Source organism: Protopterus annectens, chromosome 1.part1 (genome assembly GCF_019279795.1).
Source record: "Protopterus annectens isolate FY-2018-M chromosome 1.part1, PAN1.0, whole genome shotgun sequence".
In the NCBI taxonomy this organism is placed as follows: Eukaryota; Metazoa; Chordata; order Ceratodontiformes; family Protopteridae; genus Protopterus; species Protopterus annectens.
The window spans coordinates 126,058,701-126,202,879 of NC_056726.1; positions in this window are offsets into that span (position 1 = coordinate 126,058,701).

Sequence of the window (144,179 nt, forward strand, 5' to 3'; positions counted from 1 at the left end):
GTGGCTTCCCCTGCTACTGGTGGATTCTGTTGGGGCAGTCTGTGCTGCCCATCATGGGTTCATTTAGACCTATGAGTAGTACTGGGGTTCCCCTTCCTGTGCAGGTCTACCCTGATGTCCAGGTACAGGTCTCCCTTCTTCCCCAACTTATCTGAAGTAGCACACTGTCTATCAGCTAACCAGATCCTCATGTCCTCAGGCAAAGTTTTAAGGGCTTGTTCCCTCACCAAAAGGTCTGCAGCTCTTCAAGAGTGGTGACCTGATATCCACTCACCCAGCTATGAAAATAAGTGCTCAGTTCAGCAACATATTCACATACATTTTCATCTGCCTTGCGTCTATGCTCACGAAACTTTTTCCAATACATTTCAGGTGTTAGCTTAAAACATTGTAACAGACATTTCTTTACAGCAGTATAATCAAAACAGACAGAGTCAGGCATTTGTAATATGCCAGTTATAGCTTTCCCATGGAGTAAGGGGGTCAGGAACCATTCCCAGAGCCTTTGGTCAGCACTATACTGTTTGCATACCCTTTCAAACATGTGAATGAAACTTTCAAAATGATCCCCCTCTTTAAATTGCAGAAGAAATTTACTGACCTGTTGTGCTTCTGGGGTCCAGTTACTCCATTCCCCATTACCTCCATGTCTCTAGTGAAGAGTCAGCATTTCCCTCTCATGCTTCCTCTGAAGCTCCTTTTCTTTGGCTTCTATCTCCAAATGCCTGGCCTCCAACTCAAGTCTCTTTAGCTCCAGCTGGATTTTTAAGTCCACTGCAGAAAGGTTGAGCTGTCCATTCTCAAGGATATTGTATCTCCACTGCCAGTGTGATTGTCCTTCACAGAAAGGTTGAGCTGTCCATTCTCCGAGGATATTGCATCTCCACTGCCAGTCTGATTGTCCTCTTGGATGCTGTTTTCTGATGCAGCTGTAACCAAGGCTGCAATCAGGTCTGCCTCAGTCAGGTTTCCATGCACCAGTCCCCTAGCCTGACACATCTCCACCAACTGGCTCCTTGTCAGCTTTCCATACTCCTGTGCTGACATGCTGTCTGCTCCCCCTGACTAACTTATCTAACAAAAGAAATAAAACAATTGTGATCTGAACTCTGAGTATACACTGTGTGGCTGAGTTAGAGTACAAAACACTTTCAGAGATCACTATACATAAGCTACAGGATTCAATCTACCCACACCACTGCCAAACAGATGTGAGGATATCTTATCCCAACCACTGCCACCAATTGTGATGACTGTGCCCTGGCCCAGCAATCAAGGAGCCTCAATCCTTAGCACTAACAACAGGGAGGTCACCTCCTAGAAGAGGAAAGGATAACTAATACACACAGTAAAGTACAATTTCCCATAAGTGCACACCGAGATCACAGTCAGTCGGGGGCTCATTGCTCCCTTGCTCTCCTGGTCCCCAATAAGGCTCCCCACTGGCACAGCTATAGGGTCCAGATCTCAGCCTAGCTGGTAAGTTAACCTCCAGTACCCTCTCTGTCCAACCAGTGCTTCGTGTCTCTGCCCAGGTAGCTGACACACACCCACACTTTGAGATAAGTATTTATACAACTTCACAGACACTCCTGGGAAAGGCTGACACAGATTCTCTAGCTGTGCCCCTTTACCCAGACTATATGGTAGTAATTCCTGCCACCACCAGCTAAATAATTATTAGCTACCCAAAGGCCCTTAAAAGGGTGTCCAATTATTGCTGTGCAATATTATTATCCAATTGGTAATGTGACTATTCAGTCTAAGGCTTATTAGAGTGGCCTATTACAATGAACTCTATAAATATGCAATGTATTCTAGAGCCTACTTCTCTACACAAACCAGCCACAGGTAAAGGTTTTTAAAATATTTAATAATAAATCATTAAAACACAAGACAATACTACTACACCACAGAGATATCTTAGAGTTCAGAGATAACAGAAACTTAAAATAATACAGTAGGACAGGTGTGATGTCAAAGAAAAACACAATCTAACTTTCTAATCTTTAGCTATTCTTAAGAGAAAACACAGTGCTATAACCCTGCTTACATACATAAAGAACATAAGCAGTACTGGGATTGATGGTCCAAGACAAATACTTTCGGTCTCTCACTGAACAATAGTTTTTAAAACACTAACAAACAGCTCTGCTAAGGCCCTCTCAAATTACATCATTTTGACACTTAGGTTTTCCCAGTATTCACATTACATCATTTTGACACTTAGTCTGGAGTTCCCAGGCAAACAAACTGCATTATTTAGCAAGCTAACACCTGCTCAGGAAACTACAACAATAAAATACATTTCACATGTATACTCTAACAATTATTCCTTAAGTTAGGACAATACAAATAATGGGCAGGATTCACGAAGCCTCCGTGTAAGAGATACAAGGCTTACACGGAGGCTGCAGTTAAACGGTGTGACGTCAGCATGTCATACATATGCATGAGGGCATGCTGAATCACACCTAAGGCTAACACGGTCCGTGGAAGACAGTAGGGGGCGTGTCCATAGGCCGAGCCCTGCAAGCAGACACGCCCCCAGAAGAGTAAAAGTGCCCAGAGTAAACACCCATGACAGAGGCCATGGAAATGTGAATAAACACAACATAACACATGCCCCCATAGACTATGAACATAAAATATATAAATGAACATGTTTTATATATTTTTTAAATCGTAAAGATGTTTGCCCATGAGTGCACTTGTTTGAGCGGGCATGCCCGTAGCTTAGCCACAGTTAGCAGTCAGTGGAAAAGGATATAAGAACTAAATATGCAAAGTAAGCCAAGAAGCAATAGCGTAGCGGTAGAGATGTCAGCTGAAGAGCAGGCATTCATGGTTCGAGCCCCCACAACATCAATATTTATTTTTAGTAAAATAAGCATGAAACAAGTCCCTGACAAACATGTACACATATAAAATCATAGTTTATGTAAAATGTAATGAAATAGTCCATTTATTTTGAAGAAATGTGAGATAACAAAACAATAAAAAATGCGAGATGTGCCTATAGCTGAGCTACAGTTTAACAAGGTGAGTGCATCTGCCCATAGGTGAGCAGTGGTTTAACAGGTGTAAAATGAGTGCTCCTATCTGAGCTGAGCGTAATATGCGTGCTAACAGCCAAATGAAGCGTAAACCAGCGTAACCCGTTTGCGTGGAGCTGCGCATCGTGCCAACAAGCTAACCGACGGGCAACGTTGAGCAAGCTGTATCAAAACTGCCTTTACACAGACACACCCCTTAGCCTGTCTAGACAGTCATAAAAAATAAAAAGCAGTGGCCAGGTTCGAACCCAGGATACTATGCACCATAGTCAAGGTACTGAACCACTAAGCCATGACAGCAGTACCTAGAAATGCAGTAATAGCAAATATATAGGAATGAATACAAAGTGGAGCATGACAAAGCAGGTTTTGTGAAGTTGATACAATTCCAAAATGGCCAATCACAGATATGTGCGGGAAAAACGGCATATATAAGCCCCATAGGCGGGAATACACAGCATAAACAATTGTAGAACTAACTTGCAGCCAGAATGTCAGGAGTAGGTGAGGGTAGTTGCTTTCGAGCACAGAGGTGGGGCATTGAGGAGTCCAGATACATGGTCTGGCTCCTAGTCCACAATCATGAGGCCCAACTCATGCAGGGCCAGGTCCTGTGGGGAGCATATAGGGCTGAGGCGTGGGACCGGTTGGCTCATGATCTCACCAGTGCCACAGGGATTCCAAGGACTGGTGAGCAGGTCCGTCATCACCATGCGGACCTGAAGAGATGCAAGCAGGACCAATTGTACCTTTGGATCCAGGAGGCCCGGCAAATGCCCAACGCCCCACTACTGAGTAAGTTACATTTAATTATGTATGTAAGAAATTAAACTAGCTGATATTATGGAGATGTGTATTCCAATATTACTTCATTTATATTACAGCTGCAGGTGTCCGTTCTGTGAACTGCAGAGCCTATGGCGATAGGCTGGTGCGGTTGCGCCACCAGGCAGGTCAGTAATCCTCTCCCAGTAACTGTAAAGAAATATAAAAGTATGACAGTTAGCAAAAGAGTGCAGTGTAGTCACTAAGTAATAAAATGTGCAAGTAACAGTGTAAGAGTGTTTGCAAGTATTGCTTGATTACAAAAGTGTGTTGCAGTCTGTAATCCAAACAGAAAATGAAAATGTCTGAAATAAAGTCTGAAATAAAGATGCCCCACCTGTAATATAATAGTACACAACCTGCAGCAGGCTGAAAAGTACAGCTGCAGAAGATGAGCAAATCACATGTGTGAAATATACCCCTGTTGAAATACTGAAACATGACAGAAGTGAGACTGCTGGAAAGGATTGTAATAACTACAGGTAAAACATGTCAATAAAGCCTAGAAGTAAGTACCATCCTGAATAGTAAAATGAAAACAAGTGAGAGAGTGTGAGAAAGAGTTATGAATCCACCAATAAAGTAGTAATAATCCCTGAATAAAGTATACTGCAGTCAGTACAGAATGAAATGAATGTGAGAAGCAGAACCAAACAGCAAAATCCATTCAAAGTGTTGCTGCAGCTGGAATGTGTATCCCAAAATCTGGATATGTTGCTCTCAGTCTGCAATATGCAGATAGTATGATTGTCTGACATACCAAACATCCACAGTTGTCTATAGCTATATAAAGCAAATGTAGCAGGATGATGTAGCTGAACAAAGCCAGATATGAATGTGTATGAAGAACAATAAAATGTATATTGATGTAGCAGTAACAGTCCTATCACCAAATTGAAGTAGTTATCATATAGGAAACTGTAGTTAGAACAGTAGTGTGTATATATGTGCAGCTATTAGAAATGTACAGCATATGTATTGGTATTTGAAGGTGTTAATATTATTTTCTTCACCCCACCCTATAACCACATATAACCCATTCCACGTGAAAATGGTATGTGCAATCACAATTAACACCCCTGGACATTTGTCCTGTTGGGTCATAAATATCTGCATGTCTGTTGATGCATCTGCCCTGTTCATACATCCAAACCTGATGGCCTTTTGCCATTAATCAACCCTGCATGTTGTTGGACTGTGTATTGCTGTTCAAATTATGCATGTGTTATGCTCGCTGTTCAATGGTGTGAATATCTGGGTGTTTGGTTAATGGGAATACTAATGCATGCTGTTACAACTAATTGCGAATGGTATTGTATGTTACTAACCCAAACTGTCATGACATAATGCAAAACATAGGACAACAGGGAAGGCGGGTTCCAGCGGACCCACCTCTCCCACCTCAGCTGGAGAGTGCACCTGGCACTAGTGCCCAGTCTGGACCCTCCTCCGGTGGCCCTGTGCCACCTGCGGGTGGAAGAGCTGCAAGGGATGGGGCTCGTCCCCCCTCTGCAAGCGTGGCCGGAGGAGAACCACCACTCACCCTCCGTAGCATCCGGACTGTGGTGCGTAGAGAGATCTGGGACTCTGTTCTTGGGCCCCTACGCCAGCTTGAGGCACAGGTGGCACAACATACGGGCATGCCTGTTGCCTGGCCTACACAGCCCCCAGCACAGCCCTGTCCTGGGCAGTGAAGGAACAGTGGCAACTGCCCATGGGTGGGGATATCAGTTCCACTGTTGCCATCTGTGGGCTCATGGGCTCTGGATATCCAAACATCCATCCCCGTCAATTGTGTAACCCCCCCACACGTGTCATACACCGCCCCTGTATGCGTCTTGTTTGTCTTGTCTGTTGACCTACCCAACCTACCTCCCCAGCTATACCGACTTCCTTCACCTGACATACCACTCTCACCTGAAAAAAATAAATAAATAAATAAAGGGCACTCTGTACCCACAAAAAAATTATGCCCCATACATAGCTGCCCATTCCGCACACATGTCTGCTGGACATGGAAACTATCAATTACAATTGGCTGTACAACAAGTATTATTGTTGTCCTGACACCTCTCTCAGGGATGGAAGGTTTCAAATGTCACACCAAATTACATACATATGCACAGCTGTTGCTGATGAAGAAATGGGCAGCAATGGGCCTTACCTACATCCCTCCTGCAAATCCCAAGCTTGTTTCCCTACTGTCTTACCCTCTTTGTGACCCCTTTTTCACCACTTTCCTGTCTCCCCATTTTCATTTCTTTCAAAGAAAATAGCGCGGGTGTGCGCCAGAGTAAGCACTGTTAAGCGGTTGTAAGCAGGTGTGCGCGTGTGTGTGCAGAGTTAAACGCCAGTGCGCATGCGGGAGCTCCATGCAAACCAGCGCTAACCTGGTTACAACTGCTTAAAAGTGCCTTAGTCACTCTGATTGACAGGTCCTGTAGTCAGTTCAAAAGCAAAATAAAATCCCACTGTCAGTCCTGAACCCAGGACCTTGGAAACAGTAGTCTGCATGACCTACCACTAAGCCATGACTCTTATACAAGAACATTGTGCTAAAATAAATATATCATGTAATAGTAGGAATGAATGTAAAGGGAATATAGGATGTGTAGTACACAAAGCATGTCATTTATACTTACTGTCAAAACTAGTGGATTTCCATAATAGTATTGTGTGAACAGAAACAGCCATGCTAGTTGGTAGCTAGTAGGTAATAATGTCAGTTAATGTACATATATAAATGTATGTATATTTACATATATATATATATATATATATATATATATATATATATATATATATAGTTGTAGGTGTCAGTGTGCATACACACTTACTACAGGAAACAGGAGAGAGGAATGGAGAAATGTGAATGTACAACACAGCCTGAATCATGAGAGAGATACTAACCTTTACACTCACAGAACAGTGTCCACAGCATACCAGCATGGTCCCCGCCCTTACAATCTGAAAGGGCAATGCCTATCTCACATACCCTTTTATAGCACTGTCCTGAAATCACAGTGAGAACTGCAATCAGTACACAACTGGCTGCATGCAATTAGCAAATGCTGGCTTACAATTGGTGCAGAGGCCATCACATGGACTTATGCAGATACCTACTAAAGCATCCTGTACTCACACTCCACACATGCAATACATTCATTGCACTGTCTGGAGGTAGACAGAGAGAGAGAGAGACAGACAGACAGACAGAGACAGAGAGAGAGAGAAAAAAAAAAAACACAAACAACAACACACGGCACACACACTGAGTCTAAGCTGTCAGCAGTGACAGTAGCAAGCCGTGCCAGCAGCAGCAGGAAGCAGTAGTAGCGGTAACGCAACCAGCTGCGACAAACACAGGTAATGTAAAGTAACAGGTTAATAGTCTGAATACTGTGAACCCTCCATATGTGTCTTAGGTCTGTATCTATAGGTATGTCCATGTGATATGTTGTGTGCATGTAGTTCCACCAAAAGGGGATGACTATACACTACATGTCATTCAGTGTTAGCCCATTATCCTGGCAGCAGTTTTCTGTTGCAGTGAGGCCTGTCTGTAGGATGTGTGTGTCAGCTGGTGTAATGACTATGGCGCTTAGTTAGCAGTCATCTGGGAACATTGTCATCCACAACCCGCACATGTTCGCTTTTACATCTGAGAAATAAATGCCAAACAAGAGGGGTCCTAGGACAGAGGCCTGTGGGATACCACATGTGACTGGCATTGAGTCTGACATGGCACCTACAATATCGATATTATGGATTCTGTATGTCAACCAGTGTACAACCCATCATGTGACATATGTAGTAACATGTAAGCTGATGAGCTTGTCTATGATGCCTGAGTGGAGTACTGTGTTGAAGGCCTTAGGCAAGTCCAGGTAGGCTGTATGGATTGCATTGTCCTCATCAATGGCTGTAGTGACTGTTTTGAAAGGTCAACCAGGTTCAAAAGGCAGGATCAGCCCATCACAAAGGGAAACTGGCCGGGAACAAGTGTCTGCAGGTACCCAATATCGCTGTATATGCGTCCCATACTGAATCATTCCATAGCTTTGCAGACCAGGCTGGTTAAGCTTATGGTGCGGTAGTTCCCAGGGTCAGTAGAGGTGCCTCCTTAGTGGAGTGGGACCACTGTTGCTGTATGCCAGTGTTCAGTTACATATCCTGTAGTACGGACAAGGTTAAATATCACTCTTATATGCGGTTGTATGTCCTCTTGGAGTTCACGTAGCACACATCCAGGGATACCATCAGGTCACATTGATGCTGTGTGTTCTGCTTTGCTGAGGGCGGCCCTCACCTGGACATGTGAGATGATAGGGAGGTTACATTCAGCTGTGATAAGTATTTCTACTTGTGGGGGAGAAGGAGAGGGATACGTGCACCGAACCTGTCTGCAAGAATGTTGCCAATATCTGTGTGTTCGGTGAATGTTAAGTAGGTGTGTATTAACTCAGAGCATATCTGAGGCATCTGGTCCATATGTGTAACATAACTGAAGAAGGCCTTGTGGTTATCTATAGTGTTCGTGGCCATTTCCCTCCCAGAGTAGGCCGTGGATGTTGTTATGAGAGACCGTAGCTTATTACCAGTGCTGACCACAGATGCCTTCCCTTAATGTGAATCTGCTCTGTCCTGCAGTAGCCTCCTTCTATTGTTATACAATCTTCCTTTGGCTGGGGTCCACTGGACAGGATGCCTAACCTCTGTGCATAGGGTCTGGGTTAGAAATGTGTGTGCATGTTCCATGCAATCTTTGGGATGTCCGTGGGAAGCATTCGCAAAGGGGTCAGCAGTGTTGGTTGTGGCTTCCACTGGCCCAGTGGGTGCATGGATACCATCTCAGTCCTAACAAGTGAATAACTGTCTAATCACATACATATCAAAGTAGTCTACTGTGCTGGTGGTGGTGGTGGTGGGATATGTATATCCAGGCCGAGTAACGTGTCCAAATCACACTAGTGGATGGCGTTCCACATACAGTACCTTGGTATGAACCCCCAGAGTGAGGTTGTGCATTGGACCTGTAGCAGTGTGCTGATCGATGGGGCATGCTAATATGTTGTATGGAATGTGGCAGGTATTGTTGCACAGGTGTTGGCTGAGCACTGACATCTGGCCATGTACTTGTGTATCCACCAAGAGACACACACATGCTACATATGGGAGTAGTAGTATATCACTACAGTTGAGTATCATGTATAGTATGTGTGCCATATATTGCTGACATAGTCTGCTGATATCCTGTTTGTGTTCTCTTCCAGGGACATGGCACGTCAGCGTAATCCCGCCTACTCTGCAGCAGAAGATGAGGAGATACACCAGAGCCTGGTGCGGGATTATGACATACTGTCTTTCCGCACCAGCCACAATCAGCAGCAGAGGGCTGCACTGTGGCAAGACCTTGTCCGTAGGGTAAATGACATTGGCACGCATAATAGGACATATGAGCAGGTACAACATCACTGCAGTGATTTAATCAGAAATGTCCGTCAGCGTGCATCGGATATCCACAGGCAACAGGTTGCCACAGGAGGTGGGGTGGCCACACATCCCCCCCTCACCAGACTGGAGGGGCTACTCCTAAGTGTTGTGGCTCCAGCCCCGGAACAGCAACAGCAATACACCTGCATCATGATGGAGGCTGGATCCACAGCAGCACGACATGGAGTGTGCAGGTAATATGCCATATGTACACTTGACTGTTCTGTACACTGTTAGTTTATGCATGTGTAAGGTGTGTCCGTGGTATGTAGCTGTCAACATAGTATGTAATTGTGCAGGTGTGCTATTGGCAATATCAGCAGCCGACGTGTGAAAGGCAACTGGTGTACTACTGCACTGTATCATATGCAGTATCAATGGCACAGTTGTGCCCACTGACATTAATCTCCTCATTTCTACAGGTCCCTCCAGTGTTACAGCAAGGCAGGCCATCCATGCTGGTGAGTGTGTTTTAACAATACCTATAATAGTCCTGATAGTGCTAGTAATACTAGTGTAACTCAGTAGTGCTCTGTGTGTATACTGCGGGGTGTGCATGTGTGCCTGTGTCCACGTGTGCATGTGTGCCTGTATCCACGTGTGCATGTGTGCATGTGTGCCTGTGTGTATGTGGGCCTGTGTCCACGTGTGCATGTGTGCATGTGTGCAAGTGTGCATGTGTGCATGTGTGCACGTGTGCATGTGTGCATGTGTGCCTGTGTCCATGTGTGCATGTGTGCATGTGTGCATGTGTCCACATGTGCATGTGTGCATAAGTGCATCACTGGTAACATTGTGTGGACACTGTAAACTGTGTTTCCTCTCTTCCTCCCACAGGTTCTGGTGCTGCTCTGGTGTCCTGCAGCAGGGAACCTGAATTTGGTGCCATAGGTACTGATAATGATGATATCTGTGTAATGGCACAGGAAGATGTGTCAGGGTCCACCATTGGTCAGCCAATTGACAGTACACAGCTGTCAACCCCATCATTGCGGACAGTCATCCTGCCAGTACATCCTATGTCACCATTGTCCCTAGGTGATGGACACGATACAGTGGGCATTGACCAGGGTAATGTGGTATCTGTGGCACATGCTTCTCCACACAGCAGCCATGGGCAGGGTCCTGCGATGGTACCACACAGACAGTTGCCCATGGGTTCTCATGGGAGCATCCGTGGGCGTACTGCCTCTGGCAGACGTGCCCAAAGAGGTCTGTCAACCTCAGCTATGTTTCGGGCTATCATGCAGGTACAGTCGCATATGGAAAGGTACACCAGACAGGGTCTGAGGGAGCTGAGAGCATGTCGCACAGCCATGACTGACAGTATGCGTGACATCGCGGATGCTATCTGTAATTTCACCGATGTCATAGACAGACGTTGTGGGGACAGCAGTTGCCAAAAGGGACATCTCCCTCACACAGACTTGCACACACATCAACCCCGCTCACCCACACACACACACACACACACACACACACACACACACACACACACACACACACACTGAGCATTTGCATGGTTCGAACTCCTACCTACCTATATTATGACACTTGAGGGACGCATTAGCAGAGCGCGCTAACCGAATTACTGGGCATCTGGTCTGCACCTGCAGTATTTATAGGGTGCTGACATCTTTATTTCTACAGAGGTATGTGCAGCTAGTACTACCTGTCATGTGGGCGATAGCATATATATGCATTTGCAGCCACCTACGTCAGGGTCAGATATGCACATCGCACTGGCAGGTTATGTTCTATACCATGCTTCATGACCACAGGACCTGTAACACACAACACAACCAGTCCAGAACACCACTCCCACATCCAGGACACACACTTTGCTTCCCTGGGAACAGTGCCGGGATATGCAGGTGTTCACATACACCATTCCAGTTGTTAACATCAGGTACAGGCATATTGTGTGTGAGAACTACTCAGGCCTCTACCACTTTAACCTACAGACACTACAATTTGTGGGTCCATGTGCTATGGCAGAACCACACACCACAGCCACATGGGGAATACATATTGCACCTGTCCATCTGCAACATGGGTACTCACTGTTCCACACCAGAGGTAGACCACCATTGTTGATATCTGACCATACCCACCTTTCCCTGGACATCTGTATCCCATCCCCACCCCCAGGCAAGGTTGTCACTGCAAACAAACTGTATTTAGCACAAGCAGACTCTACACTTGTGAAGACTGGGGTGGACGACTTCAAAGGACCCATGCTGGGGGACTATACTGGCCACTCTGCATAATCCTTGACAATTGCATTCTATGAGCATGTGTAAGGTTTGCATTGATCATGCTATCCCACATATACCCATGACTGCTCCACAACAAGACACCTGTCAGGTGTACACCAGCCATATATGAGCCATCCAACAGACAGAGTGAGCTAATACATTGCAGAGCTGTAGCCCACAGAGGGAGGACATCTGTGAACAGTACCGGCATGGCACTTCATTCCCACATAATCATCACAACACAGTGTTGACAGTGGAATTGTCCAGACAATGCAGATAGGGCTCCCCTCAGTCTGTTATTGATGGCCACTTACTGTTAGAGGTCCTCAGCAACCCTCTTCCAGCACACACCAACAACATGGCTGTGGCTTAGCACATTCAAACCCTGGGATCTCCACTGTGCCCCTGCTTGACAGAGGCACAGCTCACTAACCTCACACGTTGCCTTATGTGACCTACTTTACAGTGGCACAGTAGCCTACTGTACTGGGGATGCAGATGCCAAGCACACTCTGGCTAAGCTGTCATTCCCTAGGGCAACAAGCCTAGTATTGACCTCTACACCCATATGTTCAATTGTCAGATGCACAATATTTGTTGTGCTGTTATACTGTTTGCAGGTCTTTATTGCCATAGCATTCTCTGTTCCTATGAACAACTTGTGTATCTGTGGAAGATGTTTGAATATGAGGGCGATCCACTATATCACTTATGTCTCTGTAGTCATTTACTGTGTGCACTGGGCAGATTGCTGTGTTGCGGTTGGTTCCTGGAATGACACGTACAAATACCAGATATGTGTGGCCAACTGCTAAATGGAGATATGGCCTAAGTGTGTGAGCATGCCCAGTTCAGCCTTTCCATGGCATGTTGTCTGACATATGCTTCATTTATCAAAGTGTGCGAGCATGCCCAGTGTTAGCTTTCCATATGTTGAACTCTGAAGTCCACAACATATTTGGGTGTGTGTGAACTTCAACAATATCTCACGTTTATGGTTGTGTGTTGGGTGTCATGTTGTGTACTAACTGGCCAACTGCTTTGTGTCTGTCACAACAGGGATTATACTGTGCCTGCAGGGATTGCATGGGATACTTTGCATACAGTTGTCAACATCCTTTCATAATGACCTAACACTGTAGTACCGTATAGTGTACTGGTTCAGTACTTTCACTGTGGTGGACGGTATCCTGGGCTTTAGTCCTATCACTGCTTGACATCTTCATAGTGAGCACAACAGACGGTGTAGGGGCCAGTTGTGCACATATGACCATGTTGCATTATGTTCAGATATGGACTACCTACACCAGGCTTGTCCAACATTGGTAGTGTATTCCACAACATAGGTGGACATTGGCAAACACTAGCGATGTTCCCTAGGCCATTTCTGATGCTAGTCACAGGGTGTGTTTGTCCTTCAACACACATTGTAACTGGAGTTTGCCATGACATATGTCATGGTTAGTATACTGTGCCTCCGTCTACCTCTGACATAACAGTGATACCCAGGGTTAACCTACCATCTCCCATCCACTCATCGGGATTCCTCTTGAGGGGTGTCAATAGGTGACTCTCTGGCTAACCTGTACTGGGAGTTTACTCAAGAGTGGGGGTGCCTTCTGTGTTATGGATCATTCTGTACAGCTTGTCCTATGTATGTCAGTGCTGGGGTTCAGGTCTCTCATGTGCATAGCTCACTACCATTCAGATTGTACAAGGTGCAACATGTTCATTGATTCCAGCTTGGACATGGCTTCATACATCAGGCACAGCTTGCCTCTGGCTGGGCAATATGGCAGTGTGTGGAGCTGCAGTTTGTTTACTCAGGCAACACATGGCATCTGTTCATGCTCTTTGCTACTCCTGGTGGGGTACTGTTGTGGACTTTACAGTTGATGGAGGTGTCTGCTGAGGTATATCCCACAGGGGCTATTGTAGTCAATTGTGACGCTGATGAAGGATGACTGCAGAGCCACAGTGACCTCCCCTTATCTACATCTGACAACCTTCATGATTGGGTGGGTATATGGTATGTTTCTGAACACTACAGCCACATGTTTGTCCAGTGCAGGATATCTATCACCTTGTGTCCCCAGGTCTCTCATTACATGTTAGGTACGTAATGGGTTAACACCTGTGTGGTAATTTGTGGGCACTTACTGTATATCCACGGTGGTTGTCTATACACAGTTCTGCAATTAGCTTGCTGACATGGCTATGGCTCCAGTTGTCTGTTTCTAGGTGGCCCTTTTGTGGGTTGCTTGTGTCAGCTGGAGGTCGGATATGGTGGGCTGTTTGTACTCCTCTGCATACATGTTCAGTCACAGTCCTTCCATGTTGGCCTGTACCTATGGGACATATATACGGAACGGGTGGGTCTCAGGACCAAGCCTTGTGGGATGCCACTCATATCTGCTTTGTAGTCTGACATGGATGCAGCATGTCTGACCATGTCAGTTCTGTCCTTGGTCTGGTTTGCAACCCCTCTACTGACATAGGGGTATATATTTAAGCTGGTGAACATATCCATACTGAACTCGTAGGGTATTGTCTGGAAGCATATGCACGGTCCAGCTACGCTGTGTGGACCACATTGCCCTCATCAATGACCTTAATGACTGTTTCAAATGGGTCAAACATGTTTAGGGGCAGGATCTGCAGTTATGACAGCCACACTGTGTAGGGTCCAGTATCAGTAGGTCCACAATAGCTTTATGTCTGCGATACATACTGATCCTTTCCATGGCTGTGCAGACCAAGCTTGTCAGGATCCTGGGGTGGTAGTTTGCAGTATCCATTCAGGCAACACCTTTGTTGTGAAGGACCACTGTTGTTGTACACTGCTCTTTGGGTACATATCCTGTGGTAAGGTTGACATTGGGCAGTAGTGTGATTTGGCATTCCATTATTCTTGGAGTCCATGTTGGCCTCAGCCCAGGACACCATCACATACCTTTGCTGCTGTGTGTTTTGCTTTGCAGATGATGGCTGTTACCTCAGCATCAGCAATGTCAGGGGACCAGCAGTCTGCTGGGATAGATATTTTGCATTCGGGGGGGGGGGGTTGCACTGCACCTGTCAGGTTGTATGTTGGCAATATGTGTGTGTGTTTGGTATGTTGTTTGTAATATCTGTGTGATACGGAGCATATCTGTGGATTCCCAACATGGTTCCTCCCATCAGTTAAGTAAGCCTTGTGATTATCCTTAGTGTCCTGTACAATTTGTATCTTCATAGGTTCATGGGTTCATACTAGGCTATCCACCCTAGGGCATTAGTAAGCCAAGCCAGAGTGTGTGTGTGTCTTTTGCCGCCCCTTGCTATGTGACTATTATGGCCATTTATGATTTTCTTTACTGTGCCTCTGTCTGGACGTGACACAGTGAAGACCCCCAGTGTACATGTATGATCATCCATCCACTTGGCAATATTCCTGTTGAGGGGTGTCAGTGAGGGGCTCTGCCTAACATTGATTGGGATCCTGTTTATGGGTGTGGGGAGCCTCTGGGTTATGTACCTGTCCCTCCAGCACATCCTATTTCATTATATGTTGAGGCTAACATCTGTCACTCTCACAGCTCCAGTGGCTTTGATTTCCTGTGGTGGAGAACATCCTTTGATGTTTTGGTCCAGGTGTTGGGGCCATAACGCATGATATGTGGTATAACCTGGTAGTGCTGGTGTGCTATCAGTAGGCTTGCAGCAGGCTTCTGTCACTGCACAGACATCGATGTTCTCCATACTGGGAAGTGCCTCAGGGGCATGCATATTGCAGTTTACACATCTGGCATTGGTCAGCATTACCCTTATGTTTCTTACCACTTATGTTTTCTAGGGTGGTGGGTTAGTCTTTTTGGCCTTGCCTACGTACGGCTCTATGGAGGTGGCAAAGGCCTTATCCAGTATCCAGATGTCCAGGGGTAACAGGTGCAAGCCATCCCTGGAACAGCAGCATGGCTTGTCATGCATGACATCTCAAGCAGACAGACATTAGACCCTCTTGGACTGACAGCTGTAACTGTGCCACCTGTTAAAGCTGCTCATTCTGTGTTTGTACTGTGGCATCATTCTTGGTAAGGGTTGGATGCTGCAAATGGCCAGTGTCATACCGGCCTGGGGTACATACTCAGAGAGCTCATCCATGTCTCTTTTCATGTAGTCCAGGGAGGTACATCTCAGGTCATTCACACCAGCATGGACAATGAGTGCATCATATTTCTGCTTGCTTTGGGGTGACCTGCGTGCTTGTGTTATGTGGCATATTGTGGCAGCCTACAGGCAGCTTACTGTACCCTTTCCCTTGTTCAGTCTGGTGAGTGGGACAGCAGTGTGTCTGCCTATACAGACACCTATTACAACTGTATCAGGCATGTTGTTTCTCCTTCTGGCCTGTGACTGTTTGGCACACCAGCTTTGTGTACTATGTGTTGCATGTGCTATGTTTGGAGGTTGTGGTTGCTTGGGATCTGCTTTGGAGGCTTCTGTTGGTGTGGTGTGTTTGTAATTAGGGCCTCCGGGAATGTTTTTCTGTGTTTATGTGTTTGGTTTACAGTTGTGATAGGTCTATGTGGGACTGGGTTTGTGGTGTATGTGGTTACCTTCTCCTCCTGACTAGTTTTGACAGTACTGAGTTGAGGGAGCTCAGCCTCCGTTTGGATACATGGTTGCATCTCTCACATATATTTATATTTATTGGGGGGAGTTGTGGGTTGTCTGTGTACTTGGGCCAGGTGTCACATTGCCTCTGGATTCACAGATTCTACTTGTTGTGGCTGGCCTTAGTGGATTGTATGTGTGGACATATTTTATTGCCATACTACCGATCAGTGATTACTTCCCTTTTTATGTTTGCTCTATCATGTAGTAGCTTCCATATTCTCTTGCATGGTTTGGTAATGGCTGGAGTCCAGCATGCCAGATGCCTGCATGTATGGCATTGTGTCTTGTTGTTATTTGTGATTGCATACTCCAAGCATTCCTGGCTGTGTTCATGGAATGCCTGTATAACATGTTCTGCGGTGTGTCCCATATGCTGCACTTGCACAGGGCCTTTCGTGGATTCCACATCGGTTTGGAGGGGTGCAACCTATGCTTTACACATGTTTTTCACTGTGGTTTTCTGGCCAGGGACTGTGGTCAGGATGTGTATATCCAGTGTGATTACTCTATGGTCTGGTCTTACCAGTGAGGGATACACTTCTCATCTTGCCATCCAGTACACATGTTGCTGATTATCACATCCAGTATGCTTACCCCTCTTGTGGGAGTGGTACATTGTTCCTGGGCATTTTGGTTTATGGATTCTGGGAACTTTTCTCCTACTGTGTTGGTGCTAGTATAATGCTCCCAGTGTATGTCTGGGTATTTTCAGTCAAGAAATATAATGTGGTTTGGGGGGCTTGATATATTCATGTATTCCAACATAGGCCAGGTGCATTTCCTGGTATTAGGACAGTAGTCTGCAGCAGGCTATATACTGGGAGGTGGTTTTAGCCATTGGTATTTGACCATGGCTAATCCATGCTGCTTCTTCTTGTGGTACCAACATGGGGGTGTGGTTATCCTTGACATTTATTGCTAGTCACCCTCCTTTTGTAGCTTGTTCCATGTTTTGCGGCTGTACAGCACAGGGTATAACCTGGTAGTGTTAGGGTGCTGATGTGAGCCTTGACCCAGTTTTCTATTACAGGACTGATATAAACATTCTCCATACTGTGTGCGTTTACACTGCACACATCTTGCTGTTTAGACTTCTGGCACTGGGTAGCATTACATCTAGGTTCCTATCCCTTGTGGTACCTATGAAGGTGGGTTTGTGTTTTGAGACTTACCTATTCAGGGCATGCTGTGGGTACTGACAGCCTTTGCCAGTATCCATGGGGCCTGGACTGATAGGTGCACGCCACTCCTAGCAGGTGGTGCATCATGTCATGCTCCACATGTCTTCCCAGGCTGAAACACATTGGCTCCCCTTTGACTAACTGCATTACTTCAGCCAGTTATTGCAATTGATCATCCATCGTCATTTTGTGGCTTCATGCTTGGTGAGGGTGGATGTTAGTCAGGGTCCTCAGGTGTGCATATAGTACATGGTGTTACATTACTTAACACATGGCATTCATGCCTCAGGTGGTGCTGTAGGGCTGCCTCTGTCAGATGGGCATATTACACTCCCTGTACATGTTTGTGAGCAGGTCATGTCATTTTAGGCATCCCTGTTATTATTTGAGTGAGTTAGAAGGGGTATCATTCCCAGGGTTCCTACTGAGACAGTGTATGTGCTATGCGTTGCCTCTTTGCCAAGGCCAGGGCATAATGGGCACGCCTCCTTCTGCTTACTGGGGCAGGCTCATGTTGTTCCTCCTCTGAGTCACGCTCTGCCTGTGATGGCCTTGGCAATGGTGGGGGGCTGTTTGGCCCAGCCCTATGCTGGTCCTGCTGCAGCTGTTTTCGCAAGATCATATTATGTAGCATAGCACATACCATGACAATTTGGGTACATGTAGTTGGTGTGTACTGCAAGGCTCCACCAGATGTGTCCAGACACCGGAACCGTGACTTGAGCAGCCCAAACACACGCTCCATTACATTACGTGTTTGTGCATGTGCCTCATTATGGCGTTCCTGTTCAGGTGTGTGTGCGTTTCTGATGGGTGTCATCAGCCACGGCTCCAGTGCATAACCTGCATCCCCCACTAGGTGTCCATGTGGGATGTCCCCATTGGCAAATGTCTGGTACAGCTGCGTCAAATGTCAGATGTGGGAATCATGGTAGCTCCCAAGGCAGCCAGCACACACATTCATTATTATGACAACTGCAACCTGGAGCACGATGTCAAAAAAGCAACAACCACAAATTCCACTCGATATTTTAATAAAAACTGAAAATAACTTCTCCCTCTGACGTCTCGGCCACAAGCCTTCAAGGAGTATAATACATATGAAAGATACACAGCATATATACACAAATACAACTGTTAATTAGCCATTCAGCATTTAACAATTAATTAATTATTGCTTTCCAATTAAATTCTTCATTTAAACCACATGGAGACATTGTCTTGAACTTTAAAATATACAATGCTTCTTTTTGTACTAAAACAGATTTAACATCCACAAAGCAATTTGCAGGTATATAAATTTGCTCTAAAATAGTAAGAAAATTACTTCTTCCCCCATGAAACTGTGAAAAATGTAGTGCTACAGGACTATCTTCCTTACAATTATCAATATTTCTAATATGTTCTAAAAGTCTTAATTTGAATGCCCTCTTGGTCTCTCCAATATAAAACTTCTTGCATGGGCATTGCAAACAATAAATCACACCTATTGTGTTACAGCTGTAAACATTTTTAACATTGAATTTAATATTATTAATAACATCAAATGAAGGTACAATAAATTTACAAGCCTTACATTTGCCACAACCAAATGTGCCTAACTTACTAGGATTTTTATATAATGTAAGGGGGGGTAAGCAAAACCTACTCTTAATCAAAAAATCTTTAATGCTCTTCCCCCTACGGTATGAGAATTGTAAATTTAACTTCATCCAATGTTGTACACTATTTAAAGAACATAAAAAGTTCCAAAATTGTCTAACAATCTTTGTAAATATATCTGTAAAGGAGCCATAAGTAGTTACAAAATAAATAGACTCCTTTGTATCCCAAATTTTGCTAGAATCATGCCCCTGTATACCGAAAGATTTTTTATTCGGGCTCTTGTTATATTTTGTTTTTCCATTAAAAAGTCTATCCATACTATTATGCAAAATCTTATAACTATAGCCTCTAGATACAAAAGATTGTACCATAGAAGTCAGTTCTTTGTCAAAAATTTCAGACTTATTACAAAGTCTGTATATCCTTAACATCTCACTATAAGGAAGGGCATTTAAAGTATGTGGGGGATGGCTACTAGTGCCATATAAATACTGAAACCCACCTTGAAATTTACGATTCAAACATGTGATCAAGTTCTTACCATCCGATATGTCTAAAATTACGTCCAAAAAAGGAACAACGGATCCAATTTTTAAATCCTCTAACTGTAAATTCCATCTGTTCATATTCAGATCAGCTACAAAATTTCTTACATCAGATTCACTCCCATCTACCAGAAATACCAAATCATCTACATATCTGTAGTACTGTATAACATGTGTATTAAAAAAATTGTGTTTATAAATAATTTCTCGCTCAAATAACCCTATGATACATGGGGCGCTGCCCCATTGCTGTACCTGAAATCTGATGATAAATGTTTTCATTAAATTCAAAAACAATGAAAATGAACCAATTCTATTATATACTCAGTAACTGGTGAGTCACCCATGAAGAGTCTAATGGCTTCAATCCCAAAGCTATGTTGGATGTTTGTATATAAACTCTTCATATCAATGGTGACCCAACACATATTTTCCTTGAAATTTACTCTCTTAATCTTGTCCAAAAAATCAAACACATCTGCAATATATGACGGTAACTTAGTCACATATGGTAGGAGAAAATGATGTAAGAAAGTGCCTAGATTATGCAAAAAATACTGTCTGCCTGAAACTATGGGCCTGCCTGGAGGTTTTAACAAGTTTTTGTGTATTTTCGGCAGGCAATAAAATAGCGCCATCTTGCAGCCATCTACTTTAAATTTTTGCTTAACTTCATGCTCTGAAAAATACCCTAATCTAACACCTTTATTCATAAGGGTGAGATATTCATCAATGGAGGATACATAGTGCTGAAAATCCACAATTCTGTATGTATTAACATCTGTGAGATGCTCCATACACATATCAAGATACATAGTTGCCTCCATCACTACTAATTTATTCCCTTTATTGGATGGTTTAAATACAACATTTTTTAAATTGGCAAGAGTTGTTAAGGCCTTCCATTCATTGTATTGCATATTGTACTTAATATTTGCCTTTTCACTCATAAATTCCTTGTATGCAATTTCAGTAAAATGATTAATCAAATTCACACAATTGCATACATCCCCATTAAGTACATTAGGAACAAAATTACTGGAAGCAGGTATTTTAGATGTATCCAATTTGTAATAAGCATTTATAGCATCATCAGACATACAAGAGTAAAAACTGTCCGACAAATTACTACTAGTATCACTATTACAAACAGACAATGTAAATGGGTTATTACTAAAAAAATACTTCAGATGTAATTTTCTACCAAAAATAAATACATCTTTTTGGATGTCATGTAATCTAGAAACCACAGTCGGAACAAATTTCAATCCCTTGTTTAATACAGCTAATTCTACATTTTTAAACTGATATTTAGATAAGTTAATCACATATTCATTAGTATCGATATTATATGCATCAGAATGTTGTTTATCGTTTACCACGTTTAAATCCTTGATATTCAAAACGTTGTCCCCCTGTATTAGCAAATTGTTCACGCGTACGTTTCTGTCCTCTAGTCTGTCGAAAATTGGTACTCGACTCACCTCGAAAAGTTTGGCGAAAATTTTCAGTTTGTCCAGCTTGTGGAAGCCCCGGATATTCTGCATCAAAATTCTCATCCTCAAATGAGGTATAGCCACCTTCCGATGCCGAAGAATATTGGAACTGGTTCTCTGACAAATTAGCAGAAAACCTAACTTGTTTACTTCTCTTATTACGTTGTGTTCTAGACAGGAACGCTCTGTTGTTCTCATAATCGCGTACGTCAAGCGTCAACTTGCTTTTCTTCCTCTCAATTAAAGTGACCTCGTACTCTTTAAGTTTCTGATTAGTTTGTTTTAAAAATTCTTCAAGGGTAGGTACGGGCACATTATTAGTAAGGTCAACACAAAGTCTTTTGATTTCTAAGCAAAGTTCTTTTTGTTTAAGTTGGTCACGTTCGATTAAAATGTGTAACCATTCGGTCACACATTTATGTGCAGCATTCACCCACCTCTTATGAAACGCACAGTCAACCTCAGATGTTAGGTCAAACGGGGTTGTAGGATCTTTAAACACCCTCAGACCTCTCGGAGTTATTTCTGTTTCCACATACTTTTTCAAACCACAAATGTTATAGTATGTGGCTGTTTCTTTCCACATTTTTTTCTCAAGATCTTCGAACAGTACTTTTGCACATGGAATTAGTAGGATGCAAGATGCCATGAATCCCAGAGCCTGCAGGACTTTCCTTGCAGTTAGCCTGGTGAAAGTTGCCATTTTTTTTCTGAAGTACTGAGACAGTTGCCCTTGTTTGTCTGGCGTGAGGTAGGCCATCTGGGTGGTTGTATTCAAGCTGGCACCCAGGAAAATTATTTGAGAGGGTATTAGTTTTGATTTCTTTTTGTTGACTGTATCCCAGGAAGTTCAGTTTTATTACAAATGCCAGGTGCTGCAGTAGTACGTCCGTGCTGTCCGCTTGGATCAGGCAGTCATCCAGATATGGGTAGATTTGTATCCCTTGTAGTCTGCAGAAGGCGATTACTGATGCCAGGCATTTCGTAAACACTCTGGGCGCAGTAGATAAGCCAAAGGGCAATGCAGAGAATTGGTAAAAGGGTTGAACCTGCAAGAAATCTGAGGCATCTTCTGCAATCCTGTGATAGGGACATGCAGGTATGCCTCCTTGAGGTCCACTGTTACCAGCCAAGACTCCTTGCCCAGCATGGGAAGAAGCTGCTGTAATGTGAGCATCTTGAATTTTTGCACCTGTAGATATGTGTTTAGGATGGATAGGTCTAAGATAGGTCTCCAATCTTTGTCTTTCCTTGGTACCAGGAATAGTCTGGAATAAAACACTTGTCCTTGTTCTTTTGCAGGTACCTCGTGAATTGCTTTCGTGTCCATGAGAGCTGAAATTTGTTTTGTGCCTCTGCCCTTTGATTTTGTGACAGGTTTGGCATGCCTCTCATTTTTGGAAGGGTGTGAAAGTGGAACCTGTAGCCTCTGTCTATAATGTCCAGAATCCATTCGTCTTTTGTAACAATATGCCAATTTTTTGAGAATGTCAGTTTTCCGCCCAAAGGTGCTGCCATTAAAGCTTTGCTTGGCAGGTGTAGGGGGAAGTCATTGCGTCTGTTTTCTAAAAGACAGATCTATCTTCTCCACCTCTTGGGTTTGGTGCTTGCCACGGTCTGGCTCTGAAAGATCCTTGAGGTTGCCCTCTACCCCTTGGGCGCCTGTATCTGCCCCTTTGAGGTCTGTCCGTGGCTGGAAAGGACCAATTTTTTTGAGGGCCAGTTTCTGCTGAAACGTGGAGGTTGTACCTGCAGGAAATCTTTCACTGTTTGCATTGATTTCGCTTTTTCCTCCATTTTCTTTAATACCTCCTCAGCTTTAACACCAAACAATAAATCTTTTTGAAGAGGAGCATCCAATAATTTAGCTTTGACACATTCATTATTGTGCCCTGGGCATCACACATGACCTGGCAGTTGATGGAGTGGAAGCCCTTGCGGTTAATGTAGGCCCTGCCCCGCTCACCGGCTGGTGCTTTGATGCGTATGTGCGTGCAGTCTATTGCACCCACTACCTCAGGGTATTCCGCTATTTGCTGGAAGAGACGCATATTGCTGGCCAATACCTCACGGGCATTGTGGAAATATACATGATCACCGACATGTGCTGACATGGCACCCAGGAACTGGTGCAGTACCTTGGAGGCTGATGCCTGTGAAATCCCCATCATATCACCAGTTGGTCTTTGGAAGGTACCTGTTGCTAGTATTCTTAGGCCAACACATACCTTGGTTTCCACTGGGATGGGTTCCCCTCTGTTGGTTATGTGTGTGAGGCGTGGCCTGCACAGCTCAACTATTTGCTGCAGGAGCTCTCTGTCCACTCTATAGCACTCTACTATCTCCAGCTCATGTAACCCGTGGTAGGTGACCATGGGCCTGTACACTCTTCTCCGTCTCCTCACTGTGGGTTGTCTGGCACCATCTGCATTGTCACCACCCTCAGCAAGTCGCCTATGTCTCATTATGACAGCTATGGCAGCCCCTAACATTTCTGCTCTGAGTTCAGCTTTTTCTGTTTGCACTTCTAATAGCTTACTCCTGTCTTGCAGTGTCTCTTGAGAGAAACATCCTGCACTGCTGTTTGCAGAGTTTTAAGTGCTGGGCTGGGCTACTATTCTGCCTGTGTAATTGCCTGCTTCTAATTGTTTTCACCTGCTAGCTCCAGCAGTATTCCCTGCTAGCTTCCTATTGATTCTGTTGCTTCCTTTTTCCTTTCTGTTTCCTCAGGGGGGGTGCAACGTGCATACCAGCAGAAACACGCTCACAGTGGCTTACACGTGCGCACACATGCTTACACGGTTTAGGATCTGCCTATTCGGGTTAAAACGCATGCACACCAGCGCAAACAGTGTTAAACATCTACCAACATGCTCCAACATGCTCAGTCTGCCTTACACACGCGCACACTGCCCTACTCGCGCTTCACGGCGCGCACACGTGCGCATGCACACCCAGCAAGAAACTTTGGTGTAAGTAACAGTGTACACCTTCCATTTCTTGACTTTCCCATGCTTATCTTGTGGCACTCCTCTTTCCCTGATCTGTGTCTGTCATCTGTCATGTTACACTGACCTCCAATGAACTGCATTTCTTTCTACCATTCCCCCCTGTGATGTCACCTATCTCCTACTCTATTCCTCCCCTTATGTATCTCTTACACTACTCAGACTGTGCTCATTTGCTATGTGACTGTGGGATTCAGTATCCTAACCCTCATTTACATGAGATTGCCTACTAATGCTTAGTTACATGTCTTAGACTCAGCTTCCCCCCTTAGCAAACACTACATGGTGGCCATGTTGTTTTTGGTCTGCTGGACCCTGCATTGTCATTCCAGGTATTGCATAAAACCCACATTTGTGGGTTTATAACCTTAATTTTTATGTTTTATACAGAGCAACTCATTTGCGTGGGGCTGCGCTGCGTTTAAACATCGGCGAAAAAAAAATTATATTTTTATAATTTTTGCATCGGGTTACCTTGCCAATGGCCACATATTTGGCCATTGGCATGCTGCCTGACACATATGCACCCTTTATTTGGAGCTGACATGGCTCCGTTGCGATTTTTGCAGAAACGTACTCAGTTGTCAACTGAGTACATTTCTGCAGCTAAAACGTCTCTTACACGGGCTGTTTTCTGCTTTGTGGATTGCTAATATACCTCATTTGCATACCTTTCAGCTGCAAGTGAGGTATTTAGCATATCCACGCCCAGTCCGTGTAAGAGACGTTTTAGCTGGTCTCTTACACGGAGTTTCGGGCTGTTCCTGGATCGCGAGGCTTGCATGGAGTGTTACACGTCTCTTACACTCCGTGCAAGCCTTTGTGAATCCTGCCCAATGTGTTCAGCGAGATGCTTCGGCACTACTTTTTTAGATAATTGTAACCAAAGAACATTTGAAATGCTGTCTTGATTTTCCTTACAGCAGATGGCAATGTTGCAACAATCTTGAAGTTCACATTTTGCAGTGTTTTCTTTCATTTAAAATCAAAAGCCTGTACTTTACATTTTTTTATACAAATGATAGAATTATGTATCAAATTCTATTTGACTAGGCTGGCAGCCCTCGCCCATCTTTCCCCAATCTTCACACGTTCCATCCAGCATCGCCTTGTGTTAACCTTTACTTTCCAGATTGTAGTAATCCAAAGGATTAATGCACAGTACAATAACTATCTGTCATGCATGCATCACAGGATTACAAGTTCAGACTGTCTAATGAAGAGACTATTAGGCAGACCCAGACACGGTTCAAATCCAGGGAGTGGTACTAAGATGTGCATATCTACACACAAGGAATCAGGAATAAATGTAAAAACAGTCAGGTAGTATTAACAGATATTTTCTCCACATTTTACAGGTATGGAAATGTTAGTAATAGTTGTATGAAGGGTATACTAATAAACTGTGTAGAACTGTTCAACTGTCCCACCACATGCCAGCAAATGACAGCAGGATAGGTACATACAACATGCACTCTTCCCGATAAATGTCTCTCAAGTGTCATGCTGTCAGGGCTAGGAGTCACTGCTGCCAATAACCCTGGACACAGATAGGAAACCAGTTGAAGTATGCCAGTAGCACACTCACATAACAGCAGTTCAGGGTACCTGTCCTGTGCCAGATATGTAACCCTGACATGTACGAGTCCCCTCTAGTCATATACCCAGAGTTTTCACAGCTTGCCCCATACCATTCCAGGCTGACAGTTTAATAGGTATACTTGTGCTACAGAAGCTATGGGCCATAAGAAGATAAAAAGTGAGGGCAGACCCATATAGTATTGAGCAGTACTGTTGTAGAAAATAGAAGCATAAACAGTTGTTAATGGACTTTTTGACTCTCCTCCCATCCCTTATCTAGATCAATACTATAATTCATATACTACGGGTATGTTTTTCTCCAAATCTAATGTTGGAACTTGTGTTCTATTATTGTTCATATATTTGATTGGTTGCATGTTAACATACCTTGTTCAAATACCATTGTTGGTGGTCTGTTGCCATCAATGTTACTAGCATGCTGTTGCGATGCATACTGTTGTTTCATTTATGCATGTGTTTGTTTTGCTATGCAACTGTTTCATATCTGTTTTATGGGGTTAATTGAAACACCCATTCATGCTGTTATAATTAATCTTGAAATGCGTTGCTCATGACTGGCCAACATATTTTTTAAAACCCCGACACCATAGCCCATTTGGGAAGGCAGATCCCAGTGGATCCGCCTGTCCTGCCTCATGTGGCTGTGGTACCGGGCCCCAATACATCTGAGACCCAACCTGGGACTTCCTCGTCCACTGGTCCTGTACCAGCTTTGGGTGGAACCACCTCAGGGGATGGGACCCCCCCGGGAATGGTGCGGACTGGAGCCTGTCACCCGCAGTCAGTTCCAGGGTTTGGTGCACAGTGCCATCTGAGCAGAGTTGGGTGGGCAGCTGCACCAGATTGAGGGCCACCTGGTGCACCAAAAGGGGCAAGCTGCTCCTCCTCTCCAAAATCCAGCACAGCAACCTTCGGGGCCATGAAGGAGCAGTGGTGACTGCTCATGGATGGGGACCTCAGTCCCACTGTATCCATTTGGGGGCCCATGGGCTTTGGATTCCCAACCACCCTCCCTGTCAAACGTGTTTACCCCCCATGTGTCATATACCGCCCCTGTCTGCTGTCTTGTCTGTCTTGCCTGTCTGCAAATGCAACCAATCCCACCCAACCTACCTTCGCAAACATACCTATAGCCCTTTCCCAACATGCCACTCTCACCTTAAAAAAAGGGCATCTGTCCCACAAAAAAAACATTGCCCCATACATAGATCTACATTTCGCCCCCATGTACAGTGAAACTATTCAATCAAGCCAGAGATTACTCTGCAAATGTCTGTCACCAACACTGCTCCCTGTAGGGTATAAGGATGTAAATTCCAAATTTGACACATTTAATTCACAGCTGTTGCTGCCAAAGAAATGTAGAGCTATGGTCCTTTCCTACACCCGTCCTGCACATCACTAGCTGCATTTCATAATGTTTTACCCATTGCTTGCCCACATTTCATCACTTTCTTATCACACTTTTTTCTTTTCTTTAAAAAAAAATTAGAGTGGGTGTAAGTGGGAGTACATGCTGCTAAGCAAAGCTAGCAGGGCTTAACTGTATGTTGGCATTGCTTAGCTCCACACAAAACAGCACAAACCCACTTCCAACTGCTTAAAAGGGCCTTAATCACTCTGTCTCCATCAGCCATTGTTATGCCCACCAACAAAATAATCAGACCTGCCAAGTCATGAACCCAGGATGCTGTGCACTACAATCACAGCAATGCATCTCTACAGCATCTAAGCTGTGGAAATCTATAATGCTTTTAAAAAAACTATCAGTCATTCTGGTCATTTAACATTAATGAAAAAAAGCACTCACTTGCAAGTCTGGAGCCCGGGAATCTGTGCACAATAATGACAGCAACATACCCCTACACCATCTAAGCTGTAGGAGTTTGCAATGATTTTACAAACATAACATGCATGCTGGTGCAGTGGTAGCATTGTTGCCTCACAGCAAGAGGTTCTCCTGTTCGATTCTCAGCTAGTGTGTGGAGAATGCCTTCTGTGTGGAGTCTGCATGTCCTCCCCGCGGGTTGAGTGGCATTCCGAAAGACATGTGTGAATGAGTGTGCCTTCATTGAAGGTTGGACATCAAGCTGGTAACTCGGCACTGTGCAAATCTACTGCCATTCATTAGTGGACTGGAGTTCCGCTATGATGACCCCTAACTGGGAAAAGCTGAAAGACAACAACAACATGCACAATAGTCATTCAACATAAGGGGGAATTATATATCCATAGTACTGTTATACACACACACACACCCACACACAAACATATATATATATATATATATATATATATATATATATATATATATACATATATTTATACATACATAGATATATAGACAGATGACCAACCTCTTACTGAAAAATATGCCTGACATATGGGGGGGATAAAGGGCAAACAATAGTGACGTCTTTGAAATATGGTTGTCATACGCATAGTAGTCTGCTAGAGTGTCATGGTGTGCTTTAACATACAATGCCAGATAGATTCCAGGTCTGAAACACAAATGAATGTTATTATTTACTGATGTCAATGCTCACATCATCCCAGTGATTTTTCAGAAACCTACAACTGTTGTAGCCAACAGACAAAACATATGAGCCACACATCAGGACACTGTCTAGACATCTGGACAGTGGAGAGGTATGATTGCAGTCATGTAACAGATTGGAAAAACCCATGACAGCTGCCAACAATGTCACCCAGCACCGTCTGAACCACAGTAAGACCAGCACGACACTAACCCAAATTAGCTCTGGACAATTACCCATATATATCCAAATATATCTTGCACTACATGGATGGAACTGTAGTGAAAAGCAGATAGTGGGGCATAAATGCCCACCACAACCATTTGCACCACAGTCACAGCAACAGACCAGTAACCCAAATGAACTCTAGAGTAGAACGACTGTTTGAACGGACATATCCTGATTTCCAGTCACACACTACACTGACATATACTGGCCCAACTCACAGTGTACTGGCAATCCTGAAGTGTTACAGAACATTTCTCAGTCTGCCCCTACAAACATAATCACCTGATAGACCACCAGCATCCGTAGCAGCATGTACAGTCAGATAGAAAAAGGATCTGTGACACTCACATCTGCTACTCTCCCTTCTCAGCCAAACAAGCATCTACACACAACACTGCTACACAGTCTTGGCAGTCACTTCACAATGGCCAGACATACATAACTCTCATATGTACAGATTTCCACAGAATGTCCAGGGTGTGAGACCATATTCATGGCTACTGCCCCATAACACTTCCAGTAGTCTGCTAAGTCAATGGGATGATACCTTGAGTGTAGTCACTAAATAATATCACATACCTCTGACCCTCTTACTGCAAGACATTTGGAAAAAGCATGACATACTTAGGGGACAGGGTGCTGGAAAGTGGGACATATCTCACATAATGATGTTACAAATGGAAACAGTTGCCAGTGTCACAGGATTTGTTGTAACATAAAATCCCTGAAGGATATGATGTCTGAAACACCAATGAATGTCAATAGTTACTGACTACAATCCTCACATTATCCTACTGCTTTCACAAAAACAGACATTGTCTGAGGAACAGACCAAACATAACAGGCAAACATCTGGGCAGTCTGGACATCAGAACAGTGGAGAGGTATATCAGAGACATATCACCATCATACGTCAAGTCATGCAGAAAATGCATGTCCGGATGAACCTTGTTAAACTAGCAACCCTCTATTTGTATAACAGCACTACTTACTTACTTATAATCTGTACCCAGTTCTGGAGTTCTGTTCCCCATGTTGTTGGGCTGTCTACACATGTCATCTCCTGAGAGGTATTCCCACCTACTATCTCTGAAGCTGTAGCCCTCACACCTCCAAAATGTCCTGCATACAGGCAAGGAAAAGGAGCAAGGCACACATGAAGGCTGTAATTATAGCAATGTGTTGCTATGGCATTGGCAAATGGAAAGACAACACAGCTGCTTTGGATGCAAGTAGCAAGTGGGAGACACCGACTGGTGCACAGGCCATCACCTGCTCATGAGCAGTACCTACAAAAGGCAAGCTGCTACCTATACAACACAGGTCACAACCCATCTCCATAAAGACAGACTGTGACTACACAAACCTAAACATTTGCATTGTTGTAAGGAAACTCCTGAGCACTAGAACAGATATGTCAATCATGTAAGCTACTAATGGAATGCAGAATGGGGGATGCAATAATGTCAAATGGGACATTAAACACTAGACCGCAACAAGAACTGCTGGACTCACATGCTGCTATCCAGCACCTATGGCCATTTCCGCTTGCCCTGCCTGCATTGACACAGAGCACATCTCTGGCCCCTGAGTCACCCCAGCAAAGGTCAGCTCATGTATGATTACTAATGGAGTCTCTGTTGTCCAATACTGAGTCTGTCACTGGTAGGCCAGCTACCTGGTATGTTGTAACTATTCATATGTCACCTGTAAATGCTAATCTGATAGATAGGTTCATAGGTTCATAGGTTCATACTAGGCTATCTGCCCTAGGGCATTTATAAGCCTAGCCAGAGTGTGTATGGCTTTCGCCACCCATTTTAAATTAATTTTGCTATGCCCTTTTTCAAGGTTAGTATACTGTGCCTCTGTCTAACAGTGACACAGAAGTGATACCCAGGGTAAACATACGATCTCCCATCCACTCATCAAGATTCCTCTTGAAGAGAGTCAATGAGGGACTCTGCCTAACCTGGACTGGGATTTTATTCCAGAGTGAAAGGAGCCTCTGGGTTATGAATCTGTCCTTCCAGCATGTCCTATTTATTTCAGTGCTGAGGTTCAAGTCCCTCAAGCGCGTAGCTCGATGGGATTTGGATTTTCTGAGGTGCAGCATGTCCATTAATTTCGGGTTGGACATGGCTTTATACATCAGGCACAGATCGCCTCTGAGCAGGCGGTATGCCACTGAGTAGAGCTGGAATTTCTTTAACCGGGCAGCATATGGCATCTGTTTGAGCCCCTTGATCCTCTTGGTGAGGTACTTTTGGGGTTTTTCCAGTTGCTGTAGGTGTCTGGTAAGGTACATCCCAAAAGGGGCATTGTACTCAATTATGGGCCTGATGAGGGATGAGTAAAGAGGCACGATGACCTCCCCTGATCTAGATGTGAATCCCTTCATGATTAGCTGGGCTATATAAAATGTTTTTCTAACCACTTTGGCCATGTGGTTGTCAGATGAGAGATTGCTATCAACTTGGGTCCCCAGGTCCCTAATTACTTCTTCTGTACTTAATGGATTACCACCTATGTGGTAATTTGTGGGCACTTTGTTTTTGCCAAAGGGGATGACTATACACTTTTTGGCGTTTAGCTTGAGGCCATGGCTCTGGCACCAGTTGTCTGTTTCTATGAGGCCCTTTTGAAGGATGCTTGTGTCGGCTGGAGAGTCAATTATGGCGCCCAGTTTGCAGTCATCTGCGAACCTGGTCAGCCACAGTCCTTCCATGTTGGCCTGTACCTCCGAGAAATATATACCGAACAAGAGAGGTCCCAGGACTGAGCCTTGTGGGATGCCACTTGTAACTGGTTTGGAGTCTGACATGGTTCCAGCTATTCTAACCATGTGGGTTCTGTCCTTGAGCCAGTTTGCAACCCATATAGTGGCATAGGGGTTTATATTTAAGCTGGTGAGCTTATCTATAATGCCCGAGTGGGGTATTGTATCGAAGGCTTTTGTGAGGTCCAGATAGGCTGTGTGGACCACCTTCCCCTTGTCAATGGCCTTGGTGACTGTTTCAAAGAAATCAACCAGGTTTAAGAGGCAGGATCTGCCCTTAACAATGCCGAACTGGGTAGGATCCAGTGTCTGTAGGTCCCCAATATCTTTATTTATAAGGTCCATGATGATCCTTTCCATAGCTTTGCAGACCAAGCTAGTGAGACTTATGGGGCGATAGTTTCCAGGATCCGTTGAGGCACCACCTTTGTGGAGAGGGACCACTGTTGCCATACGCCACTCTTTGGGTACATATCCTGTAGTAAGGCTGAGATTGAACAGTAGTTTTAGGTTTGGGTTTAGCTCTTCTTGGAGTTCATGTAGGACAGCCGGGACACTGTCTGGTCCCATTGATGCTGTGTTTCTTGCTTTGGAGAGGCAGCTCTTACCTGAGCATCTGAGATGTCAGGGGACAGCACTCTGCTGGGATAGATATTAGCCCTTTGGTGGGGAGGAGAAGTTTGCTGAACCTGTCAGCTAGGATGTTGGCAATGTCTGTGGGTTTGGTGTATTTTTTGTCATTTTGGACTAATTCTGAGCATATCTGGGAATTCCCACCCAGGTTCCTAACATAACTAAAGAAAGCCTTGTGATTATCCTTAGTGTCCTGTGCAATTTTTCTCTCGAAGCTGGCCTTAGATGATTTTATGAGTGCCCGTAGTTTTTTGCTAATACTGATCAGAGGTGCCTTCCCTTTTGGGATTTTGCTGTATCATGTAGTAGCTTCCTCCTTCTATTGTATAGTTTGTTTATGGCTGGGGTCCACCAGACAGGACGTCTGCCTTTGGAGGATTGGGTCTTGGTTTTATTTGGGATTGCATGATCCATGCATTCCTGAAGGTGTTCATAGAATGTTTATAAAGGATTTTGTGGTCTGGGCCATATTATCCACAGGCCCGGGGGCTTTGAAGGATTCCACCTCAGTTTTGAGGAGTGTGAAATTTGCTTTAGAGAAGTTTTTCACTGTGGTTTTCTGGGCATGGGGTGGGGTCGGGATGTGAATATCCAGTGAGATTAGTTTATGGTCTGATCTTACCAGTGAGGGATACACTTCTGGTCTGGAGCATAGAGTCCCATGTTGGTGATGATCAGGTCCAGTATGTTTTCCCCTCTTGTGGGAGTGGTAACAAGTTGTTCCATAGCATTTGAGTTTTTAAATTCTAGGAACCTTTGGGCTAGGGTGTTGGAGCTAGAGTAATGCTCCCAGTCTATGGTTGGGTAGTTGAAGTCACCCAATATAATGGTGTTTGAAGAGACCTTCATATTTTCCAGTGTTCTCAGGAAGGCCGAGTGGGGTTCCTGGGTTTGGGAGGGTGGTCTGTAGCAGGCTGTAAACTGGAAGGCAGTTTTACCCACTGTTAGTTGCACATGGATAGTCTCTGATGCTTCGTGCTGTGCCACAACCTGGAGGTATGGGTATCTTTGACGAATATTGATACTCCCCCTCCTTTTGGGGTTCGGTCCAAGTTTTGGGGCCGAAAATCATGGTATGAGGTATAACCTGGTAGTGCTGGGGTGCTCTTGAGAACCTTGAGCCAGGTTTCTGTTACTGCACAGATATCGATGTTCTCCATGCTAAGGAGAGTTTCGAGTGCGTGCATCTTGAGGTTTAGACTTCTGGCATTGAGTAGCATTACTCTTAGTTTCTTATCCCTTGTGATACCTATGGAGGTGGGTTTGTCTTTTGAGCCTTGCCTAAAAAAGGCACTATGGGGGTAGCAAGAGCCTTTGCCAATATCCGAAAGCCCAGGGGTGACAGGTGCAAGCCATCCCTAGTGAAGCATCTTGGCTTGTCGAGCATGTCATCCCAGGCTGACAGGCATTGGATCCCCTTTGAATGACACCAATACTTAAGCCAATTGCTGAAATGTCCTCCATACAGGCAAGGAAAAGGAGCAAGGCACACATGAAGGCTGTAATTATAGCAATGTGTTGCTATGGATGCTGACATTTGTGCAGTCACTGACACTGGCATATGCTTGTCTTAAAAATGTAAGCGATATACATAGGGTATGTGCATACTACACGACAGGTGCAGATGTGTGTGTTGAACTGTATGTGATATACTGAGCCCATACCTGGCAACTGTCCAGTGTTTTGCAGACTGACCACATGTCTGCCTCATATATGTAATCAATGCCTCAGACAGTTGTGTATTGTCTGGCATATCACTGGCAACCAATTAAAGAATGAAGTCATAACAAATTAGCATACATGTGATTGTCAGATGTCATATTCTGCAGAGTACACCTGTGAATGTGACACTGTCTTTGCTGGCAACTGACTGTGTTTCAGCTAAATTCATAAAGTGACACCATTTACTGGCATTTTCCCACCACTGATGTGTGCCTTTGTGCAGATGTCTTGCTCTAACAGGAGCTAGGTATCTCACCATGAAACCCATGTCAGTGCAAGTGTACCTTGTCCTGTAGGATGCTGACATTTGTGCAGTCACTGACACCTGCTTTCTAGCTGTGGAGAGCACACCAACCTTGCCAGGTCACTCATCCCATCATACATTTAGACCCCAAATGGAGCCCTGCAAAGCCACAGGAGGTGGAGGGTTAAACATTAATATACACATACACACCTCCAGGCTGGCCAAACAGTATTGTGCATGGTTAACATCCCGAGTGCAGTTAACAGTTGACAAAACACCTACTCAAATCATAGCTAGCTACAGGCCTCCAGCCATGACTATGGACACCCACCACAGCTATTGGGAACTTCTGGAATCTGTCAGGATTCAATCATCTACCCTGCTCCTGGGTGACCTCAAATACCCAAACATAGTATGCATGACCTATGATACCTTAACATGAATGCACATAGATTCCTCAGCTTTGTCAATGGCAATGCAGTGGATCAGCCAGTCAGCACTCCTATGGCAGGTGGAAATGTCATGTACCTGGTCCTAACCAACATGAGTAGCCACTGTAGCACTCTTGCAGTGCCATCCCCCTTGGTAATGTCTGACCACATAGCCATCACTGTTCAGGTCACCATCTTTCCTGCCCCCTTTACAGTGTCAAACAGAATGAACTGTACACAAATGATTATAAATCCCCTCAGAACAGGTAGAAGTAGCTGTACAGCCAATGTCCCATTTGTTGGAACTAGTAGCAGTGTTTAGGCCCACACCACAATACTATGCATGCACCTACATAGCTGTATGGACTCAGCAGTACCTGACAGGACAACATCATCTCCCACAAGGTAGGGTAAATGCCTGTGGTGGACAGCAGCAATACACAAATATCATAATAGGTGGGAACAATTGCTGGATGGGGCAAGAAGAAACAGTTGCCTCAGTGTAAGCAATGTCACCTTGGTCTGCACAAGCAAATAAGGGCACAGGTGATGTACCCTAAGGCTGTCTTTGAGTGCAAATTGGACACATCCACCAAGATAAATCACTAGGCCTTCCACACATGTGTCTGCAATTCAAGAGGGAACACACAAATCTGCTCTGTAGTGGTGGTCAATAACACCACATGCACATATGGCATAGCTAGAGGCAACCGGCTGCAGACAGGTAAAGTGTAAACACCACCCTCCTGTCCCCCTAGTGGTACACATGTGCATGTACAGCACCTGCTCCCCTCCCTTCATTATCAGGAAGCAGGTCCATAATGCCCTCTCAAAGGCAACACACAGAGGTCTCCATAGACATGATACCATCCCCGGCTGCATCCCACATGAACACAGGCATGGGCTCTCAGATCCATTCTGCACTGTAGTCAACCACAGCCTGAGCACCAGCATCATTCCATCTGCACAGAGGACAGCCACTGTCATCCCTATACACAAAAGTGGAGCAATCCACCAACCCAGCCAATATTATGCACATTAGCCTAACTAGCCTGCTCTGCAAGGGCATGGAAGGCAATATCAAGGACATTATGAACAGGGACATCAGCAACATCAAAATACCTGGGCCAACACACCATGGTATTGTCAAGGTGAGATCAGGCTTGTTAAACCTGATTGACCTCTCTGCAATGGTCAACAAACACAGGGATGAGGGGAAGATGGTAAACAATGACTACCTTTACCTAGCCCAATCCTCTCACACTAATCCCCAGGTGGACATGAAACATACACCTACACAGCTAGGTACCAACCTGTAGGTTATCAGACGGGTAGCTAACTGACCCAATAATAGTACCCACTCAGTCAAAGTAGTAAAACCCACCTCTAATAGAAGATTCATCCACAATGGTGTACCCCAAGGATTGGTCTGGGGGTCTCTATTGTTTGAGATATATGTATCTGAGGTACAGGACAAAAGCAGTGGTTGTGGCTGGCCAGGTGTATGGATGCTTGCAAGCTGCCCACTGTCTTACATTCTTCTGCTGATGTGATCATCACCCAAGAGGCACTCACCCAATTATTGACTGGTACAAGAAGCATTACTACAAACGGAATGCCAGGAGAGGCATCATTCCCCTGCTGTGGCAGATGTCATCCACACTAAGTATGACAGTAATAATGTACTGAGCATGCAATCAGGTGTGAGATGACTTGTGCACTGAGATTAGTAGCAACCTGGCAGTTTCCCAGCATGTGCTGGAAGGTCGTCTACATGGCCCACCTCACAAATATGGGTATGTCATAGGTAGGCCATAGGTAGATGTAAAGTGAGGGCAGACCTCTACAGTATTGAGCAGTACTGTTGTAAAAATAGAAGCCTATGCAGTTGTTAATGTACTTTTCTTCTCCACCCCCACCCCTCATCTGCATCACTAATTATTAGTCATATAGTACAGGTATGTTTTAACCAAACCTAATGTTGGGACATGTCTTACATTTCTGTTCATATAATTAATTGGTTGCATGTTAACATATCTTGTTCAAATACCATTGTTGGTGGCTTGTTGCTGTCATTGTTACTGGCATGCTGTTAAAATGCTTACTGTTGTTTCAGTTATGCATGTGTTCTGTTTGCTATGCAACCATTTTACATTTGTTGTTTTGGGTTAATTTGCATGCCTCTAAAAGTAATCTTGAGATGTTTTGTTCATGACTAAGAAATATATCTTGGAAAACCTCAACACCACAGCACGTTTGGGAAGGCCGATTCCAGCAGATCCACCTGTCCCACCCCATCTGGTTGTGGCACCGGGCCCCAGCACATCTGAGACCCACCCTGAAACTTCATCTTCTCTAGGCCCTGCACCACCTGGGTGCAGGCGCACAGATGAACCAGTCATCCACCGTCAGTTCTGGGGTATAGTGTGCAGTGTCATTTGCTCTGAGTTGGGTGGCCAGCAGTGCTAGATGTAGGGCTGCCTGGCATGCCTTGAAGAGCAGGCTGCCCCTCCTGTCCAACCCCCAGCACAGCCACTGTTGGGGCTGTAAAGGTGCAGTTGTGACAGCCTGCAGGTGGGGATGTCAGTACCACCATATTCATATGGAGGTTCATGGAGTGCTGATTCCCAAACACCCTCCCCGTCCAACGTGTTTATCCCAACATGTGTCATACACTGCCCCTGCTATCTTGTCTGTCTTGTCTGTCTCCCTACCTAACCTACCTCCCCAGATGTACCTACAATCCTTCCCCAACACCCCACTGTTACCTTAACAAAGAAAAAAAGGCCATCTGTCCCCAAAAAAAATAATTGCCCCATATGTAGCTGTCCATTTCCCACAGGTATCCACTGGACACATGTAATCTGGTCCAATTGGCTTGACAACACAAATCTGTTGTCCTCCCCCTCTCTCTGGGGTTTGAGTGTCCAAATTCACCTCCAAATTCCATACAAATGCCCAGCTGTTGCTGTATTACAAATGGACAGCTATGGACCTTCCCTACACCCGTCCTGCACATCCCTAGCTACCTTTCATATTATTTTTCCCTTTGCTTGCCCCTTTCTCACCACTTTCCTACATCCCCTTTTTCTTTTCTTTTAAAGGGATTAGCTCAGGTGTAAGCGGGAGTAAGCAGGAGCAAGTTTGAGCAATGCTAAGTGAAGCCAAAATGGATACAGTTAACCGTATGCTGGCATCGCGTAGTGTCACGCAAACCCATGCAAACCCACTTAAAGTTGCTTAAAACTACTTTAATCACTCTGTCTCCATCAGCCACTGTTCTGTTTAGCAACAAAATAATCAGTGCTGCCAAGTCTCGAACCCAGGATCCTGTACACTACGGTCTGAGAGATGTACCATTGCACCATTTGAGCTGTAGGAATTTCTGATGCTTTTTCAAATATATCATTCAGTAGAGTCATTCAACAGTAGGGGAAAAAGCTCTGTGGAATCATTCTAGTTTTGTATATATACATATACAGATATATTTGTATTGAGATACATATATATATATATATCTATATATATATATATATATATATATATATATATATATATATATATATATATATATATATATAGATATAGATATAGATATATACATAACATGCAGTGCAGTCATATCTCAGAACCATACCTCTCAACCTCTTAGTGCAAGACATCTGGGCAAAGGCTATCAAAATGGGGGGACAATGGGCCAAACGTAGGGACATACTTTAAATATTCCCATTAGAAACATAAACACTTGCAAGAGTAACAGGGTTTGTTTCAGCATACATTTTCAGAAGGAAATGAGGTCTGACACTGAAATGTACTGACAGAAATCCTCAGATCATCACAGTGATTTACCAGAGAAATACAAATAATTTGTGGAACAGACCAAAAATATGAGCAATAAACTTGGATATTCTGAATCAATCCAGCCAGTTGACAGGTATGCTCAGAAACCCTTAGTGCAACGACTTTGGACTAAGCCTGACAAAGTGGGGGGAGGCATGAACATAGGGACACATATGAAATACTTGGAGTAGATAAGCTGAGACAGTTGCTGCAGTAGCACTGTCTGTTCTAACATATATTGACTGAAATAGCACAAGTCCAAGACTCAGCTGGTTCTCATTAGTTAGTGACATAAATTCTCACATCATCCCACTGATTTGTCACAAATACACAACAGTTATGGGGACCAGACCAAAGATATGAGCCAGACAACTGGACATCTTATGAATATCTGCACATAACATGACATTAGGGAAACCACACTGACCTGCTGAGCATGTTACCAAGCACCATCCAAACTACAAACTAAACTCCAAACAGGCAAAAAGCAAACTTTGAAATATAACACAAGGACGAAAACTGAAGAACAGCACCCCCAAAATGTATACCAAGTGTTTATTCAAGTTAAGCGCTTTTCGTTTGACAAAATTGCAAACTTCTTCAGACATAATAAATCACGTGTAAAGAACATTTAAATACAAAAACAATTAACCACTCATTTAATCAATAAAAGCATTTAAAGGAATATGTTCGTTTAAATTGCTTTAAAGCACCACTCACTAACTAGGTAAAAGCTTCCTTACTACAACTCAACCCTAAACAAATGTAGATATAATCTCAAATTTACTATAAAAATAACATTATATTGTATGTAACTCAACAAAATATTATAGAATAAAACTTGTAACAAACTAAGTAACTAAACTTTATATATCATCTAGTGAGACTTTTCAATTTAAGAATGCTGCTAATTGAGCAACCTTCATTTAACCCTGGTGTATTATAGGCATTCAACCTAATCTGCCAACTTAACTCCAGTTCTTCCAACTTTAACATATCTGGGCCACCTCGGGGATTCTGAAGAACCTGATCAATCACCATAAATTTGAAGGTGTGATTAGAGTACAGTGAGGTATGTTTAGCCAAGGCGTTCTCAAGTTTGTGTTTTCTGATGGCGTAAATGTGCTCATAAATACGGTCACGAAGCCTCCTCTCTGTTTTACCAATGTAGAAGGCCAAACATGACTGGCACTGGGCTAAGTAAACTACCATTTTAGAATTACAGTTCACTCTCAACCTCAGATTGTACTGTTGGTCATGAACCGTGAATCTATTGGTTTCGGTAACATACTAGCAGTAGTTGCATGCCTGGCACTTATACATACCCACTGTTCTTACAAGTTTAATTGGGCGTTGTTCAAAGTACGCCTTAAGGTTCTTAGCTTTCTTATAAACAACCACTGGGTGTTCACCTACTCTTTGGAAAACGTTCTTATCACTCTTGAATAAAGCCCAATTTTTACTCAAAATCTGGAAACAGTCTTTACTGTTAAGATTGTAAGTGGTTACAAAAGTGACACCCATTGGTTCAAGCAAACATGACACTCCAGACACTTCACACACCTGAGAGGGGGTGTTGTCTACTTCAATATGTATAGTATGCACATTACTCAAAATTGGTCTGTAAAAATGTCTCAGGCATTTACTTGTTACCTCTTCTACAATCTCATCAACCATATGTTCAGGGTAACCACGATGTAAAAACATGTCTCTTAAAAATAAACATTCAGCATAAAAGTCCTTGTCTAATGTGGTAATACAGGCTGCCCTAACAAGTTGACCCTTTACTATAGCTCGTTTCTGATGAAGGGGATGGCAGCTGGAGAAATGTAAAAATGAGTTCGAATACGTGCTCTTTCTGTAAATAGTTGCTATAAATTTTTGACCAGAATGATCCTTGGAAAGTAAAATGTCGAGGTATGTTATGGACTCTGTGTCAAAGGTGGAAGTGAACTTTAGGAAGTAGGTGGTCTGGTTGAAATACTCTACCACTAAATCACTAAAAGACCTGTCACCATCTAATAAGATAAAAATATCGTCCAAGTAACGAGTGTAAAAAATAAACTTGTCCTTGAACTCACAGTTGTTAAGTACAAAAAAGTGTTCCCAGTGGGCCATAACCATGTTGGCCACACTGGCACCACAGGGAGAGCCCATAGCAACCCCGACTTTTTTGAGGTAAAAGTTACCATCAAACAGGAAATAGTTGTTATCTATAATTAAATCCAACAATTCGTGGACTAGGCCCAACTCATTACTATTGCTGCCTTGTAACCTTAACATTTGCTCAACCCACTCAAGTGCTATGTCGTGTGGAATACAAGTGTAAATGTCCTTGACGTCGATGGTAAGGAAATTATAACTTGTGTTAAACTCTAACTTATTAATTTTATCCAAAAACATCCAGGAGTCTTTATAAATTTGGTTAAAGTTAACCAGGTATTTTTGTAAAATAGAGTCTACGACTTTTACGACTAGTAATGAGGATCATTCTGCTCAAAAATTTATAGCAACTATTTACAGAAAGCACGTATTTGAACTCATTTTTACATTTCTCCAGCTGCCATCCCCTTCATCAGAAACGAGCTATAGTAAAGGGTCAACTTGTTAGGGCAGCCCGTATTACCACATTAGACAAGGACTTTTATGCTGAATGTTTATTTTTAAGAGACATGTTTTTACATCGTGGTTACCCTGAACATATGGTTGATGAGATTGCAGAAGAGGTAACAAGTAAACGCCTGAGACATTTTTACAGACCAGTTTTGAGTAATGTGCATACTATACATAGTGAAGTAGACAACACCCCCTCTCAGGTGTGTGAAGTGTCTGGAGTGTCACGTTTGCTTGAACCAATGGGTGTCACTTTTGTAACCACTTACAATCTTAACAGTAAAGACTGTTTCCAGATTTTGAATAAAAATTGGGCTTTATTCAAGAGTGATAAGAATGTTTTCCAAAGAGTAGGTGAACACCCAGTGGTTGTTTATAAGAAAGCTAAGAACCTTAAGGCGTACTTTGAACAACGCCCAATTAAACTTGTAAGAACAGTGGGTATGTATAAGTGCCAGGCATGCAACTACTGCCAGTATGTTACCAAAACCAATAGATTCACGGTTCACGACCAACAGTACAATCTGAGGTTGAGAGTGAACTGTAATTCTAAAATGGTAGTTTACTTAGCCCAGTGCCAGTCATGTTTGGCCTTCTACAATGGTAAAACAGAGAGGAGGCTTCATGACCATATTTATGAGCACATTTATGCCATCAGAAAACACAAACTTGAGAACGCCTTAGCTAAACATACCTCACTGTACTCTAATCACACCTTCAAATTTATGGTGATTGATCAGGTTCTTCAGAATCCCCAAGGTGGCCCAGATATGTTAAAGTTGGAAGAACTGGAGTTAAGTTGGCAGATTAGGTTGAATGCCTATAATACACTAGGGTTAAATGAAGGTTGCTCAATTAGCAGTATTCTTAAATTTAAAAGTCTCACTAGATGATATATAAAGTTTTAGTTATTTAGTTTGTTACAAGTTTTATTCTATAATATTTTGTTGAGTTACATACAATATAATGTTATTTTTATAGTAAATTTGAGATTATATCTACATTTGTTTAGGGTTGAGTTGTAGTAAGGAAGCTTTTACCTAGTTAGTGAGTGGTGCTTTAAAGCAATTTAAACAAACATATTCCTTTAAATGCTTTTATTGATTAAATGAGTGGTTAATTGCTTTTGTATTTAAATGATCTTTACATGTGATTTATTATGTCTGAAGAAGTTTGCAATTTTGTCAAACGAAAAGCACTTAACTTGAATAAACACCTGGTATACTTTTTGGGTGCTGTTCCACAGTTTTCGTCCTTGTGTTATATTTCAAACCATCCAAACTACAGTCAGACTGACACAACACTACCCCAAATCAGCTATGGGGAATTGCACATGCATTTGCAAATATATCAGGCACTACAGGGATGTAAGAGTAGTGAAAAACAGACACCAGTGTGAAAGTGCATACCCACAACCAATTTCACCACAGTCACAGTGACATACCGGTAAGACAAATGAACACTAGGGTATAACAACTGTGTGAACAAAAATATCCTGTTTGCCACTTACACACTACCCCTACATATACTGGCCTAATTCACAGTGTAGTAGGAATCCTGTGGTGGTACAAGACATGTTTCAGTCTGTCCCTACAAACATATACAGCTGACAGACCACCAGAAACTGGAGCAGCATGCACAGTCAGATAGAAAAGGAGCAATGATATTTACATCTACCCCCCTCCCTACACAGCTCAACTAACATCTACACACTACACTGCTACACAATCCTGACAGTCTGTTAACAATTGCCAGACATACACAGACCTCTCATCTGTACAGATTTCCACAGAATATCCAGGCTTTGCCCTCATATATATGGCCTCTACCTCATAACATATCTCACATTCTGCTACATCACTGAAATGATATCAGGAATTAAGGCACTAAATAATGATATACCATACCTATCAACCTCTTACTGCATGACATCTGGACCTAGCCTGACATAATTGGGGACAGAGGCCCCAAAACAGGGGCATTTTTGAAATATTGCTGTTAGAAGCTGAGAAAGTTGCTGGTGTTACAGGGTTTGCTGTAACATGTGTTTTCTGAGGGATATGAAGTCAGAAACACTAATGGATGTTAACATTTACTGACTGCAATCCCCAGAGTATGCTACTGATTTGCCAAGGACAGACACTGTCTGAGGAACAGACCAAAAATATGAGCCACACATCTGGACATTCAGCAAAACTCTGTGCAGTTGAGAGGTATGTCCTGTAGGAGTTCTCACTGTGCTATACAGGTGAACAGCAATAATGTGTACATGGGTGCAGTGTGTACTAGATGAAAGCCCATAACCTGCTAACACTGCTCATGTATCCCAGAGGTATATATTAGAAGTAACATTAAGTGGAAAGGGCTGCACTGCATGATGTTGAGGGCCTGTCCAGAGTGTGTATGTTGTGGTCTGACTGTGTCTCGTGAATGTCACCAATTGGCTATTGTAAGGTCTGTGTAATGCCTTTGTGCCATCTCACCTGTATGTGTCTGTGTGTGTGTGTGTGTGTGTGTGTGTGTGTGTGTGTGTGTGTGTGTGTGTGTGTGTGTGTGTGTGTGTGTGTGTGTGTGTGTGTGTGTGTGTGTGTGTGTGTGTGTGTGTGTGTGTGTGTGTGTGTGTGTGTGTGTGTGTGTGTGTGTACCAGCAATCCTTATAGTGCAGGCATTAATTTACATATGTTGTCTTCCACTCACAGGTGGACATGGTGGCCATGGTCCCTCCCACTCAGAATCTGTCAGTGTCTCTGCAGACTCTGACCATGATGGTGGTCCTAGTGAGGCACAGGTGGGGTTGTCAGGGGCTAAATCTGTGCCATCAGTTGGCATCCCACAGTGGTCCACAATGTCCCCGCACACAGTCACAATGTCAACACATACCCCGTCCCCAGCAGATATAGATAATTCACAGTTGGTAGGTGGTGGCATGGAACAGGCTAGTGTGGTGACTCTGGCAAGTGTGAGTGTAAACACTAGCCATAGCCAGACTGCAGGCAGGGTCCCACAAACGGGTGAACAGGGGTGCTCAAAGGAGGACTGCTGCCGTCAAGCCGCTGTTGCAAGTGCCACAGCAGGTGTTACCAGATGCATATTTTGGGCTGTAATGGATGCACAGGCACATAGTGAATGCAACACCAAATACTCAGGGTCTTGGATGCAACTCTTCCTGGCTTATGTGACAACATATGTGACCTTGTTGAGGCCACACATCAAAATACTGAGGTCATGAAGAGAAGGTGGGATGAGACCTTGGCAATCCTCGACCATGGAATGCCATGCGGCAGTGTGTGGTGGGAGATAGGCATCATCCACATTGATATAGGTCAGCTCCAACATCAGCTGAGAGTCTACATGGCCGTGCACCTTCACACTCCCGTAGTGGCAGTCTCACCAACAGTACCGAAGGGCAGGTGCCGTCCACACCACAATGGAGCAGGCCATGGGTACATGTTCCTAGCCAGTCCTGTCAGGGACATGGATCCAGCAAACAGCAGTCACCATCAGAGTAGTACTGCATTTGGCCTTGGGCCTGGTGGTGCCAGTGAGACCCCTGGCAGGACCAGTTCACATGTCCATGGCCAGAGATGGTGAACTGTACACCCTGCCATGTACAGTCCACAGCTGTCCAACATACCCCTGTGTAAGGCAGCCACATGGCATGACTGTGTGCATACAAGCACACACACATTACCATCATAGCCAGGTCACCTCCAGACACACACACACACACACACACACACACACACACACACACACACACACACACACACACACACACACACACACACACACACCACCTCTGCATGGCCCATTCATAGAACACCCCTCCAAACACACACACACATGATGTCAAACATATGGCCCAGCCTAGGCCTCACGCAAACCCACACAACACCCTGTGCATATGATGATACCTGTGCCACATCGCTGTCATCCATACCACTGATGCAGAAACATGCTAATATAGTTCTGATGCACAGGGTGAATTAAGTACAGTTTAGCTATGTAATGTTGTGTAAGGTGCTGTCAGCTGGCATTTGTAATGGGTACATTTCAGAGTGCGTGTGTGTGTGTGTGTGTGTGTGTGTGTGTGTGTGTGTGTGTGTGTGTGTGTGTGTGTGTGTGTGTGTACCTTTTCAGCCATGCTACATTATTTGTGTTAGTAATGCAAACTGAATGTAGTTTCACATGCTGTATTCTGTTTGTGTTCTAGGTGTCTGTGTGTCAGCAGGATGTGGCCATGCAGACATTGCCAATGAGGGGTATGGCAGAGTGGTAATGCATTGATCATGTTAGAGCCAAGGTGCAGCTGTATATGTACACATTTACCAGGTCTGTGTAACATTTATTGCATGTGCCACAGAGCTTATAGGTCTGATGGGTGTATACAGGTAAATCTATGGTGGTTGAAATCAGCAGCCCTTGTAAAGTGGACAACGGTAAGTGTAGCTGGTGGAACACACCTCAGATTGGTGAAACCCACACCCCCAGAGGATATTGTGTTGACTAAACACACAGAGAACACTGTTCCCACACACACAGTCTCTCACACACACACACACACACACACACACACACACACACACACACACACACACACACACACACACACATACACACACAGTTGCCAGTGCTGAGTTTGGAACCCCTACCCATCTAGTTAGTGGTAGTACAGTGTTATGTGGGTATCGCAGGTGGCACGGAACTAATAGTGTGATGACTGTTCCAAGGTACCTGTAAAGTGAATAACATCACATGCCCTTGTGAGGTATGGCAATGGGGGGTGTACTGGGTGTGGAAGGACTCATTAGAATGTCACCTACAAGTCTACAAACTCACAAATACTGAGATACACATCAATGCACACAGAATTGCTAGTACTGACATTAGCAGCCCTGCCTATCATGACATTCATTCCATGCTACTACATAGCTGTTGCAAGTGGCATGGGGCTTATAGGGCTGAAGAGTCCCCACAAATACCTCTATGGTGGATGTGAACAGCGGCCTTTGTAAAGTGGACCTTGGGATGTGTACTGGGAGTACCATGGCCAAGAATTGTAAACCATGCCCCCCAATGGATATAGTTCTCCTTCAAGCACACACACACACACACACACACACACACACACACACACACACACACACACACACACACACACACACACACACACACACACACACACACACACACACACAGGAAACTGTTCTCATGCACACGCACACATTTGACAGGATGGAGATTAGAACCTCTACCTTTCTAGTTACTGCTACTACAATATTATGCATTTATCGCATGCACCACAAAACTTACAGGGTGAAGAGTGTCCCAAGGTAATTCCAAGGCAACATTACCAGGCCTTGTAAAGTATAGTAATGGGTGATTTACTAGGTGAGAATGGACCCAAAGTACTTCAACCTACAGTTATACACACACACATTTTCCAGGACTGAGATTAGCAGCCCTGCCTCTCTTGTTAGTCAGTCCATACTGTTACATAGTTCCTGCATGTGGCATGGGTCTTATTGGGCTGAAGAGTGTCAACAGATACCTCTTTGGTTGATGAAGACAGCTGGCCTTGTAAAGTGGACCTTGGGAAGTGTACTGGGAGTACCATGGCCTAAAAATCTAAAACTCACCCCCCAATGTATATAGTTCTCACTCAAAAACACATACACATGATTCAGTTTTCATACACAGACACACACACACACACACACACACACACACACACACACACACACACACACACACATACTTGCCAGGACTGAGATTAAAACCCCTACCTATCTAGTTATTGCTAATACAGTGATAGACATTTATCACATGTGCCATGGAGCGTATAGTGTGAAAAGTGTCTCACAGTTCTTCTAAGGTAATTACCAGCCCTTGTAAAGTATGACAATGGTAGGTGTACCGGGTGAGAAGGGCCTCAAACTACTTTTACCCACATGTTTACACACTCATGAACACTTTTCTACACACTAATGCACAGACACATGTTTGCCAGTATTGAGATCCATAGGTTCATAGGTTCATAGGTGTGTGTGTACTAGGCGAATGACCATGGAGCCTTTACAAGCCTAGCCCATGGGATTACCCTGGCATTGTGGCACCTGATGATAGTCCTCTGTGTGGCTAATGATTATAGTCACTCGAGTGATCTCCATTGTGGGATTTCTATTCCCCATCCACTTATCCAGATTTCCCTTGAAAAGGGCCAGTGAGGTGCTTTGCTTAACATGTATGTGAAGTCTATTCCATAGCATGGGCAGTCTCTAGGTTATGAACCTGTCCCTCCAGCATGTTCTGTTGATTGTGGAAATGGGGTTGAGTTCTCTGGGGCATGTGGTATGGACAGATTGGATTCTTTAGATGTAGCATTCCTGACAGAGCTGGGTCAGACATGGCTTTGTAAGTCAGGCAGAGATTGCCTCTAAGTAGCCAATATAAGACAGAGACTTGTTGGAGTTATTGGAGTCTGTCCATATAGGACAACTGTTTAAGGCCTGGGATCCTCTTTGTGAGGTATTTTTGAAGCCTCTCCAGTTGTTGCTGGTGTTCAGTCAGGTACATGCCAAATGGGCCATTGTACTCGATTGGCCTAATGGGGGGAGAGTAGAGGGAGACAATGACCTCTTACTTCCTGGATGCAACACCCTTAGTAATGAGATGTGCCACATAGAAGGACTTTATGAACACAGTGGCACTGTAATGGTCAACAGAGAGCTCACTGTCAACTTGTGTAAACAGTTCTCTAATAATGAATTCAGTGTTCAGTGGACTACAATCGATGTGGTGATTCATGTAAGAAAATATCTTACATTGGCTAGCTTCTAACTATCCCTTGGAAACCATTGCCTTGGGAGACTTTAACATTGATTGGAACACCTGTTCCTCTGAAACTCCCTCCACCCACTTAAACCTCCATGGGTTTACTCAGATCACTGCCACCCTCACCAGATTTAGCAAAAATAGAGTCAAATACAGTATCCTTGATTGGATACTTATTAACAGCCACCCCCAAAAGTACAAGTCAGGTACATTACCCAATTATCTAAGTGATTACTGCCTTACCTATATTATTAGGCTCAAAGCCGGCATTCTCAACCAACCCACCTACAAAACTATAAGAAACGTCAGGAACTTTAACCTTGACAACTTCCAAAATAAACTCAAAGCATGTCATTGGAATGTCTTGAAAAGACTCCCATTACAAGAAGCAGTTGAGTACTTCAGTACCAGATTTCTGGCTATCCTTAATCACCATGGTCCTACCCGTACCATCTGTGTAAAAGCCACAGTTGCACCATGGCTACCTAAAGAAACAAAAACCAAAATTAAACTAAGAAACAATGCCTGAACCAGGTGGCATGTTACCAAAGCCCCTATGGACCAAGTAAGATACTGGCAGCTAAGGAATCAGACCAAAAATCTGTCATTCTAGACAAAAAAAATCACTACACCCTCCTACAACAAAAATATCAGCTAAAACCTCAAAAGGTTTGGGCTGGTATTAACAATCTTCACCCAGGCTATTCCGCCACCCCTGCCCCATCAGCTGCCCTTGATAAATCCCCATGTAGAAATTGCAAACAGATTCAACTCCTTCTTTACTGAAACTGTTCAGTCTCTAGCTACCCATCTCACTCCATCGGATACAAACACCAGCTTTGGCACATCTAGCCCTGATCCACCCAGCACCCAACCCACCTTTACCTTTCAAACCGTACCTACCAACCTGATTCAGACCTTACTCAAAAAGCTAAAACCTACTACACTAGCTGCCGACCAACTCCCAGCCGAATATCTTCAAAAAGCAGCTGATGCCATAGCACTTCCCATTTCTATTCTGATCAACAGTTCCATCTCAGAAGGAGCCATCCCAGCAATATGGAAAATATCACGTTATACCTCTCCATAAAGGAGGAAGTTCCACAGAATTATCTAACTTTAGACCTATAGCCATTCTTTCATCACTAGCTAAAATCATGGAAAGATGCATACACAAACAAATCATGCACTTTCTTATTCAAAACAGAAAGCTTGCTGACTCTCAGCACGGCTTTAGGCCAGTCCACAGTACCACCACGGCTCTTCTATCTTTCTCTAATGTCTTCAATCTTCATCGTAACAGCAACAAACTATCTTCAGCACTCTTTTTAGATCTCTCAAAAGCTTTCGATATGGTCAACCATCAGCTACTGCTCAATACCCTACAAACCATCGATTTAGACCAACATGCAATACAATGGTTTCACTCCTGCCTAAACGGTAGTCAGCAGGCTGTCTTATGGCAGAGCAAGCTGTCATCTGAACTTCTTCTAACCCTAGGTGTCCCACAAGGGTCCATACTAGGTCCCCTTCTTTTCTCTATCTTTATCAATGATCTGCACACCACCATCCCAGGAGCCACCTGCATCCAATATGCAGATGACTCAGTGCTAATATGCTCCACCTCCTCTCCTACACAACTGTCAACCCTCACCCAGACCACTTTCAGCAAGGTAGAAACATGACTAGCTAATTGCCGCCTGCTTCTAAATCCTAACAAAACCAAGCTACTACTTTTCTCCCCTAACCATAGAATTTCTCCTGCTTCCTTCAACATCAAATCTAGCAATGACACCATTATCTTCCCTGATGACCATACAAAGCTTATTGGCATAATAATAAACAACAACCTTAAATTTGATAAACATGTAAATCACATTATTAAGTCTGTCAACAAAAAACTTGGTTCCCTGTACAGAGCCAAACCATTCCTCACCTCCTTAGCTAGGGTAGCTATTGCAAGATCACACCTCCTCTCTACCCTTATGTATGCCCCCCTGTACTCATCAACCTATGCAAAACTGATCTCAACAAATTTTCAGGATGTAACAATCATATAGCCAGATTCACTACTGGCATGGCTTTTAGGACCCACCATTGCCAGAACTTCAAAGTACTAAGATGGCTAAAGTGTCCTACCCTTCCACAGTTCAGCCAGCTTATAGAAATGCATAAAATACTCCATCAACCTGATAACACCCCTGCCTCAAAAATATTCTCACCCCTCATAGTGCCCCCAGGCCATTACGCTCAGCTAATAAACTATTGATATTGACCCAAAAATCCAACAACTCTGCAGGCAATGCTATATTTTCCAACTCAACCAGTAATATCTGAAATCTACTCCCTACTACCATTACTAAGGACACCTCACTACCCTTATTTAAAGGGGAATTCAAAAAATACCTCACATCTCATTGGCTATGCTCTTGTTCTAAACCTGACTAACAACTTCTCTAATACATATCTTGCTACCCAACCTGCTGTTTAGCCAAGTATCTATGCCTCATAGCATTTGAATGTCTAAGCATTGTGAATTAGAAAATCTGATTGTATTCTATGTTCACATTTTCTGATACATCTCTGCCAATCAGATGTAAGTCTGCACATTGTGTATATTGATATCTGCCTGTATTCTTTATCTATATTTTTTCTAAACATGTCTGCCTGAGTTTATCACTCCGTGGTATATGTACTGTCTCTTTTTTGGTATGTGGAGCTTTTCTCCACAGGCCTCTACTGAAAATGGACATACATCCAGTTAAACTATCCTGGTCAACAAATGTAAAATAAATAATAAATAGATGTTGTTCCCAAAGGGGATGTTGGCACATTTTCTGGCATTGAGCTAAAGTCCAAGGTTCTAGCACCAGTTGTAGGTCTCAGTAAGGGCTTTCTGCAGTATGTCAACATCATGTGAGGAGGTAAGAATAGCACCCACCTTGCAATCGTTTGCAAGCATTGTCAGCCAGAGTTCCTTGGTGTTGGGCTGGACTTCAAAGGCATAGATTCTGAAAATGAGGGGACCCAGGACCAAACCCTGTGGGACTCCACTCATGACTGGTCGACAGTCTGACATGGAGTCTGCTGCTTTCACACCATGGATTCTATCTGTGAGCCAGTTTGCAAGCCACCTAGTGATATAGGGGTTGATGCCTAGCTGTGTGTGTCTATGATTCCTGAGTGAGGAATGGTATCCAAGGATTTGAAGGGCTGCCTATCTTGTCATTTATTCCATACTATTACATAGTTATTTCATGTGGCACAGAGCTTATAGGGCTGCAGAGTGTCTACAGCTACCTCTATAGTGGATGACAACAGTGGGCCTTGTCAAGTGGACATTGGGACATGTACTGGGTGGACCACAGCAAAATATAGCAACCCCCCCCCAGTGGATATGGTATACACACACACACACACACACACACACACACACACACACACACACACACACACACACACACACACACACACACACACACACACACACACACACACACACACACACACACACACACACACACACACACTTGCCAGGACTGAGATTAGAACACCTATCTAGCTAGTTACTGCTAATACAGTGTTATGCATTTATTGCACATGCCACAGAGCTTATAGGGTGAAGGGTATCCCAAGGTACTTCTAAGGTGAGGAACATCCCTGGCCCTTGTAAGGTATGGCAATGGGTGATATATGGGGTGAGAGAGGCCACAAAATACTTTAACCTACACATATACACAGTTACACACACAAGTGCACTCACACACAAATTTGCCAGGACTGAGATTAGAACCCCTGCCTAACTAGTCATTTGTTCTATAGTATTACACAATTATTGCACGTGCCACAAAACTTGTAGGGCTGTGGGTTGCCCAAAGGCATTTCTAAGGTAACTGACATCAGCAGGGCTGCTAAAGTAGGGCAATGGGAAGTGTACTGGGTGTGAACAGGCTCATGATCATTAACCTACAGGCACACACACACACACACACACACACACACACACACACACACACACACACACACACACACACACACACACACACACATTTACATTTGCCAGGACTGAGATTAGAATCCCTACCTAACTAGTTATTTGTACTACAGTGTTAGGCAATTATCGCACACACCACAGAGCTTATAGAGCTGTAGGCTGCCCAAAGGTACTTCTAAGGTGACTGACATAAGAAGGACAGCTAAAGTAGGGCAATGGGAAGTGTACTGGGTGTAAACGGGCTCAAAGTCTTTAACCTACAGAAACATACACATTTATATTTGCCAGGACTGAGATTAGAGCCCCTACCTAACTAGTTATTTGTAGTATAGTATTACACAATTATCGCATACATCACAAACATTGCAGAGCTGTAAGCTGCCCAAAGGTACTTCTAAGATGACTGACATCAACAGGACTGCTAAAGTAGGGCAATGGGAAGTGTACTAGGTGTGAACAGGCTCAAATGTTTTAACCTACTGACACACACTTTTACATTTGCCAGGACTGAAATTAGAAACCCTACCTAAACAGTTATTTGTACTATAGTGTTATGCAGTTATCGCACACACTGCAGAGCATATAGGGCAGAGGCTAGTCCAACAGTACTTCTACAGTGAATGACATTAGCAGATCTTGTAATTAGGGCAATGGGAAGTGTACTGGGCGGGTAAGGCATCATAATATTTAGACCTACAGACACACACAAACACACACACACACGTAGGGTGATGTGATATTCCAACCCCGACCCCAGTACCATCAGACAAAGAATCTCATCTTCATGCTGGCACATGCCAGTGGTTACAACTGCTCTGCAACTGTCTGCAGCAGGATATCAATGTATGCCATTCTGCATATCCCTGTGTATGACTCACTCTGTGTGTGTCTCCCTGTGTGTCTCACTCTGTCAATGTCTGTCCCTCTTTTCCCCATGTCTATGTGTGTGTGTATGCTTGACATATTGTAAAATGTTGCCCATATATATGTGTGTGTTTATCACTCGCAACAGATGCAGATATATCACATATGTGCCACCTACAGCTGGCTGTGGGTAATCCTGTCTGATGGGTGTGTGTGGAAACAGGTTTACATAACTGTGTGTATGCAAAGACATTTGCACAATACACAGATATACAGCCCAATGTGGTTTCAGACATGGATTTCACTTCTCTAAGTGTAGGAGCATGCTCAGTATGACCTTCTAGAGTAAGTGCGGAAATCCATTCCAGGGATAGTTGTACTTCTGTCCGGGGTGTTGTGTGCTACAGCCATACCTTACAACCTGTTTGTGCAAGATATCTGGAGTTAAGCTGCCAATATGGGGAAACAATGGGCCAAACATGGGGGGGTGGTACTGTAACTATTGCTCTTAATGTATGATTTGCTTAAGTTACAGGGTTTGTTTTAGCAGACATTTTCTGACATATGTAATGTTTGACACTGTACTGTATTGTGTCATTACCTACTGACAGATATAATTGGATCATCACAGTCATTTACCAGAGAAATACAAGATGGATGATGCACAGACCTGTATTATGAGGCAAAAGCTAGACATTCTTGCACAATCCGGGCAGCTGAGAGGTGTGGCTACAGCCGATCAACTAATGAAGATGTGTAAAAGGTCCAGCACCTTGGTGATATACTAGCTGGGGATCTCCTGGTTGTGCAGTATTCTTCTTACCTGAAAGGTCATATCCTGGTGTTGCCATACCTGTCAACTGTACAGATTCTCACAGATTATCCAGATTCATGACTCATATATCTGGACAGTTTCCCTTAACATTGTGGTTTTCTAGCACATTTGTTGCAAATCACTCAGGGTTCCAGTCAGGGAATAATGACAGAACATTAGAGTTTCAGACTTCACACCTTTTATGACATCCATGCTACTATGCACCCCCTCTGTTATTCTATCAACTTTCTAACATTATGAGAGCAATATTTTAAATGTTTCCCTATAGTTGGACCTTTATCCCACCATTATGTATGGCTTTGTCCAGATTTCTTCCTCTACAAGGTTAAGAGGTATGCTACTAGCATTTAGCAACATAGCCTTACATTTGCATTTTGTTCACTGTGTTATGTTGGTAGTATGGACCCCGTGACATTCCCTACAAAGGATGAGGCATGGGCCTTTACCAGAGGCCTGTAGGCCATGTGAGACTGATGCAGGCCATCTGTAACAAGGCAGTGTGCTCTGTTACTCATAGGTTCCCAGGCTGCCAGGCAGTGGACCCCCCTGGGGTGACAATGGTAAGTGACAGAATGCACTGCTGTGCTACTAGGTGCTAATAGGTGCCATACCTCTCTACGTATGTGAGCCAGACATCTGAGCAAAGCCATGAGTAATTGGGTGACAAAGGCCTGGAAGGGTAATACAATAACAGATTTTGCATTATCATGCATTTTTCAACAGGGTATGAAGTCTGAGACACTATAATCCATCATTATTTTCTGACTTTAGACTTTAGTGGTTTGCCAATGATTTGCCAGACAACCACTATTTTGAAATAAAGACACCACAAATATGATGCAAACCTGTGTACATTCCGCAAAAGGTCTGTACATTTGGGAGGTATGGTAGGCACTGTGTAGGTTAATTCAACCTGTGTACTGTTCATATGTGTGACCCCCTGTACATGACCTGTCCAGCTTCCAGGCAGTGATGGATATTGACATTTGGACAGTGTGTACAACTCCCACCAAAGGTGTAGCTAGCATGCAAAATAGTTGCCACTGCATTTAATGGAACATGGCCTTGTCTACCACAGTACTGTACATAGGGCACTAGCACCCAACCATGAGAAGTTGCTGGCCACATCCTGACAGTATTCCCCACACATATGCATAGCTCATTGACCCCTACATATTGTGGACATGCAACAAGTTATCATGTTGATTGAGACAGTCAGCCCTGGCAATGTGTGCTCTGCTGCTTTTACCCTGCAAACTTACATGTTACTGCATTATTATGGGAATATGGGTGGATGGACACAACTGTCAACAGTACACATTTGCACAGACTGTGCTGATATTGGCTTTACATTTTGGTTCCATTTAGCATAGTATTGTGCCCTGTCTTGGAGAACAGAGGCATATCACCAGAGACTACAGGTTAGATTGTAATGCCATACAATTGAGTTTCAGACTTCTTACCCTTCAGAGCTTTACTGCAAATGAAAGGCCTGCTGTGATATCCCTGTGTAACTCTGTAGGGGGGTATTCCATCAATGTCACCATTTGTGGGCCTTTGCCAGACATTCCTTTATGGTTTTCTATGGCTGACTTGCTGTGTGAGTCTGAGGGGTGAGTTTGGGATCCCCACAGTGACATCCATGCATGTGACCCCCCATAGTTGGCCCTCCACATATACTGTAGTAGGATGTGTCACCTTAAATGATACTGCATAGTGTGAGGAAGCCAGTATTTTGCAGACATTTTCTGGTGTCCCACATAGCTGTCAGTTGTCTGCTGCTATTCCAGTAGGCCACCTCATTCCCTTGCATGCATGTAACATTACCATAGCTATGCTAGCAAAACATACTAATCCATTCATTTATTGTTAAGAAGACTGACTTATCTTGTGCCTGCAGCAGTTGTGAGGATGGTGCTTGAGGGCCGCCTATGTTGGATGCACACAGCACACTGTCTATGCATAGTAAGTTGCAGGTAATGTGATGTGTGTGTAATCCATTTTACTGTGTGTGCGACTCAGAGAGAGGTGTCAGTCCCTGAGTCCCTACAGTGTCAGTATGTGTGCTATGCATTGCCTCTTTGCCAAGCCCTGGGCATAGTGGGCATGCCTCCATCTGCCTACAGGAGCAGGCTCAGGGGCTTCCTCCTTTAAGTCCTTCTGTGCCTGTGAGGAGCTTGGCAATGGTGGGGGGCTGTGTGACCCTTCCCCATGCAGTTTCTGCTGCAGCTGTTTCTGCAGGATCATATTGTGTAGCAAGGCACATACTATGAATATGTGTGCATATGTGGCTGGAGAGTACTGCAGGGGTCCACCAGATATGTCAAGGCAGCAGAACCATGGCTTGAGCCTCCCAAACACATGCTCTATGATGATCCTGGTTTGTGTATGTGTCTCATTATGGCATTCTTGAGTGGGTGTCTGTACATTTCTGATGGTGTCATCATCCATGGCTCCAGTGCATAGCCAGCATCCCCCACCAGATGGCCATATGGAATGTCCCCACTGGCAGATGCCTGTTACAGCTGTGATGAATGCCAGATGTGGGAGTCGTGATAGCTTCCAGGGCTGCCAAAACACATATTCATGATAATGCCCTGGGCATTGCACATGACCTGGCAGTTGATGAAGGGGAAGCCCTTGTGGTTTATGTAGACCCTACCCTGTTCACCAGGTGGTGCTTTGATCTAGATGTGCTTGGAGTCTATCACACCCAGTACCTCCGGGTATTCTGCTACATGGTGGAAGAGACACATATTGCTGGTCCTCTCCTCACGGGTGTTGGGGAAGGAAATTTGCTCACCAGCATGTGGTAGGATGGCATCCAGGAACTGGTGGAGTATCCTGGATGCAGATGCCTGTAAGACCCCCATGATGTCCCCAGTAGGTCTTTGGAAAGTACCCATAGCTAGTATTCTTAAGGGTACACATACCTTGGTATCCACTGGGATGGATTCCCCTCTCTTGGCTCTGGGTCTGAATTGAGGCCGGCACAGCTTGATGATTTGCTGAAGTATGTCTATGTCCACCCTGTAGCACTCTACTATCTCCAGATCATGTAGACCCTGGTAAGTTACCCTGGGTCTGAACACTCTTCTCCTCCTCCTTGGTCTGTGGAAATCGCCATCATTATCCTCCTCACTGCCCTCAGCCTCTAGCACATACTGATGGATCAAAGCAATGGCAGCCCCTAACATTTTTTTAGTTAAAATCCCCTCACATGTGTACACTAATGGTGCAGAGTTTGTGGGAAAAACCAGACTTTAAGGTGTTTGCATAGTTTATACTGTTGTGCTGTAGATGCTGCCTGTATGATTGGTTGACTATGATGCATTCCACCTGCCAGCTGTGTTATTTGTACTTGATTGCTTTTATTCTGCTATTTCCTTTTTTTCTTTTTCCCCTTCTCATTTCTGCCCCTTTTAAGCTTTGAGGCATGCTGCGAAAACCCGGCACCCAAATGTAAACACTCCTGCTATTTCCAGGGTTTTTTATTTGTTTGTTTGTTTTGCTCCTGATGCGTGCCACACAAACCCATTTAGCTAAGGTAAACAATGAGAAATGGCCCTCTCCTGGACATGAACACGCTCTTCATTTCATGGAATAAGTCAATACAGCCTGAGACACACACCCTTGCTTAGCTGTGCTTAGCTAACCTCATCTGGGAGCCATGGAGCTCCAATGTGCTTACACCAAGCATGACACACACCTTTTCATGTCTGCTGCTCCTCCTGCTTACACCACTGCTTTATAGCTCATACACAGTTAGGTGCAGTTTGGTACTTGTCTTCTTTTGTAATTCAGTAAATTTCCCTCATTAGCATACCCCACTGCCTTAGTCCCTAGTTACAGCACTACACCAGAGCCTTTCCCCTTAGCAACCACTGTTTCCTGGTATTGTTTTGATTCTGCATGCTGTAGGCTATAATGCCAAAATGCTTTCACTTAGATTTGACTTTTCATATTTTTTTTTATTTTCAGCACAATCCCATTTGCACGCTGCTGCCTTATGCTTAAATGGCCGAGATCAGCCAAAAAAAAAAAAACTTTGATTTTTATAATTTTGCAACACTTTTCCATGCCAATGGCCATTGGCATGCCTAAGGATTAGAATACATGCTTTAGTTTGAGCTGTCATGCCTCCGTTATGATTTTTGCAGATATGTATTCAGCTAGTAGCCGAATACATTCTTGCATGCTGCACTATTCTGCCACAGATGCCTGCCTGCTTACTGGATCACTAATTGACCTCATTTGCATGGTTTTCAACAACAAATGGGGTTATTAGCATAATCCAGTCATGTCCATGGCAGAATAGTGTTAGAAGGCTCGTGCACACCCCCAGGTTTGTTTACTGGATTGCTCAGCTGCCATATTCCGTGCAGGAATGGCTACACTACTCCCGCATAGAAAAAAAATGTATTGAATCCTGGGGATTGTTTATATTTCTTCCTGTTTTTTTCTTACCATTGTGTTTCCCTATTGTTTTTTCCTTAGCTCTAAATTGCTGTGCATTCCCAGTGTTTGTGACACTGCTACAGCTACTTTTATGCACAAAAATCCAACTCTGTGAAACCAAAAATAAACCGGGAGTTTATGCTGCCCTGAAGAACCAAACACTATTATATGTATGTTTCACCACATAAAGGTTATTTTGAAAGATGTATTTTATGATAATCCTTAACTTGCTAAATACAAATGCCTGAGCCAGCAGCAGGGATTTTTTTAGTCTATTTCTTCCTCCTCCAATATTATTACACTAGCTTGTAGATGGTACTGGATTATATTTTTTCATCTAGTCCCTATACTAATTTGACTGGTCACCAGATGTCTTTTTAATTGTATATCTTCCCTATAGACTCTCTTCCCAACTTAAATACATGTTGTTTCACTTTTTTTATCATTCTATTTAACCATAGCCCTCTTACTATATAAATATATTTAGGCTACCATACCAAGGCAGTCTAATATCTACAGTAACAAGTGTTATAGTTTAATGGGCAAACAATTTTATTATTAAGAAGCCAATAGTTCAGAGGAATTGATTGATTTTACTTGCACATACCTGGAATTTGGCTCTTCCCACTCTGTTCTCCCTTTGCTACGCTCAGGCTCACTCTGCTCCCCTACCCTATCCCCATTCCCACCCACCCCCTGGCTGCTGACCTCATACCTAACTAGCCACTCCCCTTAAGCCTCACTCTCACATCAGCCACATTTCTATATATCCACTCTTCTTCTCACTCTCTTTAGTCCACATCACCATCTACCTTCATTCCACATCACCTCACTCACACAATATCCAAACTGTACAATCTCTTTAGGCTAATAACCTTACCCAATACCCCCACTCTAACCACAACCTATACAAAGTATAGCCACATGTAAATCCCTACTCACTCCTGTAAAGATACCTATTAAAAACTCACAATACATCAACACTTTGTCAGAGCAAAATGTGGCCCCTAACATTTACATTAATAATAAGCCTCACCATCTCCTCACACTTAACCTCCTACCACTACAGTAGCAACTCAAAATTGCAGACTAAATTCCCTACCTGCCCAACCCATTCACAAGATAAACCAGCCTTTTCCGTAGTATCTATTTCTATCTACATCTAAAATTTTGACCTTGCCACATTCAAAGTAACCACACAATAACTAAACAACCACATTTCCTCAAAATATAACACATCTGTAATCAACCCCCTAAAAACTATAATCCAAATAGCATCCCGAATCATACTTAGTGGAGATGTCCACCCAAATTTTGGCCCTACAAACAATAACAACCACCCCTGCTAACAAACAAATAATATTCTAACCTCTCTCAGGAAATCAACAGCTCTCCTTATACTCAATATAAACATATGGTGCATACTGAACAAAATCCCAGAGCTACAAGCTAACCTGGCCCTCTACTCCTCCAACATAGTCTTTCTCACAGAGACCTGGCTAAAACCACTAAACAATAATATTGGCTTTGCTCCACCTGGTTACAATATATCAGTACTGCAAACTAAACAAGGATATACATTTTGAGCCTCAAGAGCAGGAGCTCACTCAAGCAAATCTGCAGTCTGCGGCTACCACTCCACCCATACAGTATAAGAAGGAATCAGTACTTCAAAATAAACAAGGATATACATTTTGAGCCTCAAGAGCAGGGTCAGTCCACCCAGGCATTCTACTTGTTATGTTTTATGAGAGTGAAGCTATTACATTAGCAGTATTTCTTAGTAGTTCTCAGCTTGCTAATAAAACTGACTGTTGTAGCCTTGTGCCCCCCCGCTAGTACAGTAATCCAAACTGTGCAATAGACAGTATACATTTAATTCACATCCCTGTGACTAAATTAACCATCAAGCAGCCATCTCAATGCTTTCTGCCTTAGTTTGTATCACTTGGAGGCCCACCTGTTTATTTGCATCTCTATACATTCCCCTTCATTGCTAATGTATCTCCCTACTCTAATCTGTGCAAAAACTGGTTACTATTCAGCAAGTCAATGTGAAGACACACTCCCAACCTTAATAAACTTTGCTGTCTCTTCTCTCCTTCACTTTACATGTAGTTTGAATTATTACTTACCCCCTCTGAGGCCTTCACTGATTTCCACTGATTGCCTCTCTGGTTTCTTTGCATTCCACCTGGTTTACACCCCTTGTGCTATCTCCCTCCCCCAATACAAAGTCTATATTAGAATCCTGCTGAGCATGGAGCCATCTTTAAATTTCTAGTCTGCCACCAGGACACAAGTGCTCTTCAGCAATTACATTCTGCTTGCTGGTAAGCCATTAGACCTCAGGAATTTGTTTTAAAAGTGTTCAGATTTGTAAAGTAATACTTACTTTTTCTTTTGTCTTGGTTGGCTCTGACCCACTTCGTTCACCCTCGCTAACACTCCGGCTATCTCCACTCCCCTGCCCTGCCCCCTATTTCCTCCCACCCCCACTACCTCTACATGTATAGTAATCACAGCCACACCCACAGCTCACCCTCACATCACCTCCACCAATCACAGCTCCTCAAGTCATATCACATTATACCACACCAACTTGCTTCACACAAAATACTCCCAATCGCTCTCATTCCCACTAGGCATTTTTTACATCACCCACACTACTTCCCCATCCACATATAGTGCAACCCTATAATTCCTATTCAGACCCCCCACCTAGAAACAACTTAAACTTTATAACTATGAATACCACGCAACTAAGCCTAGTCTGTCTTCTCATAATTCTTTACAACACCACAAGTTATCACTCTAGCAATATCCCTAAACTTAGTAGCACAACACTGCATTATGCACTCTCGTATACAGACACCACACATTATAATAATATCTGCCCACAGTTATTCAAGAACTACATAACGGACCAATTCAGGACTAAACACATATGCTCTCATTCCTACTCCAAAAAACACAATACTTTCTCACACTCCTCACCAAACTCCAACATCTGTATAACCATTTTAACTCCAGGCTCACCATAAGTGGGGATATCCACCCCAACCCAGGCCCAAATCCATCCTGTCCAACTCAAACTGCTCCAACACAAATGTCAGAACATAACATCTCCACTTTCTTCATCCCTGGGCAAATCAACAACAGCAGCAAAACCAACCATCTTTTAATGCTAAATATTAATATTAGAAGTATCAAAAATAAAATACCTGAACTCCAGGCCACAATAGCACACTACTCCCCAGACATAGTTTCTTTAACAGAAACCTGGCTAAATAAAAAAATAGCTAACTCAGAAGTTCTCCCTGCCGGCTACAATATCATTAGACAAGACAGGCCACTTCGTAAAGGGAGTGGAACTGCCTTACTGTACAAGTCAAACTTAACAGTCTGTCAATTACCAAATTCCTACCCCTCCCCCAATAACTGGGACATACTTATCTCACAACATCAACTTCACCCTAAAAAGGTCATCACCACAATTGTGATCTATATTCCACCTGGTAATACACCTGCTAGCCTTGAAGACTTCTTATCCTGGTGTTCTTCCATATACTCACAAGAAACTCTTATTCTGGGGGACTTCAACCTAGATTGGTTCACCTGTATATCAGAACCACCAAGTAATCTAATAAATATCCATGGCTACCAGCAGCTTGTCCAAATTCCAACTAGATGTGATAAAAAATCTAAAAGGGAATCCATCCTTGACTGGGTCCTAACTAACAACCCCACATTGTACCCTCACACAGGCAGTCTCCCAGACACCTTAAGTGACCACAACATAATATACTTTATACATAGTAGAACAAGCATATGCAAAACCGCTAACTATATATCCACTAGAAACACAAAAAAATTATTTCCTGAGTTCCTCAACACTTTACTCTGTAACTGTGACTGGACCCCCCTAAAAACCCTCCCACTTGACCAGGCTGTAGCATATTTAAAAAAAAACATTTCTACAACACCTAGACACTGTCGCTCCATTGCGCAAAATCAAGGTTAGAGCCTCTACAAACCCCTGGCTCAGTAAAGAAACCAAACAAATCCTCAAGTCCAGAGACACTGCCTGGCTTTACTATCAAAAAAACAAAGAAACACAAAGCCTAACTAAGTACCAAGAACTGCGCAACCATGCAAAAAAATGCATTAGGCTGGACAAAAAATCCTACTACACAACATTACAAACTAAATACCAACACAACCCAAAATTTTGGAAAATGTAAACCAGCTACTAAAATCCACCCAAAAGGCTACCCCCAAACCAACCACCCCTGACACTAAAGTTCACATCAAAACACAATTCAACTCCCACTTTGTGAACTCAATTATATCCTTAGTATCACATACAGTTCCTTCCTCACTATCCCCCCCAACACAAATAACACTAATACAAGCTTTACCCTCAAAACAGTTTCCACCACTTCAATCAAAAGCATGCTATCCAAACTAAAAACCTCATCAACAGCAGCCAACCTACTCCCCAGCTATTTCTTGAAACTCAAAGCAGATGCTATTGCTATCTCAGTCTCCACTCTCATAAACAGATCAATTGTTGAAAACTATGTGCCCAAACCCTGGAAAATATCCTATGTTACACCCATACATAAAGGTGGGACCTCCACTGAACTTAATAACTACAGACCCATTGCTTTACTCTCCCCCCTGGCCAATATCCTAGAAAAAATGCATCCAAACCCAGATGCTAAATTATCTCTTAGACAGCAACATCCTGTCACCTACTCAGCATGGTTTCAGACCTGCCCATAGTACCACTACAGCCCTCCTCTGCTTCACAGACACAGTAAACCATCTCAAAAATGCAGGCCTATAAGTGTCAATTATTTTTTTGGATATGTCCAAAGCATTTGACACAGTCTCACACCAAATCCTGCTAAACAAACTAAACCAATATCATCTATCAAATTCCACTCTTACCTGGTTCCAAAGCTACTTAACTGACAGGTACCAAGCTGTGAAATGGGAAAATTCTCTCTGTCCTCAGCTGCCCATAACTATAGGAGTCCCACAGGGTTCTATCATAGGACCACTAGTATTCACAGTCTTCACAAATGACCTCCATACCTCCACACAACATGCATCTATAATTCAGTATGCAGATGACACTACTTTAATCTGTGGTGCACAAAACATTCCCACCCTCCTGCAAACAACTCATCTAGCATTCTCTGATGTTGAAATCTACCTTACCAAAGCCCAACTTATCCTTAATCCAAAGAAAACTCAGCTTATGATTATAACCAGTTCTAACAAAAACACTAACAGTCAATTCACTATCTACTCCACTAATGCTACTCCAGTTGCTCCAGTGGCACAGGCTAAGCTATTGGGAATAACCATAGACTCCCACCTAAAATTTGATAGTCATCTCAACTTAACTATTAAAAAAGTACATGCCAAACTGGCGTCACTCTACCGTATCAAACCATTTCTTACCAACAACACAAGATCAGCCATTGCTCGCTCCCAACTTCTATCCACCCTACTCTATGCATCTCCCATTCTGACTAATCTCAACAAAACTGAACTAAGCAAAATGGAAGCCTGCTATAACAGAACTGCCCGCTTTGCTGCAAATTGATCATATAGAACTCATCACTGTACTGCTTTGAGACAGCTCCACTGGCTTGAACTGCCCAACCTCCTAACCCACAATCAGCTCTGCCTCTGTCATTCTATTACCTCCTCAATAAGTGTCCTGCCCTCAAAAACCTAGTACAACATCGCTCAGCCAAAAGGCCTCTTAGATCATCAAGCAAACTACTACTAGAAGTCACCAACAGCTACAATAACCTTGGAGATGCACTATATAGTAGTTTAGTGTCTAAAAAATGGGACTCTGTCCCTACAAGCATTCAAAACACATCATCCAAAGCCTCCTTTAAAGACCTCATCAGGGAACATCTCAAGGAAAGTTGGCAGTGCCATGATTGCTCCCCAGGCTAGTGAAAGTGGATAACACATACATACAAAATCTAGAGCACTTGATAATAGTTTTCAATCTTACTCACAAACACTGGCTAATCTACAATGTACGTACTGTACCTGTATACTATGTATGTGTTCTACCTATGTTCCAAATTTCAGCTGTACACCACAAATCTATTAATTACCTTTATTTTTAAAATTAATATTTTTTGTTTGTTCTCTCCACTGTAACTGTTTATGTGCCGCATACCACTGTAAAAACATGTCTCCTGTAATTTGTGTGTATACTGATCATGTCTAAATAACTAAATGTGTCTGTAATTTTTCTTTGTGGAGCTTTTCTCCCCAAGCCTCTGCTGAAAAAGGGCCTTTTCGGCTCAGTCAGACACCCCCAGTTAACAAATGTAAAGTAAAGTAAGTAAGTAAGTAAGTAAATATTCTCGGACAAGACAGAATATCCAAAAGAGGCAGAGGCATTGCTCTCCTCTTCAAAACCTGCCCATTGAAATGTTAGTCAATGAATAACCCAAGTTCAATAATGCATTAACCATGTTCACTAAGCTGAAATTCAACTAAAAACACTTTTTGCCCCCCAGCAATAACATTAATACAGTAGAATCCATTCTAGACTGGGAATCCCAAAAATTTCTCCAAGAAACAATCATACTAGGTGACATTAATATCAACTGGTCCTTCTGTAACTTGCTCCACCCCACTAACCATGTTAACCTACATGGTTTCACTCAACTAATCAAAACCACAACACGGGTAGATAAAGCATCAAAAAAGGAGTCCATCCTAGACATGATCCTTAATAACATACCATCTCAGTCCTACCTCTCAGGTTTCCTCCCAGCCACCCTCAGTGACCACATTCCCACCTTTATAATTAGGTACCATGTGAATCCATTGTTGATTGTAACACACTGCGCTCCTTATAGTATATTTACTTTTTGCTCTTTTCTTGGCATTGAAACTGTACCTTATTAACTTTTTGACTCTGTACTGTACTTTATTAATATGTGTATTGCATTTACTGTATTTGCTGTACTAATCTTTGTGGAGCTTTTCTCCCCAGCTCTTTGTTGAAAATGGGATACATGCCCAGTCAGACTTTCCCAGTAAACAAATGTAAAATAAATAAATACATAAATAGTATATATATATATTATTAATTTTTTGAAAGCGGTGGTGGTGCTGCGGTAGCGTTGTCACCTCACAGTTAGACGTTGCCCGTTCGATTCTCAGTTAGAGCGTCTTCTGTGTGGTGACATGTGTGAATGGGCATTCCTTCGTTGAAGGTTGTGCGTTAGGCCCGGCAAGCCAGCATGTAAAACTCTACTGCCAATCATCAGCGGACCGGAGTTCCGCTGTGGCGACCCCTAACCGGGAAAATCCAAAAGACACAAACAATTAATTTTTTGAAAGCAATTAACAATATTACTACAAATGGAACATTTTTCACAATGGAAAGTACCCATTCTAAAAGTAGTATTAATAGAGAGATGCCAGGAGCAGGAGAAAAACATTACTATATGCCAGCATATCTGCCAAACTACAACCCCTTCTATAAGTGGAACCTCACTTACTAATCTAGCTATATCGAAGTTATTCCTTAAAAATGGGAAATAATATTTCAAGAGATTAACCATCTGTTCATTAAGAACATTATAGCTTGTAACAAAGTAGATTTCTCTTTTATTATTCTTGTTCCTGTCCACATTCTCTAATGCTTTATCTACAGGGGGAATCCATTTAGTGACCAACAAAATGTCAGTAATTACCTTATTACCACCCATAGAGGATGGCAAAATACATCTTCCCTTTGGTCCCATATATCTAACATGAGACATAGAATTCATATCTGAATTATTCCATTTCTTAATAACTTTCTGAAGAGAATCTACAACAACATATCTTATATATCATCTCATAATAAACATATCAATAGTTTTCCCTAACTTCCTTATAAAATTAGAGTCATCATTACAAAAAGTAGAAATCCAAAGAAATTCCCCATAAGGTAAAGAAGAAATAAGATGGGGGTGCTAACTTTCGCTATGTAAATATTGACATCCATCAATAAATTTCCTATAGATTGTAGTATGGATCTTCCCATTATTACAGCCCTGTAGCATCAAATCTAAAAAGGAGACTTGGTCTCCCAACTGTAAACCATCAAATATAAAATTAAATCTATTGTTTTGTAAATCTCGTACAAAATTATTAACTTCATGATGGCCCCCATTACATATAAATATCAAATCATCAATATAACAAAAATAATGAACAACATATTTATTAACAAAATCATGTTGATACAAATATTCAGTTTCAAACAGAGCCATAGTCAAGTTGGCAAACATGAGTGCAAATGGAGCCCCCACTGCAGTACCTCGGAGTTGAACAAAAATGTCATTATTGAATGTAAAAAGGCTGTTTATAAGACAAAAAACTACAAGGCCAGTAATATGAGAAAGGGGACTATCACCTAGAAAACAATGCAAGCTATGTGCATGTTGAATGCTGGTATATAAACTTTTAACATCAAGAGCACCCAATACATTCTGGCATCCCATTTAAGTTGTGTAATTTTATCCAAGAAATCCTGTGTATGTCTAATACAAGACAAGAGTTTTATTACAAATGGAAAAAATACTCATGCAAGAAAAGGCCAATATTGTGGAGAAAATATTTACTGGCAGATACAATAGGGCGATGTGATGGATTACTTAAACTTTTATTAATTTTAGGTAAACAATAAAAACTGGCTATATTACAGTCATAAGTCCCACATTTCTTATCTGTGACCTTTCTTTAATAATTTCTGATAATGTGTCAAAGCCTTATTATATTGCTTTATATTAGATTTCTCATGTACATTTTTATCATTCAAATAGTTATAACATATTTGCATTGTATTGTTTATAATGCATAGTCACTATTTTACTTCCTTTGTCTGTTGGTTTAACAATTAACTTGTGATTGTTACACAGATCATTTGAAGCTTGCCATTGTTCTTTAATTAGATTTTAGTGCACCTTATTTTTTTTTGTCTCACAATATCTGCAAAAAAGTCTCTCCACGGTCTAGATTTATCTGTATACTGAAGGTTTAATGAGTTGTAAACACTGAACATCTATTTTTTACAGCTGAAATTCATACGACTAACATATATGCTCCCAGCAGCACAGAGAATGATCTTCATTTTCCATGTTGGGTACATATAAGTTTTTTCATGCAGAACTTTATGTTTCTTCATTGTGAAATATTGCCTGTGCTCCAGTGTATGTACTGCAATACGTTCTACTATGCTGTGGACCTTTGACCTCACATGCTTCAAACTCACTTGTATGTTGTCTTTATTAATAAGGATAGTTCTGTATTGTTTTGTCATTTTTGCGACTGCAGCCTGTTTTTTTCCGAAACCTTCCTCAGATCAGTGCATCTCAGATCAAATTTTATTTGAGGTATTTGAATGCTTAAAAGACAAACAATCATTGAATAAATTGGAAACTAGTGTATGTGATACACTTTGCTACAACAAAATTATAAAATTAATGTAAAAGAATAGATATGAAGGGCAGGATTCACGATGGCTTGCACAGAGTCTAAGAGTCGTCTAAGACTCCATGCAACCATCGCGATCCAGGAACAGCCCGAAATACCTTGTAGGAGACCAGCTAAAACGTCTCTTACACGGGCAGGGCGTGGATATGCTAATTACCTCACTTGCAGCTGAAAGGCATGCAAATGAGGTAGATTAGCAATCCACAAAGCTGAAACCAGCCCGTATAAGAGTTGTGTTAGGTGCAGAAATGTACTCAGTTGACAACTGAGTACATTTCTGCAAATAACACAATGGAGCCATGACAGCTCCAAATAAAGTGTGCATATGTATCAGGCAGCATGCCAATGGCCAAATATGTGGCCATTGGCATGGTAACCCGATGCAAACATGAAATAAAATAAAAAAAATTTTCGGCGATCAGCGAGGTTTAAATGCAGCGCAGCCCCGCGCAAACGGGCTGCGCTAAATAAGACATAAAAATAAAGGTTTGAAACCCACAAATGTGGGTTTTATGCAATGCATGGATTTACAATGCAGGGACTAGCAGACCAAAAACAACATGGCCACCGTTTAGTGGTTGCTAAGGGGGGAAGCTGAGTGTAAGACACGTAACTAAGCATTAGTAGGCAATCCTATGTAAATGAGAGGTAGGACAGTGAATCGCACTGTCACATAGCAAATGAGCACATCCCGTGTAGTGTAAGAGTTAGATAAGGGGGAGTAACAGAGTAGGAAATAGGTGACATCACAGGGGGGAATGTTAGAAAGAAATCAAGCTCATTGGAGTAAAGTGGTATGTGAAAGATGTCAGTCACACAGCATAGAAAGAGGAGTGTCAACAGATAAGCATGGGAAAGTCAAGAAATGGAAGGTGTATACTGTGGCCAACACCAAAGTTTCTTGCTGTGTGTGCATGCACGTGTGTGCATGCTGGGAGGCGCGAGTAAGACAGAGTGCGTGCGTGTAAGGCAGAGTAAGCATGTAGGAGGCTGTGTAAAGATCTATAAACCTGTTTGCGCTGGTGTGTGTGCGTTTTAACCCGAATAAGCAGATTCTAGTCCGTGTAAGCATGTGTGCATGCATGGTAGCCACTGTGAGCATGTTTTCACAGGTATGCGCGTTGCACCTCCTGAGGAAACAGAGAGGGAAAAGGAAGCAGAAGAAATAGTAGGAAGCTAGCAGGGAATACTGGTAGAGTTAGCAGGTGAAAACAATTAGAAGCAGGCAATTACACAGGCAGAATACTAGCCCAGCCCAGCACTTAAAACACTGCAAACAGCATTGCAGTATGTTTCTCTCAAGAGACACTGCAAGACAGGAGTAAGCTATTAGAAGTGAAAACTGAAAAAGCTGCACTCAGACCAAACATGCTAGGGGCTGCCATAGCTGTTATAAGGAGACATTGGAGACTTGCTGAGGGTGGTGACAATGCAAATGCTGCCAGACAACCCACAGTGAGGAGACAGAGAAGAGTGTACAGGCCCAGGGTCACCTACCAGGGGTAACATGAGCTGGAGATATTGGAGCGCTATAGAGTGGACAGAGACCTCCTGCAGCAAATTGTTGAGCTGTGCAGGCCACGCCTCACACACAGAACCAACAGAGGGGTACCCATCCCAGTGGAAACCAAGGTATGTGTTGGCCTAAGAATACTAGCAACAGGTACCTTCCAGAGACCAACTGGTGATATGATGGGGATATCACAGGCATCAGTTTCCAAGGGTACTGTACCAGTTCCTGGATGCCATGTCAGCACATTTTATTTTATTTTACATTTGTTGACCGGGCTAGTCTGGCTGGATACATGTCCATTTTCAGCAGAGGCCCGAGGAGAAAATCTCCACTAAATACTAAGTACATTACAAAAAAATCACAAGTGTTTAGAAGTAAAAAATTAGAAAATCAATAACAACACACAGAATGCAAGATAGTTTCAAAGAGAAGCACATTTCCAATGAGCAGTTCATACCATATTAGCAATTTTACATAAAATGTACCTAGTTTGATTAGTACAGTAAAAGGAGAAGAAATCAGACAGGTAGTAATGGGAAGAGTGAAGGAGAGATATAGTATAAGAAAGAAAAAGGTTAGCCTGGTGTACTGCAGGAACAAAGCCAATGATTTAGGTAGTACAGTTTAATTTTCTGTTTGAATTGAGGTAGGGATGTGGTCAAAGTTATGTCACAAGGTAAGAGATTCCAGATTCTACCTATAGTGTTAGTGAAAAGAGAACAACCTGCTGTGTTGTTTGCCTTTATTGATTTAGTCATGAGTTTACTAGAGGAGCGAAGCGAGTTCAGATTATTATACGGATTAGAAGTTGAGAGAGTATAGGGTGTTGTCAGGTAAGTGTAATATGTTGTGGGCTATAGTGAGTTGAGGAATTTTAGGTAGTTTTGAAATTGAGCCAGCCAAGTTGTTTTAAATTTATACAGTGGTGGGTCCTAAAGGGGTTACTAGTGGCGAACGTGCTATGTTATTATAGCAAGTTGCAAGTTTGTTAAGACTGTTTTTCTTGAGGTTGGTATAAATGGGGGAAGCATATAGGAGAGTAGATAGGAGATGGGATTGTGCAATTTTGGTTCTTGTTGCTGGGGTTAGAAAAGGTTTAATACGATATAGGGATCCAATTTTTCTGTTAACAACCTTGATGGTGTTGTTAATGTGCTGATCGAAGGAAAGATGATTGTCAATGGTTATTCCTAGAAGTTTAGTAGTTGGATCAGGTGAGATGATAGTGCCATTATTAGAAGAAATGGTAAAGTTTAAAGGGGGGGACCGAGTGGTGGGGGAGAAGAGGAGGAGTTTAGTTTTTTTTGCATTTAGTAGGAGAAACCGTTTAGAAAACCAAGTTTCTACTTTGTTAAAGGTATTTTCGTCAAGGAGGTCAGTTCAGTAGAAGAAGGTGCAGAGCAGATAAGGGTAGAATCATCTGCATATTGTATGCAGGTAGCTTGTGGTATAGCAGTCTGAAGATCGTTTATAAAGAGGAGAACAGAAGTGGACCTAGAATGGAGCCCTGGGGAACTCCGATGGAAATGGGCAAGAGATGAGATATGGTTTTCCCAAATTACTGCTTGTTGTCTGTTGTTAAGATAAGATTTAAACCAATTAGTGGCTAGTTTATCACAAGGAAGAGATTCAAGAATATTGATTAAGAGAGTGGTTAACCATGTCAAAGCTTTTGAGAGATCAATGAAAAGAGCGGAGGAGAGAGAATGGTTGTTTCGATTTTTGTTGATAGTATCTACAAAGGAGAGAAGGGCAGTGGTGGTACTATGATGGGGTCTGAAACCATGCTGGCAGTTTGCTATTATGTTGTGGAGAGAGGTGGTGTACCAGTTGCTGGTGAATACATTTTCCATTATTTTGCAAGGGTGAAAGAAGGGCAATTGGTCTAAAGTTGGAAAGGTCAAGGGAGTTTCCACCTTTATGTAGTGGTATAATATAGGAGACTTTCCATATATCAGGGATGGTTCCTTCTTGGATAGTTCTGTTGATAAGTAAGGATATAGGATAAGCAATTTCTTTAGCAGCTTTCTGAAGGAAAAGAGAAGGAGCTTGTCAGCAGAAGGGGTACAGGGTTTCAGTTTGTGAATGAGTTTGAAGATGAATGAGGTAGATATAGGTTTTAGAGAGAAATTGAAGGAAGAGGTAGTTATGTTAGGTGGTATATGAGAGTTGTTAGTGTTCATTTGTTTGGCTAGGGTTTGAATAGTTTCAGAGAAAAAAGAGTTGAAAGCATTAGCAGTCTGGAGAGGGGTTTCTGGGTCAGCATTTAGTGGGGAAGGAGTTTTAGCAGTTCCTGGGGAAAGAAGTCTATTTACTGATGACCAGAACTGTTTAGGGTTGTTAATATGAGTTTCCTGGAGGTTACAGTAGAAATTTTTCTTGTCAGAGATTATTGATTTTTTTGCTAAATTACGAAGCTGGCGAAAATTAACTAAGTCAGGGTTTAGTTTATTGCATCTCCAAGTTGTCCATGCTTTGTTTCTAGCAAGCATGAGTTTTTTTGTGTTGGTGGTCAGCCATGGGGCAGATTTGGTCTTTACTCTAATAGAGCGTTCTGGTGCGTGAGAATCAAGTATAGATAGGAATGTAGAATTAAAGAATAATACTGCTTCCTCCAGGGGGAGTGATTTTAAGCAATTCCAATTACATGCTCTCAGTTCGGCTTTAAAAAGGTCTATGTTAAAGTGCTTGACTGATCGAATTAGCCTTGTATTTTGGAGGTTAACAAATTCTGATTTTTGTCTAGTAATGTAGGTTAGGCAGTGGTCGCTGATGTCATCAGGCATAATACCTACCTTATAATGTGTCTTAACTTTATTAGTTAGTATCCAGTCTAATATACTCTCTTTCTTACTGGGCTTATTGACTCTTGTAGTTAAGGTAATACTTTGTGAAAACCCATGTAGGTTAATATGGGAGGTGGGATTGACTGTATTTATAGTGTTCCAGTCTATGTTAACGTCACCAAGAATTATGGTTTCTTGGGGGTAGTTGGTAGAAACCCAGCTTAAAAAGTCTTCTAGTATTAGAATGTTATTACCTGGGGGAAGATACAAACAAATAATGTAATTAGATTTTGGGGTTAAGTTGGAGTTTAATAATGATGGTTTCTGTTTTGCTATTTAGGTTTGGGCATTCTGGTTGAATAGATATGTTAAGTTGATTTTTGAAGAGTATTGCTACTCCTCCACCCTTACGTTTTAAGCGGTCATGTCTTATTATGTTATAACCCTGGGGTACAATCTCTGAGTCTTTTGTGCCTGGGGTAAGCCAGGTTTCAGAGAGGCAAAGGATGTCAAATGAGTGGATATCTAAGAGGGCATGGATGAAAGGTATTTTGTTATTTATGCTTTGGATGTTAAGGTGTCCTATAAGGAAGTTATTGTTGGGGTTAGGTAAGCAGTTTTGGGGAGGTGGTGAGGTAGGGCCAGGGTTGGGGTGGATGTCTCCATCTAGTAGGGTAGGATTAATTAGTTTTGTTAAGTAGTTCTTATTTAGAATTGTTAGTGATTTTGTTTTTTGCAAGATAGTAGGGGTAGGTAAGGTGATGTTGCCTATGGAATTTAGATAGATGATAGCTAGGGATGGAATTAACATTAGGGTAGGTTGTGAATGTGAGTCTAGTAGAGGTGTGTTTATGTATGGAGATAAGAGAGTTATCCAGTGAAATTTCAAGAAAGGTGAGATGGTATGTTGAAAGAAGGGTGGTTGTGATTAAGATAGAGAGTAAAGGCATAGTTAGTATGTAGGGAGGCATCATGTCGGTGAGCATGTATATTTCCCCAATTCCCGTGAGGTATTGGCCAGCAATATGTGTCTCTTCCAGCAAATAGCGGAATACCCTGAGGTAGTGGGTGCAATAGACTGCACGCACATACGCATCAAAGCACCAGCCGGTGAGCTGGGTAGGGCCTACATTAACCGCAAGGGCTTCCCCTCCATCAACTGCCAGGTTGTGTGTGATGCCCAGGGCATAATAATGAATGTGTGTGCTGGCTGCCCTGGAAGCTACCATGATTCCCATATCTGGCATTTGATGCAGCTGTACCAGACATTTGCCAATGGGGACATCCCACATGGTCACTTAGTGGGGGATGCTGGATATTCACTGGAGCCATGGCTGATGACACCCATCAGAAATGCACACACACCTGAACAATAACGCCATAATGAGGCACACGCACAAACATGAAATGTAATAGACCGTGTGTTTGGGCTGCTCAAGTCATGGTTCCGGTGCCTGGACACATCTGGTGGAGCCTTGCAGTACTCACCAACTACATGTACCCAAATAGTCATGGTATGTGCTATGCTACATAATATGATTCTGCGAAAACAGCTGCAGCAGGACCAGCATAGGACTGGGACAAACAGCCCCTCACCATTGCCAAGGCCACCACAGGCAGAGCATGACACGGAGGAGGAACATCCTGAGCCTGCCCCAGTAGGCAGAAGGAGGCGTGCCCAGTATGCCCTGGCCTTGGCAAAGAGGCAATGCATAGCACATACACTGGCTCAGTAGGAACCCTGGGAATGATACCCCTCTCTGACTCACTCATATAGTAACAGGGACGCCTAACATGACACAACCTGCTTTCAAACATGTACAGGGAGTGTAGTATGTGCATCCGACATAGGCAGCCCTGCAGCACTACCTGAGGCATGATTGCCATGTGTTAAGCAATGTAACACCATCTAGTATATGCAAACATGAAGATCCTGCCTAACATCTCACCCTCACCAAGCATGATGCCACACTATGAAGACAACAAGATCAAGTACAATAATTGGCTGAAGTATTGCTGTTAGCAAAGGGGAACAAATGGCTGATAGCCTGGGATGACATGCTGAGCAAGACATGATGCCCCACCTGCTAGGGATGGCACGCACCCAGCACACCTGGCTGTGTGGATACTGGCAAAGGCTGTTGTCACCCCCACTGTGCCTTGAATAGGTAAGGCTGGAAACACAAACCCACCACCATAGGTAGCACAAGGGATAACAACCGGGACATAATGCTACCCAATGCCAGAAGTCTAACCTGCAATGTGCATGCAGACCAAACCCACCACAGCATGGAGAATGGTAATATCTGTTCTGTAACAGAAACCTGGGTCAAGGCCCAGAAGAGCACCCTAATACTACCAGGTTATGCCTTATACCATGCTCTACATCTCCAAAACATGGAACACACTACAATAGGAGTGTGGCTATCAGTAATTGTCAAGGATAACCACACCCCCAGGTTGGTACCACAGCAAGAAGCAGCATGGACTATCCATGGGCAAGTAACAGTGGCTCAAACTGCATCCCTATTTGCAGCCTGCTACAGACCACCCTCACAAACCCAGAAACCCCAGCCAGCCTTCCTGAAGACACTGCAGAGTATGAATGTCTCAACAAATACCAAACAAGGCACACACAAAGTATGACATAGGTGGCAATCCATTATGTATGGAAGAAGCAATCAGGGACCTAGGGACACAAGTGGACGGTAACCCGTCATGTGACACTCACATTGCCAAGGTGGCCAGGAAGACCTGCTATATTGCCCACCTTAATATGAAAGGATGCACATGTAGATCAAGAGAGGTCGCTGTGCCCCCATACTCTTCCCTTATCAGGCCCATACTTGAGAACAATGCCCCAGTTCGGATGTACCTTACCTGATACCTGCAGCAGTTAGAAAGACCCCAAATGTACCTCACCAAGAGGATAAAGGGTCCAAACATTTGTCATCTGCTGCCTGGCTGAAGAAACCACAGCCCAATTCACATGCATACTGCCCAGTCAGAGGCGATGTATGCCTGATGTACAAGGTCATGTCCAATCCAGAATGAATGGACATGCTCCACTGCAGAAACTCCAAATCCAGCAGAGACACCACAGTGAGATATCTGAACCTTCACACAGATAAATAGGATGTGCTGGAGGGACAGATCCATAACCCAGAGGCTCCTTACACTCTGGAACAAAATCCCAGTCCATGATAGGCTGAGCTCCACACTCATACTCAACAAGAGAAATCCGGTCAAGTGCATGGGAGATAGTAGGTGTACACTGGGGGCCATCCCTGTGTCACATCTAGTAAAGTAAACCCTAAATGGGCATAATATGCACATTGCAAGGGGTGTTGAAAGTCACACACAGTCTGTCTATGCTCAAACATGGCCAGGGCAGATAGCCTAGTATGAACCTATGAACCTATGACGATACAAATTGTGCAGAACACAAAGGATAATCACATAGCTGTCCTAACTGATGGTAGGAACCATGGTGATAATCCACAGATATGCTCTGCAGTACTCAAATATCACAAACAATACACCAAACCCACACACATTGCCAACATCCAACCTAACAGATTCTTTGCAAACTCCCCACCAGCACCAAACTGCCAAATGTCTATCCCCGCAGAGTGCTGGCCCCCTGACATTGCAGATGCTGAGGTAACAGCCAGCATCTACAAAGCACACCACACAGCATCAATGGTACCAGATGGTGTCCTGGGTTGTGTCCAACAAGTACTGTAAGAAGAATGGAACACCAAATAGCACTACTGCGCACTCACAGTCTTACCACAGGATATGTACCCAAAGAGCAGTGCACAGCAACAGTGGTCCCCTCACCACAAAGGTGTTGCCTGAATGGATACTGCAAACTATCACTCCTCAACCCTGACTATTTTGGTTGGCAAAGTAATGGAGAGGATGATCATGGATCCCAGGAATAACGAGATTGGGTACCTACAGACATTGGACCCTACCCAGTGTGGCTTTCATAGGGCAGATCCTGCCCCTTAAACATGTCTGACTAATGTGAAACACGCGCCAAGGCCATTGATGAGGGGAATGTGGTTCACACAGCCTATCTGGACCTTACTAAACCCTTCCATACAATACCCTAGTTGTACAGTACAGATAAGCTCACCAGCCTAACTATAAACCCCTATCCAAGTAGATGGGTTGCAAACCAGCTCAAGGACAGAACTGACCTGGTCAGACATGCTGCAGCCATGTCAGACTACAAACCAGGTACAACTGGCATCCCACAAGGCACGGTCCTAGGACCTCTCTTGTATGCTATATATGTCACATAGGTACAGGCCAACATGGAAGGACTCTGTCTGAACAGGTTCGCAGATGACTACAAACTGCCCACCATATCGGACCCTCCAGCTGACACAAGCATCCTACAAAAGGCACACAGAGAAACAAGACAAGTGGTGCCACAGCCATGTCAACAAGCTAAATGCAGAATAGTGTATAGTCATCCCCTGTGGAAACACAGTACGTGGTCACAAATTACCACATAGGTGTTAACCCATTAAGTACATCAGGAGCAATAAGAGACATGGGGACACAAGGTGATAGATATCCTGCATGTGACAACCATGTGTCTGTAGTGGTTACAGAAACATACCATATACCCACCTAATCATGAAGGTAAGCACAGCTAGGTCAGGGTAGGTCATTGTGCCTCTCCAGTCATCCATCAACAACCTCACAATTGCGTACAATGGCCCTTGTGGGATGTACCTTAGCAGACCCCTGCATCAACTGGAAAGACCCCACAAATACCCCACCAGGAGGATCTCAGAGCTGTAACAGATGCCATGTGTTGCCTGATTAAACAAACTGCAGCTCCACACAGTGCCATACCGCCTGGCTGGAGGTGATCTGTGCCTGATGTATAAAGCTGTTAGAAAAATATATATTTACATATATGCTGCCTAGAAAAATATATATTTACATACATGCTGCTTAGGAAAATATGTATTCAAACATTCAGACATATATAAGTTGTGTGGTCAGATATATAGAGAAATGTGTGCCTTAGACAGGAATAAATGTGCTCAAATCTATATGGAGAGCAAAGGTTGAAATATGTAATGCATTTAATTCTGTTTTACTAGAATAATAGTAGAAATGAACTCTCATATTATTGCTTGAAGCATAAGCTGCAGTGTGACTAGAAATTTGGCCTTGGCAGAGATCAGCCCGGCCTGGCTCATGTCTGTCAGTGAAAGATTATTTTGCAAAGTTAGAAAATAATGAATCTGTGTGCATGTGTATCTTTTCCTGCTTCCACCAGAAGAATAGCCTTGTGCGCACTATCAAAGATAATGTCCAGCTGGTGAACAAGAAAGAGACAAAGAGAAGCATTAAAGAAGACATGCACCCATTGTATTCGAACTAATCTAAGAACCTTGAATTGGCTACATCCTCGGAAGGACATTGTGACTGACCAGGTGCTTGCAAGGCTGTAATATTCTCATGGGAAAAGATTTTGAAAAACACCATCTCAGCACTTTTTCATAAGTTACTATGATGTAAAGACCCTGTCACTGACCACGTCAGTGAGGTGGGCAAAAGCTGATAGTAAAACATATAAAATGTCATATGTTGCACCAATAAAACTAGACAAAATTCTGTACAAGTTTGTGTATGGTTTTGCCTCCTAATGTACATTAGAGTATTTGCAAATTAGATACTTGAGTTTCCTGCATTACTGTTTGTTATTGACTGACATTGTTTTAAATGCCAGATGATTTTTACAGTCTGACTTTAACTAATTTATTTAACATTTTGGTCCTTCGAGCGAATTCCTTGGTAAGCTGCAGGTCAGAGCATATAGGTGGCACGAAACCGCAGAAGAAGGAAAGACCTCCGACTGAATTGTCGTATCTAAAGAGGCTGTCCACTTGTCTGATCTGTGGCGAAAAGCGGAAAACTGGATCCTAAAAGAAGTATAGCAGTAAGCGGGAGGCTCGGGTAAGCAGAATTCCTCTCTTTGTTTTGTTTTAGATCAGGGACCAGGTTACACTGTGCTATTGCTAAGGTTTGTGATAGCAGGGAGAGGTAGTCAAGTATTGTATCTTGAGTCATAGATCAGGAAGTAAACAAAGCAAAGTAAAACAGTCATTCTAGACACTACTGTGGATACGGGAATAAGATACCACGTGGTACAAGAGAAAGGGTTACGTAACAGTTCTTTTTTTAAGAGACATGGGAAATGAATGCACTAAAGGGTCACGTGACCCTCCCCTAACAGAAGGCAAAGTATATGCAATTGCAAAGAGCAGATAATGTGAGACATTTTTCAAAATGGGTTAATAAGTATGACTTTGATGGTAAATTAGATAAAATATCATTAGTAAAACTTTTGAAACAGTTAAAATCTGGCAGAAGGTCAGGCAAAAACAACGACAGTTGGGTTCCTCAAGCACATAGGTGGATTGAGGAAGTGAACGAAGGAACAGAAAATAAAAATGCAAAAGCATTATTTTTAGACAAAGAGGATAATAATACAATAGTAGCATCGGTCCCTCCCCTACCACCTCCTCCGATGCCTTACTTAGAATATGAAGCGGGAGGGCGGGTTGGACCCCCCCACGTTATCCGGAGACAACAGGGGTATTAAGACAACCATTTGTAAGAGAACCTATCGGAACTAGATCCCAACACGCCAAACATTTATAGATGTTCAACCAAGCGGAAATTCATTAGATGAGAGTGAGGAAATCTGTCCATTAATTGAAGTACCAAACCCACAGGCAGGACAGGAGGGCCAGGCCTCAACTCTCTTAGTGTATAGACCGTGGACACCGGAAGACATCCGGAAAGCTACAGAGGGAATTCCCATCCAAAAATTAACTTTGAGAAATTTGTACAAGATTTACAGGGTATGAGATTGAGTTATCACCTGAATGGGGAAGAGGTAGAAAAAGTAGTTAGACAAATTTTGGGTCCGGACTGGCATATGATTTGTGGTGCCTGGAATGCCCGTGACGCGCAACTCAGGCCACTCCCACATAGTGACGCAGAACTAGATGCTAGATTGAAGGGTCTTACAGACCGCATTACTGAAAAATGGAAACCTAGGGCAGATTGGACTTGTATTAACCAATGCGTACAACAAGATAATGAAACAGTAGACGCATACTATGGTAGATTATTAGAATGCTTCAATAATCATAGTGGTATGACTATTCCTGAAAATCAAAAAAATGATAGCCCATATGAACAGCAGTTGAAGAATGCATTTTTAAAAGGTTGTATTGCCCCTATCAATAGCTTCGTCACGAAGCATATGATAGACCACCGAACAAGTAGGCTCCAGGCCTTGTTAGAGTATGCTAGGCATGCCGAAAAACATTTTAACAGTAAAAAGAAAAAGAAAACGCAGGTCTTCACAGCTGAAGACGGTGCGGAAGTTTTTGTAGTACAAACAGCCAAAAAGGGTAAGCGAAATGCTCAGGGTAACAAACGTTCTGACAGAAACTCAGAGTTTTATGAGGACAGGAAAAAAAGAGGTGAGTGCTTCAATTGCGGTAAGAAGGACATTTAGCAAGGGATTGCAGGAGCAAGGCACCTGTGGAAAAAAAGGATAAGGATGATGAGGATTGACTAGATGGCAGTTATACTGCTCGGCAGTCATTAGGAGAGACTAATGAGCAGGGGAATAATGTAAATACCTTAGAAGAAACAAATGATATGCAACCGGATGTAGAAGTTGGGGAAAGTGAAGTTTTAGACTTGGCACTACTGAGCTTGGAGCTCTATTTAGCAGACACTAAACCGGAAGTTACACTTCTGGTGGAAGGGAGAGAAGTCAAGTTTTTATGTGATTCAAGAGCATCACGAACTTTGATACACCCTTCAAAGTTACCGGAACATTCTGAGTCACCCGATTATATATTAGTGAAAGCAGCAAACGGACAGCTGTACAGGGAGCCACTTTCCCATGATATAGCAATAACTGACCCTGTCTCGGGTATAACCCAGAGAAGTAAAATAGTACTTTCTGCCAAATGCCCCATGAACTTATTAGGAAGAGATCTTATGCAACTTTTTGGCATAGCAGTAGTCCCTACCATGAATGGTATGGAGGCACAGAGACAAACTGATGCTTTTGTAGTACGATCGGAGGGTGAGGCCTATTATTGGTACAGCCAGGACCTGGTTACAACCGGTCCAGGGGCAGTGACCAAGGAACTGATGAATGTAGCCACCAGCAAGGTGCTTCCCCTTGATGTTGATCAACAGCATTTGTTACATTGTACCCTATATTATTGTAGCACATCAGGACCTGATAAAGAATATGAACAAAAATTGTTCAGGAATCCCGCAAATAGACTAATACTACGGACTTTATACTGGGACACTGAGGGCAATAGTGTAGTGAGTTGTTCATTGCCTCAGGAATTCTTGGAATTGTACAAATCCAATAAACTACCGATGTTAGCCTAACCAAAACAGGAATGTTAGGTGGGTAGACTTGGGTGACAAAGTGACGAAATGGGAGAAACTAACTGACTTAGAGTTATCAGACTTAGGAGTACAGAAACAGAAACTAAATTGGTTAGCAAGCAGCCCAGCTGTACACTTACAACAGAGTGAAGACAGCTGATTGGCGTTCTTGATAGAAGAAGAAGAAAAAGCTTTGAGTAAAATACCAGATGTTCTTTGGTCAACAGGGAAATCGGATGTAGGGCTTATTCAACAGCAGGGCCAGTAGTTATTACACCAAAATCGGCCTTTAGACCAAGAAAAAGACAATATCCTTTGAGCAAGGATGCAGAACAAGGAATCAAACCTATCATAATGGCATTACTTAAAAAAGGGATACTGGTAGAATCCTTGGATTCACCATGTAATACTCCTCTATTTCCTGTTAAAAAGGCAAATGGGGAATGGCGGATGGTACAAGATTTACAGGCTGTAAATGATGCGGAAATACCAAGGGCACCTACGGTGCCAGACCCACATACCTTGTTAAATGATTTGAAGCCAACAAAATATTTCACCGTGGTAGATATTAGCAATGCGTTTTTCTCAATACCTATCCACCCTGACAGCCAGCATTGGTTTGCATTCACATTTCAGGGCAAAAGGTATACGTACACCCGACTACCACAGGGATATAGTGAAAGTCCAACAATATTCGCACAAGAGATGGCTAGCAACCTGGCGGGTTTCTCCACCAGGGGGCAGTCAAGTACTACTTTATGTAGATGATATCTTGCTTGCAGCTCCTACCCAGCAGCAATGTAGGGAAGACACAATAGCATTGTTGAAATTTTGGCTGAGCAAGGGCATAAAGTGAATAAACATAAATTGCAACTTTGGAAAGAACAGGTTAAATACCTGGGATATGTGATATCCAAAGAAGGTAGAACATTAGATGAAGATAGGAAAACAGCAATCTTACAAGCACCTAGACCAACTACCAAAAGGAAATGATGTCCTTCTTGGGAACGACTAATTTTTGTCAGTTGGATACCAATTATGCTTTAGAAACGGCTCCATTGGCTGATTTAATATTTAAAACACCAATGGCAGCACAAGAAACACTACATTGGACACCAGAAGCAGAAGCAGCCTTTTGCAGACTAAAACAACTGATAGTTTCATCGTTAGTTTTAGGGCTTCCAAATTACCATAAGAGATTTTTCCAGACTGTAGATTGTATGGGATATATGACGTCAGTACTGACGCAACAACATGGCAGCAAGCAACGCCCCATAGCTTACTATTCATCACAGTTAGATCCGGTGGCACGATCATTACCACCCTGTGTACAAGCAGTTGTTGCAGCAGCTATGGCAGTGCAAGCTTCGGCCTCAGTGGTATTGTTTCATCCTCTCACGTTGAGAGTACCTCATGCAGTTGCGATAATTTTACTGCAAGAAAAAATAGCATTTTTGTCCCCTGCCAGACATCTTTCTTGTATGACCATACTATTGAGTCAACCTCACATGACAATTGAACGATGCACGACATTAAACCCATCGACATTACTTCCGATTCCTGTAGATGGCACACCACACAGTTGCCTACAGGAAATGGAACAAATAACCACACCCAGACAAGATCTTACTGATGTGCCTTTAGCTGATGCAGAAGTGACATTTTATGTGGATGGATCCTGTAGACGAGGTCCAACAGGGAAGAACCTAGTGGGTTATGCAGTAGTGACTGATGACGAAATCATAGAAGCACAACCCCTGCAACATAATCTGTCAGCTCAAGCAGCAGAATTAATAGCTTTGACACGTGCTTGCACTCTAGCGAAAGACAAATGTGTTAATATATATACTGACAGTCAGTATGCTTTCTCTACAGTGCATGTCTTTGCGCAACAGTGGAAGAACAGGGGAATGATAGCATCTACTGGCAAACCAATTAATCATGCACAATTGATTTTGAACCTGTTAGATTCTATTCAGTTACCCACTAGAATAGCTATCTGTAAATGTGCAGCCCATACCAAATAACAAGATAGAATTTCAAAAGGGAATGCTCGGGCTGATGCAGCTGCAAAGCAAGCTGCCTCAGACCTAGAAACTGTGTTTTAAATGAAGAACTACAACCTTCTGAGACTCTAGATTTAGAAATGTTAAAAACAATGCAGACATTAGCTACAAAAGCAGAAAAGCAAAAGTGGATAAAACGAGGAGCAATCCTTGAAGAGGGACTGTACATCTCCAAAGAAAAAAAGCCAATATTGCCATCTAATTTATTTAGATATGTAGCTTTGTTGAGTCATGGGCAGAGCCATGTCTCAACAGGGGATGGTACAGTTAGTTAACAAGACATTCCAAACATACAGGATTCTGAATTATGCACAAAAATTTTGTGCAACATGTCATATTTGTAGCAAACATCATGCACAGGGAGCATTTAAACCGGCGAGGAGCTTTCCGACACCACCCTATCCCTTCCATACTATTTGTATGGATTTCATAGAACTGAATAAATGTGAAGGAAAAAATACTGTTTAGTGATCATAGATATGTTTTCAAAATGGGTAGAAGCTTTTCCGACCAGGAATCGGATGCAGCAACAGTAGCAAAAGCCTTAGTAAAAGAAATCATTCCTAGATTTGGCATACCGGAAAGAATTTATAGTGACAATGGAACACATTTTGTAAACCAGACAATACATCAGCTTGGGAGATTTTTGGGATTTCTTTGAAAACCATTGTGCTTATCACCCTCAGTCAGCAGGACTGGTGGAAAGGTACAATGGAATTCTGAAAAATAAGTTGAGAAAATTGATGAGTGAGACTCAAATGACTTGGATTTGCTGTCTGCCTTTAGCACTGCTGAGCATGAGAACTGTTCCAAATGTAAGGGCTTGACCCCTTTGAGATAGTGTTTGGAAGAGCATATTGTGTGCCACAATGGAAGGCCCTCATGCCTGCAGAGCTGGAGGCCGATGGCTCATTAGCTAGTTATATGAAGAAATTGTTAACAAATAAGACTGTTTTGCAGTTGAACTCTTTTCAGACAAACAAGAAGCAAAACCGAGGCCGTGCTGACCCGGGTCCTGGATCTGGCTGAAAATCATCAAAAGAAAGAACTGGGCGAGTCCAAAGTGGGAAGGCCCGTACCAGGTACTATTGGCAACACCTACTGCAGTAAAAATTGCTGAAAGATCATCTTGGGTTCATTTGACGCACTGTAAACCACTCAAAGAATTTAAGTTGGACAAACACCTTTTAACTGACATACCACAGATACAGGATGGCCAGAGGCAGAGTGAATAAAAATGCGAAACAACCCCAAAGACATTGGTTCACTGGCCTACTGATCATACACTTATTAACCATGTTTGTAGTGACCTTTTTGTTGTTATGGTTTTTCTTGCATATAACTACAGAAGTGAAATTGATAAAACGTGATGATGGACTGGCTATAGACTGGCACCCAAACTTCAACACATACCTGGCTATGAAACGAGTCTATGTAGAGACTATGAATGTTTCAAATTGCTGGGTTTGTACTGCAATACCTACAGCATATGGAGGACTTTTAATGTCTGCTGTCCCCCTGGGGATAAATGAAACTTGGGAAAACCTATTATTTGACACGGTACTGTGAGATCACAAGACAAAGTGGCATTATATTTACCCGTTACTCAGAAAGGAATTGTTTGCTTTGTTAAAAATGATACACTCCAGGTTGGTTGGAGTAACTGTAACATAACTGTGTCTTACAAATGTTATATAAAACCTGTAGACCAAGGTACTAGTTGTATACGAACTATGGTTCAGATTTAAGCTTGATGAAAACAACATTGAGAGATGTGCAAAAACTCCTGAAATATATAGACAATTATCTGTTATAGATAAAAAAAGTTTCATTCAGGGTTAACCCGCATCAGTACTAAAGTAGAAAACTGTTATTTTGTTTGTGGGAAAAAGGCCTATAAATGGTTACCTGAGAATTGGTCCGCAGTTGTTTTTGGGTTATCTGGTTCCAGCCATAAGACATACTGCAGAATTGCCCTTGGGTAAAATACAATGTGAGAAATGTAGCTCAGCAAGCCGAGAATACAGTCAGAAAACCTGCTAATCCAGTGGGTAAGATTGAAGCAAGCTGGAAGGATCATTCGCTGTGAAGGACAAAGAAAAATTGACTCATATGGACTTGAGTGACAGTGTTATATCCTGGGCTGGGATATTCCCAGCCTACGGAGCAGTCAAATCGATTTGGGAACTGAGGAAATTGTCAAAACTCCTCGAAGTAATGAGCAATGCGACTTTTTCCGCTCTTGAACTTGTGACTGATGAAATGAATGCAATGAGAACAGTCGTATTACAGAACCGAATGGCTCTCGACTTCACCCTAGCGGCGAGAGGTGGTGCGTCGGCGCTTATCAAAGAAGAATGCTGTGCGTACATTCCAGACAACCAACATGAAATCAATGATCACCTGGAGGTAATACAGCAGGTGTCAGCAATGGCAGAACCAGGCCCAAACCCACTGACTAACTTTTCCAGAATCTATTTGGGGGTGGGGGTCGGTCCTTATGAATATTCTGATAGCAATTTGTGTAGTACTGCTCATAATTGGAGCATGTGTCTGCTCGAAGCATACCCTGTGTGAAAAAATTAGTTAAAGACCTAGTTGACATATCAGTAACTGAAACTATGTACCAGGACATGGAATTGAATTTGTTGATACCAAGTGAAAGCCTATCTGAAATATAAAACAAATGACTTACTTAGCTGAAAATCCTTGAAAGGAAAAGGCTAAGAAATGAAATGATACTGTTTATGTTTCAAATAGAATGAAATGCATTAACAGGAGGGAGAATGTTAGAAAAATATATTTACATATATGCTGCCTAGAAAAATATATTTACATACATGCTGCTTAGGAAAATATGTATTCAAACATTCAGACATATATAAGTTGTGTGGTCAGATATATAGAGAAATGTGTGCCTTAGACAGGAATAAATGTGCTCAAATCTATATGGAGAGCAAAGGTTGAAATATGTAATGCATTTAATTCTGTTTTACTAGAATAATAGTAGAAATAAACTCGCATATTATTGCTTGAAGCATAAGCTGCAGTGTGACTAGAAATTTGGCCTTGGCAGAGATCAGCCCGGCCTGGCTCATGTCTGTCAGTGAAAGATTATTTTGCAAAGTTAGAAAATAATGAATCTGTGTGCATGTGTATCTTTTCCTGCTTCCACCAGAAGAATAGCCTTGTGCACTATCAAAGATAATGTCCAGCTGGTGAACAAGAAAGAGACAAAGAGAAGCATTAAAGAAGACATGCACCCATTGTATTCGAACTAATCTAAGAACCTTGAATTGGCTACATCCTCGGAAGGACATTGTGACTGACCAGGTGCTTGCAAGGCTGTAATATTCTCATGGGAAAAGATTTTTGAAAAACACCATCTCAGCACTTTTTCATAAGTTACTATGATGTAAAGACCCTGTCACTGACCACGTCAGTGAGGTGGGCAAAAGCTGATAGTAAAACATATAAAATGTCATATGTTGCACCAATAAAACTAGACAAAATTCTGTACAAGTTTGTGTATGGTTTTTTGCCTCCTAATGTACATTAGAGTATTTGCAAATTAGATACTTGAGTTTCCTGCATTACTGTTTGTTATTGACTGACATTGTTTTTAAATGCCAGATGATTTTTTACAGTCTGACTTTAACGAATTTATTTAACAAAAGCCATGACCAAGCTGGAATCAATGGACATTTGGCACCATGTAAAATCTGAATGCTGGTGACCTATGCAGATGACAGGCCTGAACCTCAGCACAGACATAAACAGGACATGCTGTACCGATTGATCCATAACCCAGAAGCTCACTCCACTCATGACTAAACCCCCAGTACAGGTTATCCAGGGAGTCCCTCATTGACTGTCATCCAGAGGAATCATGATGACTGGATGGGAGATGGTAGGTGTACCCTGGATATCACCTGTATGTCACGGGTAGACAGAGGCACAGCACACTAACCTTGACATATGTCATGGCAAACACCAGTAAATATATGTGTTGAAGGACAAACTCTCTGACTAGCATTACAAATGGCCTAGGGCACATGACCATTGTTTGTCACTGTCTACACAAGGTGTGGAATACATTAACAATGTCGGACAATCTTGTTCTGTGTTGTCCATATCTGAACAAAATGCAACATGGTCATATCTGCACAACTGGCCCTCAACCAGTCTGGTGTGCTCACTATAAATATTACAAGCAGTGATAGGACTGAAACCAATGATACTGTCCACTACAGTGAAAGTACTGAACCAGTACACTATACGACAATACACTGTTTGGTCAGTATGAAAGGATGTTGACAACTGTATGCAAACTATCCCATGGCAACCCTGCAGGCACAGCATAATGCCTGTTAGGTTCAGACACAAAGCAGTTGGGCAGTAAGAACACAACCTGACGTCCAACACTCAACTGTACATGTGAAATATAAATGAAGTCCACACACAAACACAAATGTGGTGGACCACAGATCCCAACATATGGAAAGTTCACACTGGGCATGCTCGCACACTTAGATAAATGAGACGTGTCAGTCAAGAAGCCATAGAAACTGTGAACTGGGCATGCTCACACACTTAGGCCATGCCACAGTTCAGCAGTTGCACACACATATCTGGCATTTGTATGTGTTAACACAGGAACCTCCCACAATACAGAAATCTGCCCAGTGCACACAGTGAAATTACAACAGAGACATAAGTAAAGTACTGGATCCCACTCATATGCAAACATCTGCCACAGTACACAAGTTGTTCATAGAGACATGGAAAGCTATGGCAATAAAGACCCACAAACAGTATATGAGCAACAAATACTTGCATCTGACAGGTAAACATATGGCCGTAGAGTGCAATACTAGGCTGTTGTCCCTAGGGAATACAGAAGGCTATCCACAGTGTATTTGGCATCTGCCTCCGCAGTACAGTAGGCCACTGTGCCTGTGCAAAGTTAATGCATATATATATGCTCTCCCCCTTACTGATGGATAGTAACAGATGTACATACCTCTTCATAAATAATGATGTCAGCACACTATACATATGTCAGGAGCACAAATGATACCCAGTAATTTGAATAGCACGTTCAGCTACTGTGTCTCTCACAAGTGTCATAATATAGTTAGGTAGGGGTTTGAATCCTGCAAGTGCTCAGTGTGTGTGTATGTGCGACTGTGGGGGGGGAGTAGTGTGTGTGCAATTCTATGTGTAAGAAAAATGTCCCTTTTGGCAACTAGTACAACACACCACATGCTGCATATTCCACTGTCTAAACACTGATGATGTCAGCACCCTATAAGTACAGCAGGAGAAAGCAAGCCTCCCAGTAAAGCAAATAGTGCGCTCTGCTACTGCATCTCTCACAAGTGTCATAACATAGTTAGGCAGGGATTTGAATCCTGCAAGTGCTCAGTGTGTGTGTGTGTGTGTGTATGTGGGGGGGGGAGTAGTGTGTGTGCAATTCTATGTGTAAGAGAAATGTCCCTTTTGGCAACTAGTACAACACACCACATGCTGCATATTCCACTGTCTAAACACTGATGATGTCAGCACCCTATAAGTACAGCAGGAGAAAGCAAGCCTCCCAGTAAAGCAAATAGCGCGCTCTGCTACTGCGTCTCTCATACGTATCATAACATAGTTAGGTAGGGGTTTAAATCCTGCAAGTGCTCAGTGTGTGTGTGATGTGTGGGGAGAGAAGTGTGTGTACAATTCTATGTGTAGGAGATATGTCCCTTTTGGCAACTACTACAACACAACACATGCTGCATATTCCACTGTCTAAACACTGATGATGTCAGCACCCTATAAGTACAGCAGGAGAAAGCAAGCCTCTCAGTAATGCAAATAGCGCACTCTGCTACTGCGTCTCTCACAAGTGTCATAACATAGTTAGGTAGGGGTTTGTATCCTACAAACGCCATGTGTGTTTTTGTCACACAGTTTGTCCATGTGTGTGGGGTGTTATTCCCAATATTGCACGACATACATTATATCAGTAATGTCAATGCGCACATGATGTATGTGTGTGCCACATACACATATGTACCTGTGACCTTCAATAGTTCCCATGTCCGAAGCCTGCCTCATGTGAATACATGGAATTTGCATTAGACAACTGTATGACTGTGGTGTTCTGTGCAGGGGCTGCATGTGGTATGTGAATATACAGTGTGAGTTGTATATGGTGTCATCCTACCAGCGAGGGATACACGACTGGTCTGGAGCATATAGTGCACATGTTGTTGATGAACAGGTGCAGCATGTTTTCACCTCTTGTGGGAGTGGTAACAAGTTGTTCCATAGCAATGCAGGGAATGAATGCTAGGAACCTTTCAGCTAGGGTCTTGGAGCTAGAGTAATGCTCACACTCTATGTTTGGGTAGTTGCAGTCCACCCATATAATGGTGTTTGGAGAGACCGTCATATTCCCAGTGTTGTCAGGAAGGCCAAGTGGGATTCCTGGGTATGGGAGGGTGGTGTGTGCCAGGCTATGAACCTGAAGGCAGTCTAACCCACTGTTAGTTGCACATGGATAGGCTCAGATGCTTTGTGCTGTGCCACCAACCTGGGGGTGTGTGTATCTGAGGTGCCTTTGGATACATCCCCCCTGTTCTAGTTTGGTGAATGTTTAGGGGACGACAAGCATGGTATGAGGTATGACCTGGCAGTGATGGGGTGCACCTGGGAGCCTTGTACCAGGAGTCTGTTACTGCATGGATATTGCTGTTCCCCATGCTAACGACAGTGTCCACTGCATATATCTTGAGGTTTACACTGCTGGCATTGAGTAGCATTACTATTAGTGTCCTATCCCATGTGATACCTGTGTAGGTGGCTATGTAATTTCAGCCTTGCATAAAAAGGCAATATGTGTGTAGCAAGAGCCTCTGCCAATATACAATGGCCCATGGGTGACAGGTGCAAGCTGTCCCTAGCAAAGCAACGTGGCTTGTCTAGCATGTAATCCCATGTTGACAGGCATTGGATCCCCTTTGAATGTCACTGAAACATAAGGTAATTGTAGAAATTGATCATCCTGTCTACATATTGTGGCAGCATTCTTGGTGAGGGTAAGATGCTACTCAAGGTCAGGGTCATACCAGCCTGTGCCACATGCTCAGAGAGCCCCTCTATGTCCCCTAACATGTAGTCCAGGGAGGTACATCACAGGTCATTCACACTGGCACGGACAATGACTGAGTCATATTTGTACATGCCTTGGAGTGACCTGTATGCTTGTGTTATGTGGTGGATCATAGTGCCCGACGGGCATCTCACCATGACCTTCACCTTGTTCAGCCTGGTGAGCAGGATCTCAGTGTACCTGATGATAGAGGTACCTATTACAACTGTAGCAGGTGTGTTGTTAAGCCGTATGGGCTGTGACTGTTTGGCACACAGGCTTTGTGAGCTATGTGTTGCACGTGCTCTGTTCTGGTGTAACATTTGCTTGTGTGTCTGTTTCACAGGTGTCTGCTGCTCAGGCAGGATGCTATTCTGAGACTCCAAGAATGTTCCGGTGTGTTTCTGTGTTTGGATTGCTATCGTGGCAGGTCTATGTGAGACTGGTATTGTATTCACTGTAGTATCCCACTCCACCTGACAGGGTATACCAGTACTGAGTTAAGAGAGCTTAGCCCCCAGTTTGGCTATGTGGTTGCATCTCTCACATGTGTTGTAAGTTTATGGGAAGGGGAGAGGGTCGTCTGTGTACATGAGGCAGCTGTAACATTGCCACATGACTCACAGATTCACCAACTGGACCAGGGAGTAGATTGACAAGTGACCTTTGCACATGCCACCATAGCATTGTGAATCCCATAATAATTAACAACACATAGGGCCAATGGGGAACAAGGTACTCAAGGTGAATATGTGAGGGTGTAGTGCTCCTGATTTGTTAGTGCTGGCATATATAAATGCTTTCGTGAGCAAATGTGAGGTAAGTCATATGCAATCTGTTACAGGCAACTTACATGCAAACAGGACAAACAGTGACGTTCTGTCAAGTGAGACATGGACATCAGTACAGTAAGCAATACAGATGTCACTAGGGATCCACAGAGGCGCTGCAAATCTGCATTGCAGGTGGAATCAGTGCTTCAGGGACATAACAAGCAAACATGCATACAAACAAAGCTACAGTCAGCAGGCCTGGATCTAGACTATGCTACAACAAACAAGGTGTATGACTTCCAGTAGGTAACAGTGCATATATGCAGGCACTATAAGCCTGTACCCAGACATTCAAAGGTCAGTCGGGCTGGGTCCAGCCCCACCCCCCACAAGTGTACAGACCATGTACCTTTGTAATGTAGAATAACTGGCCTGAAACACAAGTGCTCATACCTGAAGTAATACACATTTCGAATAACAGACACTGAGCCCTCACTCAGCAGTTCCAAACTTAGTAGGATGTATGCTACCTGTCCTGGCACCACAGTATCCTTGACATGTATGGAGACTCTCCCTCCTGTCATAGTTAGTTCTGTGCTTTGAGGCTGTCATGCATGGTATGAGGTGTGACCTTGTAGTGCTAGGGTGCTCTTGTGAGTCTTGAACCTGTTGTGTATTACTGCACAGATATCAACATCCTCAAACATCCTCATTGCAGAGTCGAGTGTGGACAGCACGCAACTTGCAGTTGACATGTCCATCATTGAGTATCAATACTTACATTTTCTTATCCCCTGTGCTACCTATGTAGGTGGCCATCTGTTGACAGCCTCACCACCAGTATGCAAAGATGTGCGGACATTAAACTATGGTAATTACTATGGGTGTACAAAACAATACAATGACATTCATAATGTAACTGCATCAGGCATGCTGGGATATACCCACAATGATATCATTACACTGTACTGTTGACAACATGATACTATTACTACACTTCTATGCAGTCACCCTGTGCATCAGCACCATGTTAACCTGTTCCTGCACCGATGTTACAGATTGCAGGAGGTGGCACAGTTTCATCATATGCACAGGGTGTGTACTTGGTATGCCTGAGTCTGCCACTGATACAACCAATTGACATGTCTGTGTGTGTGGGTTGGTGAGGGACAGCAGTACAAGATGGGGCAATGTTGATGCAGTGTGTGCGTGTATGCGGTAGCCCTAGGTGTTATCAATTTGCATGTGTGTATGCATGCACACAGTTCCACCTCATGGCTGCCATATACAGGTGTTTGTGGACAGCCACAGACTGTACCTGCCAGGTCATACAGATCACTGTCTCTGGCCATGGACATGGTACCTGTGCCTGGCAGGGGTGCTACGGACCATATCAGGTACTAAGCCAGACTGGGTACTGTCATCAGAAGCAGGTAGTTGGTGACTGGAGACAGGTCCCTGATGGGACTGTCCAGAGCCACGTGCACGTGGTCTCCTGGGGCGGTCTGATGACAGCACAGACCCAGCATTGCTGGGGCTGCTGTTGGTACTATGGGAGCGGCCGTGGGCCTGTTGTCATCCGCGACGGCTGCCAGCTGCTGCTGTTGCTGGCATACGGCCACGTCGATGCCTCAACCGTCCACCATTGCCCTGGCTCATGGACATGTAGTTGTGGAACAGATCTAATGTGTCCCCCCCAACGTCTGTCAATGACCTCGGTGAAGTTACGGACGGAAGCCACAACATCACGCATACTGTCATTCATAGCTGTGCGACATGCTCTCAGCTCCCTCAGACCCTGTCTGGTGTACCATTCCATACGTGACTGTGCCTGCATTACAGCCCGAAACATAGCTGAGTTTGTAAGACCTCTGTGGGCACGTCTGACAGGGGCGGTACGCCCACGGATGCTCCCACGAGAACCCCTGAACATCTGCCTGTGTGGTACCATGTCAGGACGTTGGCCATGGCTGCTGTGTGGGGATGCATGTGCCACCAATACCACATTACCCTGGTCAATGCCCACTGTATCCTGTCCATCACCTAGGGACATTGGTGACAAAGGATGTATTGGCAGGATGACTGTGCGCATTGATGGGGTTAACAGCTGTGTACTGTCAAATGGCTGACCAACGACGGACCCTGGCACACCTCCCTGTGTCATTACACAGGTATCATCATTATCATTATCCATGGCAGCTGATTCAGGTTCCCTGCTGCACAACACCAGAGCAGCACCAGAACCTGTGGGAGTAAGACAGGAAACACACTTTACAATGTGTACACAATGTCACCACTGATACACACATGCACACATGCACACAGGGCACGTGCACACATGCACACATGCACACATGGGCACATGGGCACATGCACACATGGGCACATGCACACATGCACACATGCACACAGGGCATATGCACACATGCACACATGCACACAGGTCACATGCACACATGCACACATGGGCACATGCACACATGGGCACATGCACACATGCACACAGGGCACATGCACAAATGCACACATGCACACATGCACACTCCTCAGTATATGAGATATCAACACACAGACACAAACACACCTGCAATCAAACACATAGCACTACTGCTTCAGCCTATTATTACTATTAGTATCAAGAGTATTGAAGGTATTGTTATTACACACTCACCAGCATGGATAGGCTGCCTTGCTGTTACACCAGAGGGACCTGCAGAAATGAGACATTTATTGTCAGTGGGCACAACTGTGCCATTGATACTGTGAGTATGATACAGTTCAGTAGTGCAACAGTTGGCTTCCACAGGTCTACTGCTGATATTGAGAATATCACTCTTGCACAATAATTACCAAGATAACAGCTACAAACTGAGGACACACCTCACACATGCATAAACTAACAGTGTACAGAACAGTCAACTATACACATGGCATGTTACCTGCACACTCCGTGTCCTGCTGCTGGGTGGCTCCAGCCTCCATCATTACGCATGTATGCTGCTGCTGTTGTTGCTGTTGGGATGGAGCCACAACACTTAGGAGTAGTCCCTCCAGTCTGGTGAGGGGGGGATGTCTAGCCACCCCACCACCTGTGGCAAGCTGTTGCCTGTGGATATCCAACGCACGCTGACGGACATTTCTAATTAAATCACTGCAGTGATGGCGTACCTGCTCATATGTCCGGTTATGTGTGCCTATGTCATTTACCCAACAGACCAGGTCTTGCCACAGTGCAGCCCTCTCCTGCTGGTTCTGGCTGGTGCGGGAAAAGAGTATTGCGAAATCCCGCACCAGGCTCTGGTGTATCTCTTCCTCCTCCGCAGCAGAGTACACAGGGTTTCACTGGTGAACCATAACCCCGAAAAGGAGAAGAAAAATATGTCAGCAATATATGTCAGCAAAATATGGCACACATAATACACATAATACTCGACTGTAGTGATATAACTTAACCCCCATATATAGCATCTGTCTGTCTATTGGGGGATACACATGTAAATGACCAGATATCAGTGCTCAGCCGACAACTGTGCAACAGTACCTGGCACACTCCATACGACAGACTAGTATACTCCAGCAGTCAGCACACTGGTTCAGATCCAATGCACAACCTCACACTGGGGGTTTGTATCAAGGTACTGTATGGGGAACATTATCAACCCATGCACTGCATGCAATGCACGTTACATATTTCACTGGTAATGGACACTACTCTTACTTGCCATAACTCTACCTACACCACAGTCACATACAGGGTAACACAGCACAACATATGGCAATGTAGTATGTGTTGATCACAATACCTCACACATCTGTCTCTGGCCTCAAACCAAGGACGCACACTACCATGAAAGACAGACAGTCATGGTGAGCAATGACACCAGTACATAACATGCACCCAGTCACTGGCACACTCATTCCACCTCACATATTTGGTTTGCAATGGGTTCGTGGGTGTGCATTGTGTCTCAGGTAGGTAGTATGCTATTGGCCCTGGGCCTACAGCAGCATACTGTTATGCTACCCTGCCCCTTGTGACACATATGATGTGATCGTACCTGCTCCTGTCAAACAGTTAAACAGGATGACTCATATGGCATATTACCTATCTGCATAACATTCAGCAGGGGTATGTCTGACATCTACTCATGGGGAGCCTTGCTTCTTAATGCTGTGTGGTTTACTCCAGGGTATGTCTTATCTGTGGGTAGGGACCTGTACCTCCACCATGTGCTCTTTACTGCGGTGACAAGGATAACAGATATAGGTAATTTGGGTTGTGGAAGTTGGAGGTGTTACCATGGTTGTTGGACAACTGTCATAGGTGTGACCTAACTATGTATATCCAGCAGTGGTAACCTCTATGTAGGTAGTCTGGGTGCACTCTGTGGTCTTGTCAGTCATTCTGCATAGGTAATGTGTTTGAGTGCATTGACACAGTTACTTATGTATGTCTGTGTCCTTCTCCATATCTGTAGCTGTCATGGGAGGTACATACCGTGTAGGACATTGTGGGGTGTAGAGGGGTACAGTGACCTACATGTCCATAGCTGACACACCATGTCTGCTGGCACATTCCATGTAAAGGTATTACAGGACTAGTGCGCCACTGTGTATATCAATGGGGAGCCTATTGTACACTTGTTGCCCCTGTTCCCCCCTGACGCATGCAGTGGTGGGCAGGCATGCACATATGTGGTGGTTACTGGTGTCAGTGTTTTGGAATGGGGTATGGTACTCCAGTATCTACACTGGTGTTCACTCCATGCCTTTGTCACCAGGCACCTGTTGCAATACATCTGCACACATGTGCCTCACTCAGTATATATGTATATATATATATATGTATATATATATATATATATATATATATATATATATATATATATATGTATATATATATATATATATATATATATATATATATATATATATATATATATATATATATATATATATGTATGTATGTATGTATATATATATATATATATATATATATATAGATAGATATAGATATATACATATAGATATGGGGAGAGAGGGGAGAGAGAGAGAGACAGAGGGAGAGAGAGAGTGAGAGGGGGTGGGACAGAGAGAGAGAGAGATAGTCATATACAGACATATCTGTTGACAGTCAGATCTGTCTGTATATGTATATGTATCCACATATATCTATATATGTATGCGTGTATTACATATATCTGTACGTACATATTCTATCAATCTCGATGTCTGTGCAGTAACTGAAACCTGGTTCAAGGCTCCTGAGAGCACCCCAGTGCTACCAGGCTATACCTCGTATCATGCTTTTTGGCCCCAAAACACAGGCCAAAACAAAAAGGGAGGGGGAGTGTCCATATTCATCAAGGACACCCATACCTCCAGGTTAGTGGCAACACATGAAGCATCAGAGACCATCCAGGTGCAACTAACCATAGGCAAAACTGCTATACAACTGGTAGCATGTTACAGACCACCCTCCCAATCTCAGGAACCCCATTCAGCCTTCCTGAAGACATTGGAGGATATGAATGTCTCACCAAACATCATCATATTGGGAGACTTCAACTACCCTAACATAGACTGGGTGCATTATTCTAGCCCAAACACCCTAGCCCAAAGGTTCCTGGAATTCATAAATTCAAATGCAATGGAACAGCTAGTCACCTCTCCCACAAGGGGAGATAATATACTAGACCTGATCATCACAAACATGGGGACAATGTGCTACACACCAGAAGTATACCCCTCACTAGTGACATCTGACCACAAACTAATCACCCTGGATATACATAGCCCACCTCCACCCACAACACAAAAGACTACAGTGAAAAACTTCTCAAAAGCTGACTTTACACTTCTTAAAACTGAGATGGTATCCTTTAAGCCCACTGGGCCAGTGGAAACCACATCCCACAATGCAGAATCCTTCACAAATGCTTTCTACGGACATCTCCAAGAATGCATGGATTATGCAATCCCAAATAAAAACCAAGACCCTCTCCACCAAGGGCAGGTGTCCAGTCTGGTGGACTCTAGCCATGAACAAATTGTATAACAAAAGAAGGAAGCTACTGCACGACAGAGCAAAATCCCATAAAGAGAAGGCATCTCTGATCAGCACTAGTAGAAAGCTACGTTCTCTCATAAAAACATGCAAGGCCAACTTTGAGAGGAAAATCGCTATGGACACTAAAGATAACCACAAGGCCTTCTTCTGCTATGTTAGAAACCTAAGCGGAAACCCTCAGATATGTTCAGAGTTAGTTCACAATGACAAAAAATACACTGAACACACAGATATTGCCAACATTCTGGCAGACAGGTTCAGTGCAAATTTCTCCCCTCCCTCACCCCCAAAAGAAGAAATACTTATCTCAGCTGAATGTAACCTCACTGTCATCTCAGATGTCCAGCTGAGAACCGCCCACAGCAAAGCTATAAACATGGCATCAATGGGACCTGACGGTATCCTGGGTTGCGTGCTACGTGAACTCCGAGAGGAGCTAAACCCGCACATAAAATGTTATTTAACTGTAGCCTTACTACAGGATATGTACCTGAACACTGGCATACAGCATCAGTAGTCCCACTCCACAAAGGAGGCATCTCTACAGACCCTGGTAACTACCGCCCCATAAGCTTAACCAGCCTGGTCTGCAAAGCTATGGAAAGACTCATTATGGAACTCATACACAGAGACATTGGGGACTTACAGATACTTGATCCCACCCAGTTCGGCTTTGCAAAGGGCAGATCCTGCCTTTTGAACCTGGTTGACCTTTTCAAAACAGTCACTAGAGCCATTGACGAGGGCAAAGCAGTCCATATAGCCTACCTGGACTTGGCTAAAGCTTTCGACACAATACCCCACTCTGGCATCATAGACAAGCTCAACAGCTGAAATGTAAATTCATATGTCACAAGATGGGTTGCAAACCGGCTAAAGGATAGAACCCATAATGTCAAAATTGCTGGAGCCATATCAGACTCAAAGCCAGTCACAAGTGGTGTCCCACAGGGCTCTGTCCTGGGACCCCTCATGTTCGGCATTTATATCTCAGATGTGGAAGCAAACATGGGAGGGTAGTGGCTGACAAAGTTCGCAGATGACTGCATACTAGGCGCCATAGTTGATACACCAGCTGACACATACATCCTACAGAAAGGCCTCACTGAAACGGACAACTGGTGCCGGAGTCATGGCCTTAAACTAAGTGCCAAATAATGTATAGTCATCCCCTTTGGGAAAAACAAAGTACCCACATATTATCACATAGACAGTAACCCACTGAGTACAGACAAAGTAATCAGAGACCTGGGGATACAAGTCGATAGTGACCTCTCATTTGACACCCATGTTGCCAAAGTGGTTGGAAAGACTTCCTACCTTGCCCACCTTATCAGGAAGGGATTCACATCCAGATCAAAGGAGGTCATTGTACCCCTATACTCCTCCCTTATCAGGCCCATGAATGAGTACTATGCCCCATTTGGTATGTACATCACCCTGCACTTGCAACAGCTAGGGAGACCCCAAAAGTACCTCACCAAGAGGCTCAAGGGTCTCCAACATATGTCATATGCTGCCAGACTAAAGAATCTCCAGCTCTATTCAGTAGCATACCGCCTACTTAGAGGTGATCTGTGCCTGACGTACAAGGCCATGTCCAATCAGGAATTGATGGACATGCTCCACCTCATAAAATCCAAATCCATCAGAACCACAAGAACTAAAGATTTAAACCTCAGCACAAATATGAATAGGACATGCTGGAGGGACAGATTCATAACTCAGAGGCTTCCCATATTCTGGAACGGAATCCCAGTTCATGTTAAGCAGAGCCCCTCACTGACTCTCTTCATGTGAAATCTTGACGAGTGGATGGGAGATCATAGGTTTACCCCAGGGGTTATCTCTGTGTCACTACTAGACAGAGGCACAGTAAGCTAATTCTATTATGTAAGGGGGTCTTCACTGTGTCACTACTAGACAGAGGCACAGTATTCTAAATCAATTCTGTACACTTTTGTACCATTACATGGGGTGGCAAAAGCCACATCACTATGGCTAGGCTTATAAATGCCCCAGGGCAGATAGCCTAGTACTAAACTATGACACTGTGAAACTATATATGTCTATGTATTTCTACATCCCTCTCTATCTATGTATACATATATGCATATTATATATATATATATATATATATATATATATATATATATATACATACATATCTCGATATACATACGTATACACATGATATATATATATATATATATATATATATATATATATATATATATATAAAATCCTTTTTAGTTCCACATATGTATACACACAGTAACGTACTGATGAACATCCATTACTGTACAACCTACCTTGTACATTGCACTACAACCTACATTGCTATGTGCACATAGTGACCTTCACGTACATATGTATGTACCGCCTTCAGTGACAGTTGCAGTATGTCCCCGGCCCTATGCACATCTTCATATACATAGATACAGACCAATAACACATATGGAGGGTTCACAGTATGTAGACTATTATATTAGTACTTTATATTACCTGTGTTTGTTGCAGCTGTTTGCGTAGGCTTTCAGATACTTGGCCTGCTGTCAACTTGTTGGTTTTGTTGTTACTTTTTTTTTATTTATTTATTTTTCTTTCTCTTTCTCTTTCTCTTTCTCTCTTTCTCTTTCTCTCTCTCTCTCTCTCTCTCTCTCTCTCTGTCTCTACCTCCAGAGGGTGCAATGAAAGTATTGCATGTGTGGACTGGGAGTACAGGATGCTTTTGTAGGTATCTGCACATGACCATGTGATGGCCTCTGCACCAATTGTTAGCCAGCATTTACTAATTGCATGCAGCCTGTTGTGTAGTGATTGCAGTTCTCACTGTGATTTCAGGACAGTGCTATAAAAAGGTATGTTAGGTAGGTGTAGCCCTTTCAGATTATCAGGGTGGGGACCATGCTGGTTTGCTGTGGACACTGTTCTGTGAGTGTAAGGGTTGGTATGTCTCTCATATGTCAGGCTGTGTTGTAGACACTGCAATGCATGTTGTACTGTAACCTGAGTATTCCTTCCTCCAGTTTCCTCTTCTCCGTGTGTATGTAAACTGACACCTACGACTAGTAATACTGTGTATATGGGTGTGTGTGCTTTCCTGTGGGAATTGTGGTGTAACTGGTATATAGCAGTGGCGCTTGCAATCTGTTGCTATGGCTTCAATATTTGCCCTTTACATTCACTCCTTGTATGCCTGCTAGGTGTCTTTCCTGTAATGTGTTGCTATGGCTTTCCTATTTTCCATTTACATTCACAGCTTGTAATGCTTGCTATATCTGTTTGGGCAGCAATTCCCTATGTGTTTGTTGTGGTAGGGTGGTACTGCATGCAGTGTGGTCTGGCCATGGTGTGGACCTTGACACTTACAAGGGTATTTGATCATGCTGCTGAGCAGGCCTCAGATACTCTCAGATGCATCTTTTATCAGCCTCATGGAATAGTACATATCAGTGGGATACTCCCATGAAATATTCTGATATTCTGCAGTTGTGACTGTGGGTTATTTTGAGCATATGTATTACTACACCATTTGTGACGTGCAAGTGGTGCATACTTTCAGTAATTCATAGTTACCATTGCATGTGTTGTAACACCTTTCTGCCTACTGTTAGTACATTTCACAGGGAGTCAGTGGGGCACAGTTGATATTTGTTTTCACATCAGGGACATCCCTGTAACTCAGTCACAGTTGCTATGTCTGGGCTCTTAACTATTCAACTATGGCAGTGTTTATCCTGCTCTGAGTATGTGTGTGGCTTGCCAGGTGCTACTGTGACATTATTATCTACTAGCTACCAACTAGCATGGCTGTTTCTCTTCACACAGTACTATTTTACAAATCCACTAGATTTGACAGTAAATATACATGACATGCTTTGTGTACTAGACATTCTATATTCCCTTTACATTAATTCCTACTATTTCATGATATATTTCTTTCAGCACAATGTTCTTGTATAGCAGTCATGGCTTAGTGGTAAGTCATGCAGACTAGTGTTTCCAAGGTCTTGGGTTTGAGACTGACAGAGGTATTTTATTTTGCTGCTGAGCAAACTACAGGCCTTGTCATTTAGAGTGACTAAGGCACTTTTAAGCAGTTGTAAGCAGGTTAGCGCTGGTTTGCGCGGAGCTCACACATGCGCACTGCTGCTTAGCTTCGCGCACACACGCTTAGCTAAGCGCACAGAAGCGCACTCCCGCTTACTACTACTTAAAAGTGCCTACTCTCACGCACACCCATGCTAATTTCTTTTAAAGAAAAGAAAATGGGGAGATAGGAAAGTGGTAAAAAAGGGGGCACAAAGAGGGTAGGACAGTAGGAAAACAAGCTCGGGTTTTGCAGGAGGGATGTAGGAAAGGCCCATAGCTGCCCATTTCTTCATCAGCAACAGCTGTGCATATGTTTGTAATTTGGTGTGAAATTTGAAACCTTCTACCCCTGAGAGAGGTGTGAGGACAAAAATATTTGTTGTACAGCCAATTGTAATTGCCAGTTTACATGTCCATCAGACATGTGTGCAAAATGGGTAGCTATGTATGGGGTGTAATTTTTTTGTGGGTACAGAGTGCCCTTTTTTTTTTTTCAGGTGAGAGTGGTATGTCAGGTACAGGAAGTCGGTATAGCTGGGGAGGTATGTAGGGGAGGTTAACAGACAAGACAAACAAGACGCATACAGGGGTGGTGTATGACACATGTGGTGGGGATACACAATTGACGGGGACAGATGTTTGGATATCTCGAGCCCATGAGCCCACAGATGGCAACAGTGGAACTGAGATCCCCACCCCTGGGCAGTTGCCACTGTGCCTTCACTGCCCAGGACGGGGCTGTGCTGGGGGCTGTGTAGGATGGGCAGCAGGCACGCCCGTTAGTTGTGCCACCCGTGCCTCAAGCTGGCATAGGGGCCCAAGCACAGCATGCCTGATCACCCTACGCACCACAGTCCGGACACTATGGGGGGTGAGTGGATGTTCTCCTCTGGCCATGCTTGCAGAGGGGGGATGAGCCCCATCCCCTGCAGCGCTTTCACCCGCAGGTGGCACAGGGCCACCGGAGGAGGGTCCGGCCTGGGCACTACTGCCAGGTGCACTCGCCAGCTGAGGTGGGAGAGGTGGGTCCGCTGGAACCCGCCTTCCCTGTCATCCTATGTTTTGCATTATTTTATGACAGTTTGGGTTAGTAACGTACAATACCATTCACAATTAGTTGTAACAGCATGCATTAGTATTCCCATTAACCAAACACCAATAAATTCAAGCCATTGAACAGCAAGCATAATACATGCATAATTTGAACAACAATACACAATCCAACAACATGCAGGGTTGATTGATGGCAACAGGCCATCAGGTTTGGATGTATGAACAGGGCACATGCATCAACGTACATGCAAATATGTATGAACCAACAGGACAAATGTCCAGGGGAGTTAATTGTGAAGATACATACCCATTTCATGTGGAATGGATTATTTGTGGTTATAGGGTAGGGTGAAGAAATATTTTATTAACAACTTCAAATACCTATACATATGCTGTACATTTCTACTAGCTGCAGATATATACACACTACAGGTCTGACTACAGTTTCCTATGTGTAAACTTATGCATGTTGGTGATAGGAATGTTACTGTTACATTAATATACATTGCATTTTTATTCATACACATTCATATCTGGCTCTGATCAGCTACAGCATCCTGCTACATTTGCTTTATATGGCTCTAGACAACTGTGGATGTTTGGTATTTCATACAACCATACTATCTGCATATTGCAAACGTACAGCAACATATCCAAATTGTGGGACACACATTCCAGCTTCAGTACTTTATTCCACAAATTTCACTGTTTGGTTGTGCCTGTCACATTCATTTCATTCTGTACTGACTGCAGTATACTTTATTCAGGAGTTATTACAACTTTATTGGTGGATTCATACCTCTTTCTCACACTCTCACTTGTTTTATTTTTACAATTCAGGATGGTACTTAATTCTAGGCTTTATCGACATGTTTTACTTGGTTTCAACAATCCTTTCCAACAGTCTCACTTGTGTCATGTTTCAGATTTTAAACTGGGATATATTTCACACATGTGTTTTATTCAGCTTGTGTAGCTGTAATTTACAGCCTGCTGCAGGTTATGTACTATTATATTACAGGTGGAACATCTTTATTTCAGACTTGTTTCATTTTTATTTTTGAATTACAGGCTGCATCACACTTATGTAATCACACAGTACTAGCAGAATCTCTCTTACACTGTTACTTGCACTTTTTATTAATAGGTGACTACACTGCACTCTTTTGCAAGCTGGCATACTTATATTTTTTAACAGTTACAGGGAGAGAATTACTAACCTGCCTGGTGGCACAACCGCACAAGCCTATCGGCATAGGCTCGACGATTCATGGAACGGACACCTGCAGCTGTAATATAAATGAAGTAATATTGGAATACACATCTCTATAATATCAGCTAGGTTAACTTTTTACATAAATAATTACATGTAACTTACTCAGTAGTGGGGCGTTGGGCCTCCTGGATCCAACGATTCAGTTGGTCCTGCTTCCGTCTCTTCAGGTCTGAATGGTGGTGATGGACCTGTTCACCAGTCCTTGGTATTCCTGTGGCACTGGTGAGATCATGTGCCAACCGGTCCCACGCCTCAGCCTTGTATGCTCCTCACAGGACCTGGCCCTGCATGAGTTGGGCCTCATGATCATGGACGAGGAGCCAAACCATATATTTGGACTCCTCAACGCCCCACCTCTGTGCTCGGAAGCAACTACCCTCTCCTACACCTGCCATCCTGACTGCAAATTGATTCCACAATCAGTTATGCTGTGTATTCCTGCCTATGGGGCTTATATATGCCGTTTTCCCCGCACTTATCTGTGATTGGCCATTTTGGAAATGTATCAGCTTCACAAAACCTGCTTTGTCATGCTTCTCTTTCCATTCATCCCTATATATATGCTATTACTGCATTTCTAAGAGCAACTGTCATGGCTTAGTGGTTCAGTATTTTGACTATGGTGCATGGTATCCTGAGTTCGAGCCTGGCCATTGCTTTTTTTTATTTAATGACTGTCTACACAGGCTAGGAGGTATGTCTATGTAAAGGCAGTTTTGATACAGCTTGCTCAATGTTGCCCGCCGGTTAGCTTGTTGGCGCGGTGCGCAGCTCCGCGCAAACGGGTTACGCTGGTTTATGTGTCATTTGGCTGTCAGCACGCATATTACGCTCAGCTCAGCTACGGGCACACAGTTTCAGCATGTTAAAATGCTGCTCAACCCCGGGCACTCATTTTACACCTGTTAAACCACTGCTCACCTACGGGCAGATATACTCAGCTTGTTAGAGTGTAGCTCAGCTATAGGCACTTCTGACATTTTTTTTTTATTATCACACATTTCTTCAAAATACATGGCCCATTTCATTACATTTTACATAAAATATAATTTTATATATGTACATATATGTCAGGGAATTGTTTCGTGCTTATTTCACTAAAAATAAAAATTGATGTTGTGGGGGCTCGAACCATGACTGCCTCCTCTTCAGCCGACGTTTCTACCACTACGCTATTGCTTCTTGGCTTGCTTTGCATATTTAGATCTTATATGCTTTTCCACTGACTGCTAACTGTGGCTAAGCGATGGGCACGCCCGCGCAAACGAGCGCAATCACTGGCAAACATCTTTAAAACTTATAAAAAAATATAACATGTTCATTTTAACATTTTATGTTTATAGTCTGTGGGGGCATGTGTTGTGTTGTGTTTGTTGACATTTACGCGGACTCTGTCGTGGGGGTTTATTTTCGGGACTGTTACTCTTCTGGGGGTGTGTCCGTTTGCAGGACTCACCCTGCGGACACGCCCCCTACTTTCTTTCACGGACTGTGTTAGCCTTAGGTGTGAGTCAGCATGCCCTCATGAATATGCATGGCATGCTGACGTCACACCGTTTAACTACAGCCTCCGTGTAAGACTTGTAACTCTTACACGGAGGCTTCGTGAATCCTGCCCTAAATGTATTAGTATAAACTAGTAACCCTTTAGAACAATTTAAAAAGACTGTCCTAAACAGAAGCACTTGAGAAACTCCTATAGAGGCCTCAGAGTTGCAGATTTTCATCAGGTAACTGATTCCAAAGGTCTAGAGCAGGATAAGCAAAATACAACCTGTTGGATATTTCAGGGAAAGTCATTTGAATAGCCTGCAGCTCTTTTTCTGATGACTTGAGGGGCACCATCAGGAAATAAGACACCTGCAGCTCCTTTATGTACACAGACTTGGACCTTACAGGGCTCTGAAGGTTATAATGAGACTCTAAAAGGGATCTGGATGGATCCAGTACATAGTGTAGAGCCTGCAGTAGGCATTATATGACAGCTATGAAACACAGTAAAATTCTATATCCCTGCATCTGATTAGGTTCCCTGTCTATTATCCCAAGACAGAAGATATTGTAGTAGTCTAGGCGAGATGACACTGGTGCATGAATCACTAGTTTGAGGGCTAGTTGTGGAATTAAGCTATGGACTTAATGCTAGCTAAAACCTTATCCTTAAACATTAGTCTGTCATTATGAAGTACATTCATATCACAAACATGGAACCCAGATGCCGAATTCCCTAATATATATAATATGGAGGAAAAGATTAAAGTATGATAGAGAGTGGCATGGAAAAATATTACCAGGGTTCTTACTGGACTGAGTTTTAATTGATTTGATGCTGTCCTCTGTAGAATGGAATGCAATAGTCTTTGTAAGTAGTGAACTCTGACATGGGCTTCTGAGTAAAGCAGAAAAACTTATTATCTTCCACATATGATTAACAGCAGATATCACTGCATTTTAAGACCTTTGTAAGTGTCAATGTATACACTAACAGTAGAGGCAGCCAGACTGAATACTGAAGCACCCTGCATTTAACAGATGATTATCAGAGGCATTAGTTCAAAAGGCAACTGTTGTGTATGACCAAAAAAGGCAATATGATCCAATGTGGTTAGCTGGGATACCATGGTCTACAGTGTCAAAATCCACCCAAGATATCGAACAGGGCCAAGATGGAGTATAGCTGTTGAAATTATGCCATAAGGAGTTGATTAATGACTCAAATAAGCACCATCTCAGTGCTGCTTACATCTAAACCAAATTGAAATGGACCGAAGAGATCCTTTTATGTCTGAAAAGAGTACAACTGTCATAAACTTCCCTCTCGTTAACCATATATATTAAAGGAAGATCATACACAGGGTGATAATTTTCCATTTTGCCCAGATTCAAGGATGGTTTCTTAAGAATACCAGTTCTAAGATGCTCTTTTAATACAGATGGAAAATACCCAGTCTCAAAAAGGACTAGACCATCTGAAAAATAAGATGCCCAAGAGAACACAGGAAAACTTTAATCTGTCATATTGGACCAGGATACAGCCTGCTGTAGATGGACTACAGAGATAAAACATTTGTGGACTTATCAAAACTGATATTATACAACGTAACCAGTGGCAGTCTTTGACATGTATTTAAACCACTGCTACTTCAGATGTGAACCAGATATCCTCCAGACCATCTGGGTAGTATCACTGGACAGCTGTACCTTATTCTCCAAATCATGGTTGAGAGTGCAGCTGTTCCACTTTCAAAGTGCATAATAGCAGGTGGTTCCATACTGCCAAGAAGATAAAACACTATAGTGTTTATGTTCTGCTATGAAACCCAGAAAACAGCCTTAAACATTACTTGCCATTTCCCTTGGAAGTAATTCTCAGCATTTCAATTCCTCTTCCCGCAGGAATCTTAATTCAACCTCACAGGTCATGCAGTGCTTGGGTAACTCTGGTATCGTGCCCTAAAACATTTTCTCATCCCTCTGGTAAAAAGAGAAATGCAACAATGCTATATAAGAATTCTCTGTTGCAGATTATCCAAATCATGTATATTTCAATGCAACCAAGGCACTAGTAGCAGTAAGTAACAGACATGATAGTCAATGTTTCTGCATTTTCTGTGTGTTTCTATCTAAAAACAAAAAAAAACAAAAAAATAATCCTTGTTTTCCCGCCTCTCCTCGACTAGTTTAGACCAGTTTACAGGCATTGCTGTATTCTGGGTGTGGTGTAGTTCCTGTGTTGTCCATTACCTTACTTGGATAGAGGGAAGTTTCTTTGCTCACCAGTGGGAGTGGGGTGCCTTGAGCAGCCTACCTGTCCCTGTAGGAAGTGACCTCAGCACAAGATCTGTAGTAATTGGTTGTTTTGGACCATTTCTAGCTCTTTTGAAGTTCCCTGTTTAAAATCCGCATTTGCACAACTTTGAGCGTTTGTGAGCATAGCGCAGCGCCAGTTAAACTAGGTTAAACTTCTTCTGGCTCACCAAGTCTGCTCTTCAAATTTTCCTTTAAGGAAGCTCTACTCTTAGTATAATCAGACTACTCGCTATATTATAAGCCTAGCACTTGTTCTCAAAACTTCTCTACTAAGTAAGCACTCTCGTACTAAGTCAGCACTACATCCACCTACCACCCCTGTGAATATCCACTTCCCTTAAAGGCACAGCACTCCCTTATACTGTTCTAGCATGTCGAGTGGTAGATTACTGGCATCCTCTCCAATTCAGCTGGTTAATCTGGGTATCTTGAGACAATGCTACAATTGTCTCATGTACACAGACAACCCTCTCCTCCTCCCAACAAACACAAATACATGTGAGAGATGCAACTATATAGCCAAACTGGAGGCTGAACTCTCTCAACTCAGGGCTGGCATGACCAGACAGGAGGAGATGGTAACCACACACACAACAAACCCAGTCCCACATAGACCTACCACAACTGCAAACCAAACACATAAAAACACAAAGACATACTTGGAGGCTCTAATAAAAAACTTACCAAAACAACAGAGGCTCCCAAAGCAGACATCCAGAAATCCACCACCTCAAACCAAAACATATGCAACACATACTTCAATAAATCAGTGTGTCAATAAATCACAGCCCTTAAGGCCAAACACCATGCCTGATACACTAGTAATAGGTGACTCTATAGTCAGACACACTGATGTCCCGCTTACCAGGCTGAACAAGGAGAGGGTGACTGTGAGCTGCCTATCGGGAGCTAGGATCCGCCACATAACACGTGCACTCAGGTCACTCCAAAGCAAGTACAAATATTACTCCGTCATTGTCCATGCTGGCGTGAATGACCTGAGATGTACCTCCCTGGACTACATGAAAAGAGACATAGAGGAGCTCTCTCATTATGTAGCCCAGGCTGGTATGACCCTGACCCTGAGCAGCATCTTGCCCTTACCAAGAATGATGCCACAATACAAAGACAAGATGATCAGCTTTAATAATTGGCTCAAGTACTGGTGTCATTCTAAGGGGATCCAATGTCTGTCTGCCTGGGATGACATGTTGGACAAGCCACGCTGCTTCGCAAGGGACAGCTTGCACCTGTCACCACTGGGCTTCCGGATATTTGCTAAGGCTCTTGCCACCCCCATAGTGCCTTTTTTAGGCAAGGCTCAAAAGACAAACCCACCACCTTAGAAAACATAAATGGAAAAAAACTAAGGGTAATGCTGCTCAACGCCAGAAGTCTAAATCTCAAGATGCAGGCACTCGATGCACTCCTCAGTATGGAGAACATCGACGTCTGTGCAGTAACTGAAACCTGGTTCAAGGCTCCTGAGAGCACCCCAGTGCTACCAGGCTATACCTCATATCATGCTTTTCGCCCCAAAACCGGGCGAACCACAAAGGAGGGAGTGTCCATATTCATCAAGGACACCCACACCTCCAGGTTAGTAGCAACACATGAAGCATCGGAGACCATACAGGTGCAACTAACCATAGACAAAACTGCTATACAACTGGTAGCATGTTACAGACCACCCTCCCAATCTCAGGAACCCCACTCAGCCTTCCTGAAGACATTGGAGGATATGAATGTATCACAAAATACCATCATACTGGGAGACTTCAACTACCCTAACATAGATTGGGTACATTATTCTAGCCCTAACACCCTAGCCCAAAGGTTCCTGGAATTCATAAATTCAAATGCACTGGAACAACTAGTCACCTCTCCCACAAGGGGAGATAATATACTAGACCTGATCATCACAAACATGGGGACAAAATGCTCCACACCGGAGGTATACCCCTCACTAGTGAGATCTGACCACAAACTAATCACCCTGGATATACATATCCCACCTCCACCCCCAGCACAAAAGACCACAGTGAAAAACTTCTCAAAAGCAGACTTCACTCTTCTTAAGACTGAGATGGCATCCTTTAAGCCCACTGGGCCAGTAGATATCACATCCCACAATGCTGAATCCTTCACAAATGCTTTCTATGGACATCTACAAGAATGCATGGATCATGCAATCCCAAATAAATCCAAGTCCCTCTCCACCAAAGGCAAGCGTCCTGTCTGGTGGACCTCAGCCATTAACAGATTGTATAACAAAAGAAGGAAGCTACTGCACGACAGAGCAAAATCCCATAAAGGGAAGACATCTCTGATCAACACTAGCAGAAAACTACATTCTCTCATAAAAATATCCAAAGCCAACTTTGAGAGAAAAATCGCTAAGGACACTAAAGATAACCACAAAGCCTTCTTCAGCTTTGTTTGAAACCTGGGCGGAAACCCTCAGATATGCTCAGAGTTAGTTCACAACAACAAAAAATACACTGAACCCACAGATATTGCCAACATTCTGGCTGACAGGTTCAGTGCAAATTTCTCCCCTCCCTCACCCCTAAAAGAAGAAATACTTATCCCAGCTGAATGTAATCTCTCTGTCATCTCAGATGTCCAAGTGAGAGCCGCCCTCAGCAAAGCTAAAAACACAGCATCAATGGGACCTGACGGTATCCCGGGTTGCGTGCTACGTGAACTCCAAGAGGAGCTAAACCCACACATAAACATGCTATTTAACCTTAGCCTTACTACAGGATATGTACCTGAACACTGGCGTACAGGAACAGTGGTCCCACTCCACAAAGGGGGTACCTCTACAGACCCTGGGAACTACCGCCCCATAAGCTTAACCAGCCTGGTCTGCAAAGCTATGGAAAGAATCATTATGGAACTCATAAACAGAGACATTGGGGACCTACAGACAATTGACCCCACCCAGTTCGGCTTTGTAAAGGGCAGATCCTGCCTTCAAAACAGTCACTAGAGCCAAAGCAGTCCATACAGCCTACCTGGACTTGGCTAAGGCCTTCGACACAATACCCCACTCAGGCATCATAGATAAGCTCAACAGCTTAAACGTAAACCCTTATGTCACTAGATGGGTTGCAAACTGGCTAAAGGACAGAACCCATAAAGTTAAAATTGCTGGAGTAATGTCAGACTCAAAGACAGTCACAAGTGGTGTCCCACAGGGAAATGTCCTGGGACCCCTCTTGTCGGCATTTATTTGTCAGATGTTAAAGCAAACATGGGAGGGTTGTGGCTGACAAAGTTTGCAGATGACTGCAAACTAGGCGCCATAGTCGATACACCAGCTGACACATACATCCTACAAAAAGGCCTCACAGAAACGGGCAACTGGTGCCAGAGTCATGGCCTTAAACTAAATGCCAAAAATGTATAGTCATCCCCTTTGGGAAAAACAAAGTACCCACAAATTATCACATAGACAGCAACCCACTGAGTACGGAAAAAGTAATCAGAGACCTAGGGACCCAAGTCGACAGCGACCTCTCATTTGACACCCACGTTGCCAAAGTGGTTAGAAAAACATTCTACCTTGCACCCTTATCATGAAGGGATTCACATTCAGATCCAATGATGTCATTGTACCCCTATACTCCTCCCTCATCAGACCCATGATTGAGTGCAATGCCCCATTTGGTATGTATCTCACCCAGCATTTGCAACAGCTGGAGAGACCACAAAAGTACCTCACCAAGAGGATCAAGGGTCTCCAACATATGTTTTATTCTGCCAGACTAAAGAAACTCCAGCTCTATTCAGTAGCATACCGCCTGCTCAGAGGTGATCTCTGCCTGACGTACAAGGCCATGTCCAATCAGGAACTGATGGACATGATCCACCTCAAAAAATCCAAATCCATCAGAACCATGAGAGCTAAAGACTTAAACCTCAGCACAAGTATGAATAGGACATGCTGGAGGGATAGATTCATAACCCAGAGGCTTCCCATGCTCTGGAACAAGATCCCAGTTCATGTTAGGCAGAGCCCCTCACTGACTCTCTTCAAGAGAAATCTTGATGAGTGGATGGGAGATCGTAAGTTTACCCCAGGGGTCACATCTGTGTTACTACTAGACAGGGGCACAGTAAACTAATTCTATTATATAAGGGGAACTTCACTGTGTCACTACTAGACAGAGGCACAGTATTCTAAATATATTCTGTGCATTTTTGTACCATTTCATGGGGTGGCGAAAGCCACATCACTATGGCTAGGCTTACAAATGCCCCAGGGCAGATAGCCTAGTACTAAACTATGAAACTATGAAACTATAATATGGTTAACCTGACATCAATATATTTAGATAACTGAATGGTATTGGTTGAGTCCAAAGTGCATATCCCAACCATTTCTAGACTTCACAAAGGTTATCTAATTTTGTCATATTTCAACTTTATTATGCTGGCTGGCAACAACAAAGCCCTTAAGAGAACTAGAATCCTTGTCTTAATACATATTGTATTTATTTATTTATTTATTTATTTATTTATGCATTTATTTATTTATTGCTTGATTGATTGATTGACTGATTGATTAATTGATTAATTAATTGATTGATTAATTAAAGTATTTATTTAACATAAAAGTCCAACTGGGATTTGAAATCCCTTTTCAGAGGAGGCTCAGTGAAAAAGCTCCTTGATTACATAAAAATAGTTATGACATTGTGCAAAACATCTATCTAAACAAAAGCACTGTTAATCCTTGGGAGGAAGATCAGGATTTCTGCTTCCGAGAAATATGGAAGTGATTTTGTGCATAGAAAAAGTCAGAGGTTATTTTGGTACAGTAGTATTATGTCACCCCTTTCTTGTTTGTACAGTCAAGGTATAGTAAGCTGTAACCCAGTGAGAAAATTTTCAGATGCTATACCAGTAAGGTAGTTTGATATGTTGGGAATATGGTGGGATTAAGTAAGGTCTTAGAAAGTGATGTAAACTGACATAAAGGTGTGGAGTGATATCAGAGTAACACTGGATGAAAAATGGGATCTCAGTAACTGCAGATTTAGTCTAAGAGGGCATTTTATTTTAGTGTAGTGTGAGGCAGCTCAAGGCAGCAGCACAAAATGATGAAAAATATAAGCTATGGAACTTAAGAAAATACCAGGCAAGAAGTCTGAGGAACCATAAGAGATCTAGTCATATGCAACTTTAAGCAGTCACTTGTAAAATGTCCTTTCTCCCATTATGAGTTCTTAATCATGTCCCCTCACAAATCAAGTAAGGCCATGCAAGTTAACTCTGGTACAAATTTGTGTCTATCCATCTCATCATCAACATTAGCCTTAACACCAGACAATATGTACTTTGCTTGACCTATGGTGGTAACCTATTCCATTGGTTGGGAATGTGATGACTTAGGGACCTCTCACTCCAGTAAGTCATTTATATTTGTTAGTGTAAATCTAGGTCAAAGAAAGAAAACAATGGCTCACAAGACCATGAGTGAAAGAACTTTAATAACAATTATTGAACCAAACCTCTCAATGGCTTTCACTGTTGAACTTTTTCAAGTGTATAATTAAAAGATTTTTGGTCACCTATGTATAGTCAGTTAAAAGATTAATTAAAAACAATTAAAATAGTCACATGTTTCACGTTTAAAATATAAATGATGATGAATCCCTTGTCACTACCACAAAGGAGGCAAAGATATGTAAAAAGAAAACTAGAAGGAAAAGAAGCTTTGGACAACAGAAACAAGGGCCAACAACAAAATCAGTTGAGACAAAAGGTCAGATAAATGAATGTAAGACTTTTTAATTTATCAACATACAAACTTTCAAAGTCTGAATTATCTGTTTTACAAAAAGATTTGTCATTCATTCCGGCTAAAGATGGACTGAGGTCAAATCTTTTAAGTAACATTAAGTTATTTACAAGAAGTTTGAATTTAAGATTACTTTTCCCAGGAGAAAATAGTAATCATAAAAAATTATTGAAAAACAAGTACCTTTATTCCTATCAGTAATGCTATAGTTTGAACATTTGGACAAGTGTGTGAAGAGGATATATATATGAATTGTTTGGTAAGAAAATTAGAAATGGTAATAATAATTTTTTCAACTTAATTTTAAAAGAAAGATTAGCTTTAGAAACAAATTACTATGAATCATGATACAGTGAGAAAGGCAGCCAATAAGGGTGGTAACTATACCTCTTAACCCCTTAACATCTGAACAAAGCCGTAACTAACATGGGGACAAAGGCCCAAAAATAGGGACAATTTTTAAATATTGCTCTTATAAACTTAGAAAGTTGATAGGATGACAGGTTTTCCATTTGCATGAAATTTTCTGAAGGGTATAAATTCATAAACCAAATGCCTGTCATTATGTTCTGGCCTATATCCTCAACAATTTGCCAATCATTTGCCAGAAAACCAAAGATTTACGGGTAACAGACCAAAAATATGAGGCAAAATTCTACACATTCTATGAAAATCTGGACAGTTGAGATGTATGGTGGTAACATAGTAATAATGGACAGGATGAAATATATTGAAATTATTCTAAATATTTTGGGGGATGATGGTACATATAAAGAAATACATGGTGCCAAAGTTTCAGTGCTTATATCCATAGTAAATATTGAATGGTACCATCAAATTGGATACCTTGAATTTCATCTATATACCTTAGCCCATCATTCCTATGTATTCTGGTTTACCAAAAAATACATAACAATGAAAAACATCTGTCCTTGCGACCTATTATATCAGGTAGGAGTTGGCTAAATGAACCCATCTCTTTATATTTGGAAAGGAAATTATCAAAACTTGTAAAGCTCTCACTAAGTTAGATATACAAGATAATAAGGATTTTTAAAATAAGTTATGTATTTCAGAGAAACAAAATACATCTAAGGATTTTATTTTTACAACAATGGATCTTGATTCCTTATTTACTTGCATACCAAATACAACAAGCTAGGAATTTTTATGAAAATATTTTTCTGTATGCTCTGAAATGACAAATGTTGAAATAATTGATGTGAGTTAATGCAAATAATTCTTGAAAACAATGTTTTTGTTTTTAATAAGTTCTATCTGCAAAAGCAAGGCATTGCAATGAGCACTTCAGCTGCAAATAGACAGGAAAATTTAATAATGTTGTATTTCGAGTATGAATATCCCCCAGATTTAGTAAAATCCACATAGGCATAATGTAGAGCCTACACAGAAGTTACTGTATATGTGGTTCCCTCTCAGCAGCATGCCATGCATATTAATGATGGCGCATTGCTGAAGGAGAGACATGGAACACAGTTATTGAATCAGTGTGGAGAGTGTATGACTAAATGTGTCCACAGATGAGTAACACACCCCCTGCACTGTCCAAGTGCATTGTATCAATGCATTTAATTTTAGTTTTTTTTTTTTTTAAGTTTGCACAATGTAACATGGACCACAGTAATGGACATGTGCCAGATATCTAAAAATAGAAACCAAATGCATTTAATTTGTAATGCAAAGGTCAAGTTTAAGCATAGCTTAGCAGGTTTGTGCAGCACAACACAATGCTTAGCAGCACTTAAAGTTCATGCATTTGGGTGCAGTGTTGGGGCATTCAGGGTCCAAGATCATGGTTAGTCTCCTTGTAAAAAGCCATGAGGGCTGGTTGATGCAGGGAGGTTACCAGGGCTTAGAGTGCAAGTCGGAGGCCTGAGACCAGCAGGCAAAGGACCTAACCAGTGTAACCGGTATCCCAGCACAGCTGACCAATGTCATCACCAACATGACAACCTGAAAAGAAGGAAGGGGGCTCTCTTGAACACCTGGGTCCAATAATTCTGGGCTGGGAATGTCCCACATGTATGTAAGTAAACTAAACTAATATGAGTAATGGTGTCCTTCTCCCCCAACAGCTGCAGAGGAGAGGGCTCACAATGTTGAGGGGCATGCCAGGCACTTGACCAGGTTGTGCCATGATTGTAGTGAGTACAGTTGTATTTTGCAATCTATACTCAGATAAGCAAGAAAGAGTAAAGCATTACTTGCCATTAGGTATATACAATAAAGATTGTATTGCAATGAATGTGGACATAGACTTGTACTTCAATAAGTGACTACTGCCAACTGTAGTGCAATAAGCAGGGAAGAGTAAAGTATTAACTTTGCTAAAGTAAATGAAATAAAATTTCTACTGCAATATCTCTGGAATTACAGCTGTTGCAACACCTGAATTTCAACAGCTGCTGTGCAATAAAAATGTGAAACTATACCAGTAACTGCATGAAGATACCTCTAATAAAGCTGTATTATGCAATATGTGTGTAATTAGGGCTGTTTTGTATGAAATTGATTATGACAACTGTTCTACGTTAAAAACACAAAACAATACCAGTTTCTGCCTCAAGGTATATCTAATAAAGGGTGCTGTGCAATAAGTGTAGATTCAGAACTGTTTTACAAGAAATTCATTATGACACCTGTTCTGCAAGAACACATGAAGCAATAATAATAACACCCAGGGTATACTGTGTATATCAGGATTGTCTTATTTTAACCATTGCATTTCAGTTATATGCATTCAGTTTCTGAGGTATGGTGCTGCAGGCAAGTATAACAGCGTAATAGCTGTAGACTGCAAATATACTGTCTGCAAATGTATATGGGTGAGCTAGGCAACCCAATACTCTCATATGGTTTGTAGACTTCACAGATATTTCAACCCACTAACAGTATATTGTGTACATCTGCATTTTATGTAGTAATGTATAGGTTACCTAGTATCTCTGTCATGCTTGAATTTCATGCCTGTGTGTTCAACTGTCACCGCAGTCTACTATAAAACTATACTACTTATACCAGGTAATATATTGGTTCCAGGTGAGCTCTAGACCAAAATCAGTCAGCAAGCAAGCAGCAGTGACTCTGTAGCTCTGTCTGAGGTACATTTTGCCACACACAGACCAGGATTTGAATCCAGTGCTCTGTAGCAGTATATATTACAGTAGCAGTCATGAAATAATTACAGATTTTCTCTCCACAGGAACTACAGGAAAATGGGTGATGTTACAGACTGTTAAAATCATTACCAGGTGTGTGAATATGCATCATAAAATAAAGGAAAAAATATAATGCTAATAAATAAAATAAAAGAAATAAAATGTGCAATCATTGGTATGGCTGTATGCCTGGAGTGTCTTTTAAAGGTTGCTGCAGTCAGTTAATACATTTGATGCAGATGTCCTCTGCAGTCACTGTTATTGGGTTCTATCCCTATGCCTGTCAAGCAAGAAATGGTACTGTACACATACATGTCTCTCAGGTGTCATGCTGCCACGGAATGTAATTAGTAGTGCATATTCCCTCTCTCACACATTTACCATTGACATGAGTATCTAACCAGGAATGTATCACTACATCAGCCCACAGTACACCTTGGTAGTTATATAGGTCCACCTGATGTGCAAGTGTTCTGTGTACTTTACTGCCCACAGTTGTTACAGCTTGCCCCATACTACCTCATGAGAATAGCTTGAGAGGTATGTACATGGTACAGCAGCTATAGTCCACTTGTAAACATAAGGAAAGGGCAGACCTGTAGAATAGATAGCAGTACTGTTCTCCAGAAAATAGACTATAATGGCATTAATGGACTATGTATTTCTCTTTCTCCCCACCTCTTATCTTCATTTATTTATTATTGTTATCCATTGGCTATGGTTTACTATTAACATCTGTTGTTACATTAAACTTTATTTTGGGGCATGTGTTTTACTATTGTTATGTATTATAATGGTTGCATATTAACATATCTTGTTAAATATCTAAGTTGTTGGCCTTATGCCATAGCTGTTACTGGCATGTTATTAATATACTGACTGTTATGTTATTTATTGTTATGTTTCATATAATATGCATTGAAATGTGATTGGGTTATTTCCAATGTTCTGGCATGCTATTACTAACAATGGTTTTGTTCATAACTAACCTAAATGTATTGCTTCACCGCCATGTCAGGCAAGGTTGGCTCCTGCTGATATGCAGACCCTACCTCAGCTGGATGTAACACTGGGTACCAGCAGTTCTGAGACCCAGGCTGGTGGTGGCCCCTCCGCTGGATCTGCAGCACCTTTGGGTGGAACCACCTCAGGGTATGAGGCCCATCCCCACCCAGGAGTGGTGGCTGAAGGGCCCCAGTCACCCAAGATGAACTACCTCCCATGGTGCACAGGATAGTTCACAGGAGCTATGAACAATGCCTATGCCAAATTGATGGCAGACTCGACAAACTAGTGGGGCTTGCTGGCCCTGGTGACCAGCCTCCAGCACAGCCACCTTTGGGGCAGTGAAGGAGCAGTAATGACTGCCCATGGATGAGGAGCTCAGTCATGCTGCTGCCGTCTTGAGTCACATGCTTCTCAGATTCCACAACACCCTCCCCATCCAAGGTGTTTACCCACCATGTGTCACTCACCACCCAAGTCTGCTGTCTTGTCTGTCTTGTCTGTCTGCAATTGCATCCTCTCCTACCCAACTTACCTCCCCACATGTACCTATATCCCTTCCTCAACATTCCACTCTCTCCTTAAAAAAAGGGCACCTATCCCGCACTGGACACATGTAATTTAGTCCATCTGGCTTGACAACACATTTATGTTGTCCCCCTCTGTCTCTCTCTGGGGTTTGAGAGTCCAAATTCATCCACAAAATCTGTCAAACTGCACAGCTGTTGCTGTACAAGAAATGAAAAGTTATGGTGCTTCCCTACACCCATCCTGCACATCCTTCCCTGCCTTGCAGTATGTTTTTCCTGCTGCTTGCCCCATTTCACCACTGTCCTATTACTCCATTTTTCTTTTCTTTTTAAAATGTTATCACGGGTTTGCACAGATCTAAGCAGAGCACCACAATGCAGCACGTCGCTCAAACCTGCTTAAAAGTGCTTTAATGTGCCTTAATGATCTTATGTGCATCTCACAGTGTCAGGCACATCCACAAAGTAATCATCCCTGCCAAGTCTCAAAACCAGGCCCCCATCAACAACAGCATAGTCCATTTGCCCACTAGGGCACTTAGCTCTGAATTAAAACAGGTGTTTCCAGCAAAATATACTGATTGCCACTGACAGACTTTAAGTACATCCAGTGGGAAAAATGGGAGTGTCCCTGGGACACTGATGCAAAAATACACTAGTTCACAGCCAAATTAATAATAATGGATGCATGTGAGGCCTGGAATAGCAGGTAAATGTACCCCTTTATCAGCAAAATCTTTAAACACACCTGCTAAGGCAGCAAGGGTAAGGTACATGTCTACAACCAGGACTCTGCTACAAAACAACTGCCTTTGAAAGCTATGGACATAATGATGGATGCAGACGTGTGTCACAGACTGTATGTATGCACATGTATCTTGCAAGTACACCTGATACAGCACTGACTCAATATCTCAGTCTGTTAAATGTCTTGCATACAGTACATTTTGCCACCCACAGTCCTGGGTTCAAACCCAGTGTGTTGCACTTAAATGACATTGTTGTGAACACAGCAAGTAGAGGCATGTAATTTTAACCCACACAGGTTGCTGCTGCTGAATTAATTGCTACCCATGTTTGCAAGTCAAAGGCCTGTAGGTAGGGACATACTGCACATATTCATAAAGCCAATTTATATGTCACCTACTACTTTGCGATTGGGACTGTTGCATGATAACAGATGTACCTTAAGCACATGCCTGGAGTGGACTGTAAAGGGTACCCTTACCCTGGCTCTGATGTAATGACAGAACTGATACTGCTGCCTCAGTTACATGTACAGCTTGCTGTCCTTCAAAGTGTACACATTCCCCCCTGTGTGTCCTAGGCTGCAGCAGCAGCTGCAGCCTGGAACATACACAACTGTATGTTAAGCTATCTGTTGCAGACCTACCATACCTCACAACCTCCTAGAACAAGGGATCCAGACAAAACAATACATAAAGGGTGGGGGGCAAAGGTCCAGTGACAGGGACATGTTTCACAGTTTGCCCCTACAAAGATAGTGAGCTGACAGAATAGCAGCTACTGCATTAGGATGCATATTCTGATAGGTATGATGTCTGACACTCACATTTCTCCCTCTCCTTACTGACCACAACCCACAATGTTTACCACTGAACTGCTAGATAATCAGAATGTCATGGGACAATGGACAAACATATCATGCAAAACTGTGGACATACCTCATAAATCTCAATACTGGACAGTATTTGTAGCTACCCTCTGTGATGCTGTAGTCTCCACACCTCACTAATGTCCATCTCAAAGACTAAGAAAGCCCTTAAATATTGCCCTGTGGTGCCATGTCATTGGCTAATGAAAGTACAATCCAGCTGTTTTGGATGCAATTAGCAAGTCTGAGCTACAGACTGGTGCAGAGGTGATTACCTGTTAATGAGTATTTCCTACAAAAAGCAAGCGAGTGCTTATGGGGAACAGGTCTGTATGTTGCTTTACTCAGGCAGACAATGGTTTTGCAAGCTGTTTGCAGAGTTTCTGGTCAAAACAGGATTAATTCACCCCCTCAGTCTGTCAATGTCACACAGAAATAGTTCTGACATTGTAAAGGTATCCCTGACTCTCCCTGATGTACTCTGGCTAGGTCACTGCTTTGTTGACATTCATACCTCATTGCTTGAGAGCTATGGCTAACATACCTGTCAACCCCTTACAGCATGAATTCAGGTCATAGCCATAATTAGTGGGGAGACACAGGCCCAAACCCAGTGACAGAGAATACATATTGGCCATACAAAGTAAGACTATAAATACACTAACAGATAGTACTATAGCATAAGTGTATTCTGAGGGGTCTGGCATGTGACAGCCAGATTCTCTATATTCTGACAACAACCATCAATGACTGACCAACCATTTGTCAGGTATCCACATGTGTGTGCCAAAAGGACCACATCTATGAGGCACACATTCACATTCTGGAAACATCTGTGTAGTAGTGGGGCATTATGCCTATAGGGAAGATATACTACAGCAGGTTTGCGTTGCTGCCTGTCTTTGTGGCACACTGGTGTTGTTGGACTGTCTCCATATAGTTATTGTAATACCACACAGCTGTTTGTCTGACATTAGCTGTATGGCATAGTACTCGGACTTTGCTGTAGGGGACACACACAGACATACAGCAGACTCTATCATGTCACACAGGGACATGACCGGTATTGCTACTATCTCGGTGATAGTCGCACATGTAGTGTGTTGATAGACTGTGTGGTACAACATGTGAGGGAGCAGTGGATAGTGCAGCTCATTTTGGTTGTGCAGGGTCTGTACATAGTGGACATCCACATATCTGGTCCTGTAATGTGTTCCCCTGTTGCTGTCTTGTTATCAACAGAGACATCCCCCATTTTCATCTATAGAAAATTATGTTATAGTGGATGCCCTCAGACTCAACCATCACATCCTGCTATCAAGGGGTCACCATAATCAAGAACAGTGGGCACCATTGTAGGCCAACCTTGTGAGAGCTGATAATGTTATTAGCCAACAGGACAGGACCTACAAGCAGGTTCAACATCGGGCCACAGACATGGTAAATGCCACATGTCAAAGGGCAGCTGCTGTTGCCAGGGATTGTGCTGCCACCAGTGGAAGGCCTGCAACACAACAACCACTTTCAGCCAAAGAGGAATTCCTGGTGAACCAAGGATCACCCCACAGCTCCCAGACAACCATTTATTTATTTATTTATTTTTATTTAACATCTGTTAACTGGGAAAGTCCAACTTGGAATGAAGCCAATTTTCAGCAGAAGCCTGGGGAGAAATGTTCTAGATGTATGTCTTTGCAATGTGGGAGAAAACCAAAGCACCCAGAGGAAACCCACACGAACACAGGAGGGACATGCAGACTCCACACAGATGACACCCCAGCCAAGAATCAAACCAGAGAACCTCTTGCTGTTAGGCAACAATGCTACCACTGCACTACTGCGCCATCCATCATGCCATACATCTTGGAGGTGGACGCCGTAGCATCCACATCAGGGAAGCATCCAGGTAAGCTGACTCTGTTCACCAGTATAATATATTTGCAGTCATTGTGGCAGGCTCTACAGACAAGTACATGGTTTTCAGGTCTGTCTCCATTGGAAGGGGGTTGGATTTTCACCACAGTTGTGCACACATACTCAGAATATCAGCAATATGCCCAGTATCACATTAGCTACGTATATGTGGATAAATTCACATGTTACCTTGTAACACTGCAACATTTGGTGCTGCTGAGAATACATCTACCTCACCCTTTTACAGGTACATCAGGTGTGGCCAGAGTTCATGGTCCTGTACCTGGTAAGTCTCGTACTGTTATTTTTCCTGATCAGATGTACCCATTGAATGTTAAGGGCTGCCATTTTGCCTTTTGCACAAGCTTTCTGCTTAGCTAGAGTAGAATAATTGTATGTTCCATTTTGGAGCAGTTAACTACAACGCATAGCCTAGGGAATGACAGGTGTGTATTTGTACAAACATTAACATGTCTGCAGTTATGGGTTCATAGGTAGGTACTGGGCTATCTGCCCGAAGGCATATATTAGCCCAGCCACATTATATGGTATTCACCTCCCCTTTGGTTAGTTCCCTAGGCCCTTGATCTAGCAGCTAGTACCCTTGGACCCTATCTAGTAGAGCTGTTGGTATGATCCCTGTTGTGAACTTTCTGTTACCCATCCACTCGTCAAGGTTCCTCTTGGAGAGTGATATTGGGGGGCTCTGTCTTATGTAGATCAGGACCTTGTTCCATAGCAAGAGAAGTCTTTGCGAAGGGAATCTATCCCTCCAGCATGTTTTAATCATTGTTGTGCTGAGGTTTATATCCCTAGAGCGTGTAGCTCGAGTAGATTTTGTTTTGCTAAGATGGAGCATGTTCAATAGTTCTGGGTTGGACATGGCTCTGTATGTTAGACAGAGATAGCCTCTGAGAAGGCGGTATGCAACAGAGAAAAGCCTTAGTTTTTTCAATCGTTCTGCATAGGGCAACTGTTTGAGGCCAGTAATCCTCTTAGTGAGGTACCTCTGTGGTCTCTCCAGCTGCTGGAGATGCCTAGCCAGGTACATTCCAATTGATGCATTGTACTCAATAATGGGTCTGATGAGGGAAGAGTAGAGGGGCACCACTACATCCTTAGATCTTCATGCGAACCTTTTCATGATCAGATGGGTCACATAGAAGGATTTTCTAACCACCTTGGCAATATGGTTATCAAAGGAAAGCTGACTATCTACTTGGGTCCCTAGATCCCTTATTACTTCTTCAGATTTCAGGGGGTTACCTCCTATGTGGTAGTTCATGGGTACTCTGTTTTTTCCAAAGGGGATTACTACACATTTTTAGCATTTAGCTTGAGACCATGGCTTTGACACCATGCATCAGTCTCATTAAGGCCCTTCTGGAGGATATCCATGTCAGCCAGTGACTCTGTTATAGCACCCAGTTTGCAGTCGTCTGCAAACTTGGTCAGCCACAGCCCTTCAGTGCTTGCCTGTACTTCTGAGAAGTATATGCCATGTACTTCTGAGAAGTATATGCCAAACAGGAGGGGCCCCAGGACAGAGCCCTGAGGCACACCACTCATTACTGGTCTGGATTCGGACATAGATCCCACTACTCTTACTTTGTGGGATCTGTCTGAGAGCCAGTTTGCGATCCATCTTGTGACATAAGGGTTTATGCCCAGGTTGGTGAGTTTATCAATAATACCTGAATGGGGAATGGTGTCAAATGCTTTAGCAAGGTCAAGGTAATCCATTTGTACCTCCTTTCCCTTATCTATAGCCTGAGTAACTGTCTCAAAGAAGTCCACCACGTTCAGGAGGCATGATCTGCCCTTGACAAAGCCAAACTGTGTGGGGTCAAGCGTTTGGAGGTTCCCAATCTCTCCATTTATCAGTTCCATAATGATTTGCTCCATTGCCTTACAGATCAGACTGGTCAGGCTTATTGGTCGGTAATTCCCAGGGTCGGTTGTGGGCCCACCCTTGTGCAGTGGAACCACCATTGCTGTGTGCCATTCTATGGGCACATATCCTGTCGAGAGGCTGAGACTGAACAGGGTATTCAGATGCGAGGTTAATTCATTTTGGAGCTCGCGTATGACACAGCCCGGGACACCATCTGGTACCATTCAGGCAGTGTTTTTAGCTTTAGATAGAGCCTTATTAACCAATGTATCAGTAATAATTGGAGTTACACAATCCCCTGGAATAGTAACAGGCCCTGTAGGTGGTGAGTGGGGGGGGGGATTTGCACTGAACCTATCAGCCAAGATGTTGGCAATGTCATTGGGGTCAGTGTAGTTTGTTCCATTTTGTACTAGCTCAGAACAGACCTGAGCATTGCCATTTAGGTTTTTGACATAACCATAGAAGGCCTTATGGTCATCCTTGGCATCCTTGGCAACCTTCTTTTCAAAATTGGCTTTAGTTGACTTGATGAGGGCCCTCAGTTTCTTACTAATGCTGATCAGAGATGGTTTTTCTACTTGAGATTTGGCTTTTTTTTGTATAAGTCTCCTCCTTTTATTGTATAGTTTGCTTATCGTCGGGGTCCACCAGACTGGTTTCTTCTTGCTTGAGGAAGGAGTCTTGGTTTTATTTGGGATAGCACAGTCCATGCAATCCTGAAGATGTATATAAAGTGCCTCTGTGTAGGATTCTGCATCCTGGATATCATTATCCTTCTGCAAGGGAGTAGTGAAGCTTTCCACTTCTGACGCAAGTAGTTTGAAGGTTGCTTTGGAAAGGTTTTTTACGATGATTTCTTTGACTGGGGGAGGTGGAGGGGTGAGGACGTCCAGGGTTATCAGTTTGTGGTCTGATCTGACCAGAGAGGGAGTGATAACAGGTGTGGTACAATGGGTGCCCATATTTGTGATGACTAAATCCAATATGTTGTCCCCTCTAGTGGGAGAATATACCAGTTGTTCAAGGGCATTTGAATTTATAAATTCTATGAACAGCTGGGCTTTAGATAGAGCCTTATTAACCAATGTATCAGTAATAATTGGAGTTACACAATCCCCTGGAATAGTAACAGGCCCTGTAGGTGGTGAGTGGGGGGGGGGATTTGCACTGAACCTATCAGCCAAGATGTTGGCAATGTCATTGGGGTCAGTGTAGTTTGTTCCATTTTGTACTAGCTCAGAACAGACCTGAGCATTGCCATTTAGGTTTTTGACATAACCATAGAAGGCCTTATGGTCATCCTTGGCATCCTTGGCAACCTTCTTTTCAAAATTGGCTTTAGTTGACTTGATGAGGGCCCTCAGTTTCTTACTAATGCTGATCAGAGATGGTTTTTCTACTTGAGATTTGGCTTTTTTTTGTATAAGTCTCCTCCTTTTATTGTATAGTTTGCTTATCGTCGGGGTCCACCAGACTGGTTTCTTCTTGCTTGAGGAAGGAGTCTTGGTTTTATTTGGGATAGCACAGTCCATGCAATCCTGAAGATGTATATAAAGTGCCTCTGTGTAGGATTCTGCATCCTGGATATCATTATCCTTCTGCAAGGGAGTAGTGAAGCTTTCCACTTCTGACGCAAGTAGTTTGAAGGTTGCTTTGGAAAGGATTTTTACGATGATTTCTTTGACTGGGGGAGGTGGAGGGGTGAGGACGTCCAGGGTTATCAGTTTGTGGTCTGATCTGACCAGAGAGGGAGTGATAACAGGTGTGGTACAATGGGTGCCCATATTTGTGATGACTAAATCCAATATGTTGTCCCCTCTAGTGGGAGAATATACCAGTTGTTCAAGGGCATTTGAATTTATAAATTCTATGAACAGCTGGGCATAGGAGTTAGAACTTTGGTAGTTCTCCCAGGGTAGTTGAAATCACCCAAAATTATGGTGTTGGGTAGGACCTTTACATTTTCCAATGCCTCAAGGAATGCTGAGTGAGCATCTTGGGACATGGTGGGGGATCTATAACAAGCTATGACTTGAAATGTGGTTTTGCCTGCTGGTAGTTACGCATGGATGATCTCTGGGGCATCATGCTGTGCCACTAACCTGGAGATGTGGGTATCCTTGATGAATATGGATACACCTCTGCCCTTGGTACTGTTTTCCGGTAACTGAGGCCAGAAGGTATAATATGAATTGTAACCTGGTAGTGCTGGGGTGCTCTCTGGAGCCTTGAACCAGGTTTCTGTCACTGCACAAACATCGATTTTCTCCATAATGAGGAGTGCCTCGAGTGCGTGCATTTTGAGGTTGAGACTTCTGGCATTGAGTAGCATTACCCTTAGTTTTTGGTTACCTGTGCTGGTTACGGTGGTTGGCTTGTCCTTTGAGCCTTGCCTAAAAAAAGGCACTATGGGGATGGCAAGAGCCTTGGCCAGTATTTGAAAGCCTAGGGGTGACAGGTGCAAACCATCTCAGGTGAAACAGCAAGGCTTGTCTATCATGTCATCCCAGGCAGACAGACACTGGATCCCCTTAGAATGACACCAGAAGCTTAGCCAATTGTTAAAATTAATCATTTTGTCTTTGTATTGTGGTATCATTCTAGGTGAAGGTAGTATGCTACTCAAGGTCAGGGTCACACCAGCTTGGGATACATGATCAGAGAGCTCCTCAATGTCTCTCTTCATGTAGTCCAGGGAGGTATGTCTTAGATCATTCACACCAACATGTACAATGACAGTGTCATACTTGTACTTGTTCTGGAGTGACCTAAGTGCCTGTGTTATGTGGCGGATCCTAGCACCCGACAGGCAGCTGATAGTAACCTTCTCCTTGTTCAGCCTGGTGAGTGGAACATCTGTGTGCCTTATTACAGAGTCTCCTATTACTAGCGTGTTGGGTATGGTGTTTTGCCTTAGGGGCTGTTGTGAGGCACACTGCTGAGGTGAATTATGTGTTTTCTGGCTTGTGTTTGGAGGTGCAGGTTGCTTGCTTGTCTGCTTTGGAGGGCACTGTTTCTTTTTCAGATTGGTACCTAGTGCCTTCGAATATGTTTTTGTGTATTTATGTGTATGTTTTGCCGGTGCTTGTTTTGTAGATCCATGTGTGACTGGTGGTGTGATGCTAGTGTGTCTATTCTCCTCTTGACTGTCTGTTGCAGTCATGGGTTGAGAGCACTTAGCCTCCAGCCTGGCTGTGTATTTGCATCTCTCACAAGTGTTTGTGTCTAGAGGTAAGAGGAGAGGGTTGTCTGTATACATGAGGCAGTTGTGACATTGCCTCAGGATGCTCAATTCCACCAGATGAACTGGAGAGTACACCTGAAGCTGACCTCTGGACATGCTTGGAAGAGTGAGTTTCACTTGTCTTGCGGACAGTCGAGGGTCTTATGCTGTATTATAATAGTGCTGTCTCGGAGATTTGGAAAATAATAGTGCTGTCTAGGAGATTTGGACAAGTGCTGATTTGGGTTATGCAAGTACTTCAATAAGAGCAGTTGATCTGAAGCACTTGAGTTGAGACTTGCCTAGTTCTAAGGAGGGAAAATTTGCAGCGCAGACTTTGTGGAGCCAGGAGTAGTATACCTCAGCTAACCGGCGCTGCCCAACACTGCTCTGTGCGCAAGACTGCGCAAAAAGAGAGTTGCATGGTTTTAGGAGAGAGAGATCAAGGAGTTTGGAATTGACCCAAAATGGCCAATAAAACTACAGTTTCTAGGCAGTAACCACTCCTACAGGGACAGGCAGGCTGCTCAGTGTTAACCACTGCCACTGGTGAATACACAGACTTCCCTTTAGCCCAAGTAAGCACTGGCCTCCAAGAAACTTACAAACAGTTCAGAACAGCAACTCTGTAACTGAATTTTTTTAAATTATAGAAAGTGGGAAAATAGCAAGATTTTTTTGTTTTTTGGTTTTTGTTTAAGGATAGCAGAGAAACACAAGTAGCAAACTAGTCAGAACAGTGCAATAAATGACCCCAACATGTGTGTGCTAGGTCAGAAGCAGGTAAAATACAATTTTAAGAAAAAACGATTTTAAATTAAGTGCAACACAAAAAATGCAATAAACAGGCTCTATGCATGTTCTAAATACTGGTTCTAACACAGATATCAACTTTTACAAGCAAGAAAATGCCGAAAAGTAGGCGGCAATGCAGTTTTTCTAAGAAATAAATCAGAAGAAAATACTTAAAATCTCAAAAGTGGCTCCTTTCTTCCCTCAGCGTTTTCTCCTCTTGGAAGGTGCTTCAGTAAAAACTATCAAGCCTGGAAAGATGCCAAAACCACACAGTTGCAGGGTTTTAAGAGAGAGAGAGATCAAGGAGTTTGGAATTGACCCAAAATGGCCAATAAAACTACAGTTTCTAGGCAGTAACCACTCCTACAGGGACAGGCAGGCTGCTCAGTGTTAACCACTGCCACTGGTGAACACAGAGACTTCCCTTTAGCCCAAGTAAGCACTGGCCTCAAGAAACTTACAAACAGTTCAGAACAGCAACTCTGTAACTGAACTTTTTTTTTTATTATAAAACGTGGGAAAATAGCAAGATTTTTTGTTTTTTTGTTTTTGTTTAAGGATAGCAGAGACACACAAGTAGCAAACTAGTCAGAACAGTGCAATAAATGACCCCAACACGTGTGTGCTAGGTCAGAGGCAGGTAAAATGCAATTTTAAGAAAAAACGATTATAAATTAAGTCAACACAAAAAATGCAATAAACAGGCTCTAGGTATGTTCTAAATACTGTTTCTAACACAGATATCAACTTTTGCAAGCAAAAAAATGCCAAAAAGTAGGCGGCAATGCAGTTTTTCTAAGAAATAAATCAGAAGAAAATACTTAAAATCTCAAAAGTGGCTCCTTTCTTCTCTCAGTGTTTTCTCCTCTTGGTAGGTGCTTCAGCAACAACTATCAAGCCTGGAAAGACACCAAAACCATGTGGTTTCAGGGTTTTAAGAGAGAGAGATCAAGGAGTTTGGAAATGACCCAAAATATCCAATAAAACTACAGTTTCTAGGCAGTAACCACTCCTACAGGGACAGGCAGGATGCTCAGTGTTAACCACTGCCACTGGTGAACACAGAGACTTCCCTTTAGCCCAAGTAAGCACTGGCCTCCAAAAAACTTACAAACAGTTCAGAACAGCAACTCTGTAAGTGAACCTTTTTTTAATTATAAAACGTGGGAAAATAGCAAGAGTTTTTGTTTTTTTGTTTTTGTTTAAGGATAGCAGAGACACACAAGTAGCAAACTAGTCAGAACAGTGCAATAAATGACCCCAACATGTGTGTGCTAGGTCAGAGGCAGGTAAAATGCAATTTTAAGAAAAAACTATTTTAAATTAAGTGCAACACAAAAAATGCAATAAACAGGCTCTAGGTATGTTCTAAATACTGCTTCTAACACAGATATCAACTTCTGCAAGCAAGAAAATGCCGAAAAGTAGGCAGCAATGCAGTTTTTCTAAGAAATAAATCAGAAGAAAATGCTTAAAATCTCAAAAGTGGCTCCTTTCTTCTCTCAGCATTTTCTCCTCTTGGTAGGTGCTTCAGCAACAACTATCAAGCCTGGAAAGATGCCAAAACCACATGGTTGCAGGGTTTTAAGAGAGAGAGAGATCAAGGAGTTTGGAATTGACCCAAAATGGCCAATAAAACTACAGTTTCTAGGCAGTAACCACTCCTACAGGGACATGCAGGCTGCTCAGTGTTAACCACTGCCACTGGTGAACACAGATACTTCTCTTTAGCCCAAGTAAGCACTGGCCTCCAAGAAACTTACAAACAGTTCAGAACAGTAACTCTGTAACTGAACATTTTTTTAATTATAAAAAGTGGGAAAATAGCAAGATTTTTTTGTTTTTTTATGTTTTTGTTTAAGGATATAGTTATGAGCAACTACCCAGCCTGCTATACATGAGGCAATTACTTCAAGATGCCAATTCAGACACAATAAGGAGAAGGTACATACCTGAGGCAGTGGTACTACAACTGGCATATCATTGTCAAGATAGGTGTACTGGGTTTTATGTGTAGTTCTGTCACACACACTGTCATATTGCATACCTCACAGGTATATAGAACTGGCAACATTACCCGGATATAGCTGACATGCATGTTATACAGGGCCTGGGTTGTCTGTGTATGTTGTTGTGGGTGTGGGTGTTGTACATGGGATCAGAGATGAGAAGATGTGGGACATGTAACACAGTTGCAGATCCTCATCTGTATGAGTCTGTGTGGATTACCATACAGAATAGTGCAGGTGGTACTGTACTGCTTTTGTCTTGCTTCTCACAGGTGAACAGGGGGGGGGTGGAGTCTGTCCACCCTCACAACCTGATGTCAATGTTTCATTGGACTCTAATGATGATGGCGGCCATAGTGAGGCACAGGTGGGGGTTTCAATGGCTGAATCTGTCCCAGAGGTTGACATCACTCTTCTGCCGCCATTGTCCCAGTACACAGCCAGTATGTCCACACATACCCAGTCACCAGAGGCCACAGATATTGTATAGTCACAGGGTGGCAACATAGTACAGGACAGTGTGAGAACTATGGCATCAGTCATTGTAGACATTGGCCATAGCCAGACAGCTGGCAAAATCCCACACAGGCAGATTGACAGGGGTGCTCAAAGGAGGATTGCTGCCTATCTACTTCTTGTTGCAGGTGTCACATCGTGGGTCACTCGACGCATGTTTTGGGCTGTCATGTAGGCACAGGCATGAGTTGAAAGCAACACCAGATGGATGCTTAGGGTTATGGATGCAGCACAGTCTGACATCTGTGACTGCCTCCACCACATTGGTGATGCCATGGAATGTTTCACTGATGTAGTGGAAAGATAGTGGGCTCAGATAGTATCTGTCTTTGAGCCCACATTGTCTATGCTGAAACATGTGGTTGGGGTTGAGCATCGGACACATGGATGTAAGCCAACAACACTATCTGCTAGTAGTTCATGTGGCCGTGCACACTCACCGTCCCATAGTAGCAGCACATCCAGTGGTATAGAAAGAGGTGTGCTGTTCCTACCATGACATGGCAGGCCATGGGCACATGGCCCTGGGCAGTCCCATGGGGGACACAGGCCCAGCAGACAGCAGTCACCATCAGGTACTAGCACTACATCTGACCTTGGGCATGGTGCTGCCCTTGCTACTCATGGAGGAGCCAGTTTCCTTGTTCATGACTGGAGATGATGAACTGTCCACTCTACCATAGCTGTCCACCATATGCATGTGTAGGGCTAGCACTGAGCCTGACTGTGTACACATACACACTCTAAACCATTGTCACATGCAGGTCACCTACAGACATACACACACAGCACCACTCCATGACCCATGTCACCAGCACCCTTTCCTGACTCACACATGCACCACAACACCACACCCTGTGCATGTGATGATACCTATGCCATATCCCTGCCATCAATGCAGGGACCTGCATATATGTGCCTGATGTACAGGGCAACCATATAACTTTATATGTGTTTGTGTACTGCAGTAGTGTCATGCCATGGCAGTTATGGGCCATGACAGGTACTGTATGCTGGCATGTGTCAGGAGTACACATCAAATGTTGTGTATCTTTGTTGCCTGATGGTACACTGGTGGTAGTGTTCCAGAATGACAGGTGTATCACAGAGCTGTGTGTGTTTTTTTTTCCCAGGGGTCTGAGAGGTGCACCTATGGACACATGGCATAAATACAGCAGCACAGAATGGCAAGGCAGCACAGCAGAAATATGAAATCAACAAGGTATGCCAGTATACTGTATGTGCAGGCCCTCTAGGTGCATATGTGTAGAACATTTTGCCATGGGAAATGGGGACAGTCAGTGTAATCATGCTTTCATACCCTGTGACACACTTTACTACCCATGATACATGTCACCTGAATAGTCTGCATATACAACTGTAGATGGTGGTGGACATAAATTATGCTTATGCAGAGGAAGGCAATTTATGGCCAGCGTCTAGTCACAGGCCATAAAATGCATAACGAATGCACAGGGGTAGGCTACATGAGCATGTCTCTAGTGCTGTCAGGGGGACATATTTACATGCACCACATACACACACACACACACACACACACACACACACACACACACACACACACACACACACACACAAGTTGGATGCTGTGTGACTAGAACCCCTACCTGTCTAGTATTACACACTATAGCTCACAGTACTTATTGCATGTGTCACACTGTTTATCTGCTACTACACTCTCAGCCAGTGCTCTTAAGGTAGATGGCATCAGCAGGCCTTGAGGCCAGCAGCTAGTTAGTGTGTGTAAAATGCATAACCATTGCACAGGGATAGCCCAAAGGGACTTGTCTGAAGTGTTCCAAGGAGATATATTCACACACACACACACACACACACACACACACACACACACACACACACACACACACACGCACACACGCACACACACACACACACGCACACACACACACACACACACACTCACACACACACACACACACACACACACACACACACACACACACACACACACACACACATATATTTGGATGCTGTGAGATCAGAACCCCTACCTATATAGTATGACACACTACAACGCACCATACTTATCACATGCGCCATGCTGTTTATCTGCTACTACACTATTAGCCAGCACTCTTAAGGTGGATGATATCAGCAGGCCTTGAGGATGGAATTTAAAGGGTAGCAGCCAGTAAAGGCAAAAATGCATGCCATTGTACAGAGACAGTGCATATGAGCATGTCCATAGTGCTATGAGGAGATATATTGATACACACATGCAGATTTGGAGGATTTTGAATTAGAACTCCTACCTAACTAGTATTACACACTACAGCTTGCAGTGCCTATTGCACACACCACAGGTTATGTCTGTTGTATATGTTGATGCAGGCACAGTACTTGTGGAGTACGCTAACTGGTCTTGTGTTAGACAGCATTTGTGGCCTGCAGAGTGATACTGCTTGGTACTGTTATTGTATCTAGTGTCCTAGGGGTGGGATACCTGCTCATATCCCTGCTATGTGTGTACACCTACCAGTCTGGCCATATGTGGCTGTTTGTACTTTGCTAGTCAGACATGTGGGCAGGGACAATATGGCCTGTCCAAGGAGTGCGTTGCACCTATTGTACATTACATCACCTGCATACCTATATCTGTCTGCAGGGTGACAGCCCACAGAGTCAGGGATCTGTAGGAGATTATCTACTGTTCAACCTTGTTCTGGTGCCATCAGATGGCTGTTGTGATGTGTATGTGCAGATAACCCCAGCAGTCAGGGGTATGTGGGAACATTCATACATACCCACCCATATCTATCTCATATCTCTGCATAACAGGGTTGTCTCCTTAAATGTAGTTGCGTGTATCAGTAATGTTAATGTGCTCTGTAGATGTATGCGTGGAGTAAACATATATATATATATATATATATATATATATATATATATATATGTATGCAACATACTGATAGAGACACTAATCAAGCATGAGGGGGATAGGGAGTGAAAGATATGTATATGTAGCTGAGCAGGTCTTTGGGCAGATGAGGCAACAGACATGGGCTCAAGTTAGCTAAGTGTAGGAGCATGCCCAGTGTGACTGGCAGTACTTACACGGTGACTCCAGGCCAGATCTACCTGTACTCCAGTCTGGGATTTTGTGTGCTGCAGCCAATTGTCTGCTGTACCTGTTTCCACAGTCCAGTACCTCCCTGATATTTTGTCCAAGGCATTACCCGACTATTTGCTGAATGTAATATGTGACCCATACCTATCAACTGTACAGACTGTAATGGAATGTGTACAGTATTTCATCATATTTTTGGTACATTTTACAAAGCATTGTGACTTTCTGGCACATTAGTGGCAAAACATTATAGACTGATGTTAGGATATGATGAGAGATATTTGAGTTATTGACTCCATGCACATCAGGGGATTTATGCTAATGGAAGACCTGTTATTCTATCAACTTTCCACATTTGTCTCGCCAGTAATTAATCCTTCTCCTTATATTTAGGACTTTGTCCCACTATTGTTTATGGCTTTGTCCAGATTCCCTGCTCTAAGAGGTTGAGATGTATGATGTGACTATGGTACATGATGTAACACCACACACAGGGTGGCAGTCTTCATACCTGTCATTGTACATGCTTTTGCAGAATGTCCAGCATTCTGCCCCATATGTCTGCTCTGCTCTGTTCCTTATACAGTTGTGTTTATCTGGTAATATACTACAAAATGCTGTCCACTGAATTATTGTAAGTACTGACACAGTTATGTGATGACATACTGAGGCTAATCTGATATGTTGCAACCTGCTGTTATACTAGCCACCTGCTAGGTTACTCACAGCATGTATAATGTCAGTAGGTTTAGACCTCTGTCCTCCCATTTTCTCTGGCTGTATCCAAATTCTTTGCAGTACCAGATTATGGTGATATGACAGTCTGTGGGAGTCTTACCATACGAGTAACTCACATGCAAAAGTTGTAGGTGCAGCCAGCTTCAAACCATCAACACCACCATCCATGCTAATGTCCTTAGCCCAATGAGCCACACCAGCCTCCAGAAAGTGAGGTTTAACTCCTCATACTATCAACAGCATACAGACATACACTGTGACCCCTGCTGTAACCGCTGCATTTTGTGGAAAATACAACATGTGGCCACGTTCTTTGTGACTGTACTTGAATTGTGTGGTCTACTACTGATATATTCTTGTAAACACGCTGTTATTGTAGTTGTATGGGAACATTGATGTGTTAGGGGTAGGGAACTCTGGCATTGACAGTCATGCATCTGCCGTATGACTCCACTGTTTGGCATTTCCCTTGCATAATGTAGTGGGGTTTCCAGCCATGTGGCCTAATGCATATTATGGGGCACCCAGTATTGGACAGAGTATTTGTTGTCCCAAGTAGCTGTTAGTTCTCTTCAAGTATCCCAGTAGCCCACTCTATTCCCTTGCTTACATGCAGCGGGATACTGGGCATGCCTACTTCTGCCTACAGGGACACCTTCAGGGGGTTCCTCCTCAAAGTCCCCCTGTGAGTGTAGCTGTGGGTTCCCAGGCACTGGTGAGAGGCTGTGTATCCTTTCCCCTCTGGTGATCCTGCTGTAGCTGTTTCCAAAGGATCATATTGTGTAAAATGGTGCACACTGTGAGCATCTGTGCACATGTGGCTGGACAGTACTGGAGGGCTCCACCAGATATATCTAAGCACCAGAACTTTGACTTGAGCAACCCAAGCACACACTCCATGATGTTCCTACTTTGTGCATGTGCCTCATTATGGCATTCTTTGGTGAGTGCGTGAGCATTTATGATGGGTGTCATCATCCTTGGTTCCACTGCATAGCCAGCATCCCCCAGTAGATGGCCAATGTCTCCCCTGGCAAACATCTGGTACCGCTGTGATGCGTGCCAGATATGGGAATCATGATAACTGCCAGGGTTGCCAGCACATACATTCATGATAATGCCCTGGGCATTGTACATGACCTGGCAGCTGATAGAGTAATACCCCTTGCGGTTGACATAGAGTCTACCCTCATCACTGGGCAGTACTTTAATGTGTACATGAGTGCACTCTATGGCACCCAGTATCTCAGGGTAGTGTGCTACATGGTAGAAGAGTCGCATACTCCTAGCCCTTTCCTCAGGGGTGCGGGGTAAATGCATGCACTCACTGGCATGTGTTAGTATGGCATCCAGGAACCGGTGGAGTACCCTTGATGCTGATGCCTGTGAGACCCCCATCATGTCTCCAATCGGTGTCTGGAAAGTACCTGTAGCTAGTATCCTAAGGGCTACACATATCCTTGTTTCCACTGGGATGGGTTCCCCTCTGTTGGCTCTGGGTCTGAGTTGAGGTTGGCAGAGCTCAGTGAGTTCTTGTAGTATGTCCCTGTCCACCCTGTAGTGCTCTACATTCTCCAGCTCATGTAGCTCCTGGAAGGTTACCCTGGGCCTGAACACTCTTCTCCTTCTCTGCCTAGGCTGATTATCAGCAGCAGCAGCATTATTTTATTATGTATTTATTTATTATTATTTTACATTTGTTGACCAGGATAGTCCGACTGGATACATGTCCATTTTCAGCAGAGGCCCAGGGAGAAAAGCTCCAAGGTAGAACATACAGTAAAAATCACAAAATGATTACAAGTTACACACAATTTACAGGCTCCAGTTGAGCAAGAAGGTGATATAATCATACATTTTTTAAACAGTGTTGGAAAATTGACTAAGCAATGTAACATGATTACAGACTATAGAGGAGGATCTAGTCAGGTTTGGAGCAAGGACATAACCAGTGAGGGTTTAAGAGTAAGATCATCAGGAAGAGAGTTCCAAGTTTTGCCAGCAGAGTTAGCAAACATAGAGTCCCCAACAGAGTTGTTGAGTTTGGATATTTGAACCAGTAGTTTATTAGAAGAGTGAAGTGACCTCAGGTTGCTATAATGATTGATGATATTTTTAAATGCAGGTGTAGTATCAGGGTGGTTGAGAACTTTATGGGCAATTATAAGCTGGTTGCACTGAAGTAGGCTAGGCCATTCTAGCCACCCCAGAAGATTTAGGCTGTGCCAGTGGTGGGTCCTATAGGCTGTGCCTGTTGCAAATCTAGAAATATGGTTACAACAACTGGAGAGATTGCTAAAAGCAGATTTGTTCAAATTAGTGAGTAGAGGGGAGGCATAGAGAAGAGTGGAGAGTAGATGGGAATGAGCAATAGCAGTCCTAGCAAATATAATAAGGGAAGGTTTGATCTTATAGAGGGAGCCAAGTTTTTTGTTAATGGTTTTGATAGTTTGATTGACATGGATATCAAATTTGAGGGTGTTGTCTATTGTGACACCTAAGAGTTTGGTTTGCGCATCTGGGGAGATAGTGGTACCATTATTAGATTTTATGGTAAAGAGTTGTGAGAAGACTTACAAGTGGGGGAGAAAAGAAGCAACTTTGTTTTGCTATGTTTTAATATCAGCTGACAGAGAGACAGTTTTCAACTATATTAAAAGTATTCTGGGATAATGTCATTAGATCTGTCTGGGAGGTGACTGAACAAATCAAGGTTGAGTCATCCACATATTGGATACAGGTAGCATTTGTGATGACAGGGGGGAGGTCATTAATAATGAGAGAGAAAAGAGGGGGTCCTAGTATGGCACCCTGGGGGACACCTAGGGTGACAGGTAGATGGGTTGATAGTTTGTAGTGCCATAGGATGGCTTGTTGTCTACCACACAGGTAAGATTGGAACCATTTAAGTGCATGGCTATTTAGTGAGAAAGCCTTAAGGGTGTGCATGAGTATTTGGTGGTTGACCATATCGAAGGCCTTGCAGAGATCTAAAAAGAGGGCTGAGGAAAGCTTGCTATTATTTTGGTTATGGTTTATGGTGTTAGAGAAGGATAGGTGGGCTGAGGTGGTACTGTGTTGTGGCCTAAAACCATGCTGAGAGTTAGCCAACAGCTTATTCTGGGTAAGATAATGCATAAGTTGTTTATGGACACACTTCTCCATAATTCTAGCCAATATTACTGCATCATCCAGTGAAAGGTACTTTAGGATTGACCAATTACAAGCTGTAAGTTCATTTTGAAGATTGGTGGATTTGAAGTTCTTATTATTTCTGATGGTTTTAAAGGCAGTCTGGTGGGGGATGTCCACCTTGTGCTTGATAATGTACAGTAAGTGATCACTTATGTCATTTGGGAGGGACTCTGACTTGTACATATAGTGGTGGTTGTTGATAAGTATTCAATCTAGGATACTGTCTTTATTATTGGGTTTGCCTATCCTGGTGGGGGAGGATATGAGCTGCATAAAACTGTGTAGGTTGACATGGGTTGTAGGAGATTCTGAGGAACAGGTGTTCCAATCAATGTTAAAATCTCCAAGCACTATAGTTTCTTGGGGGTAGGTACTGGATAACCAGTGGAGGATGTCCTCTAGGGTGTTTGTATTATTACCTGGGGGAATGGAAATGCAGACAATGTTTATGCATTCTTTATAGTTAATCTGTAGTTTGGCAATAAGAATTTCTGCATTATTAAACTGGGGTGGTTGTAGGGAGATCGTAGTAACATCTAGTGTATTTTTATAAAGTACAGCTACCCCACCACCCTTCTTAGTAGTATGATCTAATCTAAGTATGTCATACCCTGGTGGTATTACCTCATTGTCTTTAGTTACCAGTTTTAGCCAGGTCTCAATAAGACGCAATATATCGGGGGAGTAAACTGATAAGAGGGCATGTAGATTATGGACCTTATTGTTTATGCTTCTAATATTTAGTTGCCAGGTCAGGAGAAAATTAGGGGGCCTATTAGCCGGTGTTATGTTAGAAGGAATATTAGTTTGGGAACTGGAATCAGCAGGTGGGGATGGGCCAGGGTTTGGGTGGAGGTCTCCATCCATTGTCAGGCTGTAATGTAAGCTAACTATAAGTTTCATAGTTTTGTTTATACATTTTAGTAATGTTTAGTTTTGGGGCTGATATACCTGGGTCTAATTGGGTGGTAGTTTTTAGGAATGGTGGGGTCAGGTATGTGGGGCATTATGAAGTGGTCAGTATTGTTTGATATTGATGTGATACTTTGGGATTTTGGGTAGTGGAAACTTAGGTAGGGTTGATTTTCATAGGTGCTGAGGAGATATGGAATGAGTAACAGAGGTAACAATGAAAATAGTAAGAGTATTTTGAGGGATAACATAGGCCTGGCTGGGGCATTATGTTAGAACTGTATTTGGAGCAGGAGTAAATTAAGAAGACTAGGAAGATTAGTGTCGGGGGGGGGTTGATCTAGGAGGTTATCTTTGATAGGTTATAGTGGAGGGGTGTGGTATTTAGAGCTTTAAATTTAGCACCACTGGGGGCAGGTGGTATTTGGGGGCAGAACAGGGTGCGGAGTAAGCCCGAGCACAGCAAGGATGAGCGGAGCGTGGCCAAACCAAACCATGAAGTACCTGATTTCTGTGCATGCAAAGTAAGTAATTAAAAATTCCAAACAAAACAGGTAAACCAGAAAAACTAATTAATCCACAATACAGAATCCGGCAAGTCCAGAGGGCATCCAACAAACAACGCTAAATAAGCAGAATAAAAGTTTAATGCAGTAGTTTGAAGCGCTTTTCATCTGCAAAATATGCAGACTTCCTCAGAAACGTTTAAAAGTTACAATCAGTGCTTAAAAAGGAACTCATACTCTCTAATTACTAAGAACATCAATAAAACAATTAAGTGCAATTAATTAAGCAAAAGGTTACCATAGACACTAAATCCTCCAGGCGGTTGACTCCACCGTCATCCTAAGCAGTAAATAATGTAAACTGCATTATCCAACCCAGAAATAGTAAATCAAAGGCTTCCATAAAGAAAACCACACGTCCACTTGCACAGTGTGTATATAGTAATACTGATAGTGTTTACATTCAGTACTATATAATACCCTGTCAAAGATGTTAATTCAGTTAGTCAAACTATGTAGTGTCTAGTTATAAAGAATAAAAAGTAAAAATATAAGAAGTAAGTAAATAAATATATCTATATATGAAGCCCACACTGGGTTATCTCTGTAAGCTTCTAAGTTTTAAAACACTATTATTGAACACGAATCGTTCAATCCTGGACTAGAATATGCATTGAGCCTAATTTGCCATTTAAGTTCTGATTCTTCTAAGAGTAGGGGTAAGGGAGCACCACTCTTATTTTCAAGTATTTGGTCAATAACCAAAAACTTAAAACTATGTTCATTGTAGGTACAAATATGTTTAGCTAATGCGTTCTCCTGTTTTTTCTTCATAATAGCATATATTCGTTCATGTAGTTTACGCTCCATTTTTCCTACGTAAAATGCGGAGCATCTCTGGCACTTAGCTAAATAGATGACCATTCTGGAGTTATAAGTAGTTCTACTCCGCAACTTGTATACCCTGTATTGTATCACAATTCTGTTACTTTCTTCAATAAACCTACACTGGTTACAATTTTGGCATTTGAAAGTACCAGGTGTCCTTAAAAAACTAGCATACGGTTGTTCTAAAATCATTTTCAAGTTCTTACCCCTCCTAAAAGTCACCTCTGGGCAAACTCCTACCTTGGCATAAACCATAGGGTTACTTTTAAATAAAGCCCAATTCTTACCAATAAGGTCGATACAATAATGACTATGCATATCATAAGTCATAATAAGTCTAGGACCCAAATTTCTAGTATCACTGACTTTACTGGGTAAACTAGTCAATCCAGAAATGTTTATGTCGTCAGTATTGACCCCACTGTTAATTGACAGCAGTTTGACATTCAAAATGGGTTTATATATCCCATTCAACCTTTTATACTTGACCTCATTGATCAAATTAACAATAAGGTTTAACAGGTAGCCTCTGTGCAAAAACATACTCTTTAAAAGTTCGCACTCGCAGTAGAAGTCAACATCCAAACTCACTATACGGGCCGCCCTAACTAACTGGCCTTTAACTACCGAGCGTTTCTGATAGTTAGGGTGGCAACTACTGAAATGTAGAAAAGAGTTGGAATATGTATCTTTTCTATGAATACTAGCCACGTAACTCTTTAATTCCATATTCTTAGCCAACCAAATATCAAGGTAAGCTATAGCTTGATTACTATATGTTGAAGTAAAACATAAAAAGTCCGTGGAAGTGTTAAACAAGTCCAGTAGTGTATTACCAACTATTTCATCGCCCTTAAGAAGGATAAAGATATCGTCCAAGTAACGAGTGTAAAACACTATATGGGTCATCAGTGTGTCTTTAGTAAAGACATATTGCCTCTCCCAATAAGCTGTTACCATATTAGCTATATTAGCTCCACATGGGAAGCCCATAGCAACCCCAACCTTCTGTAAGTAGAAGTTATCACCCAGCATAAAATAGTTGTTAAACAAAATTATTTCAAGAAGTTCTATTGCGAGGGAAATTTCTACCACTGTGGCTCCATTTTTCTTCATCATAAGGCTTACCCAATCTATTCCTATGTCCTGGGGAATACAGGTATACAAGTCTCTTACATCCACCATTAAGAAGTTATAACTGGTGTCAAATTCAATCTCGTCTACCTTCCCTAAGAAGGACCATGAGTCCTTGCAAATTTGGTGTTCAAAGGACAAGTATTTCTGCAGGATCGAGTCAACTATCATTGCACAAGCATAGGTAGGTGACCCGCGGCCATCCACTAATGGTCTCATAGGGGGGTTCCCTAAGTCCTTGTGGATTTTAGGTATGCCAAACAGGTATGGATATCTAGGATATGATGTAGTCATAAAGTTGTAGTATTCCTGCTGTAATCTGCCTTCAATGAACATTTCCTCAATACTGTTCCTTATTATAGAGTACGCCCTGTTAACTTCAGATTTACAACTTAGTTCATATGAGGTGTTATCCAAAAGTTTTAACATACGCTCAAAGTAGTCATTGTTATCAAACACTACTACACCCCCACCCTTATCTAGCTTACAAATCCGAATATTGTGTGTCCTAATATATTCCAAATGTTCCTGTTCCATTTTACTAATATGATCATTGTTGTAACAATTGTTGTTATAGGCATAAAAATGGTCAAATCTCTGTCTCAAGTCTAGCTCACACATCTGTTCGAACATCTGAACCAATGGATGCAGGGGAGGATTAAAAGTACTAGGAACTCTAAATAAGTTGATGTTTGAATTGTCTGCATTACCTCCTAACATCAAGTTAAAGTTCAGTTTACGTGCATATAGTTTAATATCCAAAATTGTTCTTACAATATCAAATTTTTGTTTAGGGACATAAGTGTGACCTTTCACCAAAAAATCAGCTATCTCACTGGAAATTGACACAGAGGAAAAATTATATACTTTAAAATCACCAGTACAATTAGTGATGACTATAGGTTTCACTTCCATACACATAGAAGAAACAACATTTCCACAATTATTCACAACTGGGGCAACAAAAAGATCTTCACTAATTTGACTAAGAACCTCGCTCAAACAGTCAATATCTTGTCCAAGACTAGGTTCCATCTCACTCGCAGAAATTCTGTTAGTAAAGTCAGGAACACTAATCAAGTCCTGCGTTTCATGAACTTCTGTTTGTTCGTTTGGCTTGGAAAAAAGTTGTTGTTTCGTTGTTTGGGAATTGCACCCAAACGACTGCCATCCTGAAAATTCTGAGACTTACTATTGAAATTCTGTTGCCCCTCGTTACCATGATATTGGTTGCGGTTCTGAAGTCTTTCACTCCTCCTAACTTCAGTTACAAATTGTCAAACTGCTGTCAATTAACAGTGGGGTCAATACTGACGACATAAACATTTCTGGATCGACTAGTTTACCCAGTAAAGTCAGTGATACTAGAAATTTGGGTCCTAGACTTATTATGACTTATGATATGCATAGTCATTATTGTATCGACCTTATTGGTAAGAATTGGGCTTTATTTAAAAGTAACCCTATGGTTTATGCCAAGGTAGGAGTTCGCCCAGAGGTGACTTTTAGGAGGGGTAAGAACTTGAAAATGATTTTAGAACAACCTTGTGCTAGTTTTTTAAGGACACCTGGTACTTTCAAATGCCAAAATTGTAACCAGTGTAGGTTTATTGAAGAAAGTAACAGATTTGTGATACAACACAGGGTATACAAGTTGCGGAGTAGAACTACTTGCAACTCCAGAATGGTCATCTATTTAGCTAAGTGCCAGAGATGCTCCACAGTTTACGTAGGAAAAACGGAGCGTAAACTACGTGAACGAATATATGAACATCAGTATGCTATTATGAAGAAAAACAGGAGAACGCATTAGCTAAACATATTTGTACCTACAACAAACATAGTTTTAAGTTTTTGGTTATTGACCAAATACTTGAAAATAAGAGGGGTGCTCCCTTACCCCTACTCTTAGAAGAATCAGAACTTAAATGGCAAATTAGGCTCAATGCGTATTCTAGTCCAGGATTGAACGATTCGTGTTCAATAAGTAGTGTTTTAAAACGTAGAAGCTTACAGAGATAACCCAGTGTGGGCTTCATATATATAGATATATTTATTTACTTACTTCTTATATTTTTACTTTTTATTCTTTATAACTAGACACTACATAATTTGAATAACTGAATTAACATCTTTGACAGGGTATTATATAGTACTGAATGTAAACACTATCAGTATTACTATATACACACTGTGCAAGTGGACGTGTGGTTTTCTTTATGGAAGCCTTTGATTTATTATTTCAGGGTTGGATAATGCAGTTTACATTTTTTACTGCTTAGGATGACGGTGGAGTCAACCGCCTGGAGGATTTAGTGTCTATGGTAACCTTTTGCTTAATTAATTGCACTTAATTGTTTTATTGATGTTCTTAGTAATTAGAGAGTATGAGTTCCTTTTTAAGCACTGACTGTAACTTTTAAACATGTTTCTGAGGAAGTCTGCATATTTTGCAGACGAAAAGCGCTTCAAACTACTGCATTAAACTTTTATTCTGCTTATTTAGCGTTGTTTGTTGGATGCCCTCTGGACTTGCCAGATTCTGTATTGTGGATTAAGTAATTAAAAATGTTATATTTTATTTCTCTAGTTTTATACTGCAGTATTTCTCTAGTTTTATACTGCAGATTGATAGTACACACTTGGGGAGGTAAAGAAGATTATATTTGCCACTAGTAGCTCTTTAAGTAGCAATCAAATAATTAGCTAAAAACAACACTAATAAATTCCTGAGGTCTAATGGCTTTTCAGTGAGCAGAATTCAACTGCTGATGAGCACTTGTGTCCTGATGGGAGACTTGTAATTTAAAGATGGCTCCATAAACAGCAGGAATCTAATATAGACTTAGTATTGGGGGTTGGGGTCGCAAAAAGGGTGTGAAGCTGGTGCAATGCAAAGAAACCAGCCAAACCAGAGAGGCAAGCAGTGGAAAACTATGAGTGAAGGCCTCAGAAGGGGTGAGTAGTAATACAAACTCTACTTGTAAAATAAAGGAGAGAAGATATGGCAAAGTTTATTAAGGTTGGGAGTGTGTCTTCACATTGACTTGCTTATTAGAAGCCAGTCTATTCACAGATTAGAGTAGGGAGATACATTAGCAATGAAGAGGAAAGTATAGAGATGAAAATAAATAGGTGGGGCTCAGGTTCATAGGTTCATAGGTAGGTACTAGGCTATTGGCCCAAGGGCCTAAGTAAGCCTAGCCAACAAGGTTTCCTGGCTTACGCCACCCAAGAAAGTTATTTTCCTGTGCCCCTGTCAAGCAGAGCCCACAGAAGTGATCCCCGGGGTGTATTTCCTATTTCCCATCCACTCATCAAGATTTTTCTTGAAGAGTGCTAATGAGGAACTTTGCTTAACATAGATGGGTAACTTGTTACAAAGTATGGGAAGTCTCTGTGACGGGAATCTATCCCTCCAGCATGTCCTGTTTATTGTGACAAGGTTTAGGTCCCTAGAGCGTGTAGCTCAGAGGGATTGGGATTTCTTTAGGTGTAGCATGTCAAGCAGCTCTGGGTTTGACATAGCTTTATATGTTAGGCAGAGATCACCTCAGAGTAGGCGATATGCTACTGAGTAAAGCTGGAGTTTTTTGAGACGGCCAATGTAGGGCATCTGTTTGAGGCCAGTAATCCTCTATCTGAGTTACTTCTGTGGCCTTTCCAGCTGCTGCAGATGTGTTGAGAGGTACATTCCAAAAGTGGTGTTGGACTCTGTAATGGGTCTAATGAGTGTCGAGCAGAGGGGAACAATGACCTCTTTTTTCCTGGATGAGAACCCTTTTGTGATGAGGTGTGCCATGTAGAAGGATTTCCTGACTACTGTGGCAATGTGATTATCAAAGGAGAGACTACTTTCCACCTGGGTCCCAAGGTCTCTTATCACACATTCAGCATTCAGTGGACTGCCATCTATGTGGTAGTTCATGGGTACAGAGTTTTTACCAAAGGGGATGACAATGCACTTTTTGGTATTGAGCTTGAGGCCATGGCTCTGACACCAGGCATTTGTCTCAGTGAGGCCCTTCTGTAGGATGTCCACATCATTTGGGGACTCGAATATGGCTTCTAGTTTTCAGTCATCTGCAAACTTCATTAGCCAAAGGCCTTCTGTGTTAGCCTGTACTTCAGAGAAGTAGATACCAAACAGGAGAGGTCCCCGGACTGAACCCTGTGGTACTCCAATTGTCAGTGGTTTGAAGTCAAATTTGGAGTCTGCAACATTTACAGTGTGGGTTCTGTCAGTGAGACAATTGGCAACCCATCTTGTGATGTAGGGATTTATACCTAGTTTAGTGAGTTTAGCTATAATTACAGAATGGGGGATGGTGTTGAAAGCCTTGCCAAGGTCAAGATAGGCTGTGTGAACCACCTTACCTTTGTCTACGGCTTTGGTGACTGCCTCAAAGAAGTCAATCAGGTTCAGGAGGCATGGTCTGCCTTTCACAAACCTGAACTGGTGGGATCCAGAGTTTGGAGGCTACCAATGTCTTTGTTTATGAGTTCCATGATGATACATTCCATGGCCTTACAGACCAGGCTCATCAGGCTAATAGTGCGATAGTTCCCGGGATCAGTGGTGGCTCCCCCCTTGTGGAGTGGGATAACTGTTGCTGTGCACCATTCAGTGGGCACAAAGCCTGAGGCTATGATTGAACCTGGTGCTTAGGTGGGGAGCCAGTTCATTTTGAAGTTCATGTAAAATTCAGCCTGGGATGTTGGCTGGTCCCATGGACGCTGTATTTTTGGTTTTAGAGAATGCAGCTTTTACCTGCATAATTGTGATTACAGGGACTCTGCATTCTTCCTGTATAGATATGGGCCCTTTAGGGGGTGAGAGGGGGGTAAAGTTAGCACTGAACCTATTTGCCAGGAT